This window comes from Cornus florida, unplaced genomic scaffold (assembly GCF_030987335.1).
Source record: "Cornus florida cultivar Cherokee Brave unplaced genomic scaffold, ASM3098733v1 CherokeeBrave_3.0.0_Hap2_Chr11, whole genome shotgun sequence".
Taxonomy (NCBI): Eukaryota; Viridiplantae; Streptophyta; class Magnoliopsida; order Cornales; family Cornaceae; genus Cornus; species Cornus florida.
Genome location: NW_026775581.1, coordinates 73570051 through 73714229, shown reverse-complemented (window position 1 = coordinate 73714229; position 144179 = coordinate 73570051). Strand labels below are relative to the sequence as shown.

The following is a 144179-nucleotide window of genomic DNA, read 5'->3' as shown; positions in this document are numbered from 1 at the left end:
TTAGTTATGGGCCTTTCTTTGTAGTGAGTTTGAAAAAAAATCCGATGGCCCACTAACCCAAGTCTATAAAATATTGTAGTGGCCCTCCAACCCCAAGTCTATCAAGAATTTTCTAAAGCCCATTGAGAATTAAAAATATTAATATTAAGAAAATTGCTAAAAGAAAACCCTAATATTAAGAAATATATATATTAAATGATAAAAAAATAATAATAATAATTAAAAAAACAAAGCCCATTTAGACCCATTGAAAAAGATGAGCCTATTTAGACCCATGAAAAAAAAGAGCCCAATTGAGAATCCGAGAGTGTCTTTATTAAGGAACCTTGAAAGTAATATTTTAGTAGGAGTCCATTTACACCCATTGAAAAAACAACGTCTTTTTTTTTTGTTGTTGAGTGTTTAATGGTAATGGAAAGTATATTTGATATCATCTATTTGTTGTATCCAATTCGGATATGGCCTAACAATTTGCTTGCTGGACTTTAGTGCTTTGCATGCCCAAGGTTTGGGTTTCGAGACCCGTTGGGTGTTCTTTGTAGCTAGCATTCGCTGCCCCTACAGTGACTTACTCGGGCTAGGTGGGGAGGTGCCCTTCCGGGTCCTTGGGGATTAGTCGAATTGTTGAGGAGCCCTCAGGTTCGTGTTTTCCTGGATACCCTGGGTTAGCGAAAAAGAAAAAAAAAAAAAACATTTATTTGCTACAAGATTTTTGAAAGCAAGAACAAAAAACCATACTTTGTAAAAAAGTGTTGCAAAATGAATAGTTTAAAAAGAGGCTAAGAAGATATTCGCACTCCACAAAAATCCTAAGGAACCCCCGAAACTCGGAATTTAGCAAACTTAATAGCTTTAGAAAGAAGACTCGAAACCAGTCGTTTTTGTGTCTAATAGCAATTTCGAGATTCGTACACCAAATAGGTCAAAACAGCGTTATAAACTGACGAAAATATAAAAGCCTATTTGGGCTCCTTTCTTTTGGTTGGGTTGTCTCTATTTTTCTTCTCTAGAAAGAAAGCCTATAACGTGGATATAAAAGGGAGACGTCCAGTAGAAAAATGTGAGAGTATAGAGAGATACGTAGGTTTTGGAGACAAGGGAAAGACGTGGCGGCTTTTAGGGTTTTGAAGATTCCAATTGGTGGTCCATTAGATGGCTTCTACACCAACAACGATGACATCTTCCTCTCCATGAGTAGCTAAAACATTCCTTAGGGAATTGATGTAACCCTAGTTTGAGTAGCATGGTTTAATTGTTCTTAACTTTTGGAATTATATGTATATTGATTGCATGGTTACAAGCAATTGACTTAGTTGTACTAAGCAATTGGGTTTTAATGATTATAATCAATTTTAATAAAATTAATCTTTTGTATTAGAATTGATTATATTATAATTGAATTCAAACTTCTTTTATTGTGAGAGATTGGCGGCTAAGGGCTTCTCTTAACGGTAGGGGTAGTGATTATGCAATGTTGCTTAACGAATATACGAATGAATGTTTTAATAATTCATGCACAGGGAAGACGGGTTGTACTACACCTTATATTAGAGTAGTTAGGTAGACAATTTGTGCCAATCAAAGATGAGTTATGGCTTGGTGCTTATTCATATTTACCTTCTTAATTGAATTAAATTGTGGTTGTAGCCACTTGGTTCTCGATTATGCATAAGTATGAATTCCTTACTGTTGAGACAATTGACCATCTCGAAGTCCCTTATCTCTTGATATCTATTCTCCATTAACTTAGTTTATTTTCAGTTTTTATTTTCTTTGCACGTAGAAATAGAAAAACAACACAAATTCTCTTATCTTTTGAATCAAATCGGAATTAATTTCATACTTAACAATACCAACACGGTCCTTCAAAAGATATTTAAAACTAGCTAAATCTCGGCAACACGATTTCCTATATCCATTTATCTTTCAGGAGTATATTTATACACTTGCTTATGATCGTGGTTTAAATAGGTCGATTTTGTCGAAAAATGCAAATTATGACAATAAATCCAGCTTACTAATTGTAAAACGTTTAATTACTCGAATGTATCAACAGAATCATTTGCTTAAATAACACTATGTTTAGTTTTCTATATGTTCAAATCTCATAATTGCCCTTTTCTATTCACATAATCTTTCCCAAACACATTGTATCTTACATTTTTTTTTCCCTCCAAAAAGTATCTATCACGTTCTGCTACGGAGGTAGAAGGCCATAGTACTAAAGTATAGAAGCCCATAGTACAAAAGTCTAGAGAGAATTCACAATTATGATCCCAAACCACTCTAAATTTGTGAATTGATGGTACCATATGGAATTTCAAAACTAATATCAATAAGTTTTGAACAAAGATATATCGAGGGTTGGAATCCCTCTCTCTCCTTTTACTCGTGCCATAATTGATTCCTAAGAAAAGAAGTAAAATTGGAATTGAAAATAAGATTGAAGAAATCAAGATAAAGCGAGTCAGATTGACATCAAAGGGGAACAATAGATGTACCCTTGGAAGTGCTTCGTCAAGTTCGCCTAAATTCTTATTTTTGCACCAATGGTTGTGCCTTCCAAGAAATCGTCGACCAAGTTTTGGAGTTGGTCTCAAAGGAAGGAACCAAGTTCTGAAATATATGAGATGAACACATACATATGTTAATGAAAACACCGCGAGATTACTTAGCCAAAAAAAAAAAAACTTACTAATAAATATATGATTAGAATATTTGCATGTTACCAAACAAGTGGAGGGTTTATAAGGGTTGAACAGATAGAATTAAAACGTTTAAACAATTTTTATTTTTTATTTTAGCAAATATCAGTTCGATCATATTAAAATTATTTAATAAATTTTTAGCTACAAATTGTAATTTCTTTGAGGGTTAAGTGCAAAAAACCCCCCCGATATATAGGGTTTATGCAAAACTAGTCCATATTTTTTGAAAATGTGCATGTTAATCCATAAAATTCAAAAAAGATGTAAATAAGCCCCTCTAACCACTTTTTGACAAAAACTAAATATAAAAACCCTATTTTACCCTTTTGATTCCCATTTTTCCCTGACCCATATGTACATATAACCCCCTTATATGGCTCAGCTCGTTGGTACTGGCTGAACGGCTCTGCTCGCCGGAGACGTGACCAGATTGCTAGAAAATTTGCTGGAATTGGATTTTCGCCGGAGAAGACGCGTGGGGCGCATGATAGCTAGGGATGGCAACGGGGCGGATTTGGGTGGGTGGGTGGGTGTACCCTCCCCTGCCCCCACAACCGTTTAAAAACCCCACCCCCGTCCTCACCCAAAATCGTAAAAACGGGGGAACTTTCCATGTGACGACCCTGGTTTTTAGGCCTGCGTGTCCTGTGATGAACCGAAGATTGACCCGATAACGGATCCGATATGCGGAAGCGAAAATAGAAAATAAGACTCTAAGAAGTCAAAGTGACCTTCCATGAGGTCGTAGAACTCAATGAGAACTGATGCAGAAGCAAAAGATCAAAAATATGACAAATAAGCTCCCAGGGGTAAAATAGTCATTTTTAAAAATAGTGGATTCGGGTGCCACCAAGCACACCGCTGGAATGACAACAAAAAAATAATCAGGATGGACTCAAAAATCGCATGATTCGGAGTCCGGACAAAGGAGAAACGGCCTGACGAAGAAAAACGAGCACTTAAGGCTAAAAGGGTAAACTGGTAATTATCCAGGAAGATCCGGGTGCAACTGAGCACACCGTTGGAAAGACAGCGAAAAATTAGTCAAGTTCAAAAAAAAGTTCACTCAATTTGGAATCCAGACGAGGGAGAAACGAGGGTTTGAAGTTGAGACGTCGCGGCGGCCGACGAAGGCCATGGCGCACACGGCGCCCATGCACGAGCCCACCGGCGCCCAATGGCATGCACAAGCTGAAAGCAAGAAGAAAAAAAATGAGATTCCAGAACTAAGGCTTGAAACGAGGGCCAAGACGAGTTTTTCTGGAAAAACACGAAGACGAAACCCCCTCTAAAATCGAGTTTTCTACCCGACCCCGCGAACGGAATCTAAAAAAACTCACTGTGAAATCCCCAAAATGCCCCTAGATCAGAACTAGACAAAAGGGCAAAAAGCTGCTATAGGATCTGTCTACATCTGAGATCAAAAATGGGCAAGAAGATGAATTTTTCTAGAAAAACACAAAGAAGAAACTTCCCTCAAAATTGAGTTTTCTACGTGACTTTTGAGAGAAGTAAAAAAAAAAAAAATGCAATGTAGAATGCCTGAAATGCCCCTCCATGAAATCTGGTCATGGAAGTCCAAAAAGCTACTAAATAAAAAAAACAGAAAGCTGAACTTTGCGATGCATTTCCGATACCAAGACGATGTTTTCTGGAAAAACACAAAGAAGAAACCCACCCCTAAAATCACGTTTTCTAAGCGACCATATCGAAAGAAGAAAATAAAACTGATATGAAAAGTCTATAATGCCCCTAGAACAGATTATACAACAAAATTGAAAAATGATTCCATAGGAGGCTCAAATCACAAAAGAAAGGGTTTTTCCCGGATGCATGCAGACGTAAATGGTGATTTTGAGCCCGCGGGAATGGTCCACAGCTCCCGGAAATGGCCGAGTCAAAATCCGACCCCCTAACGGCCAAAAAGGCGAAAATGAACTTGAAATGGAAAATATGGAAACCAAAATTAGGAAATGGTTTCAAATGACCGTTTGGCCCTTAGTCACACTTCATATAAGATAAATAAGACCCTACGAAAGAATAAAAATGAAATTCCCACACCCGATGCAAAAGTTGTGACACAATGTCTAAGCATTTTTCAACATTTTCATATTAAACCTTGAAAACGGAAGTGCATAGAAAGCAAGATACATGTCATTGGTTTCCGGCCTCATCTCATACATGTTAAATACATTGAAAAGAGTGTACTCATGTACACTTTACATAAATGGGATCAAATATTACAAGGTTAACATATGGCTACAAAAAGGCATTTTATGCTAACACTTGCATAAAATGGACACTTAGAAACTACAAGCCATCCAAGGAACAATAAGCATCACGAACTAAGTCTTCATACCTGAAAAATGTCCCCATTACGTGGGTGAGTAACATAAAGCTACTCGTAGGAAGTGAGCATGCATCGACCTAGCATTTTACAAATTATTACCTTATGGTGAAACATGTTAAAGGGGCTTATGCCACCTAACGTCTATGTCAAAGTGAGACTCAGGGATCATCCTAAGCTACTCATGCAATTGAAATGAACTACGGCATACAAGTATACATACTCAAGTACACTAAACCGTAATAAAACATGATACACGACATTCAAGTGCACATGCTCACAATTATACTAAATCATGTTAAACGGGATAAGTAATATCTAGCATACATACACAAGCATAAGATATATGTATAGTGTACTCATAAATCAAGTATACAAACACAAGTATACTAAGCTAAACACATACGCACAAGACAAGTATACATGGCACAAGTATACAAAAATGAAATCCGCACACACAAGACAAGCATACTAAGCGTAAATACACTAGATAAAGTTTAGATACACCAACAAGGATACAAGTTCAAGTATACAGTTTCAAGTATACTAAATGAGATCAAATTACATAGGCAAGCACCAATTCTCAAGTTACGAGTAATCCATGATTAACAACTTGAAATTGAATGCGAAATCAAAGTGGAAAGACTAGGACATGTGGTCACTAGACCAAGCAAGTGTTTCCGGGTAATTACGACCCACAAGGCACTACCTAGTGCACACATGCATAAGTTATTCCGGGCAATTACCACCCACAAGGTACTACCTAGTGCGCACTTATGACTTAGAAGACTGTTGTCTCTGTACTAAAGCCAAACCCTAGCCATCACGTGAAACATGTCCTTACAAGCTTTCCAAAATCAATAAGTCCAAAACTTATACAAAAATCAATAAGTTAGACCAAACTTATACCAAATCCACTAATGCATAAAACCATCTTCCATGCACAAATAACGTTGAATCCACACAAACCATGTCCTATAATTCAAGTCTAGATAGCATATGACATGTCAAGCCTCCAATATGCAATTTATACACCAAAACAAGAATATTTTACAACAATTGAACCACATTACCACACTAAGCCACAAGTACTAAATAAGTCCCAATTTAGTAACTAGCTTCCAAGGTAAACAATTGTAATATTCTAACAAGCCATACACCTACACAAGATATATCTAAACAAGCTATGCAAGTCAATGATATTCTATATCATGCTAAGTCCAATTACCATTTCAAGATGTCTCAAGTACTAATTCTACATCAAATTAGTACACATGCTCACAAAGTGATTAAACAGACTACATTTCAAGGGATTATCAACCTATTACCTCCAATATCAATTTAAGCGACCAGCACACTTAAAATAAAATTAATTAAGCTCATTAATTAATTTTTCTCTAGATTTTCAAACATATTCAAATGTCCTTAATTTAATATATGTTAAAGAACTCACCAAGGCCTACTTTAATATCACATTACAAGTTGGTTTCATGCTTGATACAACTATGTGAATTAATCTTTCACAAAAGATAAATATTAAATAAGTTTTTCAATTCTTACTCAAATGCTCCAAATTTAATATATGTTACACAACTCACCAAGGCCTAATTTACTAGCATGCCACAATTTAATTCTAAACTATATATCATCATTAGAATTAAATCCTAAACAAAGAAAATAAATAAATTAAATTCTAAAAACTTGAACAAGGCATGCTCACAAGTTGTATATGCTTATAAAACAATCAATACAACAATAATATAAACCTAAGACACCCCCTACCTCAATTTGAGATGAAAATCTCAAAAGCCATCAAAATGAAACGGCTCCGAATCCGACAATACTTCGGGGTTTCGTTGGGGACAACGCCATGAACGTTAAACTCCAAAGAGGACCCATGAAAATGACAACTTGACTTCAAAACCAAACTCAAAATTTGGCCAGAAATGGGTTCTAATAAGTGTGAAAGAAGCGCGTAGTCAACACGAACACAAAACGCAAAGGCCCTACTATGTTCTGACAAAGAAATGAAGTTCAAATGAGGAGAGAGAAGGTGGCAGCCTCCCTTGGGCTGCCGTGGAAGCTTCAGGTCGTGCAAGAGAGTGGGGAAGATGAAAAAATAAAATATCTCATCCCCTTTTTATAGAAATCTCAAAAAGTGCCCCGAACGGGCCACGCCGGGTCCGGAAAAGTGAAATTTGAGCAGACGCGGTCAAATGATGAAACTCTATGAACAAAAAAGATTCAAAATGAGAAAATAAGAATAACGGAAGAAACAACATCAAAAACTGAGTCCCGAGCAGAAAGTTATGCCCCAAACAAGTTTGGCGCAAACCGGGGCCAGAAACCCTGTAATTGGAAAACATCGACCAGAAGGGACTTCTAAGAGTTTACGACTTGACAAAAAGTGAAAATAAATCCCGTACGAGGATCCAGACTCAAAACAAGATAATTTGTAACAACTTTCATTAATTGCACAATGGCCCCCACAAAAAGGGTTAACTTCAAAACTGCCCCAGAATGAAAATATCTTCCAAAAGATATTTTCTTAGATACCCCTGAAATAAAATATCTTCAAAATATATTTACGAAAAACACCCCAAGAAAAGAAATTAATTTCAAACAATTATGCATCCATGCCCCTATGGACACCGGGAGCAACTAGAGTACTTTCCTACAAAAGTAAAGATACGTATTTCGTGGAAACCACTTACGATAAAGATACGTGAAGTCAAAAACCAACTCCGAGCACAAGAAGTGAGGTTTTGCCAACAAAGTGACAAACGGGAAAAAAACGAAATAGGGAAAAGGACGAAATAGGAATAAGGACAAAAAAGTGAATAGTGTCGAAAAACAAAAATTGTGAAAATGGCTCGGTCCTCAAAGGAAGTTGTCAATCTACGGAAAAGAGTCTCAGAAACCATTTCCAAGCACTGAAGACGACACTAAGTGACGAAAAACCATCCACAGAAAAGAAAAGACAACAAAAATTCATCCGCAAAATTTGAGAAAAAAGGAAAAGGAAGAAAATGACCTGGTCATTACAACCTTCCCACCTTAAAGGGATTTCGTCCCCGAAATCCAGCCCCAACAAAACAAAAGGCGAAACTAGGATAACTACGGAGTACATCTCCGAGTACCCCACGACATGCTACGAGAGCAATTCCAAAACTAGAAGACAACACGAATAACCAATGCCATTCGCACCCACGTGCTTACAACAGGACAACCTCTCAAAAGAAAAATGACCGTATGGCCACACGACAAGTCAAAGGTCACTCACAGAACCCAACACCAGACAAAGGAACGGAAGACAACAACCGTAAGCATTTCTCCTGATGAACCATCATACCGATCCAAAAACAACACCCAAAAGAACTCCAAGATAATCATGTATCAAATCAAGGTACAGAACAAAGACAACATGGCAGTACGAATAGCGACCAGAACCCGCCCACAATGTACTCAAATGTGTGGTAGCAACGATAGTACCTAGTGCCCGCCCACACTTACTCGTCAGTAAGGTAGCATCGACGGCAACTTGCACTCGCCCACAACACACAACTTTGTACGGTAGCATGACAGTATAAGGCACTTGTTCATAACCTGCCCTCCACTAGGTCTACCCATGAAACCTTTCGATACCAATGACATCAATGTCATAAATCATCATTACCAAAAGTACTACGGAAACCAGGCATCTTGTGAGAGTTGGGGTAGCAAATCCCAAAGCTCTGACAATAATGTCACAAGCACCGCTACGCTTAAGGCCTTAAATCCTCAATACCACAGAACCAACAACTTCAATGTCTCGAAATTCCAGATATCATCCTGAAACAGATCAACTACAAAACCACACCGAAATCAAATATCGGATCAAAATCCCTATCACGGATGACTAAATCCTCGAAATACAAGTCCATTAAGCGGTACACACATTAAGTCTTGACAACCAAAGTCACAAAATGAATCTCTCAAAACCGTGCTTGGCATCACCAAGCTAAATCAAAATCCTTTAATTTTAATCCACAATCAATCATTGGAACAACAATTCCTCAAAATTACGCCTAGCCATAACTACAACGGGAAAACTCCGTAAACAAGCCAAATCCAACAGCGATCTTTCAAAGCCTCTCCTAAGAGTCAACTACATCCAGGTCTCCAAAAACTAAAGCAAGTCTCCAAAATACATTCTCAAAAGAGCATCGAGCTCACCTCATGAATCAACCAAATCCTCAATCAAATGGACATAAGTCCCCAAAAATGATCTCACACAAATCAATTCACTTTGAGCACCACAACCCCATCTCTGAAAGAAAGACAATAAGGTCAAAGACTTCACCCCCTCCATGGAAGTAAGTCGACCAAAATCTATTAAATCCTTATCAAGGACTCAAAACGACAACAATGATCCTCACGGACCAACCAACCCCAAACCGTACACAAGGCAACGAAGAGAAGAGACTCACTCCTTGTGAAGTCCCAAACACAAACCAAGAAAAGGTGAGAACCCTATCCCCCCCACAAGTGTCAACACGACGAACACGAAAAGGGAACATTCTTCCCACCTTAAAGAAATTGACAGCTCAAGACAAAACAAATATGACAACAACCTGTCTCAAAACAACGTGAGCCCTTACTACACTGGTAAAACTCTAACAATCCATCTCCAAATCTAAAGGTGACACTACAAGTGACACTAACGGTGCAATGCTCTCACCAACCCCAAACGTCAATAAATCAACTTGATCCCAAAAGTGTCATCACGCAAAGAGAACTCAAAGAAAGTGGCAACTATTGACATACCAATAACAACCAAATCAATCACTACGATTGATCCCCAACACAACATCATCATCATCGATTAAAAGGACAACACCTATCAAAACAAAAGCCAAAGCTGATTCCAGCCGAACTGCGCTCGTAGCTAGCCAGCACGGTAGCATGACAATGCCATGCACCCGCCCACAACGTACCCGACCACGAAAATTGCAATCTCAGAAGAACCTTCCAAAACAACCAGGGTGCCCAAAAGGTCTAAAACCTAATCATGGCTCAAAATCAACAAATCTAGTACTACGGTTATGCCTAATGGCTCACCCCACGAGAGCCTAAACAAAAGGTGTCTCTCCACCTATCCAAAGTTAACTCTAGGTCAACAACAACCTAAACTACAATGAAACTATGACTACAATCACCATCAACCTCAACTCGTGCCTCAATGACCAATCCCGTGTCATGCCAAATATGCAACACAATCACGTATATACAAATCTAATCTAGCATACATCATATGTCATGCTCTTTACATTAGAATCAAACAAGCTAAACAGATAGCATAACACGTATAGCACGTAAGCACATAAACATGTTATCAAGCCAAAACATGTTATCATGAAGCATATTAACACGTAAAACAAAGCAACAAAAATGTGATATGCACCCAAAACCCGTCGTCCCAAGGTATTCAAACCTGGGAGCTCTGATACCACCTGTGACGACCCTGGTTTTTAGGCCAGCGTGTCCTGTGATGAACCGAAGATTGACCCGATAACGGATCAGATATGCGGAAGCGAAAACAGAAAACAAGACTCATGGAAGGTCACTTTGACTTCTTAGAGTCTTGTTTTCTGTTTTCGCTTCCGCATATCGGATCCGTTATCGGGTCAATCTTCGGTTCATCACAGGACACGCTGGCCTAAAAACTAGGGTCGTCACATTCCACCCTATCCCCGTAACCGTTTCACATTTTTACTCCGTGGGTACCAGTTCCGCCCCGTTTAAGACCATAATTTAATTATTGTTGAAATGGATTTGCTCTACTTTTTTTTCCCTCATCTTCAATTATTCACCATTGCAACTTTCCTTTTAATAAAATTCATTTGTTATTTTAATATTGTTATATAGAGTACTTAATATATTGTTATTTTAATATTGTTATATAGGGTACTTAATATATAGTGGGAAATATATATACTAATGAAATAAGGGTACTTAAGTAATTTGCCTACTTAAACGGGGCGGGGTGGTGTGGGGCGACCTCCCCCCGCCCCCGCACCAACACTCGCGGGTTTTTATTGCATCGAACCATCCCCGCCCAAATAAGCAAAACGGTCCCCCAAAACCGTCAAAAATGGGGGTGGGTCAAATTGCCATCCCTAGTGAGAGCGCGTGAGATCTACGCGTAAAACTTCAGGTGGCTCGTGTAACGTCGTTTGTGCCTTTTATTTGCAACGTCATGTTCGTCTTGGTCTTGTGGACCTTATTATGCGATCGAAATGTGGTTTTGATCACGTTTAATTTCTGCGTTGTTGCCTGCCAAATCCATCTCCCCCGCTGGTCCGGCTCCAACCACTGCAAGTGGACCGGCGTCTTCTGCGACTCCTTCGGTCGAGTCTCCAACATCAACCTCTCCTCCAAATATATCTCCGGCGAGTTACCCTCCGATCTCAACCAGTTCTCTCACCTCAAAACCTTATCTCTCCAACGAAACCAGTTCTTTGGCCCCTTACCCTCTCTCTCCAACCTCACATCCTTCAAACAAGTCTTCCTGGACTACAAACATTAAGCATCAATATGAACCCTAATCTTCCTCCATGGACCATCCTCGAAACCCTAGCCGACTCCACCACGTTGAATTTTTTTGACGCGATGAATTCCAATATTGTTGGTCCAATTACGATAAGTATTTTTTTTTTTTTTTTTTTTTTTTATAAGTGGACTACAAAAACAACAGCAAACAATGTCTATCTCTAAACCTCTCTCTCAAATTCAACAGTCAAATAGACAATCACACTGTAAAATTCGAAACTAGAAGAGATCTTACACTCAAAATCTAGCCGTTGGGCGAGTTGGGTTTCTCTCTCTACCCAAAAAGGCTACAACTTTATTTATCTTTCTACAAACCCTATTGATATACACCTGGAGAGAGAGAGAGAGCGCAATACAAAGCTCTATGATGTTCAACGAATTAAACCCTCGAATAATATCAGAAATAGAAAAAAAAAAAAAAAAAAAAATTAAGTCAAATAATGGGAAAAAAAAACACCAAAAGACAATGTTAAAGAGAGAAGGAGAGAATGTTTAGAGAAAGAAAGAGAGGAGAGAGATAGTGTGTGTATGTGTTGGAGCCTCTCAGGTTGATGGGTGAAAGTTGTAAAGACCAAAGGTAAGGTTTTTTTTTTTATTTTTTTTTTTATTATTTTTTTTTTTTATAAGGGATAAAAAGGTTATTTTACATAGCCTGTATTTAGAATTATTAATTTATTTAACTGAAGTGAGGGTATTATCGTCATTTTATACCACACAGAGGCTATAGGGATTTTTTTTGTACCACACAGGAACCTTTTTGCATTATATCGATAGTAGAGGGTTTTTTTTTTTTTTTGGGTACTTAACCCTTTCTTTGAGATCAAAGGAAATATTTTGGACTCCAATATCTCTGCTCATAAGAAACTCTTGCTCTCTGTTATCATAAAGTTTTTGAATGATACAATCTTTTGTATACAGTGAAGGAGAGAGAACGCGAGGAGGGAAATGGTATTATAATATACTTATTTTGTTTAGGAATTTTTTCTGTACTTTTTAATTTAGAAAAATAAGAAAGTGGAGGGTGTTATGATTTGTGTGGAACGTCTATATCAACAGCCTAAAAAAATCATTTCAAAGAGTTTATAGGCCAATGAGTATCACAAATAGCTATTGAATGCTCAATTTTTCAAAGCCGGGCCTTTCTTTGTAGTGAGTTTGAAAAAAAAAAAAAAAAAAAAATTGAACCCTTTAATAGGGTTGAAACAATCCCAAATCTGAATAGAAAATAAAGCCCATTAGGAACAAAAATATTAAAATTAAGAAAATTGCTAAAATAAAGCTCTAATATTAAGAAAAATACATATTAAAATGATGAAAAATAAAGCCCATTTAGACCCATGAAAAATAAGAGCCCAATTGAGAATTTCAGAATGTCTTTATTAAGGAACCTTGGAAGTAATATTTTAGTAGGAGCCCATTTAGACTCATTGAAAAATAAAGATAATTTTTACTCATTTAGACCCATTGCGCTACATATAATATTAAGAAAAATATAATTGAGAACTCATATTAAAATAAAATAATATTGGGAACCGGAATTACTTCTTGTTTCCTACTTTTAATTTCTAAAAAGTAAAATAAAAGTACAAATCATGTTTATTAATATAATTTTATTTTTTAACTTTTAGAAATTACAAATTACTTTTAAATCATGTTTACCCTATTTTTTTTTTTTTTTTGTTTGCTCCACTGTTGAGAAGAATTACTTTCCTTTACTATATGAATGGGAGTAAATTCCAATTGTAAGCTAAGTCACAAAAGTATTTTACATCAAGCGTCTTTTGTGAGAACAACCATCAACCCCGAACAAATTATGATGATGTTGGAGACCGTGCCGCCCTATTCGAATTACCAAATTACCACAACTCACTAATGGTCCCAAAGCATAGACGATGCCATCAACATTTAGTGTATGCTTCAAGCATAAAAGCATTTTGCTTTGTTACTTAAGTTATTCGGGAGATACAAACAAAAAAGGTGCAACCCTTCTTGATATCATTATACACAAATGGTCATACTATGAAGATATTCGGTTTACTTATTTCTACGGTAACTTCTATTATCTTAATAAGAAACCACTCGATCACCTATACTTACAGTATATTTTAAATACAATTCCATCTAGTCCTAGAAGTGTATGCTCTTTAATTGTGAAATACTTGGGAATCTAAAGATTTTTCACAAGGGATTCTAACAGGTGTTTTTCTCACCCTGCTATTTTTCCCTTACCATTTCTGTATATTGTTTTGGCTTGGTTGTCTAAATTTCTAGTACATTCATTAAAGCATATAATGAGCCACTAAGCTAACAAGGTCAAATTCCTAGATTTGAGACTTAATATTTAATGTACGAGTGAGAATAAATTGGTCAAAATTTATCAAAAATAACTTTACCAATATTAAAAAGAAAAAATTAGCGGATCTTACATACATGCATGGGCTTTATTTTTGCCCGTCTTGGGGTGCAAACAAGACTGATACAAGGTATCACAAAAATGCTATTTTATTAAAGGAAAAGGCTGATACAAAATTTTGGTTTGTGAATATTTTTCTCTGTACGTTCTTCTATCAATCTGCTAGCTATTCCTATTTATAAATGAACACACCCTCATACCAGAGGCCTCTAGATTACTTCATTATTACTCTTTCAAGCCATCAAAATTGATTGGCTGGGCGATTTTCTACAATTATCTAGAATTACAAAGTAATCTTAACAATTAGTTCTATTTCAATTGACATATTACTCTATTAATATGTTTATACAATGAATCTGTTTCTCTATGAGAGAACATGGGCAATTTGGCGTTACTTATGCATGACAAGCAAGTTGGAGAATGTGACATCTAATATAAAATTTTAAATCTTATAAAGAGTTTAAGCAACATGAAGTTCGGAAAAATTAACATCTCGTATTGAAGAGATGAGCTTAAGAAGCTCATGGAAATCAGTTGGTCCACGATTTTCATATGATATTCTTGCAAAGTGGTTCATTTATCAAAGCATTCAATAAATTTTCTTTTGACCCCCTCCAAAGCTACTCATTTCGAGGAATACCCATTGCTCATATCCATAAGTAGATCCAAGGGCTTCTAATATGTTGTGGTGAATCATGCATTATCAAATGAGTGATGCTATACAACGCGATTTTAAAAAAACCGACAACATACGACTTTTACGTGGCTATCTATCATGGGCCGTCTAGAATGTGAAATAATGTTCTAAATCATATTGCCTTTCTAGATAGCATGTGTGCAAGAAACTCTTTGGCGGAAGGGTTTCCAGAGACATCAATCTTTTATCCCTTCTCCCATTCCTTATCTTCCCTCATCGACTTTTAAGTTTTAAAAACTTTTTGAAGGATTTTGATTCATAGATCTTAATTCATTACAAAGAGACAAGTTTTATACAAAGATAAAATATGATGTGTCATTCAATTAATAGATTGAATACTTACATCAAAGGTCTGAGTAAACCTTTAAATCTTTCCTCTAAAGTGAATGTTCACTTATAGTAAATCCCTTAGTAAGTGCCTTCTCCTTGGATCTCCATCTTCTTGATACTTGTTTTGCCTTTAGAAATCACTCATAAGCCTCCATGAATGACCTTGGAAAACTAGGCTTGTGGAAGCCTCCATTAGATGAGAACACTAACCCTAATTTTCTAGAGAGAGAAAATATATCCCTTTTTCCTTCTACCAAAAATCCCCCTAAAATATACATCGACCATGCATATTTATAGGCAACATAAAGATAAAGAAAAGGAAACAATAAATCTTTCTCAATCTCTAATTCACATGTCTCAAATCTAATAGGATTTCAATATCAAGTTAGGCTATGAGTGAGAATCCTTTGGGCTTATTATTTTATTGGCTATAATGAATTAATAATTGGCCTGGTCTATGGACCCAATTCAATTAATTCATAAATTAATTTCTACTCCACTAAAAGAAATTAATTGAACTCCAATTAAATAATAAATAACCTCTAAGTCAATATTACACTTTGACCCCTCTATGCATAATTAGTTATCGGATAAATAAAACCATCAATTCGACTACTTAATTAATATATTTATTTTGGTACCATTGATTATTTCTGGCTCGATTACAATAAAACATTTGTTTGACAAAAATAATAATTTAAATAAATAAGTAATTATTAATTAATAAAAGAGTCTATAATTTTCTCATGCTTAAGAGTCAAATGCCATGACGGTGATAAGTAGCAATTGCATACGACGGCTCTCGCAATATATCTCAACCTAACGCGGATCCAGTTCAAGTCTTAATTAATTATGAGTCCATCCATAATTACCGACTATGAACCATTTATGATTACTATTTATATTCATGTATTGATTGTCATCACATACATATATAAATATCTCTTGTAATCAATGGACACTATCAATTCTATAATGAATCGAAACATAATACATTGAATTCACCAATTGTATAAAATATAAATATTTCAGAAACGTCAGGAACTTATGTCACTTTAATCTAAATAGGAATTTGCTATGCCAGGGCATATAAATCCCAACATATATAACTTGGCAACTCTTTTTATCTCCATCACAAGAGAAGTGTACATTCCTCTCTTTTGCAACCAAAGAACCTGGCTTCAAGAAATTCACAAATATGTCACTGGAATAAGTGGCACACAGATATTCTGACGTCAATGGTGAAAAGTTAAAGTGATCGAGAATGCTATGAGCAGCGCATGAAGAGGGTCGTGTAGAGTGATGCCAATTTCATCTCAAACCAATCAGATTGTTGCAATGAATGTCATACGATAATTCATAATCATGTTCGTTTTGTTTACAAACCGGGGCTGAAATATCCATGGAATCTCAACACTCATTAGTTAATTGCATAAAAATTGACAAAATTAGAGAAAATTAGGGTTTTGAAGAGGCTAAACATATTGAAGATTAGTAATTTGGGTTTGACTGATACATAAGACCCCCAAAATTCAAGATTCTTTTAAAGTCAAAACTGGTAAATTTTTGAGTCGACGAATAGAAAAGAATTGGGATCCATAAATGGGTTTTGAAACTGCTGGCTGGGATGAGTTCTTAGGTTCTGATTCTGTTGGCTAGGATGAGTTATTGATTTGATGAAATTTGTTGATAGGAGCATAAAGTTGTAGGGACATGCTATGTCAATAAATGGGTCGGTTATTTGTCAGTAAAAATTAGTCGTTCAAAATATCATTTTCCTTATCAAACAGCTAGTTTACAAGTAATTTTTGGAGTCCAACAGAACACAAAATGGCAACAGTAAGCAACAGTGATCCATGATCCAAGGTCTGCCCTTATTCTCTATTCGATCTCCATTGGATCCAACCGCTGTGAATCATTTGGTCAACTGAGCTTCATCATCCAACGGCATCGATCTGTGGATAGAGTCAAAGGTCGCTTTGAGTCTCTGTCCTCTGTCCTCTGTCCTCTGCGCTTCATATATATATATATAAGTGTGTGCATGCTAGATAGTGCAAATCAATACGGTGTTGAGGAAAGAATATGTGAACAGATGCATAGGGGTCCAACGGATATAAAGCACAGTGCCTCTAAGGATTCGGTGATACAAATATATGTATATACACACATACACGGTGTGCTTGATTGAAAAAGAAAAAAAGAGATATATAAAGAGAGAAGTGCCCAAAGCTTAAAAAAAAATATCATAAGGTGCTTCAATGATTTCATCTCATCTCTAGTTGATTCGTTAGAGAGCAAAGAACATTGGTGTCCATAGCAAACCACTGAGACCCAAAAGCTTCAATGCCCGATCTGATCGAAAAATTTCAACGAAGACCCAACCGGACCCAAAACCCATATTGAGCTTATATATATATATATATATATATATATATATATGTGTGTGTGTGTGTGTGTGTGTGTGTGTGTGTGTGTGTGTGTGTGTGTGATGGATTCTGCGCAACCTAGATCTGATCTGACTTCCTGAATAAAGAGAAGAAAAAGTGATCCTACGAACACCGGTGTGTTACCGGTGGAGTAGGCTCTGACGAACAAGTCAGTGTGAATAATAATCTCCCTGAAGAAATCGAGAAATTGAGTTAGGGTTTATTGCGTACCTCAAAATGTTGATTCCCCCGCCTTTTTTATAGGGCTTAGGTTAAGATGTCACGTAGAATTACCTTATTGTAATTTGTAGACTTAATCCTCATCGTAATCTTTAATCCTTATCACAATCTTTAATCCTTATCGTAATCTGTAAAGTCTATCTCAATCTGTAATCCTTATCGTAATCTGCAGAGCCTATCTCAATAGTGCGTTAATTTAGTAATCTTCCCTTAATTATGGATATTTAAATTATACATCCATCAGTATGTATGTATAGTCTCTGAAGATAGGTATACATATAAAAGTCGAGAGAAGGCCAAGAGATCGGTGTGCTTCCAAGATGAAGTTCCGGTGAGCTATAGTTCCAGTTCCGGTGAGCTTTAGTTCCAGTCCGATGAGCTTCAGTTATCAACTCTTCTCGGTTCAACAACAGCCCCAAAATTTGGCGAGCTTCTTTCAGATATCCAACAGCTCCGGCAAACTCCCAACTGAAACTGTTTGAACCGATCTTAAATTCCATTAAAAATTGGGCCGAAAGCTCAACATCATCCCTTTGTTTACTCCGGGGTCTTCGTCTCCACCGAAATCTACAACCAAGCCATAACTCATCTGCCCCAAAAAGAAAGTGATTGAAATTATAGATGACTACATGTGACTACACCATGAAAGTCTCTAGATTATTGGAATATTTATGATTAGAAAGTGATTGCAACTATAGATGACTACATGTGGTTGCAACCATAAGGCTACGAGTTATTAATGATCAAAAAGTGATTGCAATTAAATAAGCTACATGTGATTACAACCATGGAAAGCTTTATGTGATTACAACCATGGAAGGCTTAAGGTGATTTGTTGGTATATGATGGATTTTCAATTTACATATTTGCCAAGCAACCCAAAGACCAGTTTGTATATGTTAATAGAACACACATAATCCAAACCAATTAAGTAAGTTACGCTTGTTTTTCGTTCTTAACCTTGATAATACATGCATGGTTAATTATACTCAATTATACCAATGAGTTAGGCATATCGGTTTGAAGTGAACTATAACAATGAGTGGATGTGGATGGATTATTCGCTTTTCCTTTGGTGATTTTCACTTATTAATGGGAAATCTTATGAAGCTTGGGAGATCTACTCCTTTTTTTAAAGGGCGAACTAAATGAAACTTGTAATTATCATCCCCCGTATTAAAAGAGGTCGAAATTAAAATGTCCCGTACCATAAAGGCCCTCGTTGAATGAAGCTCGTAATTATCGTCCCCGTATTAAAAGGGGTCGAAATTAAAATGCCCCGTATTATATGAGATTGAAATGCCTTGTATTATAAGGGCTTGAGCTGAGTGAAACTCGTAATTAACGTTTCTTTTAGTAAAATAGAACAAAATCAAAGTGTCTCGTACTATAAGGATCCGAGCTGAATGAGTCCCATAATTCTCATCCCCATATTATAAGGGATTGACATTAAAGTGTTACACATTGCAAGGACCCGGGTTGAATGAATCTCGTGATCATTATCCCCATATTATAAGGGATTTATATTTGGATGCCCTGTATTAAAAGGGCCAGGTAAATTTCCCTATACTATAAGGGATTGGGAAGTGCATCACCAGTTGACGCCGTCTGTGCATTAATAGTTTGTGCATATGCTATGTGTTTGTGATTTTTCAATTGTACATTTATCTCTCCAGCTTAAACCATGTTCAAATGGCAAACTTTTTACATCATGAGTATTGAAGAAAGAAAAAAAAAAAAAAAAACGACTTAGTGTTTTCTACGTTTGGCATGCAAACTCGAAAACATGGGGCAACTGATACGGAATATTCGACTGGTTAAGAATTCCAAGCAACACAGAGACTCAAAGGATATGAATAAACTAAAAGAGATAGAAATAACAACTACTACCTTATTCGATGACTTTTACAATTCGTAATAGACAAAGAAAATACATTGGTTTCATTATAAAAGACTACAACTATTAATGCTCCTATAAAAGAAGTCATCCATCAACCTAAAAAAGTACACCATAAGTCTCTTATTTAATCCTTTTTCGGATATTCAATCGTCAAGTACTAACTTGACCGTCGGAGTGTACCTGGCCTGCACCACGCCGGTCGTCACTTCTCTCTTGTCTTGCAGGAAACACCCCCGGCTCTGGACCGTATAGATTTTTGCATCCACAACATTAACAACAACCAAAAATAGCTTTAATCTTATTTAATACTCTCCTTGCTTCTTGAACAACAATGCATGTAAAATAAAAAATAAAAAAATTAACTAATCAAATATGAGAATTGTACTACAAATTAAAGAGAGATAGTCTCTCATGGAAGAACAAATGAGCTATAAATGTTACAAGTATTCCCAACATTGAATCAAGGTGCTGCCTTAGGAAACAAGTACCTTGAATCTCTAAAGACAAATGTGGTTGTTAAGATTAAACCAAAAATCAAACATATCTACTGCTAAAAGAACATATTATCACAATATTACATGTCTAAAATCTTTAATCAACATATGAAAAATTAAATCCAAGTATATGATGAAGAACTAGCCATTTGTATCTCATATTTGGTTATGATTGGCGTCAAGTCCTTGTACCAATATGAATTAGCTCCCTCGCTTGTTGAGTATTCTGAAGTGTTGCCAATGCCAGCCACTGGATTGAGCATACCTACTGAAAATAGGTAGTGAAATGGTTTAGGAGGAGGCTTTATATCCACTCATTCCTCCAACATATTCACCACAGCACTCATCGGAGGCCTAGCCTCTGGCGAGTCTTGAGAACACCACAATGCTACCATACACATTCTCTCTACTTTCTCCCTATCATTCTCTTCAATCTCATAAGACACTGTCATCGCTGTTAATTCGTTCTTCTCATATTTGTCCCAAGCATGCTTCGGAAACTAATTCAGGCTATCAGTAGAGCCAACTTTAGCATTCCTTCTCCCTCCTACTATCTCAAACAACAACATACCATACTTATAAACATCGCATTTGTACGTAATGGGAAAATTCTTGAGCTGAAACTCCGGTGCAGAATAACCGGGAGTCCCCCTATATCCTGTCATAGTAATGTGAGTGTCATCTCTATTGCAAAGCTTTGTTAGGCCAAAATCTGCAACCTTAGGATAGAAGTTTTCATCGAGGAGGACATTACCGGGCTTTATGTCATAGTGAATGATTCTTTGCTGGCATTCTTCATCTAAGTAAGCAATGCCTTTGGTTGTGCTAATTGCAATGTCATATAGCTTCTCCAACTCAATTGCTTGTGTGTCACTAAACAAGTACTAATCAAGTGATCTGTTTTCCATGTACTCGTACACTAATGCACTCATGAAATGATCATAGCAAAATCCGTAGAGCCTAACTAGATTTATGTGGTAGGTTTTGCCAATAATGGCAACCTCGGCCGTGATCTGCTCTTGAGCTGTTCTATCTAAGCTCCTGTTGAGGACTTTCAATGCAATCTTCATTCCAGTTGGAAACTGCCCTTTGTAAACTATCCCAAAACCACTACACCCCAACGTTATCGAGTAATTATTCGTTAAGTTGCATAGCTGCTGAGCTGTAAATCGAACTAGTTTGTCTCTAACCATGTCTTCCAGGATTCTCTGCATTGTAGGTCCATCGACATGCCAAACTTGAACTGCATTGAGAGGATGATTGCTTTTCTCATCTTCTTTGCACAATAGCAACAAACATTGTCGATAATTGCCAGTATTATCAAACTCCCTATTATGGCTGCAAATTCAAGCAACTAAAAAGTGGTAACTTTTAAGGCTTAATTTTGATGTCAACGAAACCCACTTGGTTTGTACCTCAGAAAACAATTATCAATAATTCTTAAAACAGTTCTAAAAAAAATTCAGAAAACAGAAAACAAATTTTCAAAAAACACTGAAAACTATTTTCAGAGTTACAAACCAAGCAAGCCCTAATATTCATTTGTGTAACAACTTACTAGTTGCTGTTATCCAACCTCTAACTTCTGGTGGAGGGGGATTGTAATAGGCATCAGACATCTCTAGTGGAGGAGGATTTGACTGCATTTCTGAATGTTAATTAGCCTTTGTTGTTAGTTTTAATTTCATGTGGAATATGTCAATTTCATAATATATCTATTTGCAACTATTGGTAGCAGTAGTATTGTTGTACAACAATGATCTACGCAAATCTTTAGCTACGAAAAAAAAATCTAAGAAAATTTTTTGGAATCAAAATTTGGAAACTAATTTAAACTCGACAGTTAACTAAACTAAAAATGTAATAATATATGAATTAATGAGCAGTGGTATAGAAATATAGATGGCTAAAACATTAAGATGGCATGAGACAAATTTTTAGATGTTCCAGGTTTGTTTAAACCTAGTTAAGGCTTGATTTAGAAAACACAGAAGAAGAGGGATGGTTTTTTTAAACAAGATATGTTAAAGTTATTATACTTGAGTAACAAGTTTTTCCTAATAGGACTAATTTATTATTACCATATTTGTCTTTTGACTTTCTTTAAAGTCTTTCCTTTATAATCATTGGTGTGTCGCCGCACCACAAGCTTAAAGAGTGTGAATTTTAGGCGAGGGTCAAGAGTTTTACATTTATAGAAGCCACTACTACCTTTCACTATAAATATAGCTAGGGCGAGTAAGGATCGTCCCAAGGGATTGTGAGGGTCGAACAATGTTGTGGAATCGCTATTAGGGCTAGTAGGTCGAGTGATCAAACAATTGGTTGGTTGGTTGATTAGACTTGAGAGCAACTAAATTAAACTAAGTGATAACAAAAGAATGCAACTAAAAGTAAATAAGAGAGATAAGAGTCTTGTGGTTTAGAAATCACCACCAAGCAATGCATTTCTATGCCATTGACAAATGATTAATAAGGGCAAATGGTGTGTCATAATATTGATATGTGTGTGTGTGTGTGTTTGGTTGATTCAACAAGCAAGGATGACTAGTTAAGCATGTATTGTCTAAACATCATGTGAAAGGCACAATAGATCAAAACAAGTCATTAATCCTTTCATTAAACTCACAATCCAAATATAACACAAGGTTAGAGGCATATGCTACTTGCATTCAAAAGCTTGGATCATCAAACAACAAGTATAGATTGTCCTCCCATTTAACACTACACTACAACTACACTACATCTACACTACTAACATAAAAATAAACTAGGGGAGAGGCACAATCCATCAAGGAATAAGTATGAACCATCAAGAAAATCACAAGAGCATTCCATTAAGCACTATGTTTTGACAATCTCTAAATCTATAGCATCAATACACATGGACATGCATCAATAACACAAAATCTAGAGACAAACACATGAACATCTATTCTAACATACATAGACATATAGATAGAATGAAATGATCAATTGAAAGCATTTAACCACATAAATCATTGAACAATCAAGATCTATATATATCAAAGTGTCAAAACATTAATTACAACACTAATCCCTCAATAATACACAAGATTAAGATATAGAAAGTATGCTTGGGGCTAACTCTAGCCCCAAGAGGATGTCTAGCCACTCATGGTGATGTTACTCCAACCCTCAAGGGCTAACTCCATGGAACAAATCTGCTCTTTATTGATGAAGAACTCCAATGGTGTCTCTAGCCTCCTCCTCCTCTAAGCTTGCCTCCTTTGAGAATAATCCCTAGAATTGTCTATTGTAACTTCCTCAAAAAGTGCATCATATTCCTTTTATAGATAGGTCAAGTGACACACAAAATGAGCTAGGGTCGTGTAAAGAATGTTCTCTAATGATTGGATAGAGGACGGATTGAATAAGCTGGCTTTTTAACTTTTTCGCACTGGAGGAAGTTCGATTAATCGAACCTTGGACTTGGATTGATCGAACTTGGTTGAGATCTATTGAACTGAGGCTGGATCGATCCAACTGGTTGAGCTTTTTGGGAAAAGGCAAATTCGAGATTTTTTGAGAGATATTTTTGGGAAAAGGACAAAAGTGGTTAGTGAGTGGTACAGCTGTGGATAAGATCAATCATTTGAATAAGGACAAAAGTGTTCGATCGATCGAAGGGTGGTGTTGGATCGATCGACCTTTGGACTTTCTGCTTTGGGTTAAGGTTTGGATCTATCTTGAAGTACTGAGATCGATCAGTGTTTGATCGATCGAACTTTGAAGTTGGATTGATCGAACTTTGTTGCTTCCCACCTTTGGCTTCATTTGCTTTTTTCTTTCTCCACTTTGCTTGTTTCTTTGTTTAATCCCAGAATTGCTTCATTTCAGCTCTTATTTGGCTGAGTTAGCTTATTTTCGGGATAAGTGCCTGAAAATAGAAATAATATGAAATCAATCTAAAATAGTAAAGTAAGATAGATAAAGGTACTAGAATGCCTAAGCTTAAGAGATTTAAATATGCACTTTTCAGCGCTCATCAATCATATTCTTGTAAAGGAAGAATACTTGTAAAACAAGTATTTGTTATTCTTTGTTTACAACTCTTTTCTAACTCACCTATAAGTAGAGGTGGGTATTTGTAAATACGATTAAGAGAGTTCATAATAAAAAGTGATGTAGCCTTTTGGGCTTTGTGTGTCGTGGATGTAAGCCCTATCAGCTGAACCACGTTATATTCGCTTGTTGTTCTACGTTGTTCTATCTTATTTCTCTCTTCAATTTTTTTTATATATATTTTAACATAGTATCGAGTAGGTTTATTGTACCCTACTCTAGATCATTTTTCTGCTTATTTCATCTTGATTGATTTTCTCTCCATTATCAAAGTGCTAACGCGAAAATTGTTGATCTTTTTGCTATCATTTTGCATGTTGCATCATTTCGTGCATTTGTTCTTCATGTCAACTGAATAGTGACATCTTCAAAGGAGTCTCTTCGTGACCATATCATCATGGGGAGCCTCTACACCAAATATCATGATATATTTTCATCTTGTTATCACTGCAGAGTTACTTTTTGTATGCTTAAATGCATATTGTTGGCTATATGTGTAATGACCCGGATTTTTCGGATAAATTTTTTCCGTTGTCTTTTCCCTTCTGAGTTTGGTTTCTTGTCGATTAGTGTCGTCTCGAGTGCTCTGGAGTGATTTTCAAGACTCTTTTCTGTGGATTGACAACTTCCTTTGAGGACCGAGTCATTCCCACATTTTTCGTTTTTCGACACTATTCACTTTTTGTCTTTTTCCCTATTCCGTCTTTTCCTCATTTGTCACTCTATTTACGTAACCACACTTTTTGTGTTCAGAGTTGGTTTCTGACTTCATATATCTTCATTCTCAGTGGTTTCCATGAGATATGTATCTTTACTTTCGTGAGAAAGTACTCTGGTTGCTCCCGGTGCCCATAGGGGCATAAATGCAAAGTTCTTTGAAAACTTTTTCTTTTCTTGAGATATTTTTCATAAATATCTTTTGAAGATATTTTATTTCAGGGGTATCTAAGAAAATATCTTTTGGAAGATATTTTCATTCTGGGGCAGTTTTGCAGTTTTCACTTTTTGGAGGGGCCATTGTGCAATTAATGAAAGTTATTGCTCAATGCCTTGTTTTGAGCCTGGATCCTCATATGGGATTCATTTTCACATTTCATTGAGTTGTGGACTCTTAGAATTTCCTCCTGGACGATGTTTTCCAGTTTCAGGGTTTCTGGCCTCGGTTTGCGCCAAACTTATTTTGGGCATAACTCTCTGCTCGGGACTCGGTTTTCGACGACGTTTTTTCTGTTGCTCATATTTTCTCATTTGGAATCTTTTTCGTTCATAGAGTTTTGCCATTTGAGCGCGTCTGCTCAGATTTCACTTTTCCGGACCCGGCGGGGCCCGTTCGGGGCACTTTTTGAGTTTTTCTATAAATAGGGGGTCTTTAGTGAGAAAAAGAAAAACAGATTTCACTCTCTCTCTCCCCTCTCTTGGCCGGATCTCATGGCAGCCATGGCTTCCATCTTCTCTCTCTTCTTTTGAGCTTCCTCCCTTCATTAAAAAGTGGTGATGCATTTATGTTTATTGTTCCCCTCGGCGAGACCTTCGATTCTAACCGACTGGAATCTCGTTTTGGCCATTTCTTGAGTTCGGGTTTGGAGTCAAGTTGTATTTTTGATGGGGCTTCCTTGGGATTCATGTTCATGGTGTTGTCCTCGACAAAACCTATGAGTTTCGTCGGATTCGGAGCCGATTTATTTTGGTGGGGATTTGAGATTTCATCTCAAATGGAGGTAAAGAATGTTTTAGGCTTTTGTGTGTGTTGTATTGAGTGTTTAGCATGATTATACAACTTATATATGTTCCTTGTATCAAATCTAGAAAGTTAGTAATTTTTAATTCTTTGTATAAGATTTAAAATTCATGATGATATATAACTTTGATTTGAATTGTGGCATGGTAGAAAATCTTGTTTTAATATGTTGGTTAACATATATTAAATTTGGATTAATTAAATAAGAATTGCTCTTTTTAATTAATATTTATCTTCTGTGAAAGATTAAAGTTCATGGCCGTACCTTGCATGAAATTGAGTTATATTATACTTCTAAATTAAGTTTTGGCATGTTCGTTAACATACTTTAATTTGAGAGCATTTGGTTGAGTTTGGAAATCTAGAGACTTTAATTAAGAGAATTAATTAAAATCTATTTTTGTGGTTTCATGGGCCTAATTAAGCTTTTGTGTGAATATATGTAATAACCATGATATGTCTATTAGCATATATTAAATTGGGACCAATTGGAAATGATTTGAAATCTAGAGAGTTTAATTATTTTGATGTAATTAAATTCTATCTTGTTTATACGTGGATTTAATCATGTTTTAGAAGGTGTTTCTATATTAAGATTATGGATTTAGACTTGTGAAGTATTCACTTGATTGCGTTATATGCATTGAAGGGCATTGTTGTTAAATTTATATTCATAACAGTATGTTTCAAATATGAATATATTGTTGGCTTGTGATTTCGTAGCATTATGGATATGAAATGCTTATTATGCACAATTGAGAGTTATATTGCTAACTTGTTACTATGTAGTAGTAATATGTATAAGTTATGAACTTATTTGGATTATTTTGGAATCTTGGAACATTGTTGAGTTGAGATGGCTAGGGTTTGGCTCTAGTACGGGGATGTGAGTCCTCTAAGTCATTGAGATAATGCACACTTAGGGTGGTCTTCCCTGCGGGTTAGTGCCCGGAATAACCATTAAGGTCTCGGTAGAATTCCGAGCGTGATGTCCAAGTCTTCCATTATTTGTTTTCGCATTCAATTTCAAGTTGACAATCATGTTTACCTTGTTGACTTGTGGTTTTGGCTATTGGCGATTTTGATGTTGTTAAGTACATCCATACTAAATTGATATATTTAGATGATTTCACACTTTTAGATTTCTAGTTGATAACCTAGAAAATCTATGTCTTGATGTGTGGTATTAGATATTCTAATTATGCTAAATTGTTATATTTAGTTGATGTTGCATTTTAGACTTCAAGTTGATAACATTGAGAATCTATATGTTGTTGCTTTGTATAAACATACTCCTATGTTGTTGCTTTGTGTAAGCATGCTTCTATGTTGTTGCTTTGTGTAAGCATGACCCTATATTGCTAAAATTGCATGAATGAGGTGATTGGTGCTAGAAATGATCTTAGGTAGATAGGATGCTCCTTGAGTCTCACCTTTGACATAGACGTTAGGCGGAATAAACCACAATAATTAAATCATGCAAACTTGTAAAACGTAGGTCGATGCATGCTCATTTCCTACGAGTAGTTTTATGTTACTCACCCCTATGATACTGGGGCATATTTCAGGTACAAGAATTAAAGTTGAGACTTCCATTATGCTTGGATGACTTATGGACTTGAAGACTTCCATTTTTGTGAAGGTTGGCTCGGAATGCCAATTGTAGTCTTAATTGTCAAATGTGTATATTTGATTCGAAACTTGTAATGTGTGCCTAAGCACACTTTTGATTCTCATTTTATGTATATGACATGAGGCCAAGGGCCAAACTTCTTTTAGAATCACATTTATGTCATGGATGTTGATTTTTACCCTTAATGAGATTATATGAAATTCATGCGTTTTAGTATGCTATTTTGCACCGGAGTGTGTATTGCGTATGAAATTCGTTATCTAGAATTCATTTAACATGCATGAGGTGTGGTCAAAGGCCAAACGGTATTTTGAAGTCATTTTATAGTTTTGAATTCCAAGTTTTCATTCCAAATTACATTTTTGGCATTTTGGCCGTTGGGGGGTAATATTTTGCATCGGCCATATTTTTGGGCCATGGACCATTGTAGCACATCTTACTAGGTAAGTTACGTTTGCATGCATGGTCGTTTCCGGGCAAAGCTTCTTCTTTGGTGAAATGAGCCTCCTACGGACTCATTTTACACTTTTGTTGCATAATCTGACCTAAGAGTATTTTGGAAATTTTCTTTGGGAAATAAATTCTGTTCTTTACATGGTCACTTAGAAAATGTGATTTTAGAGGGGGTTTCTTTTTCGTGTTTTTCCGGAAAATGTCGTCTTGGCATCGGAAATCGATCCCGAAGTTCAGCTTCTGTTTTTCCATTTAGCAGCTTTTTGGACCCTCTGGACCAGTTTTCTTGGGAGGGCATTTTAGGCATTTCACAGTGCGAATTTTTCGATTTTTTTCTCTAGTCACGTAGAAAACTCTATTTTGGGGGGGGGGGGGGGGGGGGGTTCTTCTTTGTGCTTTTCCAGAAAATGTCATCTAGGATCTCAAATTTCCATTTTTCCCGGAAAAACCCCTGCTGCCAGGTTTTTGGCTTATTGCCCCTTCACATCTAAACGTTTAGATGGGGTCTCGTAACCGGATTACATGTGCATGGGCAGTGTTTTGGTCGAGATTTTTGGCCTCCTAACCGGTTAGATGCTCTTGGGTTGGTATTTTTTGACCGTTTTGCCCCTATTTCTTCCGTTAGCCATATCTTCTTCATCCGGACTACGAATCAAGTGATTTTTGAGTCTAAGTTCATTGATTTTTCATTGTCTTTCCAATGGTGTGCTCGGTGGCACTCAATTTTAAGCTAAAAATGACGATTTTTCCCATAGGTTCAATCTTGTTCGTTTTTGAAAGGTTGTTTCCCCATTTTATTCCTTTGGATTCTGTGACCTCGTTGAGGGTCGTAATGGTGTCTTAGAGCCATGTTTTATCTTTAGAGACCGTTGTTTTGTCTTTTGCTTCCACATTTCGGATCCGTTATCGGGTCATCTTTCGGTTCATCACTGACGCACCGGGTTGAAAAACTTTGGTCATCACAATATGCCAAATTTTTGATGAAGTGCTCAGAATCATGTTCTTCACTCTTCCAGACCCTATGTTCACTTGCATATATCTTCACAAAATCGTTAGAAAAAGATCTGTTTCATGATTTGATATGCAAGCTGGATGTTATTTTCATACACGTTCCTCCTTGAGGGGGGTGTTAAAATTACTATACTTGAGTAACAAATTTTTCGTAATAAGACTGATTGATTGTTACCATATTTGTCCTTTGACTTTCTTTGAAATCTTTCCTTTATAATCATATTCTTGTAAAGGAAGAATACTTGTCGTTATTCGTTGTTTACAACTCTTTTCTAACTCACCTATAAATAGAGGTGGGTATTTGTAAACACGATTAAGAGAGTTTGTAATAAAAAAGTGATGGAACCCTTTGGACTTTGTGTGTCGTGAATGTAAGCCCTAATAACTGAACCACGTTATATTTGCGTGTTGTTTTATGTTGTTCTATCTCATTTCTCCCTTCAATTTTTTTTGTATTGTAACAAGATAAGTTGATACTTAAATGAAGTAACTACAAATAATAAAACTAATAATAAATAAAAATTGTAAAATATATTCCAAGTTAAATGAGCTATCAATTATTCAAGCCAAATTGATACTTAAATGAACTATCAGTTTTTCCTCTTCTTCCCAAATTCTTTCCTACTGCACCAATCATCCAAAACTAAAATGGACATAATAGACCCAAATATATATATATATATATATATATATATATTCACAATTTTTTGGGTTTTATAGAAGGTGATTAAGAAATTCTGTTGAGAGGGAGTTTGGATCAGATTGAATTTATTATAAAATCGGAAATCAAAATTTTTATTTATTATATATATATATATATATATATATATATATATATATATTTTGTAGATTAAAATCTACTTATATCTCTACACACATTTAGGAAAATAAATGTTACTCTATTTTGTTTTTCTAATTGTGAGAACTACTTTGAGAGAATGCACAAACATATAAAAAAATCACTTTTGTTATGTTTGGCGGCACCAAATCGAGATCTTGAATTTGGTATTAAAAAAAATTTAATGCAAATAATCTTTAATCCTCCGCGCTCCAACTTTAGTAAAATAAAGGACAATTAATTCACTAAATTAAGTTGAAGTCACATACCAATCAAGATTGGAGTAAGTCACTGAATGAAAAAGGCTGGGTGGAGCAAGACCTCTCTCCTTTCCTTGTCTCCCTTTTCTGCTTCTAGTATTTGGCCAACCTCCTTCAAATATATATCCTCGTATAAGTTTCTTCACCATGTAAATTAAGACAGAAACTTATTCCAAAAACAAAAATAATTGTTTATAATAAAAAATAATTTTTCCATACTAGTCTTTGATGTTTCTTGGTCAAATAATTGTGTATCATTAAAAGGATAAAAAATGAATGGATTATTTGAAGGGAAATCAACGTCCACCTTCCTAGTTCATAATCAAAGAAACAAACAAATAGCTTATAAATATAAAAATAAAAATAAATGACCTAGTTTTAATCCCAATTGTCAATTACAATTATGGGTGGCTAGCAAAAAATACCCATATTGTACGTATATAGAGTGTATAACTCCCTCTACGTTTTAAAAAGTCCATAATATTTAATTTTGGAGCAAACATGATCTGAATGCTGAAAAGAGTCAAATGTAACTCTATAACTGAATAAAAAAAAAAGGTAAAAATTTAATTAAATGTGAAATAACTAAATTGTCCATTTTTACCAACGGGTTAATGGCCTAGAAGTATCCGCCTTTTACTTTCCAAAGGGAGATTAGGTAAGGGCGGAGGCAGCATGTGCCCAGGGGGCGCAGCTACTGTGATACCCCCGGATTTTCGGATGCGGGTTGGCCAGGCCCACGCCCGATTACCCAAGGATATCAAATCAATTAGCAATAAACGAACACAAAATATAATTAAGCAGACAGGAATAAATAAATTGCTGAAAAGAAACTAGAATGATAAACCAAAACTGGAAACCTCAGAATAAAATTTTATAAATAAATAATTAGTCTGATACACCCAACTTCTCCAATTCTAATACAACTCGGGAATCCATCTATAATGGACCCCTAATAATAATCCAAACTGTAATGGAAGCTACTTAAAGAACATCCAGAGTAAACCATGGAGGAAAGTCCTACGTCGTCGGAAGAGTGAGTAGTAGTCTCCGCTCAGCACGATCAAGTCTAAGTCTGGAACTGACAAGTACCTGATGCGGGTTGGCCAGGCCCATGCCCGATTACCCGAGGATATCAAATCAATTAGCAATAAACGAACAAAAAATATAATTAAGCAAACAGGAATAAATAAATTGCTGAAAAGAAACTAGAATGATAAACCAAAACTGGAAACCTCAGAATAAAATTTTATAAATAAATAATTAGTCTGATACACCCAACTTCTCCAATTCTAATACAACTCGGGAATCCATCTCTAATGGACCCCTAATAATAATCCAAACTGTAATGGAAGCTACTTAAAGAACATCCAGAGTAAACCATGGAGGAAAGTCCTACGTCGTCGGAAGAGTGAGTAGTAGTCTCCGCTCAGCACGATCAAGTCTAAGTCTGGAACTGACAAGTACCTGAAAAATAGAGGTGGGTCAGGCCCACGAACAAGTTCTAACCTACTATAATCCAAGCAGAGACTCGATACGCATATACATTCTAACCAACTCAACAATAACTAAATAGTCCGTAGATATGTATATTCACACTACAGGACTCTCACTGGACTATGGAGAGGGCCTCAACCGGAATAGAAGGCAACATGCGAAAACGCACCCATAGGTGGGCATGAGTACCTAGACCTAACAGGGTACACCTCAACCTCTCATATCCAGCTACGCATCCTACTGCATATACGCACCCTAACCAACGAGCCTGAGACTCAAGCTCATCTCGTGGTACCAAAAAAATATATTTAAAATCTATACATATCCATCTACAGGAAATCCAATAAATCGTTCAGCTTATTCAGCTACTCAGACTTATACAAGAGATCCAATAAGTCGTTCAGTTTATTCAACCGCACAGACTTAAATATAAGGAGAATTATGTTTTTATAATTCGCACCCTTATTCCAAAATAGGTAGGACTGAGTATTTTGAATCAGTCGGTCCCTAGTATACCACCGTCCCATACCGGTGCATACAATCCATAAAATCCATATAATTGATAGAACAGGTAAAACCGTTCAGCAATTAAAATCCATAAGGTAGGAATTAGCGTTTTGAGCTAAACCATACCTAGTATGTCACCGTCCCATACTGGTGCATACAATCCTCTATATCCGTGTAAATTACAATATATAAATAATAAGCAAGTAATTTACAGTCCTAAACCAAATATTCATACCATTGCAGAAAAGTAATTAAAATTTCAGCAATTTAAATCCAAGATCTAAACCATGTATTTGCAAGAAACGGTGTAATAGTTCAACAACCAGCATCCAGAGCATGCATAGATCAGTTTTAATAAATCAACAACTCTATCATGCATTTAAACCAGTTTTATAATCATGTTATAATCCAAACAATTGCTAAATTAATTTAAGCAATTTAGTTCTTTCCATCCGGTAACAGTGTAATAAGTGCTATACTCGTATTCTGTTTTATCCTTTAACACGGAGCCATACCCTATGCCCCAAGTCCAATTTACTAATTAAAAGACTCCACCGTGCATCTAAAACCTAATTTAGAATCATGTTATAGCATCTTAAAGTGTCAAATTAAACTAGACAATTAATTGCCTTCCAGTCGTTAACCGTACGCATAGTTATTAAATAGCGTACTATTAATTCCATTAACACGAAAGGGGTATTTTATGCAATTAAAGACCTTGATTACAGGTTAAACTAATTAATGAAAACCCCATTAAAATTCTAAAATTGTTCAAGAACCCCAAGTGCCCAAAGAGTAGCTAAAAACATTACAGTACTCGTCAAATTCCATCAAATTGGAAAGAGCCTGCTCTTGGCAAAGTAGAGCAGGCTCCAAAACAGCCTAAAGCCGCCTCCATACAACCTTGGAACCGTCTCTAATCAGGTGGGAGCCGGCTCTTGGCATTCCAGAGCCGACTCTCCTTCCCCCTGTGAGCCTTCTCTCCGTTCTGCTCTGTTTCAGCTTCTCTGCTCCTTCACCGGATCATTTCTATCACTCTATTGGTTTTTAAAACTAATCATAGGAGTCTAATTTACACCCAATAGCATCCCATCAGATTGTTATAACAGTAGAAATTTAATACGACATCAAAACAACAATCGACGTAACATGTCCTTTTGCTCAAAACTGAAACAAGTTAAGTTCTTTGATTTTAAGAGCCTGTTCTTTGTTTCTAAAGAGCCTGCTCTTTAAACTTTGAGTCGTCTCTCTTCCCGTGTGTTCATCGTCTCTACGTCTGGTGAATTTCTAAGGAACTGTCTTCCAATCCTAAGGTTCTTAGATGTTTAAACTAAGTTTCCACATGTTCCAAAATCTATTGAATTCTTTGTTCAATTACCAAACTCAATTTAATACATGGATTTTGCAACAAGAATCTAATACGAGCAGTTTAAGCATTCTTGAGCATCGACTGTTGCAGCAAATCAAACTTGCAACCTAAATTAATTCTAATGTTTCCCAACATGTTATAGAACTAATTAGAATCCTTACTCATCAGATTACACGAATTAAACAGAAGTTACACACGGAAGACAATTAAAACAACCAGTACACATATTACAACTACAATCAGTTTTAAAACAACTGAGGTACAAGAAATCCAGTTTAATTTTAATCCTTAACAGTTCCCTGGAGTTGTGTTAGACATGCAAAGAACACGAATCAATAGGATAGAGTTAGGATTAGAACTTGCCTTACACCGACGTCGTCCTAAAGTCTCCGGCCAACCCCCTGTTTCTTCCCTCTCTGTTGCTTCCCAGACTTCTCCCAAATTACTTTTGTCTTTTCTATATCGTGAATACAACCCTCAACCCTAGGCAGAACATCACTGGTATATTTATAGACCACCAATTCTAGGTTCCATTAAACCCTAAATGATTTATCCAGCCCATAGACCAACCTATATTATACCAACGTCGGCTGCATAAATGAAGGTGATAATAACACTAAAACCCTAACCTAATCTTACCGTAGTGGAAATTAAATAGAACACAATTTAAATAATTCAAAGAATTCACATAAAACAATTAAATCCATTTAATTCAAATTGTAAATAATAAATGTAAATCAATTATCAATTATTTTAATTAAACCCATCAACACCTAGCCATGTAAGCACCTCAAACATAATATAAAAAAATAATAAAATAAATAATAAAATTCCGATTATATCCTTTTTAAGTTTTAGGGGTATTACATTCTTCTCCCCTAACAAACGGAATTCCGTCCTCGGAATTCACGAAACTCTGAATTATTTAAAATTTATTTCCATTCTCGTGTGGACTCAACTCTATCAGTATGAATAGATTGAGTCATAACCTGGCAACTAACCCATGCCTTCCTAAGTATAGTTATATTGTGTGAAACCTTTGCAAAGCAACCATGCCAACAATTTAACCTTGTTTTAATTTAACCATATACCGATTGTAAACTTAACAAAGAACAAAGTCACCTATAGTCCGAGCATGCATATCAAATGCAGCACATTAGGTTAAAACAATCAATCCAAATAGACAAATTTAAACATATTGTACATCATCCGATCTACGTAACCAGACAGTCGACTTCCTGATGCACCTTATATCGTCCGAGTGCATTGAGAAGAAATGCCGATTTGAAATCGTACTCCTTTTGACAACCCTAACAAAACATCGATGCTTCCGTCAGTACCTTAAACTCTGATTGAGTAAAGGAATACTTCCACAAAGATCAACCCCAATATTGGTAGTTGACTTCCTTAATTTCTGTGATAATAGCCAGTGTTATTATTATACAGGCTAAACCTTCAACTGCAAGTCAACCACGAATCGCAATGTATGCACTATCCTAGCGATTGTTGAGCATGTTCACTTCCCATCCCCTTCCACCGGACAGACCAAACTTTAAGCGAAGCGTAAATCCCCACTTTGATGCATCAAAGTCATTTTGTAGTCCCCTTTATTCATATGAACTGATGTCCCACCAGTTCAAAATAAAACAGCATTAAGCTGATTTAATCAAGTCCATCACAACCATCTAATTATATTACTGGAAAACAAAAATCACTCTGTCCCTCCTCCTGGCCCTCAAAACTCTGCTCCAGATCGTGAGTGAATCATATTATCTGCCAGAATGAAGAATGAACTAAGTGTTGTGAACCTCAGTCCCGGCATCCTCCTCTCAATCCTTCTACTAAAAGTACCATTAGTCTGGTACCACCAGCTTTCGTCTTCACCCAATACTTAGTGTGGAGCATCGTTAAAAGCTAACCATGCAGTATAACCTTTTTCACGCACACCGTGCACCGCTTCCTTATGATAGATAATCGGTCTCACCATCCTATCTTCGACACACCCTACCTTTGTAATATAAGTAGTGTCAATTTGACTCCTTGTCCTGCTTCAAAAGTTTATGAAACTTTTCCCCATCCTCCATATAGTCATCAATGTCAAAGCAACAACTGATTGTTGCAAATTAGGACCCTAAAAAAAAAATTCCACATTTGGTTCCTCCTCTAGGTACATACCAGCAACTCCTCCAAATGACACCCTCAAAAATCATGTCTAGATTTCGAATAAACTGATAAAACTTTAATCAGTCCATTATCTTTTCTCGGCATCATTCTAACAAGTACCTACCAGCCCGAAATCCTCAGTCCGAACCATAGCGGCATTACAGTGATCTTTACCTACCACAACCTCACGAATCCCCCGAAACATTCACAACCACCATTCTTATAGTGCTGTAAAAACAAATCCCTACCTAGCGTAAAGCATATCCAACTACTCATTGTAGATTATTTGACTCTTATTGGTAGTTAAACCATCCTATCCCAAGTAACGTACCCTATTGACGCACATCCAAGTCTAATAGATTGGCTAGGAGTTTGTAATTCTGCCCAATCATATGACCATTTATTTACAAATCCTAGCGTGCATAGCGCTATTACCCATGTCATCAAAATAATAGTTGGTTGATCACATACTTGTGTCCCCAACCACTCCATACTCCCAATCCGGACAAATTAACAAAAAATGAAACACATAACAACAAAATAAAACACATAATATCAAAATGCAACACAAAATAACAAAATCAAACACATAGATACACACAATGCAACAAATCAACTAAAATATAATTCCTAATTAAAACATCCTCCATTCAAGAGAAGAAAACCTCCTTTGAACTCAAGTTCACAACTTATGTCACAAAAGTCCATTTCGCGGTTTCGTTGGTAATCATCCAACCGTGAAACCTGTCTTTAACAATGGCTTAAAAGCAATATACTTTTGCCTACGCAAATATAAGAACTCCATCTGATTCCCAACCGCCTAAAGAGTACTTCTTAATTGACTCTCTAAGAGACGACACAAAAATTTCATCCACATGTAGATTGATCTACACCAATTCTACTAGTATCATTCACCATACTGCTGGTGAATGAGATCACCTCCGTGCGATCCTTCATTTTCAAGCTTTAATATCCCCTTTCTCGGAGACACTGACATTTCCTCCCTTAGGATCCTCTTCAGAATCCTATTCTTCGCTTGCCTCCTTTTAGAGATCACCCGAAGTTGTGTTGGCCCCGACATTCGGTGACCTAACACCTACAACTTAATCCATTCTTGGCGTATACTTTCCAAGTAATGCCAACCTTAGGACTAAATCTTCGAACCCCAAGTTCTATTTCTGACAAAGAACTTGACAACATCCTCCTTTACTCCATGGGGTCCATATCGCTTTCGCCTTGAACCCAATCCTCCTCCTAGTGTCAACCATTCCATAATTATGGAATATAATTGACATCAGCTCCTCCTACCAAACCGTAACAAGAGTACAACGAATCCTAATATGGCTCTAAGTTTTTAAGAGATGCAACGCGGAAGTCTTATAACGAAAACACTCCTAAGGACGCTAGAACCTGGAATGCTCTGATACCAACTGTGATACCTCCGGATTTTCGGATGCGGGTTGGCCAGGCCCACGCTCGATTACCCGAGGATATCAAATCAATTAGCAATAAATGAACACAAAATATAATTAAGCAAACAGGAATAAATAAATTGCTGAAAAGAAACTAGAATGATAAACCAAAACTGGAAACCTCAGAATAAAATTTTATAAATAAATAATTAGTCTGATACACCCAACTTCTCCAATTCTAATACAACTCGGGAATCCATCTCTAATGGACCCCTAATAATAATCCAAACTGTAATGGAAGCTACTTAAAGAACATCCAGAGTAAACCATGGAGGAAAGTCCTACGTCGTCGGAAGAGTGAGTAGTAGTCTCCGCTCAGCACGATCAAGTCTAAGTCTGGAACTGACAAGTACCTAAAAAATAGAGGTGGGTCAAGCCCACGAACAAGTTCTAACCTACTACAATCCAAGCGGAGACTCGATATGTATATACATTCTAACCAACTCAACAATAACTAAATAGTCCGTAGATATGTATATTCACACTACAGGACTCTCACTGGACTATGGAGAGGGCCTCAACCTGAATAGAAGGCAACATGCGAAAACGCACCCATAGGTGGGCATGAGTACCTAGACCTAACAGGGTACACCTCAACCTCTCATATCCAACTACGCATCCTACTGCATATACGCACCCTAACCAACGAGCCTGAGACTCAAGCTCATCTCGTGGTACCAAAAAAATATATTTAAAATCTATACATATCCATCTACAGGAAATCCAATAAATCGTTCAGCTTATTTAGCTGCACAGACTTATACAAGAGATCCAATAAGTCGTTCAGTTTATTCAACCACACAGACTTAAATATAAGGAGAATTATGTTTTTATAATTCGCACCCTTATTCCAAAATAGGTAGGACTGAGTATTTTGAATCAGTCGGTCCCTAGTATACCACCGTCCCATACCGGTGCATACAATCCACAAAATCCATATAATTGATAGAACAAGTAAAATCGTTCAGCAATTAAAATCCATAAGGTAGGAATTAGCGTTTTGAGCTAAACCATACCTAGTATGTCACCGTCCCATACCGGTGCATACAATCCTCCATATCCGTGTAAATTACAATATATAAATAATAAGCAAGTAATTTACAGTCCTAAACCAAATATTCATACCATTGCAGAAAAGTAATTGAAATTTCAGCAATTTAAATCCAAGATCTAAACCATGTATTTGCAAGAAACGGTGTAATAGTTCAACAACCAGCATCCAGAGCATGCATAGATCAGTTTTAATAAATCAACAACTTTATCATACATTTAAACCAGTTTTATAATCATGTTATAATCCAAACAATTGCTAAATTAATTTAAGCAATTTAGTTATTTCCATCCGGTAACAGTATACTAAGTGCTATACTCGTATTCTGTTTTATCCTTTAACACGGAGCCATACCCTATGCCCCAAGTCCAATTTACTAATTAAAAGACTCCACCGTGCATCTAAAACCTAATTTAGAATCATGTTATAGCATCTTAAAGTGACAAATTAAACTAGACAATTAATTGTCTTCCAGTCGTTAACCGTACTCATAGTTATTAAATAGCGTACTATTAATTCCATTAACACAAAAGGGGTATTTTATGCAATTAAAGACCTTGATTACAGGTTAAACTAATTAATGAAAACCCCATTAAAATTCTAAAATTGTTCAAGAACCCCAAGTGCCCAAAGAGTAGCTAAAAACATTATAGTACTCGTCAAATTCCATCAAATTGGAAAGAGCCTGCTCTTGGCAAAGTAGAGCAGGCTCCAAAACAGCCTAGAGCCGCCTCCATACAACCTTGGAACCGGCTCTAATCAGGTGGGAGCCAGCTCTTGGCATTCCAGAGCCGACTCTCCTTCCCCCTGTGAGCCTTCTCTCCGTTCTGCTCTGTTTCAGCTTCTCTGCTCCTTCACCGGATCATTTCTATCACTCTATTGGTTTTTAAAACTAATCATAGGAGTCTAATTTACACCCAATAGCATCCCATCAGATTGTTATAACAGTAGAAATTTAATACGACATCAAAACAACAATCAACGTAACATGTCCTTATGCTCAAAACTGAAACAAGTTAAGTTCTTTGATTTTAAGAGCCTGCTCTTTGTTTCCAAAGAGCCTGCTCTTTAAACTTTGAGTCGTCTCTCTTCCCGTGTGTTCATCGTCTCTACGTCCGGTGAATTTCTAAGGAACTGTGTTCCAATCCTAAGGTTCTTAGATGTTTAAACTAAGTTTCCACATGTTCCAAAATCTATTGAATTCTTTGTTCAATTACCAAACTCAATTTAATACATAGATTTTGCAACAAGAATTTAATACGAGCAGTTTAAGCATTCTTGAGCATCGACTGTTGCAGCAAATCAAACTTGCAACCTAAATTAATTCTAATGTTTCCCAACATGTTATAGAACTAATTAGAATCCTTACTCATCAGATTACACGAATTAAACAAAAGTTACACAAGGACGACAATTAAAACAACCAGTACACATATTACAACTACAATCAGTTTTAAAACAACTGAGGTACAAGAAATCCAGTTTAATTTTAATCCTTAACAGTTCCCTGGAGTTGTGTTAGACATGCAAAGAACACGAATCAATAGGATAGAGTTAGGATTAGAACTTGCCTTACACCGACATCGTCCTAAAGTCTCCGGCCAACCCCCTGTTTCTTCCCTCTCTGTTGCTTCCCAGACTTCTCCCAAATTACTTTTGCCTTTTCTATATCGTGAATACAACCCTCAACCCTAGGCAGAACATCACTGGTATATTTATAGACCACCAATTCTAGGTTCCATTAAACCCTAAATGATTTATCCAGCCCATAGACCAACCTATATTATACCAACGTCGGCTGCATAAATGAAGGTGATAATAACACTAAAACCCTAACCTAATCTTACCATAGTGGAAATTAAATAGAACACAATTTAAATAATTCAAAGAATTCACATAAAACAATTAAATCCATTTAATTCAAATTGTAAATAATAAATGTAAATCAATAATCAATTATTTTAATTAAACCCATCAACACCTAGCCATGTAAGCACCTCAAACATAATAAAAAATAATAATAAAAATAATAAAATAAATAATAAAATTCTGATTATATCCTTTTTAAGTTTTAGGGGTATTACAGCTGCCCCCCTGCCCATGCTGCCCCACTATAATTTTTTATTTTTTTATACATAAATTTATAAAAATTGACACAATACCCCCCCTAAAATTAATAAAATGGCCCCTCTACCCCTGAATCCACTAAAATTTATTTTATTTTATGCGTATAATTTGTAAATATTTATAAAAACACCCTCATAAAATTTATAAATTATCTCCATAAAATTATCTATTTCTAAAAATATCTTTAATTCTTTATTCTTTTTCCTTCTTATACTTCAAATTTCTTTTTGTCATCTTAAAAAACTTTCGCATTCTCTTTTTACAATTAAAACCTATTTTTTCCTTCAAAATTCTCTCATATTTTTTTCTTTTTATTTCATTTTCTTCTTAAAAATTTCTTTTTTCTTGCACTCAAGCATATTTTATGTGTAATAACCTTCTTTTTCTTTCTTCTATTCTTATTCATTTTTTATTCATTATTCTAATGCATTGTTGTTACACTTATATTTTCGACCTACTAGAAAAAAAATTATTTTATCAGTGTTAACATGCCCCCCCTGAACCAAATTCCTGGCTCCGCCCCTGAGGTTTGGGGCTCAAGTCTCAGTAAAGATATGTGTGTGTGAGTACCAACATGAAAAAAAATAATAAAAATAAAAAATAAAAATAAAAATAAAAATAAATAAAATTTGTCTTTCTTATATATATATATATATATAATATAGGGTTGGGACAAAAATACTCTTATGCTACGTTTGGTATGCAAGAATGGAATAGAATGTAAGGGGGAATGGAATGAGAATAAGAATGGAATGGAATGGTCATTCTCATTCTATTGTTTGGTTGTAAATATAAAATGTGTAGGAATGGAATGATAATAACTATTCTAGTGTTTGGTTAGACCAATTTAAAATTTAGAATGGATTAAATTTCTAATTGAATTCTCCAAAATATCCCTCTTAGTAACAAATAAATTAAATTAAAATAACAAAATGATATTCTCTAATAATTTTTTAAAAATAAATGGTGGCAGTGGCGGTGGTGGATGGTGGAAAGCGGTAGTAGTGTAGGTGGTTGTGTTGGAAGGCGATGGCAGTAGTGTGATGGTTGTGGTGGAAGGAGATAGTGGTGTGACTATGGTGGCGGTGGAAGGCAGTAGAAGTGGCGGTAGTGGTGGTGGTGGAAGGCGGCGGCGATGGTGGTAGTGGTGAAAGACAGTAGTGAAAGGTGGTGGCGGTGGTGAAAGGTAGAAGGCGACGGCGGTGGTAGAAGGCGATGGCGGCGGCGTTGGTGGTTGTGGAAGGTGGTAGCTGTGGCGGTGGCGATGGTGGAAGGCGGCGATGGTAATGTAGGGCTGTGGCGGTGGCGGTGGTAGTGAAGGCGATAGCAGTGGTGGTGGTGAAAGGTGGTGGCAATGGTGAAAGGCGATGGCGGCGGTGGTGGTGGAAGGTGGTAAAAGGCAATAACAGTGGTGGTGGTGGAATGTGGTGGCAATAACAGTGGTGAAAGGTGGCGGTGGTGGTTGCAGTAGCGGTGGTGAAAGGCAATGGCAGTGGAAAGTGGTGGGCGATGGTGAAAGTCGGTGGTGGTGGAAGGCAGTGGTAATGGTGGTGGTGGTGAAAGGCGGAGATGATTGTGGTAGAAGGTAATGGTGGATTTTGGACTTAGAATATGAGGGTGTTTTGGGAAGTCGATTTTTAAAAATAAATTACTTAGGAATGGAATGGTCATTCCATAAGTTTAGTTATGGAATGGATTTTTATTCTCAGGAATGGATTTTCATTCTAATGAAATGGCCATTCCCACTTTAAATTGCATACCAAATAAAGGAATGGTTGGAATGGGCATTCCATTCCATTATATTCCTGCACACCAAACGTAGCATATAGTATGCATATAGAGTATATAACCCCCTATACATTCTAAACTTCCTGAACATTTAGTTTGGTTGCAAACAAAAACCTGAATGCTGTAAATTCTAAAATATCCTTCTACAACTGAATAAAAAATAGGTAAAAAAACTAATTAAATGTGACAAGTGTGTGTGTGTGTGTGTCTATATATATATATATGTATATAAGGACATTATCGGAAGAGATAAGAGTATTTTTAAAATTTTATATTTTTAACGAAACAATAACATCAAGTCCTTCTTTACCACATTTTTCAAACGTAATGGACTTATATATTCAAAATAAATAATATGGGTGTTATTTGCCCAAAATGTAAATATTATGGGTGTTTTTCTCACTTTGTTCTTATAAGGGTATTATAGGAAGAGACAAGGGTATTTTTAGAATTTTATATCTCAATAGTAACTCGAAACCTATGTTTGCTCATTTTTCAGGTTTAACAAACTTATATACATAACATAAACTCTTATTTGTTCATTTTTAAAAAAAATTAACGGAGTTATATACCCAAAAGAAACTATAAGAGTATTGTTTGTCCAAAATTAAAATATTAAAGATATTTTTCTCACTTTGCCCTACCATTATTTATTTTTCATGTTCATCAATGAGATCTGCTGGATGATGAAGAAAAACAAAAATGGCACTTTCATAATTCCATATGAATTATTTCTTTTTGGTCAACCCAAAACTAGGGTCGGCAGAATTGGAATTCTGTAGAATTAAATAGTATAAAAAAAGAAATAAAGAAGTTTCTTCGACGTAAAGATAACACTTTTTAATGTGGATTATTATAGTTGAATGGTGAATTTTACCATGAAATCTAAAATAGTAGTCGACAGCTGAATGACCAAAATATTTTCATTAGATAAAGCGTTAATAATAATAATAATAACAATAGTATATATATATATATTTTTTTTTTATCAGGAAAAATAATAACAATAGCTGTCAAATCAACATTTTCTGTTTTATTATTTTGACGTATGTCCCAAGGCTGAACCAATTCATTAACAAGTATACTCTTTTCTTAGTCACTAAATTATGACCCAAACAGAAGATCCAATATATTTTTTTGTAAAAAAGGGAGCTAATCACCAACATTGAATATTAAAATTATGAAACTACTTCAATGTCAATAATTTGAAGTATCAAAGCCCAATTTTTGGGTGAGACATTCCGCTCATCTTTTCAAAATTATAAAAAAAATTTATCGATGATGGTTATATCTACCGAAGATATGCATTCTCAAATCTACCATGCACACAAAAAAAAATATTTGAGACTGGTCTCAAGGATGACATTTCGGTTATCAAAAAAAATAAATATGTATTTTATCTGACAGGAGAGGAAAAATAGATTATTTGAAAAAATTGAAACTCCTCTTATTCATAGTCAAAGAAATATTAAGAATGCAGTCTCATGTTGATTGATGGACATGAAAAAACAGAACATTTCTTTGTTTGAACAAAGAGTTTATATAGCCCAATGGGGTATTACAAATAGCTGTTGGATTGGGCCTTTCTTTGTAGTGAGTTTGAAAAAAAATAAAAAATAAAAATCAGTTAGTCCTCCGACCCAAGTCTATAAAATATTTTAGTGGCCCACAACTCCAAGCCCATAAAATGTTTAACTTGGACCCTATATATATTGACTCTTGTGAGAAGCCCGGAGTGGCGAAAACTGGGATTCACAAATCGTGTGGAATTCTACTTCAAACGAAGCGACTGAAAGGGCTTGCTTCTAGAAAAATAAAACCCATTGAGAACAAAAATTTTAATATTAAGAAAGAAAATTGCTAAAATAAAACCCTAATATTAAGAAAATTCCATACTTTGTCATGTTGAAAACTGTTATAATATGCGATGATACCAAGACCTAGAGAGAACGTAGGGAGACTGTTTTGTGTGTGGTTGAGCTACCTATGCCCTAAATAATGCTAAGGAATTCCTTAGGTCATGTATAGTTGGCCAATCCTTTTCTCGTTATGCCGGGGAGTCACCTCGGGCCAAGTTACATTAACAGTTTGATGGTAGTTGCGTTGGTTAAGATTTTATTTGAAAAATGGGGAACGACATTGGCATTGCATTAGCATTGTATTGCATTTTGTAGATTATGTCGGATTTGCATGATGATGAGTATTTTTTCCCAAATAAGCATGACCCTCTTCCTTTATTCTATGCTTTGAATGTGATTCACGAAATCATTAAGGAGTGCGTTTTAGGCACCTCCTACTGAGCTGTTGTGCTCACCCCTTATTATCATTTTTCAGGTCACGGAAAAAAGGTGGTGGATGATATCCCCCACAAGCTTATAAGATGGGATTAGAGAGACCATTTGATTTCTTTTGTAATCAATGTAAATTTTGTAAAGCCTTGTGCTAAACTTGTATTATTTTGTAATCGTTGCAATGGCAACAGAGATTTACTCTTTTGGGTTTGTATTTATTATTTCTAAATATTATTTTGTAATCTAATGTATGGCGTGGAATATTTGTAAATGAATTTTATTTCAAAAAGGAGGTTTCTGTCATTGTATGTTGCAATGTATTTTTGGGTCATGAGACCTTGAAATTATAGCTATATAGTTTTGGGACATATGGCTATAAAGTTATATTTGTATTGTTTAATTTATTTACGTAAGAATAAAATAATTATTATGATATTTTCATGTAAGTGTATACTTACAATGATGTTATAGTATCATGGTGATTTGGTGGTGTGGTAGTGGTTAAGATTCAGTAAATTGGTTGCAACTTGGTGGGCAGTTAAAGGAGCAATGCTTACAGGAGCTTTAGTAGATTAGTTGCAACTTGGTGGGCAGTTAAATGAGCAATGCTAATTAGGAAAGCACATTTCGGTCGACGTGTTCATGCCCACACGTCTACCGGTATGTGAACAGTAGCCAAAACATTGTTGTTAGGACAAACCGGTCAACTTGTAACCACTTCACGTTGACCGATATCCTTCAGTCAGTCTACGTGTTACCACTTCACGTCGACGGATTCCTGTAACTTGACACTTCTATTTTTCTTTTCCTATATTACCCTCATTTGATGACCGTGTACACCTCGTACAATGTATTAATAGTGTTTTGGGAAAGTGAATGACTATTTAACTATTACGAGTACTCGGGTTCGGGTAAGGAACCGAAAAACGATTTGGACCCATGGTTCGGGTCGTTACAGGCAACCCGTCAATTTAACTCGTAAACTTGTTTCCATTGGGACAAGTCTATAATCATCTTAACAAGATTAGAGATGGGTGTGAATAAAAATTAAAGTCCAAATTTGTTTGAATTAGTAATAACTATATATAGAAAAAGAAAAAAATTTATTAGATAAAATTTTTCTTTTTCTTTTTCCTTCTTTTTTTTTTTTTTTAACAATTTTTGTTATTATGATTGTTAAGTATTTGTCAATATTTAAAATATTTTTACCAAATTTATTCTAAATATGTTCAAGTTTAAATTGTTTTTTCTATTTTTACAAAAATATGTATACCAGCCTGGTGCTCGAACCAGCTCCAACTTTAGACGAGTTCAGAAAGAGCTTCTTATTTGTGGAACGATTTTATATAGAAGAGCTTCAAAAATGTTCACTCTGAAGTATGCATTAATAACAAGCAAAAATAGCTTTAACCTTATTTAATACTTCTTGCTTCTTGAACAACAATGCATGTCTACAAAAACCAAAAAATTAACCAATCAAATATGAGAATCGTACAACAAATTAGAGGGCTCTCAAGGAAGAACATATGAGCTACCAATGTTAAAGGTATTCTGAACATTGAATCAAGGTGTTGCCTCAGCAAACAAGTACCATGAATCTCGAAAGACAAATGTGGTTGTTAAGATTAAACCAAATATCAAACATATCTACCACTAAAAAGAACATTTTATCAAAGTATTACATGTCTAAGATCTTTAACCAAGATAGGAAAAATTAAATTCAAGTATATGATGAAGAACTAGCCATTTGTATCTCGTATTTGGTCATGATTGGCGTCGAGTCCTTGTACCAATACGAATTAGTTCCCTCGCTTGTTGAGTAGCCTGAAGTGTTGCCAGTGCCGGCCACAGGATTGAGCATGCCTACTGAAAACAGGTAGTGAAATGGTCTAGGAGGCGGCTTTATGTCCACTCCTCCCTCCAACATCTTCACCACGGCACTCATTGGAGGCCTAGCCTCAGGTGAGTCTTGAGCACACCACAATGCTACCATACACATTCTCTCTGCTTTCTCCCTATCCTTCTCTTCAATCCCACAAGACACTGTCATCGTTGTTAATTCGTTCTTCTCATACTCGTCCCAAACATGTTTTGGAAACCAATTCAGGCTATCAGTAGAACCAACTTTAGCATTCCTCCTCCGTCCCACTATCTCAAACAACAACATACCATAGCTATAAACATCGCATTTGTAAGTGATGGGAAAATTCTTGAGTTGAAACTCCGGTGCAGAGTAACCGGGAGTCCCCCTATATCCTGTCATAGTAATGTGAGTGTCATCTCTATTGCAAAGCTTTGCTAGGCCGAAATCTGCAACCTTAGGATGGAAGTTTTGGTCGAGGAGGACATTACCGGGCTTGATGTCATAGTGAATGATTCTTTGCTGACATTCTTCGTGTAAGTAAGCAATTCCTTTGGCTGTACCAATTGCAATTTCATATAGCTTCTCCAACTCAATTGCTTGTGTGTCACTAAACAAGTACTTATCAAGAGACCCGTTTTCCATGTACTCGTACACCAATGCACTCATGAAATGATCATAGCAAAATCCGTAGAGCCTAACTAGATTTATGTGGTAGGTTTTGCCAATAATGGCAACCTCAGCCGTGAACTGCTCTTGAGCTGTTTTGTCTGAGCTCCTGTTGAGGACTTTCACTGCAATCTTCATTCCAGTTGGAAACTGTCCTTTGTAAACTATCCCAAAACCTCCACACCCCAACGTTGTCGAGTAATTATTCGTGAAGTTGCATAGCTCCTGAGCTGTGAATCGAACCGGTTTGTCTCCTGCTAGGTCTTCCAGGATCCTCTGCATTGTAGGTCCATCGACTTGCCAAACTTGAACTGCATTGAGTGGTGGTGGTGGTGGAGCAACTGCTACTTGTAGTTCTGTTATGATTGCTTTTCTCATCTTCTTTGCACAATAGCAAGAAACAATGCCGATAATTACCAGTATTATCAAACTCACTATTGTGGCTGCAAATTCAAACAACTCAAAAATGGTGACTTTTAAGGCTCAATTTCGATGTCAACGAAACCTACTTGGTTTGTATCTCTGAAAAAAATTCTCAAGAATTCTTAAAACAGTTCTCAAGAATTCAGAAAACAGGAAAACGAATTTTCAAAAAACACTAAAAACAAAAAACTATTTTCAGAGTTACAAACCAAGCAAGCCCTAATGTTCATTTCTGTATAGGAACTTACCAGCTGCTATTGTCCCGCCACTAACTTCTGGTGGAGGGGGATTGTAGTAGGCGTAGGACATCTCTGAGAGTAAAAACAATACGACTATTCAATCCGGCTGTGTGTTCAATTATAATGAATGTACCATTTGACTGCATTTGTGAATGTTTTTTTTTTTTTGTTGAATGTGCATTTGTGAATGTTAATTAGCCTTTGTTGTTAGTTTTAATTTCCTGTTTAATATGTCAATTTCATAATATATCTATTTGCAACTGTTGCGAGCATGAGCATACTTGTACAACAATGATCTATGCAAATCTTTAGCTACGAAAAAAAATCTAAGAAAATAAAAGTTTTTGGAATCAAAATTTGAAAATCTAATTTTAACTTGACAGTTAACTAAACTGTAAATGTAATAATATATGAATTAATGAACAGTAGTCTAGAGATACAGATGGCTCAAACATAATTAGATGTTCCAGGTTTTGAACAAACCTGGTTAAGGCTTGATTCAGAAAACACAGAAGAAGAGGGATGGTTTTTTTAAACAAGATAAGTTGATACCTCTATCAAGTAACTACAAAAATAAATAAATAAATAAAAATTGTAAAATATATTCCAAGTTAAATGAGCTATCAGTTATTCAAACCAAATTGATACTTAAATGAACTATCAGTTTCTCCTCTTCTTCCCAAATTCTTTCCTACTGCACCAATCATCCAAAACTAAAATGGACATAATAGACCCAAATATATATATATATATATATATATATAATAAATAAAAATTTTGATTTGCCATTTTGTAATAAATTCAATCTGATCCGAACTCCCTCTCAACAGAATTTCTGAATCACCTTCTATAAAACCCAAAAATTGTGACCATAAATACATACATACATATATATATATATATATATATATATATATTGTCTATTAAAATCTACTTATATCTCTACACACATGTAGGAATATAAATGTTACTCTATTTTGTTTTTCTAATTATGAAAAAGAGAACTACTTTGAGAGAATGCACAAACATATCAGAAAATTACTTTTGTTATGTTTGATGGCACCAAATTGGGATCTTGAATTTGGTAATGGAGAAAATTTAGTACAAATAATCTCAAATACTCCGCGCCCCAAGTTTAGGCAAATAAAGGACAATTAATTCACTAAATTGAGTTGAAGTCGCATACCAATCAAGGGTGGAGTGAGTCACTGAATGAAAAATGCTGGGCAGTAGAGCAAGACCTAGCTCTCTCCTTTACTTGTCTCCCTTTTCTGCTTCTAGTATTTGGCCAACCTCCTTTAAATATATATCCTAATATAAGTTTCTTCACCATGTAAATTAAGACAGAAACTTATTCCAAAAGCAAAAAACAAAAATAATTGTTTATGATAAAAAATAATTTTTCTATACTTGTCTTTGATGTTTCTTGGTCAAATAATTGTTTACTATTAAAGGGACAAAAAAATGAATGGATTATTTGAAGGGAAATCAACCTCCACCTTCCTAGTTCATAATCAAAGAAACAAACAAATAGCTTATAAATATAAAAATAAAAATAAATGACCTAGTTTCAGTCCCAACTGTCAATCACTATTATTTATTTTTCATGTTCATCAATGAGATCTGCTGGATGATGAAGAAAAACAAAAATATCACTTTCTTAATTCCATATCAATTAATTTTATTTAGTCAACCCAGGGTCGGCAGAATTAGAATTCTATAGAGAATTAAAAAGTAAAAAAGAAAAAGAAAAATGAAGTTTCTTCTACACAAATATGACACTTTTTAAAGAGGATTATGTGTGAATTTTACAATGAAATCTGAAATAGTAGTCAAGGGCTCAATTACCAAATTATTTTCATTGAATAAAGCATTAATAATAATAATAACAGTATTTTTTTATTTATTTTTTTTATCAGGAAAAATAATAACAATAGCTGTCAAATCAAGATTTTCTGTTTTATTATTTAGACGAATGTCCCAAGGCTGAACCAATTCATTAACAAGAATATACTTTTCTTAGTCACTAAATTATGACCCAAACAGAAGGTCCAATATATTTTTTTTAAAAAGGGAGCTAATCACCAACATTGAATATTAAAAATATGAAACTACTTCAATGGCAATAATTTGAAGTACCCAAATTCAATTTTTGGGTGAGACATACCGTTCATCTTTTCAAAATTATAAGAAAATTTCAACGATGATGGTTGTATCTGTTGAAGATACGCATTCTCATATCTCACATGCACCAAATAATTATCAAAAAAAAATATTTGAGAGTGGTCTCAAGGGTGACATCCCGGTTATTGAAAAAAAAAAAAAAAACTGTGTATTTATCTGACAGGAGAGGAAAAATAGATTATTTGAAAAAATTGAGACTCCTCTTATTCATATTCAAAGAAATATTGAGAATGCAGTCTCTTGTTGATTGACGGACATGAAAAAACAGAGCATTTCTAGTTTGAACAAATAGATTATAGCCCAATGGGGTATTACAAATAGCTGTTGCAATGGCCCATTCTTTGTAGTGAGTTTGAAAAATCAGTTAGTCCTCCGACCCAAGTCTATAAAATATTTTGGTGGCCCACAATCCCAAGCCCAATTAAATATTTAACGGACCTTTTAAAACGGTTGAAACAAGCCCAAATCTGAATAGAAAAATAAAGCCCATCGAGAACAAAAATATTAATATTAAAAAATTTGCTAAAATAAAATCCTAATTAAGAAAAATACATATTTAAGGATGACAAATAAGTCCATTTAGACCCATTGAAAAATATGAGCCCATTTAGACCCATGAAAAATAAGAGCCCAATTGAGAATTCCAGAATGCCTTTATTAAGAAACCTTGAAAGTTTAGACCCATTGAAAAATAAAGCTCATTTACTCATTTAGACAATATTAAGAAAAATACAATTGAGAACTCATATTAAAATAGAAAAATACTGGTAACCAGAAACGTTTTGCATTTTTGTTTTAAATCGAAACAGAAACAACGTTTTTTTGTTGTAGAGTGTTTAATAGTAATGAGAAGCATATTTGATAACATCTAATTATTACAAGATTTTTGGAAGCAAAAACATAAAAATATATTTGGTAAAAAATTGTTGCACGATTGAAAAATATAATGGATAGTTTTAAAAGGTCATTTTAGAGTTTTTTTTTTTTTGGTTAAAAAAAAAAAAAATTGGGTATAGTTCATTGTTATCGTAGTCGTTGTCACGTAAACATGTAAAAATACCAAATTAATGTTTCAACATTGATTTAATATTCACAAAACATTTCGACCCAAGTCTCACAAAGCGGGAGTGGGAGTAAGAACGAATTCGAGAGCGGAAGCATGAGAGTGGCAGAATTAAGTCATTAGCATTAAGAATTTGAGGGAGAGTGCGTTTGGGGTGTGAGAGCAAGAATTCGCTTGAAGCGTAAGAACGACAACTATTAAGAAATATTATTTGACTAAGATTTCGACACCATACAAAACAAAACATCATTTACCAATTCCGTGACCAAAAACACTGATATAGTATTTAAAAAAATTCCCTAGCTGCTACAATAATTGGCCCTTTATCTAAAAAATAAATAAATAATTGGCCCACAACAAAAACATGGAAAGAAAAAGGCCAACCAAACAGGCCCTACTTCATTCCTTATGAAATGGAGGGGGAGAATATATAGAAAAATTAATGATCATCCTACCTAACAACTTTCTGTCACAATCTTTTGTTCAACTTTAAAAGCAATCTTTGAATAAAATATTTATAACCGCTTGTATGTGTGTGTGTGTATATGAAGTGATCCATATATATGAAATGGCTGAATTTCCTGGGAACAAAATATTACTATATGAAGTGGCTCCGTTCGAAGTTTTGTTATGATACATAGTACAGACAAACGCATTATTGTCACCAAAAAAAACAAAACGAAAAGGAAAAGTGATGCAGACCCATTGCCAACTGACTGATCCCACCAAACAAGTAGAACAGTTACAGCCAATTATATATATATATATATATATATATATATATATGTTAATCATCATGTACCATCATCTCCTATGCATTTCATTGACCTTTTTCATGTTGAAAACTGTTATAAGATGTGATGAAATTAGAAGATCTGAAATCATAAAAATTAAAATGCTCTTTTCTATTTTATTTTACATGAAGCGGAAGCAATGAGTTTTTGTTATGTTGGGATTTGTTATGTTGGGATTCATTTTGAAACAAAAACATGAGTTTCAAAGCAAAAAATAAAGAATTAAAAAATATTTGGATGGTTGAAATAAAAAGGGTTAAGTGCCAAAAAAAAAAAAACTCCTGTCTAAAGTGGTCCTTATTTTTTTAAAATGCATATTTCAGTTTATAATGTTTAAATAAGTCTGACTATTTTTTGAATCAAAATTAACATAAAATAAATTTAAAAATCTTATTTTATCCTCTCTTTTCTTATTCTACCCTCCTCTCCTATCCACAGCCACCACCAACAATTCGTCTTTGGATTGTTGTTGGCCCATTGAGTTGGAATAATTCTAGGGATTTGAAGGACCATTTGAGGGGAAGTTTGAATCTTGGTTAGAAATTAGGGCCATATGAAGCTTTTGAGTTCCACAAAAATTGTGAAGAGATGGGAAAATCCACGGGACCAAAATGTGAACAGCTATCAATTTCAGCTTTAAATAATAAAAACAAGACGTCATTTCCCATAAAAAGAATATGAGAACAAAAAAAAAAAATCGCCGGAGAAGAAGGGGCGCGTGACAAACGCTTTAGATGTACTCCCATGAGCACGTGACGGCGAGTGGCGGAGAAGTTCAGTCCGGCGATGGTGGTCTGTGGTCGAAGGGACTGCTATTTGGGTATGATAGTTGTTCCATAGCTGATAGAGTTGGAGGCAGGGTTCTTTCTTTATTCAATTACACAGCTTGTTAACCTCCGCCCTGGTTACACAGCGTTATTCAATTACACAGCTTTCTTTATTCCTGGTTGTTCACCTCCGCCCTGGTCTGAAGTGAAAAGCAAAGAAACCTATCTTGCGGGTTTCCCAGCACATGAACCTATCGTGCGGGAGAGATGAGAAAGGAAAAATAAAAATTAAAAAAACAAAAATTATCTTAAATAGTAATTTTACATTGCCTTTTTATTTATTTATTATTATTCTATTTATATTAGAGAGGGTATTAATGACTTTTTATAGAGTTAATTGTACCAAATTGATAATATAGTGAGATTTTATATCATACAATAACTGTTTTGTACTATATCTATAGTAGGAGTATTTTTTTTGGCACTTAACTCAAATAAAAATTGGTATACATTATTTTTTTCCTTTTTTTAAAAAATTTATCCTACAATTGTTCAGCTGTATTAGTATAGCATTTTTCCTTGTTTCAATATTTGGGTCTTTTTTCTGAAACCCCATGCAAATTAACTAACCAACATTAACTAACATGCTTTCTCCAGTTAATTTTTTTTCTTTTTTTGAAACAAAAACATAAAACAAATTAAAGTGATTTTCAAACTGACTCTAAGTGATACGAATATGCCATCCTTCTCAATTTTCGGGAAAAAAATAAATAAAAAATAAAAAAGAAGCAGTCATCCCTCTTTTACATTGTATGACACAATTTAAACAAAAGTTTAAGTGTAAGAAACACACTCACTGTATATAAAAGGTCCAAAAAATTTTTTTAAAAAAGGGGCAATTTAAACGAGGGTTAAGTGCAAGAAACACACTAGCTGATCAGGGGACAATTTGCACCCAAAAAACACTGTCCCCTAATCAGCCATTTTGACCAATATTTTTTTTATAAAAATTCTGAAATGCCCTCTTAGTCCGGTGAAAGCCCGAGTGGTGCTCACTGGAAATAGCGTTTGCCGGCGAGGCTTTCAAAGGACGGGGGTGGGGGGACTGATATTATGAGGAACTGTGATGTTCATCTAGCAGTCAAGTTGGCTTCCATATTTTGGCTACTAGTGTTTGAGAGAAAAGATCTGAAACTGATTCAGAGATGGCGCTGTGGATTTGGAGGGTGTCAGTGGATCACATGACTAATGTGGGCTCTGCAAAGCAAAACTACAAATCTGTTTTGGGATATTTTGCCAACTTAATTGTCCTCAAAGCTTGTCTGGTTGTAGTACTTTATTTTTTGAAAAAAATATCTCAAAATAATGAATTTTAATTAAAATGCAAATCAACTCCCATTTCTCTTTCTCTCTATTTCAATACATCTATCCATCCAAAAAGTATATTTTGGTACTTATACTGTTACACATTATATGTTGTACAATATACGGTTATAAAAACTCTCAATTTCTCTTAGATACAAGAGGGAGAATAACTTTTAATAAAAAAATATATATAATTATGTATCGGTCAAGGATATTAGGTGTAAAATATCCTTTTCTAGTTATTTCTACAATATCATAAATGTGCTTGAAGCATTTTTGCAATAATTGAGAAAAAGAATAGTCTTTGTTTTTATTAGGGTAAATTACACCGACACTCTCGGGTGAGGTTGGGTCATATTTCAGGTATATGGAAATTTTAGTTTTAATTTTCATTTACACCCCAACTTACTTTTACACTTCTCATACATGTGAATTGACCATTTTACCCTCAATTATTTAATACAAAATATGTGTAATCATGACAAAAAAACCCCTATACAAATATATATCCCGTCCCGGTTATTACAGCGACCGCTACACCTCCTGCATCAGCCACCTTCATCGCTGCCGGCGCCGCTCTTGTCTGTTCTGCCATCTTCATCATCGCTATTCTGCCGACCTGGGAAAAGGAAAATATATACTATACATATATATAATTATAAAAAAAGTTAAGAGTAACAGACACACCTTCTTCCCTTTCCTTCCCTTACGACTGCAAAATCTTGAGGAGGATACAGAGAGACAGAGTTTTAGAGAGAGAAATACGAGTTTTAGAGATGGCAGCGGACGCACCGTGCTGTGGGACTATATTCGCGCTGTATGTGCTGATAATCATAGGACTTGTGATCTTCGCTGGTCTCATGGCTGGTCTCACTCTTGGCCTCATGTCTCTCGGCCTCGTCGACCTCGAAGTCCTCATCAAGTCAGGCCGTCCCTAAGAACGCATCCACACTTGTACACACTCTCTCTATATATATATATACTTATATGCATATATATAATAAATCTACCCACTACACTACTATTGCTCTCAAATTTCTGATAATTATACAAGAATTATGCAATTTTGTTTCTGGGCAAATGGGGATTATGCTGTTTTCAATTTGGGTTTTGTATTATTTTTCATTAGATGCTAATATTGGTTGAGAATTTCAAATATTGTTGGACCTCTGAAACACAAAACATTCTCTTAGTTGACCTTAATTCGACTATATGTTTGGGTGGAAATATTCTTTTTTGATTATTAGAACAGCATGATATATATAATTCAATTTTGTTTGCCTTTTCCCCCTCAATTTTTTAGGAGCTAAGTGGACGGAATAGAGATAGAGTAACAGAGACACACCTTCGTTTCAAACTGCCGTCCATCATCACTAGACCCATTTCGCCGCTGTGCACTCCATGCTCACCAGTGAGTTTTCATATTGGTTTTTTCTTTCAACAGATGGATCCATTGATCACTTGCTGGGGGCAAGGCAACTAACTGCCACACTCTTCTCAAGCGCTAACGAGAAAGAACAAGGATGCAGGTTCAGAGGTTCGGTACAAGTTGTCCAATTCCTATCTTTCCAAGATGACAGTTCACAGCTTATAGGATGACTGTTATGTGGCAACAAAAGAACCCTTTTCTCTTATTCGGCAAGGGCGGGAACGGGCTGAACTGTTCTTTCTTTAGTTGCGGCGGTGAAGACATTTCCGTAGCCCGCCGGTAAGTTTTTCAGGCTGCAAGATGGTCGTGACGATGGAGAGAGTTTGGACGGAGTGTTCCCACTGCCATTCCGTACCGTCGTCCATGTCTCAATCCGTCACCGTCAAGACTCAAAACCTTGCCATCATCTTCACCATCGCCGGCCCATCAACATCCAGCCATCTCCGTCGCTTTGAACCTGCCGTCCATCATCACCATAGACCCACTTCGCCGGCGTGCACTCCATGCTAACCTGTGAAGACAATTCTGCCAGTAAGTTTGCCGGACACGTTAACCGTCCACTCATGGTCATAGCCTCCTGTTCTCGCCATTCCATGCCGCCTTGCAATCACTTCATCCATCATCACTAACGTCAGAACAAACCCACCCCAATTCGGCGATTGCTAGCAGCCACCCATCACCGCTTGCCTCTGCAGAACAGACCCACCTCTTACTGGTTCATTCCTTGGCTGCTGTTCCTTAAATTTCAGCGTCATCAGTGCCGACATTTCAAGCTTCCCGCCGAGCAGCTCATTCCACCAATAAACTCTGCCAATAGGATTCAGTTTATGTTTTGGGGACATTTTGGTCATTTCAGATGGGTCTGTTGGGATAGTTAAGTCATTTTATATATGAAATAAAATCAGTACAAAATCAAAAGGGTTTTATAGTCATTTTACACTTAAAAGTAACTCTACATTTGGGGTATAAGTGAAACACTAAATCACTCTTTCAAATATAAGTGAAAAATAAAACCAAAATTTTCATGTAGGTGTAAACCTCAGAGGGTCTGAGTATAATTTACCCTTATTATTAACCTCAATGTAAGTTTTAAACACTGAATTAAAAAAAAAAAAAAAAAAAAAAAAAACCACCAGTTTTCAATACCGACCATTTCACTAAGGAAAAATAAAAAAATAATGCTAGTTACAAGAGAAAAGAAAAGAAAGGAAATGAGAGAATAAAATAAACCATCGTGCAGTTAATTAATGAAAGAAAAGACAAAAAACTATAGTAATGGTGTTTGGGCGGAAAAGAAAGGAAATAATACTACTTAATTAATTTACTATTGTACCTTTTTTCATAGGTTTTGTATTTCTAAAAAATTACAATTATTTGGGTAAAATCTGCCTTAATTTTTTATTTATTTATTAAAATTTATAATCCTTTCATTTTATTTTCTCCCAATTTTGGAAGAATAAACTCGCCCATCACACCTAATTTGCAGCCCTCCATTTCTTTTCCTTTCCTTTGATATATAATTTATACCAAAAGTTCAAAACACAATAAGCCTTTTTTTTTTCTTTTCCTTTCTATTCGGCCTAAATAGAGAGAAACAGAGAACTCTGATGAAAAAAACAGAGAGAATAGCTTTTCAAGTTGCAACCCACCAGGGCATCAAATCTGGTGGGCAAAAGAGTCATCCAGATTTGAGATATGATCACATTGCTGAAGATGGCAATATATGTCAACAAAAAAACATTCAAGTCATAGATCACAATATATGATTGCATTGTTTAATTAATCGAGTCATCATGGACCTCTTGGCAGGACTTATTCAACTTTCCATGCTTTGAAACGTCTCTTCTGTCATTCAACTTTCCACAGCACACCCTCACCAACAAGCTTTGAAATTTGAAACGCTTTTAATAAGACTATTTAACATATCGTATTATATTTTGATTTATCACGTACATTTAATAAAAATATATAATAGAATAGATCTTGTTTTATTTTATTTTTTTTAGAGACAAAAAAAAATATTAAAAATTAAATTAGTAGATACAAAAATGTTTGGAAGTTCAAGATTCACCAAAAATACCAACTCATCACTAAACAGAGACATCTACAAATTTAAGTTTATTTAATCATTCACTGCCGTACAATTCTAATGAATTTTTTGATAATTTGCTTAGATTTATTTCTAACTGATCATTAGGATTTGAGTATCTTCCGCAGAAAGAGCAAAATATTTCAGATAAAATTAAATAATAGTATCATATAAAAATTATATAAAATATTTTAATAGTAATATAGATTTACGTGGACACACAAGCATCAATATGACGAATTCTTTAAAAATTTTCTAATACATTTGTTTTAAATTTCAATAAATTTATTTTTTAACCGATTCACTTGATAAATGGTTGAAATACAATAAATTTATGTATTAAAATTGTTGAAAACTATAATTAAAAAAAAAATTATGCATGAAACTGTTTTTTTGTAAAATGCCATTTTTACCTTTATTTAAAAAAATTAAATATCCCTAAAGACCAAAATGCCCCATTGTAAGTTACATGCTATTTCCAACCATCTCCTTCCCTTTCCCGCGTTAAACCCTTTGTCTTTGGTCTCTCTTCCGCCATCTCTACCTGCCGCCGCCGCTACATCACCTCCTCCCACCGCCCCAACTCCTCATCTCTGGCTCTTCACCACCACCAATGACCCTATTGGGAAATGGGATTGATCAACCCATTTCCAATTCTTACACGAACCATTTCCATCTACAATTACCAAATCACAACCCTCCCAATCTTCTCCATCATCGAATCCTCCTCCCGGTTCCTCAAATTCACACACCGCCCAATCGATTTCGCACCCAAAGTCCGGTGAATACGATAGGAAAAGAAGTTGAAGCTTGGTGGTCTTCTGCGATGGGGTCCACTGGTGGTGGGAAGAATTGATTTTAGGAGCAGCTGGTTGTGCACTTTGAGTTCATATAGTGGTGTGGCTGGAGATGGGTTCATTGATTTGGTGATAATGGTGACATGCTCATCTTTTCCATGAGGGAGGTAAGTTAGCTTTCCGGTATACATATATAATGTATTTATGTAATTTTTTTTTTTTTTTTTTTTTTTTTTTTTTTTTTTTTTTTTAAATATGGTGATTTGCTATTATTAGAGATGGAGAGAAGAAAGATACTTGAGAAAATGGTTAGAAGAAAGAATTAATTTCAATTAAATTTTATTATTTATTTATTTGTAATGGTGGTGTCGGCCTCTCTATGCAACTCATAATCCACCCATAGGTATATGTATTCTAGTCCTACATGGTTTATAGGACACTCTGAGCTCCAAAATGTGAAGTGATGTCTCTGCAATTCTATTTCATTTCATCAGAGGTATTTGTTTCATAAAAAAAAATGGTACGCTTTGTAATATTATTACATTTTAAGGCTATTAACATCACTTTAATTTAGATGAGAGGCAATTTAATTATGACATAAAGTTTCTTTTTAGGAATATGACGAAATTAGAGGGGTCGTTGAAGACAGGTCAAACTTCAAGAAAATACAATGTTATTATAAACACCAAACTTCATGAGCGTTCAGGGTTGCATTTGTGGGACCACTTAGCCTCCATTGTGGATTCCACGTAATAGGACAATTTTGCTTGTGTATTATATAGGCATACAACCCATGCAGACATCAGCTTTCTGAAAAATCTACCAATAGTAATTTTCTCAAAGAATATTCAAATCTTCATATCCATTGTCATCTCAACTACCCATCTCTCTCTCCCTCACATATATATATATTATACACAACTTGCAAGAACCCATCTCTCTTTTATTATACACACACACACATTCACAACTTTCAAATCAACCAACTCTCATCCCTCTCTGCGGAAGGTGTTCCCTTTTCCAGGTAATTGTTCCAACAATCTTGATACTATAAAGCTTTTTCATTCTGTTGAATGCATACTTTTTGTCTCAATTATATGATTCAATATGTGTTTGTTGATATTTCAATCAATCAGCTATGCTTCAATGTGCTCTTGCACATAATTCTAATATGAAATGTTATGTATATATGAAAAGTCACTGGTATACAAGTATTTTTGAGAGAAGAAAAGGAAGATGAGAGTGAATGAGTACCATCTTTTCTCTGAAACAGGCAATGGCTTTTAAGCCAAGTTACAATAAGGCAAAGACACCAGTTTTGATAAAGAAATTTAGGCATGTAGTACATCAAAGACTATAAAATCTTTTATGGTTTTATGGCTGATCACACATGGACTTGTTTTTGTTTTGACCGCTGGTTTTTCTATTCTTTTTTTTTTTTTTTTTTTTTTTCAACATTAAACTATTTCCATAGAATTGGAGAAGAAAGAAAGAAAGAAAAAAAATATCTGGTAGTTCTTAACCATAGATTAATTGAAGATGAATCATGAATTGTTCTCGAGTTAAATAATACAATATCCATCAAGATGTATGGAGTCTTAAAGGAAAAAAAATATGGACAAATTTTGGGGAACTATGTCGTTCCCAGAAAGTTATGTTGATGGATGTATTTACGAAGAAGTTGAGGGAAAATTTGTTGTAACTCTTCATACGTCAAAATTATGTACTTCGATACTATATAAAGTCAGTTTCTCCATTGCCCTATTTTTTTATTTTTCTCTCTTAGAAGCTTAATAAATCTAGTTGCCATCCCAATTTAAATCATTAATTCCACTTTTTGACTGATTTTATCTTTATTGTTCATTTTGCTTAGGCAATATGCTGGAGAATGGTTTCAAAGAAGACGGAGAAGGGGAACCTTCACATAGTTTCAAGGTAAGCCATTCACCTGACTATGCAATGAATTAAGTGGATAACAACTGTCCTTAATGATGTTCAGGATACTTCCATAGGTTCTTTACCTTATGCCACATTGCGTTTGGAACTGTTGACCTTTTGTTTGTTCTGTGTTGCATTATTTGCACAAACCCAAGCTGACTGTGCAATTGTTCTAATAATTGTCCTCCCGGAAATTCAACATGTTTTGTTTAGCAACCTTTTGAAAATTTTGTCGACTACTAGCTTTTGCATTTTAGCTCTCTTACTCGTGACAATGACAAAAGCCTTTCTGTATTGATGCTGAAGCAAGAATCTCAGATTTTATTCAACATGAGAGAGAGTGGTGGGCAGCAGGTGAACTACAGTCACTGCCTGTGATTGATCTGGTCCAAAAGAGAGGATAATTGAATCATGGGATGATTTGTTCCATGTGTTAACCAATATTCTTCTGCACTAACCTGATGTAAAAGATTATCTTGTGATTGATTATGATTGTTATATTTGAATACTATATTAATTACTTGGATGACTAGATCATGTTTCATATTGGGTGTTCATGCATGAAAGACAGACACATATTCAATTATGTGGAATGGAATATACCATCTGATGTAGAGCTTTTAAGTTGTAATGTCTTAAGTAATGTCTATTTTTCATGAAGATAAAGGATTAGGTGTGTTATTTGATAAGGAAATCCTCATAGATGATGATCGGGTAAATTTTGTTATTATATTGAGAGTGAGGATGATTCTTGATATTGCTGAAATTTACAGATAACAGTTAAGAAATACTTGGCCTATCGTGGAGATATTATGTTGTGCTGTGGATTGGGTATATTTTGATGCTAGTGCAATTCAATCCTAGTCCACCCCATGCTAGGTTTTGGGATTCTTGACCTGACTGTCCTGACCATGAAGTCAGGATCACACTCTAATCTCAGGGCGCTTTGGCAAAGGGTGTGACATCATCATCATTAGCTTCCTCTAAATTTGGCACTCCTTTGGGTCACCATTCATAACTCCATCAGAACTGGATGCATTGTGTTTGGATCAACATGTTCCTTAAGTATCCATTGTTGATCTGGTGAGATTTGTGGTTTTGAGGTCTAGGACCTTTTGTGCATTTATCGACTTCATGACCAAAAATATTGCAGTCTATGCATGTTAATCAAATCTCTGCCAGAAGACATTGCCATCGAGATCTTGAATGTTGTTATTAAAAGCAGCAAGAAAGTCTCTCCATGCACAAGGGAAGTCAAAGGGTGACTAACATTCCACGGGAGAGAGGGGGAGCAGTATTGGAGTCAAAAAGATAGGTTCGAGACATGAAATCCACAAAAGCTAAAAAGATTGGTCAAACAAAGCAGTACCACCCCGTGTGGTTGCAATTCATCTGGATCTTGAATGATGTTTTGTGTTCATTTGCTTAGGAACTTCAACCATATCTTCTTCTAGAAAGAGAATGAATGTCCATTACCATATAGTTGCAGTTGATGTGTTTGTGTCAAGGAAATAATGCTTCCACATGAACAATTCCAAACCCCTCACCCACCCCACACACGCAATATTTTCAGGGCAAGTTGCTGTAATTTTTCCTCAGATTGATTAATGTTATTTTTCTCAACCCAACAAGAACACGAAAGCTTATGTTTAACTTCATTAGGTTTAACCACCTGAGAAGTTTTGAATTGGTCTAAAGTCTAAACACGCTGAGATACTGACAGACAATGAGCAAATAACTGAGGACTTGGGAATCTATAAATGCTAATCCTGCATCCTGCTGAGTTTGCACTCAGATCAAATGTTGGTAACAAAAGTAGATAAGGATAGGGCATCTGAGGCCTTAGACCATGAAACAACACCTGCAGGTATGAGTTTGCTGTAAAATTTTGAATTTGAGAATAGTCCATCCACCCTGGTCATTTTTATTTTGATTAGATAAGTAGAAGAGTGTAGAAGAAAATAAAACTAAGGTCCAGCTTCACTTGTTTATCACCAAATAAACAGACTTTTTATTTATTTATTTATTTTTAAAAGTTCAGTTCATAGACCCCCATGACAATCTTTGTTGATAGTGGGAAGCGAGATAAATGAGACCATATCCTGTCATTGCAATTGAGAGAATATATTGCTACTAGGGCAGAGTAGCAGGCACAACATCAATTGTCTATCAGTGATGATACTAAAAACAAATACAGGTGCTGCAGCAAGAGATGGAAGCCTCTTAAAGCCCAATACTTTAGGCACCATACTATGATTCTTTGTTACACTAGCTCTAGGTGTGAGCCTTCCGATGCTCTCCTTAAATTAAAGGGAAGGATGCTGGTCCCTGGGTTTTATATGATATTTTAGTTCTCAGTGATATATTTATTGTTTAGGGATGTTCTGTTAAAATTTTCATTCTTAACTGCACCCAGAATTTCTATTTTATAATCAGTATTGCTGCTTAAACATATTCTTGCAATTTAAAGAAGTTAAGTGTAATTGTAGAGTATTCTGCTGCTGATATGATTTATTTTTTATTTTAGTTTTTATGAGGTAAAAATAAATATGCACATGCCCTTGTTAAACGACAAATATTGTTGGGCATTATAGTTGTAAAAGTAAATATTTATTTGAGTAATTTATCTTTTTGCCAAAATCATTAATCTTCTTGTGATATATTCAAGCAGGATAATGTGGTAACACAATGTACACAGAAACATGGTTTGTGTAGAATACTGGTTTAAGTTTGGACTACAAGATGTTTAGTATGCCCGAACTGTTGCCATAATAACATCTAGATTCTGCTCTACTTTTATCTTATTCCATTTTTTCTATTTTTTCAGGTTGACCCTGGGAAACCTGCTTCCCTGACTTGGCAACGAAAATTAAATTGTAAAGGAAATATTCTTTCAGAGTTTACTCTCAAGTTTAGAGAAATAATTCATATGGTATGCCTCTTATTATTCATAAAGGAAATAATGCATGCATAGCTACTTATACAACATATTACATGAAGATCAGCTGTTACCTGGTCCTTTAAGACAAGTTTGCAAGTAAGATGACTAAACTTAAAGTTGCATTTGGAAAAGATACTGGATCATGGACGAATAATGATGTTTCCACTTGTCAGAATGAACGGATGGTTATAGATTGAAGAATTAAATAGCTTCTGCTACATGCACTACAGAATTTAGAATATGATAAAAAAAAATAGTATCTAACTCAATATACTATGCACCAAAAATGGAATTAGATAAAGTCAAATAATATGTACATTTCTGTAGGTGGAAGCATGTGAATGCTTCAGCCATTATCAAGAAATTTTCAAAAAGTTATTGGTAGAGGTGGTGGCAGGAATTCAGTTCTGGTGGTTAATGCTGCATTATGATAGGCGATGTTGGTGGCAACAGTGTAGTCCTTGACAAATTTAGGAGAAAAGATTAAAATTGTATTGTAATTGAGAAAGCCAATACACGGCTTATATACACAAATTACAGCCTGTACAAAGCTAATCACAGGAAGATAAAATAGGAAACTAACCTTCCTAAAAAATGAATTAGAATGAATTTCTATATTAGTGGGATTCTCTAACTTATTATCCCATGATTCTAGGAAAGTCTATATTAGTGGGATTCTCTAACTTATTATCCCATGATTCTAGGAAAGTCAATGATACACATAAAATACATTCCTTATGAATCCACCTATGTAGGGAATAAATCTTCTACTTTCCACCACTCCCCCTCAAGCTGGGGAATATGCATCTTTCATTCCCAGCTTGGAAATAGATTCTTGGAACGCTGCACTTCCTAGTCCTTTTGTAAGCACATCAGCAAGTTGACCATTGGTTGAGATGTATGGAGTACAAATTAAGCCACTATTCAACTTCTCCTTTATGAAATGTCTATCTACTTCCACGTGCTTTGTTCTTTCATGTTGAACAGGATTGTGAGCAATGCTAATGGCAGACTTGTTGTCGCAAAATAACCTCATTGGTCCTTCCCACTTGATTCTTAAATCTTCCAGAATTATCTTGAGCCATAATAACTCGCATACTCCTTGAGCCATTGCTCTAAACTCTGCCTCCGCACTCGATCTAGCTACCACATTCTGCTTCTTACTTCTCCATGTTACAAGGTTGCCTCCAAGGAAAGTACAATAACCCGTGGTGGAACGTCTATCAATGAGTGAGCCTGCATAATCTGCATCAGTGTATGCCTTTAAAGACTAATCCAGTGTTCCTTTTAAATAAAATTCCCTTGCCAGGACTAGTTTTTAGATAATGTAGTACTCTGTAGACTGCTTGTAGGTGAACTTCTCTTGGGTTGTGCATAAATTGGCTAACCACGCTCACGGTATATGCAATGTCTAGCCTTGTGTGAGCAAGGTATATAAGCTTCCTTACTAATCTTTGGTACCTTTCCTTGTAAACGGCTGGATCTTCACTTACTTCCCCGAGTTTGTGATTTTGATCGATCGGTGTGGAGCTTGGCTTACATGCTAGCTTCCCTGTCTCCCTTAGAAGATCAGTTACATATTTCTGTTGTGAAATGAAAATGCCTTCTCTGGAATGGGCTACTTCAATTCCTAGGAAGTACTTCAATCTTCCTAGTTCTTTTATCTCAAAATCTCTGATTAGGCATTTTCTCAAGGCTTCTTTCTCCTTCTCATCATTTCCTGTCACAATTATGTCATCGACATATACCAAAAGAGCAGTGACTCCCCTGCATCTGAGTGTTTAATAAAGAGAGTATGATCCCCTTGACTCTGTTTATATCCAGTGGCAAGCATTACTTTGGCAAATCTTCCAAACAAGGCCCTTGGTGATTGCTTTAGGCCATACAACGCTTTCTTCAGTTTGCAAACCCTGTTGCTACTCAGATTTCCCTTAAAGCCTGAAGGGATATCCATGTATATTTCCTCCTCCAAATTACCGTGAAGAAAAGCATTTTTTACATCAAATTGTTCCAAGTACCAATTGAAGTTGGCTGCTAGTGATAACAAGACTCTTACCGTACTCATTTTAGCCACCGGAGCAAATGTCTCTTGATAGTCAACACCATAGGTTTGCGTGTATCCCTTTGCCACGAGCCTGGCTTTGTATCTCTCCAAAGATCCATCTGACCTGTACTTCACTGTAAACACCCACTTGCATCCTACAGTCTTCTTTCCTGGTGGTAGGTTGACAATTTCCCACGTTTGATTCTTCTCTAGTGCCTGCATCTCTTCTCTCATAGCATCTTTCCATTTCTCATCAGATAATGCCTCAGATAATGTATCAGGAATATGAATAGTGTTTAGGCTGACTAGGAAGCTCCTATGTGCTTGTGAGAATTTTTTAAATGACACAAACTTCGCTAAAGGGTACAATGGGTGTTTAGTGCATTCTCTTGTGCCTTTCCTAATGGCAATGGGAATATCATGATCATGTGGAGTTTCTGGAGCTGTATTTACCTCATTCTCAGGATTAGGCGTTGAATCTTGGACTTACACAGGATTAGGACCCCGGTCTCTGTCTTGAATACACCTATGAAAACCTCATAGAGTCACGAAGTTCATTATTCCCTGTCATTGGACTTTGAATAGGAGTAGTATTTGACACAGAAACGGGCTGTGATGATGGTTCAGGAGGTATCTGTGATGATGGTTTAGGAGGTATAGGTTGAATTGGCATAAAAACTGGGTTGGAGTCCAATGGAACAGGTGGAAAGTCTCTGTCCTTATCTTCAATGAATGCCAAAGACTCTCCCTGAAGATAAGGCTGAGTGAAATATGGTATTTTTTCTTCAAAAGTGACATCAATAGAGACTAAGAACTTCCTAGTAGGTGGATGGTAACACTTGTAACCCTTTTGAGTAGACGAATAACCCACAAAAATACACTTGGTGGCTCTTGGATCTAGCTTCCCTCTATTATGGCTATGGACATGAACAAAAGTAGTGCATCCAAAGATTCTTGGAATGAGGTTGTTTGTTGTTCTTAGATCTGGATAAAAACGGGCAAGTGTCTCCATTGGTGTTTGAAACCCCAGCACCCTCAAAGGTAATCTGTTGATTATGTATGCAGCTGTAAGCAGAGCTTCCCCCCAGAAAGTTTTTGGGACATTTTGATGGAAGAGAAAGGCTCGGGTTGTAGCTAATAAATGACCATTCTTTCTCTGCCACTCCGTTTTGTTGTGGAGTGTTTACACCAGAGGATTCATGGATAATTCCCTCTTTTTAAAAGTATGGAGATAAGGTTTGATTGAAATAATCCCTTGCGTTATCCGATCTAAATCTCTTTATTTTAACCCCAAACTGGTTTTGAATCATGTTATGGAAATTTGGAGGCACACTACTTACATCCGATTTAGATTTAAGAAGAAAGATCCAGGAGACTCTAGTGCAATCATGAATAAAGGAAACAAACCATCGTGAGCTAGACACATTTTTAACTGTGGAAGGCCCCATGTATCACTGTGAATTAAATAAAATGGAATTGAACTTCTTTTATCACTAACCGGAAAGGGTACACACTTGTGTTTTGCAAATTCGCACACATCGCAATGAAAATCTTCAACTTTCAGCCCCTTAAACAAGGAAGGAAACATAGTTTTCAAAATTCCAAAAGATGGATGTCCTAGTCTAAAATGATGAAGCCAAATAGTGTCTTTATTGGATGATGAAAGAAATGACAGAGGTAATTTATTCCTGACAATATAAGATTTTCCTGTTTCTTCAAGATAGTAGAGCCCGTTCTTCTCCTTAGCAAGTCCAATCTTCCTCCCCAAATCCTGGTCCTGAAATGTACAGTAAGAAGAACGACAGTTTAGGGACAATTTAGGGATATCAGGTTGGTGGACAATTTAGGGACATGAAGGACATTTTTTAGTGTGAGAGATGGACTGATATGGATATCCTCTAGACCTGCTACGGTAGTGAGAGAACCATCTGCAACAGCTATTTTTCGATTGCTTGGACAGGGGTTATAAGTGCTAAAATTTAGTGAAGAGTGAGTCATGTGATCTGTAGCTCCTGAGTCAATAACCCATAGATTCCTAATAGGTTCATCTGAGACATGTAATCCGTGAGAAACAGAAAACTTACCTGAGAGTGCGAGAGAACATGCACCACTTGGTTTCTCCAATGATCCCAGAAGCCCCCTTATCTTCTCGATCTCCTCATCATTGAACCCACTCTGTTCTTGAGACTTTTCGTGGCTTGGCTGATTTGTGATGAAGTTGGCTTGGCTTCTCTGCTGTCCTCCTCGGTATTCCCACTCTCTGCTTGGTGGTTTACCATTCAACTTCCAACATTTCTCTCTAGTGTGTCTTGGTTTCTTGCAATAGGTACACAAAAGAGTATCCTTGTTGCCCTTTCCTTGAAACCGTGACAAATCTGCCTTACCACTTTCTTGAATTGATGGCCGTTCTGTCTTCGTCACCATAGCTGATCCTTCTAGGGCTTGGGGTTCAAGCATAACCCCCTTGCGACTCTCCTCTGCCCGGATCAGAGAGATGGTCTAATTTAAAGATGGTACCTCCTCCTTGCCAAGAATCTGAACCCTGACTTGATCAAACTCAGCATTGAGTCCTGCGAGAAAATCGTAGACTCGATCTTTTTCGATAAAGCCCTTCAAGATTGCAGCATCTTCTGGACATTTAGACTTAATGCACCGGTAATGATCAAGTTCCTGCCACAGATTCTGCAGTGAATTCGCATACTCCGTGACTGACTTTCCACCTTGTTTCATCGCACCAGTCTTGATTTTAATCTCGTACACTTGCGCTGCATCACGAGCCTTCGAATAAGTCTATCGAACAGCATCCCAAACCTCTTTGGCAGTGGATAAGAACATGCAGGTGTCGCTGATTTCTGGATTCATTGAATTCCACAACCATGACATGATCATGGAATCTGCTTCATCCCACGCATCGAACTTTGGATCTCCTTTCTTTGGACCTGTCCCTAGGAGATGGCTGAGCTTCCCTTTTCCCTTCAAATAGGTTTGAACAAATTGGGACCACTTCAAAAAATTCTTCCCATTCAGTTTGTATGCCACCTGAATGTTCTGCAAATCACCGGATGCTTGATGCAAGATGACTTCCTCAGAAGATGATTTGGTCTCAGACATATTGGATTGGGTTTAAGAAAAGAATAAACTCAGAGAAAAAAAAATGGCAATGAAGGCCAGGGCGTTTCCTGAAAAAGATAAGGAAAAAATAATCTCTCTTTGGCAATTAAGGCTGAAGAGACTGTGATTCCCAGAAAAGAGCCTAGTGCTCTGATACCATGACAAATTTAGGAGAAAAGATTAAAATTGTATTGTAATTGAGAAAGCCAATACACGGCTTATATACACAAATTACAGCCTGTACAAAGCTAATCACAGGAAGATAAAATAGGAAACTAACCTTCCTAAAAAATGAATTAGAATGAATTTCAATAGTAGTGGGATTCTCTAACTTATTATCCAATGATTCTAGGAAAGTCTATATTAGTGGGATTCTCTAACTTATTATCCCATGATTCTAGGAAAGTCAATGATGCACATAAAATACATTCCTTACGAATCCACCTATGGAGGGAATAAATCTTCTACTTTCCAATAGTTCTAGTGATGCCTCTGCCAAGATTCAATTATAGAGTTCCATCTAATTCATTAATATCATTCATAAAAAAGCAACAAAATTTGTACCTGTAGTATGCAATAGGATATGTATAAACTGGTCTCTTCAATTTCTGGAAATTCATGTCATTCCTACTATTAATTTTTTTCTCCCCACTGAGAATGTATAACTGACCACAATGCACTGTTACAGTGAAAATGAAATATGTATATATATATATATATATATATATATATATATTTGGTATATGAGTCATGTGTCGGAGAATTTCTACTCAAAACATATGTTGTAAGGTGTCAAAGTGTATAAGTCTAACACATCTATTGAAGACACAACAGACACAGAATGGCAAACATCATGATGGATTATTCACATCCTCAATCACACATCTAGGTCACAGGTAAAATGACCTTAGAATAAACCCCATTTGACCTATTTTCATCTTGGTTGGGTGTATGAAAATGTTTTACAAGATTTTTTGAAAAATGGCTATTTGAACCTTAAGTTCTGTTCATTTTTCAAAACTAACTTTGCAACTAGAAAGCAATGTGCATCGATCAAATGGTCGATTGATTAAGCAGTTTCCAGAGAGCATTGATCGAATGCTCAATTGAAAAGTATAATTTTATGTAGTCCACTGGATATAAGTATTCACTAGTAGAATGCACATATCACAACCAACATTCAAACAACTACAGTTGTTGTTGGTAAACAGTGAAGTATATGCTTCCACAAGCTTCGTTCACCACCAAAGTTTTACTAAAATCGTGAAAAAGCGATTAACTCTTTTACAAGTTAGATGGCGATAACAGAAAATGAAATGGGCAACAGAATGGCACCAGCAAGTAGCGACAGAGCACTTGTTTGCAACACCTGTTCTGCGACTCCTCCAGTGCAAGATACCATCCCTGTCATTGCTAAAGAATCCCAAACACCCCTCTTCTCACAAATTTGAGTCCTCTTTTTTTTGAAAGCTATGTAAGATCATTAGTTCTAACTTCTAAGTGATCAAGCCTGCTAATTTAGGAATCAGAAAAAAATAAAAAATAAAAATAAGAGATGCTTAGATGCGTAATTTGAACGAGAAAAGCCTCATTGCCTTAAATTGTGTATATATGTTTGTGTTTCACATAGCAGTACACATTCCGAAATTAGAAAGGACCTCTCTTAGTTGTGTGATGAGTTGTTGATTGAATGCTCTGATACCTTTAATTGTTCTTGAGTTTGGGGCAAGCACTGACCTAGTGCATAGTCAGTGGGGGCAATTGGCCCCATAGATTTTTTAATATATATTTTTAGTATTAATACTAGTGATTTTTCCTTTTTTGAATTATATACCTATGAAATTTTCATATTGCCCTTAAAAAATCTACTATTGCTGTGACGTCCCTGGTTATATAAGCCAGTGCGTCTTGTGATGACCCAAAGGTTGATCTGATAACGAATCCCGAATGCAGAAGCGAAACATAAACGAGGCCTCTAGGAATATACATTATCCCTAAAACACCTAAGCGACCTTCCATGAGGCCGCGGAACTTAACGAGAACGTAAATGAAAGCAAGGGTTGAAAATAGACCAAGTATGGCCCCAAAGGCAAAATGGTCCTTTCACACAGAAAATGAAGTCTCTAGAGACGTGCGTCATCCCTAAGACACAAACGTGACTCCTTATGAAGTCACAGGACTCAAAGAGACAAGATACGGAAAACTAGGGTTGGAAACGACAATGTTTAACCCTAGAGGCAAAATGGTCATTTCCAAAAAATATGTGGGTGCTACCGAGCACACCATTGGATAGACAATGAAAAATTAACGAAGTTTGACTCAAGAATCGCCTGATTCGGAGTCCGGACGAAGAAATAAGGCCAAAACAAAAATCAGTGTCAAGGCTGCCAAGACGGGGCACCATGGGCGCCCATGGCGCATGCCGCGCGCGCGCTGGTGCCCCTCACAAAAATTCCTAGGTTAGTCCCTGGTTTGGGGTATGAAATTATGATCATCATAGTTTATGCACTACGGTAAGGTTGCTCAATTGTGACCTGGAGGTCGCGGGTCAAAATGGAAAACAGTCTCTCCACATGCAGAAGAAAGGCTGCGTTCATTTGATCCTCCCCAGATCCCGCAATGGTGGGCGTCTCGTGCACCGGGCTAGCCATAGTTTACCCACCACCCAATGCTACGAGTCTTGATTTGTTTCATTATAGAATGGAATTACTTTTTAAATTTTTATGTGTAAGTTATAGTTATCATGATTGATAGGGTGAGGGAGAAAAATAAAAGAAGAATAGAAGGACACAAAACAAAAAGGAAGAATGAAAAATGAAAATAAGTAAGAAAATTATTGGTGATTTAGAGAACCTTTAAGTCATGTAAAAATGACAATCATTTCTCTTTCATCAAGGGCTTTTACTACTATGTATCTTGCTTATTTTGTTCTTCTTGTCTTTTATGTCTTATATACCGTTTTAATTTTTGGAAGGCTGCATTTATTCTGCGGTTGAGGCAATACGTAAACGAAACAGCTTCTGAAGGAAGAGTACTATCTCTTACCCATAAATGATTTCTTGTATATATGTTTTATATATTTTTTGGACTGATAAAAATTTTCATGCAAGTTTCGTTCTAATTTTCCTACCACCATCATATTTCCTGTCTCTTATTTCAGCCAGGAATAGTCGATCCTTTCCATAAGCGTCTCATCACATGTTATCATGGTGTTCCGCTTGGTGGTATTGGGTAGGCATTCATTCTTGATCACTTACAACTGCTCATGTGCTGGTGTGACATTTCATCTGTATTGTGGTTAAATCAGTGCAATCACTATCTAATGGTTAATATATATATATATATATATATATATATATTTCCGTGTAAATACTAATGGTTAAATTATCTTGAGATCATAATCTGAACTAGCTGATGGCTGGTTGATGCGAAAATTGGTACATAAATGTTTGGTAACTCAAAGAAGGGCCCTAAATTCACGATACATGGAAGGGGAAACTTATTAAAATAAATTCAAGAAAAAAACATAAATGAAAAATAATAACTTATATTTATTTATATTATTGGAATTAGTTTTTAAAAGAAGGTTATCCACACTTATGCGTTACACCGTAGCAAAATCATTGAATTCAAATTTAGACCTAGTCAATTCTGAGGGTGGTTATTTCTTCTTCTGTAAACAAAGAAAAAGGCAAGGGTAATATGCCCCTATAGAAATATTTCAAAATTTAAAACACATCAGTCGACCCGGTTTAGGAATCTATTCTAATTATCAACTAATTCCTAGAATTTTAGGTGGGATGGGGATTGCAATTCTTTCTACTTCTCAAGGTATAATGACAGATCGGGTTGGGTCCTTAAGCTTACTTCCTAGAGGGGCAGGAAAAGTGTAATATATTTTCTTGCCTTTAATATACAGTCACTTAGGAGTAAAGCGGTACGTTACTCACCTAAGTCTCCCTCAGGGGAGAGGGATAAGTCAATGATTTTTTGTGTGTTTCAGATTATGATGTTTCTACAAGAATGACTAAGATAAATAAGAGAATATGGCATCCATTGGTGAAGAATTATTGTGGAAAGGACTAAATTATTGGTAACAAACCTTCATATTTGATGTTAATTGAAACATGTTTGATATCAGCTTTGATTTTTTTTTTTTTTATATCTCATGGTGTAACACCGAATAGATAATGGAGGATGAGTTTCAGGACTATTGAAGCCGCGTGAATGGGGATGACTCTTCTTTCCGTGTTAGACCTCTATAGATCCGGATAAAAAACTTTACAACAGATAGTAATATATCATGAAACTTGTAACCCACAATTAATAGCTTTACTGGGCTTGAATAGGATGAGAAGACCATATAACAAATGTGAAATGTCATATTGTTGATTTGTAGATCCTAATAGATAGTGTATACCTTGATATAATACTGTTAAAAAAATAAAAGAAAATTAATTAGTAACTAAGAATGGATTAGCAAGTTATTTGTAGAATTGTTAGCGAGACGGGCCACAAATTTTCATGTATGAATATGCCGTTAAAATCCTAAAATTAGAAAATAATAAAATGGGCAAGGAAAGAACCGAGGTTAACTATGTTGCCTTCGATATATGTCAAATATCTGTTCTTTCATATAAAATTTTATATTTTTATAGTCGTTAGTGATTAAAAATCCTAAAAATATTTTAATATTGGAGGAGACATGGCATGTAATAGAATAGAACGGAATGTCTTTAACTGGAGGAGGTATAATTAATCAAAAACTTTCAATAAGGAATCTCTCTAACTTTCCAAGGCTTATGCTTTATTAGTAAAGGGGTGTTAACTCTCCCACCACTACATCAAAAGGGAAGTTGATGCAATCAGTTATATACATAGAATCTATGATTCTAAATTATTTAATTTACAAATGGTTGAAAATTTCTATCTACTATGAATAATGTTGCTTTATCTCTATGAAATTAAATGTTAAAACATTCTGAAAGGACACCACACTACACAAAAATTCAATTGAGTTAGGATTTGAGAAGTTGTGATTGAAATTGAACTCACTGGCTGCTTGATCCTATTGTAATTAAGCAAATAAAAGCTGGTTTAGATCTCTGGCTAATCTTTGCCTATAATATTTCTTATAATATGCTTGTATCATGCAATTCTATTTTTGCAAAACGGACTAAGAGAAATTGTTTTAGAACAATTACAAATGATTGTAGGTTGCACATTTCCTCACTATCTTCAACTTGCCATTGTTATGCATGTGAGAGAGAGCCTCTATTTCCCATAATACAACCATTATTGTCATGTTAGTAGTAGTTGGTCAGATGAAAATCTTTTTAAAGTTTATCCATTTCAGTAATCTCTTGATGCTCAAAAACATCATCCTTCAGTGCAGGAAGCATTGGAAGAAGTTATAGAGGCGAGTTCCAACGCTATCAACTATTTCCCAGAGCATGTGACGATATCCCAGTTCTAGCAAACCAATTTTCAGTAGGTATTTTAGCTTTTATGAATTGATTTTATATATTTTACATATCGTCAAAAACTTTTATGTGTTTTACATATTGTCATATGCCCGTACTATAGACATTCATTTTGATATCTTCATGTTTATTGACAATTTAACAGTTTGAGGGTGCTAGATACCCAATTTTGTGATTGTTGATGTAATGATGTCAGCGGTCATTGCATCATCTTGTAAAAACTCTTTGGCCTTAGCATCAAGCTTGTTTGAAAATTGGATATGAACATAACAACCACAATTTTTTTTTTTTTTGGAGGGGACAACTAGAACAGAAAACATTAGATGTTTCAGTAGCACACTCTCAGAACAGAAATTAGGAGAACGTTGATAGGCCAGCAAGAAGGAGCATGCTACTCAAAGAAGTGATGGTTTTTCTCTTAGTAACTCTATATGGTTCGGTTGATTTAACAGAAGTTGTGTTCAATACCAATCCCTGAAAAGGGTGACGCTATAACTTGATACATATATTGAAATCCCTAATAAAACATAATATATCAATATTATTGTCAAATTAAGTGGAAACTATTTTGCGAAGCAAACTTTTCATTTCTCACGAGAGTAATATTCCACAAATGTAACAGAGCTTTTATGTGCGTTCAATCAGAGGTCTCTTCAGTAATGCCAAAAGAATGAAAAGTAAAGAATTATATTTGTCAGATAAGCATTATGAAGAGCTAAAGAACAAATTTTGCCACTATAGGTGATGTAGAATGGGTGGTGATCATACCAATATATGTATAACCAAGAAGAAAGAAGGGGATGTGAAGTAGAAGATGAGATGAGGCAAAAGAAAAGGGGGAGAAATAGACAAAGGGGATTAAAATAAATTGAAGAAATGAGACTAGAAAGATTGAGGTGTATAGAAGAGCCAGAACAATGGAGGGAGAAAAACAAGAAAGAATTCTACAATCACATTTTTTTTTCCATAATTGAAAAGTTTAATATCTTGGTCACGTAAGAGCCTTTATGTAGGCAAATGTTTAAACAAAGCCTAAGTACTAAAATATCCCTAAAAATAAACATCACCAAAATAATAAAATAAATAAAAATTAACCCTAATCACATCAATTCCTAATTTTATCTACCTTTGGCCCTTTTCCAAAAGTTGAGGAAAATCACTTGCGACTCATATATCATTCTCTATCAGTTCTCCCCGGTATAGCACCAAAAAGTCTGAGTCAAGATGACAATACTCATCATCCACAGTCCATGTGATATCTGGTATCAACTTGGTATCAGAGTATTCCATCCTCCATCAATTTGGTATCCAGCATGTCATTGTACATCAATAGGTTATAATACATTTGAAGTTTATATCGAATTATGTTATGTTGATATATTGGATAAGCTTAGTTTTGGCATATTTCTAACAATTTAGTTTCATTGTATATTTAAATTGAATATAGTGATATTCTCCCTTTCTATGTCACTAGCATTGAGTCGGTATCAAAGAAATTTTGTGCTCCATTATAAGGACTAAAAACAGAAATGTTGACAGCCTTCCTGGTGATTGTAGTCATGGGAACAAATTACAGTAGGTGGCAGTCACGAAACCCTCCTTCGTACCTGAATTAGTGGAACTTTAATCATTTCAATTGGGGACGATCTGGCATATGAGCAAGTCAGATGCTAATATTGAGCAATACATGCATTAATGCTATAAAACACAGGAAAGTGCAGCAAGAGGGACGGGTTGCATTGATGAGAATGCAATGAAATAATGTAACAGAATTCATTATTCAAATTCATCATTTACTATGGAGTTGATGTGGACATACAATTAAAGCCAATCAAGTTTTTTGACTGTGAAGTTGAATTTGAAGGCTGATAAGAGGCATTCCCGGTTATATGATTTGGGGATATTTGAGAAGAAAATAAAGTGGCTGAATATATTTTATAGTCTATATTTACCGGAAAAGAATCCATTATGAAGGCATAAACACAAAAACTTTCTACTGAGTTTGGAACACTGGGTAGGGCAAGAAAACCTGGGAAATCAAGATTGAAAGATGTTTTTCACTTTGATTTATCATTGGGATAATTCCTAAAAAATGGAATTATGGATGCCTTATGCCAAAATGATGGAGCCAAAGTCAACTTTTCCAATATGATGAAATTTTATAAAGGTATGCCTTGATTACCAAATTGCCCTTCCTCTCTCTTCACCTACCTGGTCCCTTTCTCTCTCTTCATCTCTCTTTTGGGAAAACAATTACACCATTAACAGAGCTGAAGGTAAGTGCAATCCCTCAAAATTCCTCCTATCTCTGGTGGATTGTCCTTTCTCGTCACCAACGCTGCCGGTTCAAAGCTTCGTCGATTCCAGTTGCCGCTACTTCACCTCCTCCTGGATAGGCTTCCAATGGGAGAAGCAAGTCTGCTAGTGCACTGACGACCGTCGCTCTAGTGGTTGTGGGTGTGTGTCTATATAAATCAGAAGGTGCAACTATATTGTGAGAGAGACTGATTCAATTACTTCTACAAAGGATATATATACATATATATATATATATATATATTTATGTATAAGTTATTGAAATAATATGTTGGATATCAATCTAATGCTATAAATTGAATGTTTGTATATATTATATATATGTAGATACAATTGGGTCTTTGAGGGAGGCAACATCAATCAAATTTTATTACTTATACAAAATATATAAACATATGTATGCTTATATGTGTGCATATGTTTTATATAATTATGGTCTTTAGTAGTGGTGGCTGGAGACCATGGTGGAGAAAAGAGAGAAAATCGCAGAGAGGGAAAACAGATGGGATAGAGCAACGGCGGAGAGATAGAGGAAGAAGAGAGAGTTGTGGCGGCGGTTGTGGCAGTGGAGTGACGACAGCGTTGCTGGCAATGGCGGTGGTGGTTTTGGGGAATATGATATTTATATATATACATACCTTGATAAAATCATGGGTAGTTTGGGAATAAAAGGGTAATGTACAGTAAATTTCCACGTTTTGGTCAGACTTTGATAAAAACTCCATCATTTTGGAAAGAGGTGCCGTTGACTCCATCATTTTGGCATGAGGACTCCATAATTCCATTTTTTAGGAATTATCCCTTTGTCATTTTTCGTGATTTCTTGGTTTTATAAGAATATTACTTTGAGTTTAATTGTATTATGTTAGCTTCCAAAAGTGAGTTTTTATGTCCTGCAAGAATTTTTAATCCGCATATACACAACTTAAGGTTGAAAAAATTGGACACAATCTGTTAACAGGACATGAGCCTAACATGGAATTAGAGGGTTACGGTTGACCTTAATTGTGGTTGTGTTATAATCGTTTCAGTCCCAATTGGCCTGTTAATTAATTGTGTTATGTTTGGGTTTGGGAACTCAACCCATTTAAAGATTTGACTTGTTTAGTTAATCGTGTCAGGTTAACCCATGACCTATTCTAACCCATTTTGACCATTTAACTAAACATGTCAGATCAACCTGTTTAATAGTACCAATATATTTAAAATTTAAATCAATATGGTTATTTTTGTCAATTAATAGTATTATGATGAAACATAAGTTAATTGTGTAATTTTATTAAGATGGAATGAAAATTTTAGTCATTTATTAAATTTTCATTCAATATTTTAGTTTTTTGTTATATTTGCATTGTAAAGTAAAAATATTAAACGGGTCGGGTTGGGTCGTTATTCAAATGGCCCATTTAATTTTTAAATAGGTCACACAGGTCTTTTTGTGTTTGTGTTAAGGGTTTCTAAAACAAATAAACTGGATCGTGTTTGGGTTGACATGGATAACATAATAACCTTCTCTCGACATGACACAAACACGATCCATTATCATGATTTTCCACCCCTAACACAAATTTGTATATGTATGTAAATATAGCTACATATGTATGCGCATACGACTATACACCCCAAACTGCCCTCACATCATGATTCAATGCAGTGTGGGAGTTGAAGATGTTAGAAATAGGGTTAAGGGCCTTAGGGCTGAAGAGTAGATCGGTACAACAGGACTCTTGATGCAATCCTCAAAAATTTAGAGAGGCTTTACTTCAAAATAACAAAATATTTTAGGGAGTCTTGGGTTTTTATGTTACACAATTGTCACACTACATGTTTTCCAGCAATTTCTGTCTTGTATGTACTTTATCTAGGAAAGTTCCTTTCCCACAACAATATTGATTCTGAAAAGTACCGTCACAATAAGACTTGTAGTGATGTCGTTTATAGTTATCCCTGTCCGCTCACCCCCTCCCCAAGTTCCCCACGCACCCAATGGAAAAATTAAAATGAGAAATGGCAACAGAATTAGCAGATCGTCTCTTTCAATTTATTAATATACACAATCACATGCTATATATATGTCATGTCATAATCATGAATATTCTTGTCATTTATTTTTTAACCTGCCACATCTACTATTTTCACCGATTTGCTATGTAGACTCTTAAATTGATCCAAATCGAACCGTGCACCCCTACTCTCATTACAATAATTATCTCCGTAAATAATATATAAATATATATATAATTGAATCAAACTCTTCTCAATCAATGCATATAAATAATAGTTGAAAATATATATATATATATATATATATATATATATATATATATATATATATAAGAAGAAGTCGGTACCTATCAAACTATGTCAACCATGAAAAGAAAGATGTTAGTTTTCAGGAGGATTAATGCAATGGATAAATTAATCTGATTATTTGGTATTTATTACTTTGTTATATCTTAAACTCTTTTGATAGTAGATGAAAGATGCATTGGTTAGTGGACGAAATATTACTTTTGAGTGTGAAAATTTAATAATGTCTTTATTTTCATATAAAAGAATAAAAATTGATGAATTGTTCCTTAACAGAAGTTTCAAGTTCTGTCAGATGAATCTAAACTTTGATATTTGCGGTATATTTCATTTTCTTGATAGTTAAGGGCCTTAGACATGTGCAACTTTTCATGAACTGTTTCATTTTTTGGCGGCAGGTTGAGTTAACGTATCAAAGAGCTTGATATTGTTTTAAGAATTCCCTATTGGGAAAAAATTAAAATTTTCCTTAAAAACTCCTTTCCAATTTTTTTAAAGATATCTTGGTGCCCTTACCTCATCCAGGTTTTTGTTTCACGCCCAAATGGCTACAAATCTTCTACTGTATTATGCGCGGCAAGTCCAGAGTCCATCAAGTAAGTTGCCAAGTAATTTAATATCTTATTCACCCAAGATATTACTATCAATTTTTCGTTTAATATTGTACGTCATGCAGAAATAATGAATATCATAAGTTTAATGCTGCAGAAGCAGTCAAATTTATTAATAATAACTTGATATGCAGACAAAGTAAAGGTTCAGGCATTGGATCCTGGGATTGGAACCTTGATGGAGAGAGATGTACATATCATGCTTTGTTTCCAAGGGCTTGGACTGTATACAAGGGTATTCATAATTAGAAAGCAGTTAGTCTTATAAAAACTAATAACATTGATGGACCCTGTATTTTTGGGTGATCCTGATCAAATTTTTTGGTGCAGGGCAACCTGATGAAGAACTCAATATTGTATGTCGTCAGATTTCACCATTTATTCCTCATAATTATAAGGAGAGCAGCCTCCCTGTAGCAGTATTTACATTCACGGTATGGAAAAGCGAATGAGAAATGCAATATGATAATGATTTGATTTCTCCATTGAGTCTTGGTCCTAAGCTGTTCTCCATATATTTCCTACAGCTTTCTAATTCGGGAAAGACTGATGCGGATGTATCCTTGCTTTTCACATGGGCTGTAAGTTTAAATATTTGGGATTTGAAAAATTCATTCTTTCAACTTATCCAATGGACAATCCATAATTAAGTGTCCGTATTGCTCCTTCTTTTAGTATTCCGTTTTGAACGAACTCTGTGGACTTCTTTCAAAATATAGAATACCGAATTCTCATTAAGTGTGCTTAAAATTTCATACTAGGTGATGGTGTGTACAATATTCCAATTTTAGGTTTTGGGTTGGGGGTGGCATGGGAATCTCCATTAAGTGATGGTTCAGCATTGAATATTGGCATGTTCAATGAAATTGATAGCTGAACTTACTCTAGACTGTTAATATTTTGTGTCCAGAACTCAGTGGGCGGGGTCTCAGGATTTTCAGGTCATCACTCCAATTCAAAGATGATGTAAGAATATTTCCACATGGATTTTCAATAATATATGAAAATGTCTAGTTTATTTAGATTTTGATTACTGCTATGGAGTTTCATCTTTCTGGCTGATAGGATTCAAGTATAATGCATTAGTATATTTGCTTAATGCATTTCTCAGTCAATGCTTCATAACATGTTAAATCTGACTTTATTTATTGATTTAATATGACTTACGGTGTGTTGATACTTATTAGGGTGAAAGATGGTGTGCATGGAGTACTTCTGCATCACAAGCAAGTTCATTTCCTCTCCTTTCCTTTATTAAACAGAAATTTCTTCTTCGTTGATTTGATCAGTTATTGGTCCTTTCTGTTTGTTTGATAGCTACACCTGTTTTTTCTAATGCAAGTTTGAATTCTTTCAGAACTGCGAATGGCCATCCTCCTGTGACTTTTGCCATTGCTGCTGAAGAGACAGATACAGTTCATGTCTCCGAGTGCCCTTGCTTCTTGATATCTGGGAACTCCCATGGAATCACAGCAAAAGATATGTGGCATGAAATTAGAGAGGTTAGTTGGTCTCCTCCATTATTCTATGTTTGTAATATGTGGAGTTCTCCCCCCCCCCCCCCCCCCCCCCCCCCCCCCCTCTCCTCTATTTTTTCTCTCCATTATACAATAATTACTATGAGTTCTTTTGCTTATTGTGCACAGTCTGGAAGGGGAATTTTTTTTTTTTTTAAATTGTTCTTTCACATGTAAAATTTGTGATAATTGTATTTATTAAGGAGTTTTAAACCATGTATCCCAGATTGAGATTCAAATAAAAAAGGTCGGAGTCATTCAGATTTCCTGTATATTTAAGAAAAATGTGAAGTTGATCACTTGATCAGCATAAGCAATATGCCTAGATAGTTATAAAACTAATTACCAAAGGACCTCTAGCCCAATGGTGGGACCTCTCCTCCCCAATGGGGGTGGTTGAGAGTTCGAGTCCCACTAGAGACATGTTGTGGATAATGGGTGTGTGTGTTTGCTTTAACTTCAAAAAAATAAAATAAATAAATAAGCGACGTCCTACAAGTACAGAAGTGGAAAATTGAAATTATATGATATACCATTCAATGGTTTCCTACATTTCAATGACCAATTTGATAACCTATGTACACAACATGAATATTGAATTCATAATTTAGGTCCTATTCAGAATAAATTACTAATAGGAACATTAGAATTACAATATTTTTAAATTTCGCTGATGAATCATTAACTGTGTAAAGTACAGAAATAAGTCAAATGTAAAATATCTCAAATATGTTTTATGAAGTTGATCAAATAATACCTTTTGTCTTGGTGAGGATCCAATAATACCTTATGTTTGTCCTTTTCTTGATCTGTAATAAAATAGACAATCATATGGTTGAGTTACACTTCATATTTGAAATAAAATTTATTTGATCAATTTACTGGCCCAAAATGTTGATCAGTTAAACCAATCAGGTTTTGAACCCGATTTTGGAATTTTATAGCCATTTTGTATTATGTTTATGCTTCATACTTCTTAAATTAGGAATTTTCTTTTTCTCATTACCTAAATGAGTTTTAATTCATAAATGGAAAAGGAACAAATGAAGTTTCCTCTTCTCTACTTCTAGCAGAGTAACAAATGCATTGTCCTTTTCCATTTTCGAAATTTTCTACCTCGCTTCATGCTAGTATCAGCTTCTTTCTCATTTTTTTAGGGCATGAAAATCAAGTGATTGGTTGTTCATGCAATTAATGTGGGTAACATATTTTGATCCTTCTACCCTGGTTGTTTCCTAGGCACATCATTTAGATTCTGTAGCAATCCAAGTTCAAGCAGTTGTCTTCAAGTTAAAACAAAATTATTTATATGAGGGCCGCAATAATGCGACTTGACTTGAAAAGGTTTCTTGATTCTAGAAAAATTTGTCTTTTTTTTTTTTTTTTCCCTTACCGGGGGTCAGGGGTTGGAATGAAAAATAGGTTACTAATAAATGCAGTGGGGTTGGGGGTGTTGGAATAACGAATAAGAGGTGACTAAATATTTCTAGACTCCAGGGCCATGTATGTTGATTTTGGTGTATAAGATGTATCTACTTGATTATTCCGACTCAGGAAGTGTTTGACCAGAGGATGTGAGATCTTTTTCTTCTGCCCGACTAGTCTTTCTGTCGATGCCAGTATTCTCATGTTTGCTTACTTTAGAATTTCAAAGTTTGTTATCATCATTTCGATACAAAATCCAACATGTTGATGTTTAAGAGAAAATTAATTCTTTGCCATTTTACTGGTGACCTCTTTTTTCAGTTCCATGTTATTCTCTCCCTATTTTCCATGTCTTGCCTCATCAGGAGGCTTTTGTTAAAAAATTAGATTATTTCTATTAAACATGCCAATATGTCTTGCCTAATTTATGACTGTCAATAGGGCTAACCTCAGGGGGTGTGAGTGTAATTTAGATTATTTCTATTAATTAGCTATGTTGATGTCTAAGAGAAAATTAATTCTTTGGCATTTTAGTCGTGGGCTTTTTTTCAGTTCTGTGTTATTCTATTTCTATTTTTCACATGTCCTTGCCTCGCAGGAGCCTTTTGCTGAAAATTTAGATTATTTCTATTAATTAGCTATAGTAGTTACTATGGGATGTGGCTCCTCCTCTGTACAGGCATCATTGGGTTCTCAACATGGTGCAAAAATCAAGGCATTGGATTTGGGGGTGGTGGGGGAAGGGGTGGGGTTTGTTGGTCATTATTGGTAGAGAGACACTGAGTAATTCAACCTATTTTATTTTTTGGTAGACAAAGTTGAGACTTGATGTGGTCCATTACTGCATTGTGACTTGTGGGGAGAAAACTTGGGAATCTGGTTACAGGGAGGAGCTATATCTGCAACTTTTCGTGAACACACACACACTCAAGAGGGATCAGACCTCTTCTCATGTTTATTACTCAATCATTCTCTCATAAATCTCAGTACTTTTTCATTTTTCTGATAGCATGGATCGTTTGACCGGCTTAAGCACAATGAAACTCCAATACCTTCAGAACCAGGATCATCTGTTGGAGCTGCCGTATCAGCTTCTTTGACTCTTCCTGCTGGTACAGTCCACACTGTTACATTCTCATTGGCATGGGCATGCCCAGAAGTACAATTTGCTAGTGGAAAGACTTACAACAGGTGGGTGCACATTACCCCTACAATCCTTTAAGAAATGTTCTCGCAGAAGTATGAGATAATCTTAATAAAAATATTTCACAGGCGCTATACAAAATTTTATGGCACTTGTGGGGAAGCAGCGGCAAGTATTGCACACGATGCTATTCTCGGTAAAGTCCACCGCAGATTAAATTGTAATTTTAAGGTTTAAAATCATGGATTCTGTCATCTGTTTGTGGGGGTCACTCTGTTTCCCCAATTTTGCTTGGATTTTGTTGCCTTGTGACGTAGAGATTGGCGGAAACATTATTGTCCAATTGTTTACAAAATAACTCAGGATGCTTTTATGAAATTTAAACTAATCCCAGTTTTCCACCTTTTATTAGTCTCATGCCATGTCTGAGAAACATGGCTGGAGAAATTTTTTATGAATTTGTCCTGGCTGCAACCTTTTACTAAAAGGCCATCCTTGTACCTGTGAATAATTGATCTTGTCCAAATCCATATACCCTTTTTAGTTCTCATTTTTTTCTATTACACATGTAAAGGAGAATCGGTATTTTAACTTTCAAACCTAGTTACATCATACATGCCCCTTGGAGTGGACTGCTACTGTTCTCATAAAGAAATTTGCTAAGAATGTTTTGGCAGGTAAAGTAATCTAAATGTTTCTTTGTTGTGATTCCTTTGTAACTAGACCATGTCCATTGGGAATCCCAGATTGAAGCATGGCAAAGACCAATTCTTGAAGACAAACGACTTCCTGAATGGTGAGGTGAAAACAAGTTTTGTGCTTGACATATGCATGAGTTCATTGAACTTTCGAAATAAATACTTAACAGTATAAATTTTTTACTCAGGTACCCAACCACTCTTTTCAATGAACTCTATTATCTTAATGCAGGGGGAACAATCTGGACAGGTACTTATTAACCTCAGAATCCATTGGCAGGAAATCCTGTTTCAGTCTAATGTGTCACTTTTCTTTTTTGCAGATGGATCCCTTCCAATGCAGAACCTAACAACCATTAAAGACACAAATTTTTCCCTTGATAGATCCAGATCGGAGTTTAAAGAAACAGTTAAGGTGGACCATCAAAATGACACCTCTATTGAAATTCTTGAAAGGATGACATCTGTACTTGAGAAAATACAAACTCCAATAACATCAAATTCTGCTTTTGGACCACGTTTACTTCAAGATGGTGAAGAGAACATTGGTCAGTTCCTCTATCTTGAAGGGATTGAATATCACATGTGGAACACATATGATGTTCATTTCTATTCATCTTATGCGCTACTGATGCTGTTCCCAAAACTTGAACTCAGTATCCAAAGGGACATTGCATCTGCAGTAATGATGCATGATCCAAGAAGAGTGAAAATTCTGAGTGATGGAAAGTGGGTCCCAAGGAAGGTTCTTGGTGCTGTTCCACATGATATTGGACTTAATGATCCATGGTTTGAAGTAAATGCATACAACTTTTTCAATACAGACAGATGGAAAGACTTGAACTCTAAATTTGTTCTTCAAGTTTACAGAGACGTGGTTACCACTGGTGATAAAAGTTTTGCACGAGCTGTTTGGCCCTCAGTGTATGTTGCAATGGCTTATATGGATCAGTTTGATAAGGATGGTGATGGGATGATTGAGAATGAAGGATTCCCTGATCAAACATATGATGCGTGGATCGTTACAGGTGTGAGCGCATATTGTGGTGGTCTCTGGGTGGCAGCCCTCCAAGCTGCTTCAGCCATGGCTCGTGAAGTCGGTGATATTGCATCTGCTAATTACTTTTGGTTAAAGTTTCAGAAGGCAAAGGCTGTATATGGCAAGTTATGGAATGGTTCCTACTTTAATTATGACAATAGTGGTAGTAGCTCAAGTTCATCCATTCAGGCTGATCAATTGGCTGGACACTGGTGAGTACTAAGTAATTTTGGTGTTTATCTTTATGTCATGAACTGATTTTCTGGTGATGTCTTATATTTTTCTCTTCTCTTCTCTTCTCTTCTCTTCTCTTCTTGTGAGTTGAACTATCACCAATACTATAGTCATTCTAGTAGCAAGGAAAAAACTTAATACAATGCTGATACCAATGACATGATATCATTGACTAATTAAATGCTGACACGAAGTGATAGGGCCCACTCAAATAGAAACATTTTTACTTATATGATAAGATATAATTTGTTGATGGTACCGCATGACATGGTATCACCATTGCACTGAAGACTTTCTCTTAATAGTAATACTAGTTCTTTCTTTTAGATTTTTGAGTTGGGGCAACAAGAACCTATGTTTGCCTAAATCCTGTGTTATCTGGACTAGGGTATGAGTGTCTCAGGTACGGCTGCTTGGCTAGGGATGGATTCATTCATTTTCCAAATTATAGGATATGGGGGCTCAGCTAAAAAGGGTCCAAAACTTGGATATGGGTACTTGGACATGTTAGACCAAAATTAGATCTACATACTCTCCAACTCTATAAACTATGTAATATTTTGATTTCTCCTCTTTGTATGTAGAAAACAAAACCTCATTGCTCATTTTAAAATATAAATAATTAAAGAGGACATGCAACCTCTCCCTTCTCCATCTTACCAAAAAATAATAAAGATATGTTATCATAATTATCTATTAAGAATAAAGAGTACTGTTGAACTCTAAAAGTGCCTTTACAAAAAAAGAAAATGAAACCTATTGCTTATGGGTATTTATCACATTTATTAGAAGAAGACATCGGTAGAGAATGTGGCGGCATGAAGGCCATTAAAAGGAAGTAATTGAAGTCACACGTAGAACAGTGAATCAAGATCTGAACTTTGCTAGTGTAAAATGTGCATTGGAAACCAATTCGGCTGGGCTTAAGAATCATGCACCACCTTCATTTTTTCCTTTTAGAATGACACTTTTTTGGTAAATAAGCCAGAGAGAAAAGCCAATTATGTCACCAGTATGTCATTTCTTCGAACTTCATTTTAGTATAAAATTTGCATTGATATGTTGTTTCATCAAACAGCTCAGATACCCTTTGATATATTCTGTTTTTGAAACAAATGAAGCTAGATTGTATGAGTCCTTGTATACCTTTATATGGTTCAGAGATTTTGCATTAAGTTTCAGTCTTATAAAGATTCTTTCAGTGCTTGATGAAGAAATTGTTGAGCACATAAACATTAAATATCCTGAAGGCTGATTGTAAGATGTTCATCAAAATTGATTAAAGAGTTTAATAAATGAAAAATCCACGTGTAACGATACTCAAATATTGGAATGTCACTTCCTTTTTTTTTTTTAAACCTGTATAAGCATGCAATTCACAGGTATGCAAGAGCAAGTGGTCTTTTACCAATTGTTGACGAAGACAAAGCAAGAAGTGCACTTGAGAAAGTTTACCATTTCAATGTGCTAAAGATAATGGGAGGGATGCGCGGAGCAGTTAATGGGATGCTACCAGATGGAGGAGTTGATATGTCAGCTATGCAGTCAAGGGAAATTTGGGCAGGAGTTACATATTCTGTTGCTGCTGCTATGGTTCATGAAGACATGACGGAAATGGCTTTTCAGACTGCTGTTGGTATCTATGAAACAGCCTGGTCCGAGAAAGGCCTTGGGTGAGTTCTTTTTTCTCCTTTAACCTCCTCTTAATCTATTTCAGTAAGCCAGGATAGTTTACCCTTTATAATATGAAATTAGCTGTTTCATTTCAACTTGAACCCAGGTCAGTGAAACACTATCAATGTCTGTTTATCTGTGCCGGTGGGTGGGCTGGTGTGTCAGTTCTGGTTCCTTGGTCTTTCTTAGTCCATGGTGTACTAAATCCAAAAAGTATAGGAAACCAGTAGTGTATTATATTTCCTTTTCCTTTTGAACAATAAATTGAACAATAGAACTGAAAATGGAAAATATATATATAGGTCGTGGAAAAGAAAGTTTCCACACTAACCAATCACATGAGATATTGTTAGATAGTCATGGACAATGTGGTCGAGTTCAATCAAAACTCTCAAACTGAGAAAAAATGGATCATAAGAGTAAGATGGGTTTTGATTGGACTGGACCACCAAGTGGCCTATGGTACAGGACCATCTAATAATTTTTCCGATCACAGACTCAACAATTCAACTGGTGCTTCACACTGGAAAAAAGAAATTTCAAAAAGAACAGAAAATATTGTTAATATAGGATAATGATACAACTGTTTAGGAATTTTCTCTTCTTTTAAGCGTTACATGTAACATTCTTTTGACTAGTAATTAATAATTTGAGATTATATTAATGCTTAAAGATGTTATGTCTGATCTAGTTTTTTCAAATATTTAACATAAATCATAAAAACTATGTTAGTGGCAAGAGGTTTAGAGCCACATGAGGTTCAAATTCAAATATTCAGCTTGGTGGTATCTTCAATTGTTGAAATCACAAAAAAGGAAAAAGAAGTGGAAGGGGAAGTATTTTCTCTTACATGCTTCCAAATGGGGGAAAAAAGAAAATAGAATGGAACGTCGAAATAGATGGACAGAGCAGCTTGTTTATTTTTGTGTTCCCGTGGCCCCGTAACCCCCATTCTTGCTTACAATATATTTTCCTCTAATCAACGGAAAAATTCTGCATAGATATCTTGAAATTTTCTTTCAACTTGACTAAAAATTTCAAATTCAGAGGAAGAGGAAGTTGAGGAACCAAAGAATGGAAGTCACTCTATTATGTTGTCTTAAAAACATGGGGCCATTGGTTGGTTCAATAGTAAAAGCTTGTGACAAGACTCAGGACAAGGGTTTGAGTATGAGACACGGGTTTTAGTATGAGAGCAGACACTTTTTGCAAAATGAATACCAGAGGCGAGGTCTGCCTCCAGTCTTCCCCTTCCGATATTCATTACGGAGAGCAACAGCATTGGGCAATGGCCTAAAAATATCTTCACTGTTCTTGGTAAACAAGCATAAAGACATTATGTAAATACGCGACGAGCATTTCTTTTTTAAGGCATCCTTCACAAGCACAATAAATTACATACATATAATTTTAATTTCGGATATCACAGACTTGCAACCTGCATTTTAACTGCCCCTTATACTGGAAATCAACACGAGTACACTAAAATTATGAGTAAATATGAAAATGTGGTATTGGTAGAATCACAATAATAGAGCTTGGAGATCACTCACACTAGGCAGACTGGAAGAAGGAATCACACCCTCTTTTGTGTAAGGCAGGTCAGAAAATTGCAGTAGTTAGATACGGCATTAGGATATGCCAGGGCAAATACAACCTTCCAATATTAAGTCGGACTTAATTAGTTCATAGGTTGAATTTTATTGTTCTTATTATTTTTTTCCAATCCTTTTTAAAAGATAACAATTTAACATTCCTATGTATATATATGATTGCTAAATTTTTCTCAAGTGATGGTCATGCATGTGTTTTATATCATGAATTGGTTCAATATAAATAGGAGAACAAACACCCTACTGATATTCTATTTGCCTTTGTTTCTTTTCTTTGTTTAGCAACCTATGTACACTATCATTTTATAGTTAACTCAGTCTATATTGGTTACAGATATTCATTTCAAACCCCAGAAGGCTGGAACACTGATAACCAATATAGATCTTTGAGTTACATGCGGCCATTGACCATCTGGGCAATACAGTGGGCCTTGTCAAAGCCAAAACTCTCCAGCCAGGAGACGAGACCTGAAGCTAGTGAAGACTATACAGATTACAGTCACCATGCAGGATTTGAAAAGGTTGCACGCCTTCTAAAGTTGCCAGAAGAGGAGGCTTCTAAAAGCTATTTACGGTCGGTGTATGATTTTTTCTTTCGGAGTTCATCAATGTAACTTTTAGGTCATTTGAACTATTAGTGATATTCCCTGTAATGTTAAGGTCGTGATAAAATAATTGCAGATTGTCAATATGATTTATATATATCATTCATATTAATAGCAGCAGCCTCTTCATTGTCAAATGTTCCTATCAGTACGACTTTCTCACGAAGAGCAGCATATTTAAGGGCATACTTTAAACCCCTAGGAGATGAACACTTTTCAACATTGAAGAGCATTTCCAAAGGCATGATTTCATTCTTGGTATGAATTTGTAAAAAAAAAAATTAGAACAAATCCATGGGATCCTTATAATTTATAAGCTGGTATTGCTACCCTTGAGTTATAATGTGTGCATTATCCCCTGTATTGATGTCTGGTATGGATCCTGATATCATCTGCAAAGTATGTAATTTGAATCCCAAAGTGAAAACTTAAAAAGGATAAACCCCAAAAGGCATGAATTGAAATGCTTTTTGGTACTTCTTGACAGCGTCCGAAGACTAATACAAGGCCTGAATCCTAAGTTCCTCTCTCATATATATGCAGTAAGAATGAGTCTTTTACACATACTGTCAACATAATGCCTCTCTATGTCATGCATTCTTTTAAATTACCTGCTTCAACTTGTTCATAGCAACAAATGCCAATTAAGTACCTTATCTTCCTCTTAGAAAATGGTTTCATTTCTTTTTGTTAACCTAAATTAAGGAGAGGTCTAAGCATATTTGCCTATTTTGAATATCACAAACACTTGCAGCCTTTTTTAATAATCCAGTTGAATTTGTTGGTCAATTCGTCCTCTTATTACTTTAACAAACAAATTTTGCACTTTATATCCTAAAGAACATGCATAAACATGTTCTACTAAATTAAATCAGACACTCGATGTTTTGTCACCCAATGTCTTACCCTGCTCCCTAATACTACAAACTCGGCCGTTTGACATCATTCGATTAGAACCCATGTTGAAACGCCCGTGTGATTTTTAGGTTAAACCTATTATGCCTTTCATTCTCTCCTGAAATCAATCCATGGCGTATTCCAAAACTACTATGAAAGGCAAACCTCATCTACACCATAGTCAGGAATTTGGTTTCTACTTCATTTTATGTGAACGTACCTTTAAACCTGGATTGTTTAGAAATCAGAAAAGGACTCCATAAATATTACTGCTGGAACTGGAAACTCTAGTTTGTCTTGCCCTTGCTTTAGGGTAATGTATCTTCAGGAAACAAAGTTTGTGATGTAAAGGCCAAAATATGTAATGCGCACTTTACATTTGCAGTGTCACTCCACTCCAAATTTGGTGTACCAATCCAGAAAATGATATACCAGGGGTCCCTATATTCGGATTTGTTTCTCATTAAGCTTCTTGTATCACTGTCAATGTTTATCAATAATATTGTCTTTTTTCTCTGGTCTTGAGCTTGTCATCAATACCTGCCGCATAAACATATTACCATGCAACGCAAGCCACCATAGTTATCAAAAAACTTACTGACATCCCGTGATATATGCCCAATCCAATATCATACCAACCATCGCAGATGACCAAGAAAAGAGGAAAGCAACTAGTGATTCATAACAAGTTCACATACAATGTATATAATCAGAATTTATCCAATAAGTTCCAATGAACCATAGGAAAAAATAAAAACAAACTAAGGAAGCAAGCTACGAAGAGGGCAACTATTTAGAGTCAAACTCTCAGATAACAATATCAAAATTTTCAACGATGTGCACCATACATCTGAGTTGTGTCATACTGAGGAGGATAACCAGGCTGCGGTGACAAACTTTTGCCGTAAGCAACAGGCATACTCCCTGGCACACTTCCATGACCACCTGATTGTGGAACCGATTGATCATAGCCTGGCTGAGTTGGAGCTGGTTGAGCATAGCCTTGCTGCCCAGAAGGTGGTGCACCATAAACTGCACCAGACCCATAAGCTGGATCTGTTGGCCCTTGGTATCCATAACCAGCATTATTTTGAGCAGCTTGTTCATTGTAACCTGTTTGCGAAGATGGGTATTGACTGTAACCTCCAGTTGGTCCCACTTGAGCATAACCGGGAGCTTGCTGTGCACCAGGCTGACCATATCCAGTCTGGCTGCCTTGCTGGGGATAACCAGCAACAGATGCTGCAGCAGATGTTGGCTGATTGTACCCATCAGTAGCAGGTGCAGAACCATATGGAGGATAACTTTGTTGCATTGGTCCACTTGATGCGTAAGGATAAGGCTGTTGAGATGGCACAATCTGTCCATATGATTGTGTTGATGAAATAGTACCTTGATAAGGCATATCTCCTGGTTGATTAGGCCTAGGTTGACCATAAGTTTGTGAAGTTGGCCCCTGTGCGGGCATGCCATAGGATGGTGGCTTACCATACTGCTCCTGCTGACCATAGCCTGGATGGGTACCACCTTGTGAGTATGTCCCCGGCTGTGGAACTCCATGTCCACCATAGAGATGCTGTGTGGGGGCCTGGTTTTCATACTTTGCTTCACTGTATCCATGTCCATAGCTCTGTGGAGGAGCAGCTTGGGAATAAGGGGCTGGCTGACCGTAATTTGGACCATGCTGTTGTCCATAATTGTAAGTTGCTTGGGCAGGGACTGCGCCCATGGCAGGGGCAAGGGAAGGGCCAGAAGCATGAGCATGAGCAGGATTAGACAGTGGCGCAGATGATGGTGCATCGGTCATATGGCCTCCTTGTCCACCATAGTAATCATAACCACCACTCTGCGGAGGCCCCTGCATGGTTGCTGGAGGCCTTTGCTCCCAGCCAGGAGCGAAGCTGCTTCTTGGAGCCTGTTGTTGTGGAGGATAGTTACCATATGTTGGTGGATACTGTGGATTCTGTGAAGAATATGGTCCACGTTGCTGATAATCATATCCTGTTGGCTGAGAAGGATGAGGACCACGAATTCCCCATTGAGATGGAGCAGGAGGTCCACGTGGACGAAAGCCCTGCTGATTATAACCACTAGAGAGAGGCGACGGCCTTACAGGCTAATTAAAGGAAACCCCAGAGAAGTAGAAATTAGTGACTTGTACTTTCAATTGCATTCATAAAATATATTTGAAAAGAAAAAGAAAAAACAATGGGGAAGAATGCTGTATTGACAAGATAAACCATGTAAAACTAACGAAAGTAGTAGTTGAAACAGATGATGATATAAAAAACTGAAGCTACAAGAAGAATACAGCACAAACATGGCAAATATACTCAAAACAGTTGGTCAACCAGTCCAGAGATGGCAAAGTATTGATTGAGAAACATAAAGGAGTACTTCCAAAGATCAATAACTCATTTGATATTTGTGGTGTGAGGATATGTTAGCGAGCATGCGTGCAAGGCTTTGTAATACATTTATACATTTCAGAAAATAACCCATACAAAAGAAAATAAGCCACCAAAAAAATGTAATAAATATAAAGTTCTACTACATACATCATATTTCACTTCGTTTGAAGCTTCAGAAAACTTCACCCAACTACTAATGCTTCCATTTGATTCTCTCATCTAGCCTCTAGATAGGAGGAAGAGGGTATGGAATAGCTAACCTTTCATCTATTTATTAAGGAAGCCTCATCAAACCCTCCATACCTTCTTCAAAGATACCCCCACAACAACACTCTACCCAATCAATTTTCCCGTTCAATTACAAACCTAATGATCACCAGCAGCTGTTACCTTGAATGGCATTTGCCACCCTCAACAAGTGAGGTGCAGGGTTAAAATCCTGTTCAGGCACGGGTGAACGCATGTTACTTATCAAAAATAATTATAAGGGCAAAGATTATCTGAATATAGAACTTCCGAGTGTTGGGACAGTCTGCCAGTTAACAAATAAGTGGTCACCAGTCATTATTTAGCACAAGAGCAGTCATATCTACAAACCATATACAAAATCTAAGGCTTCAATAGGATTATAATTCAGCTCAGATCAACTTCAACTACCCATAACTTCCACAACTAACTTCATCTAGAAATTTAAAAAGGGTACCATCCTTGATGTTCCCTAAAAGTAAAAGGCGATCAAATTACTAGAGCATTATTTCCCAGGGAACCATTATCAATTCATCCCTGAAAGATACACCAACTAAACTGCCAATGATTAGTTCCAGAATCCTGAAACGAAAAATGATTCTAATATTTTTTTACCACCTAAGAATACTACATGCACGTTCCTACATAATACACATTTATAAATATATATTTCATGTGATCCAGAAGTCATTTGATATTGAAGAAGACAGTGGACGTTACAATGGAAATTGCAGAAGTGACACAACTAACGAGAAGCACCAGACGCAAAAATACCAAACAGAATTTCAGATGCCAACAATTTAAAAATAGGTGAGGGAAGAAGCTAAATGTTTCAACATAGCATCAACTCCTCAGGTATTGTAGCAGATTATCATAATATTGTATATTTTTTAGATGATGTTTAGTTCATAATGACTATATTTCCAAACACTTCAATGAACACATCAATGCATATGGAAGGGCATATATTTTCAAATATTTCAATATTGCATCAGAAACAAATTTGGGAAACTGAAACCTATCAGGATTTAAACATTTCGACTTAAACAGGTATGACATTTTTGACCAACATTTCTCATGCATAGAACAGGGACGCTAAAAAGCACCATGGTTAATAAAATATTGTCTTACTAATATTATTCTTCTAAGACACTATTAAGATCCTGTAATGGCGAGAGTTGATGCCTGATACCTCTCTTCGTTGATGAGAGTGAAAAGTGGATGTCTATTGCTACACCAAGAAGGCAATGCTGAACCCATGAGAAAGGCAATAGCTGTATCTGCATTTTCAAAGTCAACCAATTCGAAATTGGCACGTTCAACATAAATAAATCATTGCAACCGACATCTATCTCAGTTTGATGATAAGATCTTCCTAACAAGTGACCTTGGCATGGATCATACATCAACACTGTGAACTCTCATGAGTATTATTCAAGTAATCAAGCTCTCATTCCACGTTATAATAATGAATCATTTTCTTCGATGGATGTAAAGGCATGTTTAAGCATCACGATATACAGAAACCATAACGGATATATGCAACTGTCCGCACAAGTCATAATATCATGACTATAAATTGGTATATATCTTCAGCATATAGATGAGATAACCCAGCAAAAAGATCACAAGTCATCAACTTAAGCAAAGCATGGATTAGGAATTTGGTAACATGGATGGTTGCTAGAATCTCACTTCACAAACCAATTGAAATCTAGCATCATAAAGAAAAAATATCGCAGTATCAAAATTGACTATTTTTCCAACCTCATAAATTCTTATCACAAAATCTTGGACTTACAGTAACACTATGGACCTTAGGAGATGGCATCATCTTAATTGTGTAAGCAAAGCTCTAATCATAGTAGTAGTTTGCAAGGTACTTACTAGAAGGGAATGTTGATACATATAGTCAATATCTATTTAGGAGACAAAATGATAATTTGAGGTGATCACATTAACCATTATCAGGAATTCCAAATCCTTCTATAACAATGTCAACACATTAACAACTTTAAAAAGAGAAGAATAAATCACTAAGAATAAATAACATTTTGGAGGGATGAAAAAGATGGTCTGCCGGCACAAAGCAAGAGCAAGATTGTTTTTCCGATACTATCCCTTGTCTAATTTAATTACAGATGTTACAATTTTTTTAAAAATATCTGCTTTATACAGACCTCTTTTTCCTTGGGTACCTAATAAATTGCCAACCAAGTAGACATGTTAACATAAATAATTGATGGAAATCAGAACTGACCCTAATGATTATTAAAAGCATATTAAAAAGCATATTTCTTATTAACTTTCATATTATTTCCTGCATAGGAAGATACAGAGAAATGCATTCAATCTTTCAATTCAACAGTAAAAGTGAATGGTAGCAAAATGAAATGATGTAAATATTTCAGAGCTAAGATAAACAAAATATGTTTTTAAAATTGGAAAGATTTGCAGTAACTACTTGACACCTGCTGCAATTTATTTAAAAGAGAAGGAAAAGGTCAAAACAAACCTGATTCATAACATCCTTTATCATTTCTCTAGCTATCTCAATCTGCTTCTTATCACCAGTAACTCGTACTGTCCTTTCTTTAGAATGGTCTCCCTCAGGAAGATGTTGTGGTATTAACTACATAAAATGGAATTATCAGTACTGATAAGATTCTATAAGTTTACACGATAGTAATAGCCTCTTTTGATATTTCTTTTACTAATTTCCAAATACATCTTACAGCAAGGGCATACGATATCAACTACCTGAATGCGCGCCCCTGATCTTGTCTGCAGGTTTTTAATAGTCTCCCCACCTTTGCCTATAATTAAACCAACCTAGAATAGAGAGAAAATTCAAGCAAGGTTTAGTTGAGAGAGATAGAGAGAGAGAGCAAGCAGAGTGTGTGTAAAAGAGTAACCTTTTCATTTGGGACTTGTATTTGAAGTTGTTCTGCAGGTCCAGCAGACTGTGATGTACTGAAGCCCCTAGCCACAAGGGAAGGGGAACCCCCAGCATCGGCCTACAAAAGAATAGATTTAGCTCTATCATGTGGAATGTACAGCTCCAACAACCCTCAACCGGTAAAAAGAAAAAGGAAAGGGAAGAGGGGGAGGGGGGGTTACATTATAAAAGGGCCAACCATAATAGAATGATAGTAAAAAAAAAATTGATCAAGTCCCCAGATCAGAAGACAACCTCAGCTATAACTTCCATTATCAGTTTTTCAGCCTTGCTTATACTATCCAAAGTTCCTATAAGTTCAACAGGCCTGGTAGCAGAACCCGGGTCAGCATCAGCATCCCTCATGATCTGAATCTTTGCACCAGAATTGTGTTGCAGAAGCCGAATAGTATCCCCAGCCTTTCCAATGAGAACCCCAACCTGCACCAGAATTTGCAGAATTATCTGTCAGCAAACTCCTTTTTATAGTAAACAGTATCCCCAGGCTTGACAAATAGAACCCTAGCCTGAAAGGTTTTCAAGTTAAAGTCATCTTTTCATTTTTTTCAGTTGTTATTTACCTTATTTTTGTCTTCTAGTGATTTCTGATATTTCAGCATATGTCCATTTTACATAACGATCTTGTCATCAATAAAATATCACCTCATACAAATGTTGCCTTAAATTCCAAGTCAACAATACTTATCCTATTCTACAGAATAGCACTATTTATAATCATGTGTCTCAGTAAACAAAAAGCGACCAGTTTAAAACTTGAAATTGAGATGAAAATGATAAAGGATGCCTAGATTTTCTTTTCTCCAATTCCATGGCCAACCTAAAACAGAAAAAAGTAGGTTAAGATTTCAAGGTAATCCTAAGCTTTAGTTTAATGCTTTTGTAAGGACCTTGACAACCCTATTAAACAATAAACTCAAATAATAGAAAGAGAACAAAGAATAAAGGAATTGATAAAAGGGATTGCAGCTTCCCCTACCCCATGACAGCCTAGATTTTATATAGATACTAATGCTAAAAACCAAGAGCAAGGTTTAAAAACTATATGAAGGGAAGTAAGGTTACGGAATGCAGAACAATGGGTGTGCTTACCTTCCGTTTAAGATTTTGGAACCAAAAAAAAAAGCCTATTGATAGATTTATTAAAAAAAAAGAACTGAAGATGCTAAAAGAGGGACTAAAGATACAAATAAATACGCCCCCTAAAGGAGGGCTTGCTTAAATTCCAACTCAAAATGAAGAGAAGAATTTCAACTTCGTTCCCTAAGTACAGAAAACTCATTTAACTCCAGACCCATCTTGTACCAAAGAGGGCCCAACTAGCAGAATGTATACATGTTAAGTACACTTAACAATACATGATACTCACCATAAAAGGTAAGGAATTTGTGTACATTTGTGAACCTTGATGCTGGTCTGCTGGGAAAATACTCTTACTAACATTTTTATCTGGTGTTATTTTTTATACTAACCTTTCTAGCACCCAGGTTAAAAGTTCCAGACTATTGACCATCATTTCACAATTAGCCCTTTCATCCACTAATCCAGGGAACTCCCTTAGATACATCATACTGGTACCAAATTTCCACACAAGTTACCATCATTTCACAATTAACCCTTTCATCCATTAATCGAAGGAGAGTTCTTAGCTACACCATACAGCTAGTCAGCTACAAACTCCGTTAACTAAATATATAGTAAAGTACATTTAGTAAGGAGAAAAAAGCCGCTTTTAATCCCTCAAACAGCCTTTTTCGAGAGAGTAAAGATGAAAGAAAAAGTAGAAAATATATATATATATATATATATATATATATATATAAAGGCTCACATGTGATATAGATAACCTTTTTTTCTTCTTTTAATGAGTCATGGCACATAATTTTTAGCTGCAACATCAAGACTATCCAACTTGAAAATGAAGGGATTTAGTCAAGTCACCTTATTATTCGGGACCTCCATTTTACGTGACATAGATTGTGTTTCAGATTCGGGTTGCTGATCTGCAGAAGCATCCACTTGTTTGGTAACTTCGGCACCAGGTTCGTGAAGCTTCTCTCCAGAAGGTTCTTGCTCAGCATTTTCTAACGGAGGATTCTCAACAGTGTGCTGCTGAGTTTCCTCAGTCTGGTTATCTTCAGTCGAAGCTTGTTCATTTTTCCCTGTCTCTGGAGCTTCATTGGCCACTGGTTCATCATCCTCCAACTGGTTATTATCCTCCACAGTCGACTGCTGATTATCCTCTTTACTAGGCTCATCCAACTTCTCCATTTGGTATCCATTCTCAGTAGCTGTTATCAGTCCATGTCAAACAAAAATTAAAGACATGTCAAACAAAAATTAAAGAGTTATTATCAATACTTATATCTAGACCAAGAATTCAGGTCAGATTTTATATAGGAAATACATAAAACATGCACATGCATACATATGCACTGCCACCATCTTACATCAAGCGAGCTGAGATGTACCATACAGTCGATTTGCAGCCATAGAACAAGTTCACAAATGTACACAAAGGGGGAGAAAGAAGAGAGCATACAACCCGATATGTGTTGCCTACCATGCAGAACCTAACTAAATACCATGCAGAACCTAACTAAATACCATGATTACTTGTTCCTAGTTTAAGGAAAAAAAACTTTTGTTCAATCTCAATGAAGATTTGCAATAAGGTTATACTTCTATTATAATTTTTTTGCAACTACCCTCCAGAAACAATCAGAGTCCAGAATACATAGATTCATGGACATTTAAGCTCAGTGTTCAGCAAACGGATTCAGCAAAGAAAGAAAAAGAAAAACCAAAAACCAATAAAATACCCTTTCAATCTTAACATGACCAGAAATAAGGGAAAAAAGAAAAAAATAAAATGCATGGCTCCTTTACTTCCTTCCATATTTTCTTTTCCTTCCGAGTTTTCATGATAACCAAACAAGAGAAATTAAAATATTCCCTTACAGTTCAATCGTATTACTTGGAATTCTTACAAGTGTTTCTTTCAGGTCTCTATCTATATATAGACATATACGCACATATACAGTTACACACACTAACACGAACTCACACACTTGTGTGTGAAAACCCTAGAAATAGGTGAAACCCACCGAAGCATCAACAATGCTGAAAACTCCTCCTAAAAAGCGTTCGATGCGAATAACAAGGAAAGAGATATCGAGAAATACCTAGACTATCCGAACGAGGCCGCTTTGCCTCCGGAGGACCATCAGTAACAGTCTCCTCCTCCTCCTCCTCCTCCTCCTCCTCTTCCTCTTCCTCTTCATCTCCATCAGCTTTCTTGACCGAGTCCGATTCCGAGTTCGATTTCGGGTTCGAGTTCAAGTCATCAACCATCTTGGGTTCTTCTTGGGGTTCCAAATCTACGAGCTTCCTCTTGTGATCGGACGGCGCAGAGCTCGCGGTGACCACAACCTCTTCGTCCGCCATGAAGATCCGAGATTAGGGTTTCAAAAGTGTGTGGTGTGTATTGTAGTGAGAGGCTAGGGTTACACTTGATAGAGGGTTTTGTAGAACTGGAATTCGCTGAGAGTAAGACATCATATATATATAGGCGTGTAAAAAAAAAAAAATTATATATATATATATATATGCTTGTAATAGAAATATCTCACGGGATATGCACGTGACGTTACCACATCTTGTCAGTCTATCTACGGTACCTTATATTATTATTATTATTATTATTATTTTGGTAAAGTACACGGACACTGAAATTTGCCAAAAAGACATAAACACGAAACTTAACCTGTTTGGATCAAAGACCCCACCTTGTTATGTTTGACAGCCAAACAGAGCCTAAAAAGGTGTAAAAAGTTTAATTTATCCTACATTATTTGATTAATTTTAATAATAAAATAGGCAAAGTCCAAAAAAACCCCTAGACTTTTACCCTTTTCCACTAAACCTCCCTTGACTATTTTTATTCCAAAACCCCCCCTCTCAACTATCAGAGGGTAATAGATTAAACGCACGATAGTAAAGGATGCAAAATGACTAAAGTATCCATTAGACAAACTTTTCTTTTTTTTCTTTTTTTCCGAAAAGTCAACATTAGGCAAACTTTGTGAGTCAAGCAAATGTCATTTTTTTCTCTTTTTTAATTCTGAGTTTGCTCTCTTATCATTCGTCTCTCTAATTGGACTAGGGTTCATAATTATGTCATAGTTCTCTAGTTCACTAATCTATGTTTGCAACTTCCAGGTAAGTGATTTCGTGATCAATATTTTTGTAGGATTTTTTCTGTATGATTGATTTGGACCTTTTTTTTTTTTTCTTTTTTCTTTTTTCTTTTTCCCTTTGGTTTGGGGTATACCTTAATTCACATAAAGAATAGGTGATCTGTTTGAAAGCGGCATACTTAAGTCATAAATAGCCCTTTGGTGATCTGTTTGAAATGTATGAATTTGCTACAATTTCAAGTGTTTTAAGAATAGGTGGATGGATTTAAGCTGCATAGTAGGGTATTGCTCTATACTAAATTCAAGCTGATGGAACATTAAATAAAACATTCGGGCTTGAAAAAATAAATATGTTTTGCTGTGTTATATATAGGGTCAGCTTATATATTGAATAGTATTTTCTATTTCGCTACTACATTTCATGTCCTTTTTATACTTATGGATTGTCATAGTGTTTAATTTCAGAAAAATGTTTTCAATTTTTGAGTTCAATTAAATCTTTTTACTTATTTTGCAGTTTCTCTGAACTGGGGGCCTTTTAACATAAACATCAAATCCTCTTTTTAATTTTATAGTTATGATATTGTATACTTTCGGTATTGCATCATGTAACACCCCAATCAAAATCTATACAATAATGTTTCAACTTTCAACCCATTTTGGGATCATGCGGTACTCTCCCATTTGTTTCACCTATCTGAGTTTTACTTTTGTATCGCTTAAGAATTTCTGCTCATGGCTAATGGAAACAAAATAATAACAAAAAGTAATTCTGCTCATGATTCGTGCTTATTTTGCTGCTTCTTTTTTTTTTTTTTTTTTTTTTGCCCTCTGGTAATCATAGTAGTCTTTAAACAAACTACCAGAAACTAAACCATATCCATCACAATTAGCACCTAAAATATGATTCTATTCAATGTTACTAATTTTTTGTGCGGCAAGTGATAAATTTTAATATATGTGAAGAGTTGTGGTGCCTTTTATTCTGTGTATTGGCATGTAATACCTTCTCATGATGTGGGCCTATGGAGCTTGTTTTTTTTTTATTGAAATAATTGTTGTCTTCAGAAAATTGTGGATCCAAATCATGGTAACTAATCATAGTTCTCATTCAATCAAATTGAGGAGGGATAAAAATTAAAGGTCACAATGAGGAGTATTGTGATGCAATATATGGTGATATACTTACCAAACAAGCAATATTACATATACTGTATATCTTTACCAACTATACATGCCCGTGACACTTTACCTGTTCTTATACTGCTTCCATTTTTATAGTATGATGGCCTTCCCTTTTCTTTACCAACAACCATTTTAATTTTATTTATTTGTTTATTTGTTTGAAAGTACAAAAAATTTCTTTGTACTTGATTCTCACTATTTTCATATGGTATTGACTTGAGAGGTTGTTAAGCAAATGGTTTTCACATTAGAAGGCACATCTGATGACGTGATGTTCCAGTGTTCAATGAAGAAGCCACAACTGATGGTGTGTATGTTCAGCTTGCAGAAGATGTGGAATTTGATATTTTTGGGGAGGATCAAATGGTACAATATGCAGAGTATCCAGTGGAAAAAGAACTTGATTTTGAAGATGTGGTTTCAGAGTATGCTCCCAATGATGAGTTAAGGAGTCTTTGTAGGTCTAAAGATGATGAGGTGGTATCTAGGTACCATGAATTTGATCTGCAAAGCGACTTGGAGGATGTAGAACTTCAAGTGGGACAAAAATTTGCAACAGCTGCTGAATTTAGAATGGCTTTAAAGCATTATGCAATGAAAAAAAGATTTGATATCAAGTTTTTAAAAAAAAAAAAGCTGATAGAGATTTAATCACTGTCATATGTAAAAAAGAGTGTGGGTGGAGAATACGTGCATCTCAAAATAAAAAAGCGAGCTGTTTGAGTATCAACACATTTTTGAAAGACCACAATTGTACTGGAATTGATACCAATCATCTTGCAGCATCAACATACATTACAAACAGGTATGTAGAGTCAATTAGAGAGAATCCAAATTGGGAATATGCTTCAATGAGACAAACTGTTACGAGGCAGCTGAGAATTGAAATCTCCATGCGCAAGATTTACAGGGCAAAGGGAAGAGCAAAAGAGATGATTGAAAAAAACCATGGGGAACAATATTTAAATCTTAGAAAGTATTGCCAACTCATTCAAGAAACCAATCTTGGTTCAGTAGCATTCATAAGTAATTATCCTAGTGAGACTGAACCTCGAAGATTCAAGAGATTGTTTATATCTTATGAGGCCATGCATAGACATTTTAGAGAATGGTGTAGACCATTCATAGGTGGTGTTGATGGAACGTTTTTGAAAGGGCATTTTGGTGGGCATTTTCTTAGTGCAATTGGGATTGATGGGAATAACAAGATGTACCCTTTGGCTATTGTTATTGTTGAGGTTGAGAATAGGGACTCCTGGTCATGGTTCATGGAAGAATTGATAAAAATTGTTGGTCTCCCATATGGCTTGACATTTATGTCTGATCAACAAAAAGTATTTTTTAAATTATTATTTTAATTAATACATAATATATCTAAATGTTAATTAACTTGTTTGATTTATTTCAGGGTTTACTTCAGACCTTTGAAGATGTTTTGGAAGTGGCTGACCACAGATTTTGTGTTTAACATATGTATTACAATTTCAAAAAGAAATTTAAGGGGTTGCAATTGAAAGTTGAGCTATGGAATGCTACCAAAGCTTATAATGAAGATGTCTTTAACAATCATATCCAAAACATAAAGGACATAAATGGTGATGCCTATGATTAGCTTGTGAAGGTATAATTCCATTTTTGGGTAAGGGCACATTTTCCAACCATTTCAAAGTGTGATTTAGTAATAAACAACATGGTGGAATCATGGAATTCTGTCATTCGAAAAGCAAGGGAGATGCCTGTAATAACCATGTTGGAGTGGATCCGTAAATATCTAATGAGGAGATTTCAAAAGAATAAAGCTGCTGGATCATCATACAATGGAATGTTGTATTCTGAGATACAAACACAGTTGGATAAATATAAAAATGAATCACTGGAGTGTATTGTTGATCTTTGTGGGGGGTCTAGGTATGAAGTTGATCTTAGAGGTAAGAATGTAGATGTGGACATGCAGAGGGGAACATGCAGTTGTAGGGAGTGGGATGTGACTGGTCTTGCCAGCATGTTGTTGCTACCATACTTTTTAGAAGGGAATAATCAGAGATGTATGTTGCTGGTTATTATCTTAGAGAGACTTACCGTAAAATATATTGCCCTATCATGTATCCCATGCCCTTACATATGATGAGCAAATATAGCACAGATTTGATCTTTCCACCTCTGTACCCTAAGCCACCTGGTAAGCCTAAAAAAGCTAGGAAAAAATCAAGTGACGAAGTTACAAAACCAACCAAACTTAGCAGATCATGTGTGAGTTTGACATGTACTAAGTGCTTACAGTCTGGACACAAGTCAAGGACATGTAAAACAACCGAAATAGTTAGAGAAAAATCCCAAAGAAATAAAAGAGGTCGCCCCCCTTTGAGTAAACCAACTTTTCTTAGGATTGATAGTAATATGGGGCATGCTAAGGCATGATATTTATTTATTTCAATTTACCTGAATTTTTTCTTTTGCATGTTTACTTTCTTTTACCTCATTATTATTATTATTATTATTATTATTATTTTTGCATTATAGGTGAGTAACATAAGAAGAGCTAGAGCTTCAATTGCATCAAATAGTGGTGTGGGGCATGCTATGCTTAGTCAGGTGGTACAAATTAAGTTAATTTTTTAAAATTAAGTACTTTACCTCTTTTTAAAAATAAAATAAAATTAATAATCAGCACTTTGTTTACCTTACAATATTGATGCCTTTGTATTAAATGGTAGGTGAGTTACAAAGGAAAATCTGCATCAAGAGGAAAAACTGCATCAAGAGGAAAAACTACATCAGTTGCATCAAGAGGAAGATATGCAACTTCAATTGCATCAAGTAGTGGTATGGGGCATGCTGAGCGAGTCAGGTGACACAAACTAAGTTCAACCTTTTCTAATTTACTACTTAGCCCATTTTTAAAATTTAGTACTTTGTTTACCTAACAATGTTGATGCCTTTACATTAAATGGTAAGTGAATAACATATCTGCAATCAGTTAAAATGCAAATAGAATTTCAGTAAGTGATTCATTAGCAGCAAGAGCTGGTCTAATTGAAAAAATAGGTGGAACAAGAGGTCCTACTAGCATTAGAACAAGAGGTGGTCTAGTTGAGGTATCCCCATGAACATAAAATAAGTATTTTTGATTTCTTGTTCATAATGGAACAAATTTTTTTGTTTTTTTTGTTTTTTACTTTTACCCATCTAATCTATTTTTTGTATTTGACGTATAGGTGAGAGTTACTTCAACACAAAAGACTCATGAAAGTCATTTGAGGTGCCTCCGTCAGCACGAAACACTCCTACATCTTCTTGAAGGTATACTAATTTATATTAACTTTAATAATTGATTAATATATAGGGGGTCAACAATGGACATATGCTCATTCAACTTGATTTTCTCATTTGTCAGGTGACTATATTGCACACAACAAAAGTTGGACTAGTGTTTTGAAATGTGCTTTTGGTGGGAGTTAGAAGAAAGTTGATTTTTGGGGGTTTAATTTGATGATATTGTGAAGGAAAAAGGACATGAGTTTTTTGTGGCACTGAAAAATAGTTATGTTATTGGTTATATGTTTTTACTTTTTGTGATTGCTAATATGTTACTATTGTCGTTTTTATGGTGATGGACTTTCGGTGTTTTTATGTTATTATGTGTGTTTATTTATTTTGACAGCAACAGGAAATTGAATAGGATACTACTACATATATAACAGGTATAAGGGGATTGTTGTCTCAAAAATATTTGGGGAACAATTAATGTGCACTTTTGTGTTCTCAGTTAATGGCGTGTTGAATATGTTACCCCCTTTGATAGTTGAGGGGGTTTTTTGAAATAAAAATAGTCTAGGGGGGTTTAATGGAAAATGGGGAAAGTCAAAGGGGGTTTTTTAGACTTTGCCCTAGTAAAATATCAAAAACAATTAAATGACCTAATTGCCCTTCTCATTTCTCTCTCTATAAACCGATATACATAAACCCATATATATATTACTTCGCAACAGTGAAATTGTCCGACAAGGCTCTGCTAGGCAGTGATGAACCCACCCACGGTGGAACCATGGAGGTGATCTGCTTGGCGATGATGAACCCGCCCACGGTGGAGATGCTCTGCTCGGCGGCGGCAAAAATTATTTTATATATATATATATATATATATATATACATAAATATGTTGCAATGTCCAAATTCCAAGTACTGTCTCGATCCACAACCAGAGAGCAGAGAGTTCACGGCGACGCAAGGATCAGGTCGGTGAGGAAATGTGGTGAATAGCTCGGCTGTGGATGGTCCGGTTATGGAGATGGTGGCATGGGCCAGTGAGCAAGGAGGCTTTAGACGGTGGCGTGAACTCAGCCGCAATGGGGTGGTTCGCGGCGTAATGGCAGCGGCGAGATCGGCCGGTGGAGGGCTCCGTCGTAACGGTCTAACAGGCGATTGAGGGGTCGGCTGTGGAGAGGTCGGTCGGTGAGGGGAATAGTCGACAAGCTTGGAATTGAATCGGCAGTGCGTAAAATGGTTATGCCCGACGGTGAAGTGGCGGCAGCGGCGATGAGCTGCGGTGATGGACAGGTTTGGCCGTGAGCTTGCGACTTCGAATTATGGCGGTCGGCCGGACTGAATGGCGGGACGGTGATGGGCTCGATACGACTGTGGAGAAGTCGGCTGACTCGGCCGTGAATGACTCACGGCGGTGAGCTTGCAGCTTCGCTCGGAACTGCGAGGTCGGTTGAGATAGAGCGATGGCAGCGGTGGGCGACGGGCTGTAGAGAGGAATGTTATATATATATATATATATATATATATATATATATAAAGTTGCAAAAATTATTATATTATTTAAAAAAAATCATGTGTTTAAGACTAAGATGGGAGAAGGAAGGATCTGGTTTGTGAGTAGAGGTTAGAAAGGTAATTTTAACTTTCAAATTGGTCAATATAAAGGTCAAAGGGTAAAAGTATTAATTCATTACTATTGGGGTGTCTTTGATAACTATATCAAACGTGAAGGGGTGTCTTTGTCCAAAAATAGGCTAAGTTTCATCTATGTGTCCTTTTGGCTACTTTACCGCATTTTTTTTTTTTTTTTTTTTTGGTTGTGGTAATTAAATACTTTTGGAAGACCAAAATGCCCCAAGCCCTAAATCTAGTTTGACTGAAATGCCTCGCATTTAATTATCCAAAATAACCCTTTGTTTCAAAAGAAAAAAAGGAACAAAAACAAAATTAGTAAAAAGTTGAGAAGAAAATGAAAAAAGGCATGTGGTGATGTTCCTCCAATGATGGATTACTCCTTCCTCTCTCAATAATGCTTTATTTTTCCAACGTTTCTTACATTCGCATATGTCGTATTCTTCTCTAATAATCCTTTCTCTTTATACATTTTTCTATGGGACAAGTGCGGAAAACATTATTGAAGTATACTTTACGTAACACTTTTTTACTTTTATCTCTATTGAAAAAAGTGTGTAAAAAATATCCTAAATCTTTTCACATTGTGCAAAAATACTCCTCAATCATAAATCTGACATAAATTAGTGTTGTAATACCCGTTTTGCCATTTTACTCTTCCAAAAATGTCTCAGGGGTTATATATGTCACCAATTTCATAGTATAGGGGTGTTATGTGCATATTACCTTTCTTCTTCTTCTTCTTCTTCTTTTTTTTTTTTTTTTTTTTTTTTTTGAAACTTTGAGAATTTGTAAAACAAGGATTTGAATTTTTTGATATTTTAGTTTAATTTTTTCTATTGAAAAAAAAAATTCTTTATTATAATTTTTTTTTTTTTGTACCAACACTGTTAAACAAAAATATATATATATCTCAATATCACTATGCACAGCTTTCGAAGTTTGGAGCAGATTTATTTTCTTTAGTTTGCACTTTATTTTTATTTTTTATTTTTATTTATACTTTTTATTTTTTATTTTTATATTTACTTTTCCATTGATGGTGTCCTCCAATAGTATCATTTTTGGTCATTTTACAAAATTATTTATTTTTATATATATTATAAAATGCTTCAGTAAGGGTAATTTAGTCAACTTAGGGTTTAAATCTGTCGGAGGGACCTAGTTGCCCCAAATTTAAACTTTATGAATGTTTTTCGCACGTGAGGGGTGTCCTCCAATAGTTCCTTTTAAGTCACTTTACAAAATTATTTATTTTTATATATTTTATAAAATGGTTCAGTAAGGGTAATTTAATCAACTTAGGGCTAGTTTGGTTTAGTAGAATGGAATAAAAGAAAGTGGAATGGAATGATTTTTTTTCCATTCTCGTGTTTGGTGCGTAATTTTAAAGTTGGAATCATCATTCTCCACTATTCTTAGAGAATGGTCATTCCATTAAAATTATTCCACCTTCAAACAAAAAGAAATGACCATTCCATTCCCACTTTAAAAAATACAGACTAAAATAAAAATAAAAAATAAAGCGAGTCCCCAACAAATTAAAAACCCACATCAATCATGTAAACACACCCACATCAATCATGTAAACACACCGACGACGAACAAGGAAGAAAGAAGCAAAGTCGGCCCCGACGAGCAAGAAGAGGGTTTGATCCATTGATGAAGTGAACTGAAACTGCAGCGACTATGAATGATCTAGACCAGTTTGCAAAAATTCGTCGGAGAACGTCGCCGGAGGAGATGATCAGAAAATTTGTCGGGCGAGTGAGATCTAAGCGCAGAACTTCAGATGGCGCGTGTTGGCACATGTAACGTCGTATGGGGTTGTTCTTTACACCGTTGTATTCGTCTTGGTACATTGGACCTTCGTCTGTGATTTGCTGCTATATGATCGGTGGTCTCAATTAGAAACACCACTGCCGGATACATAGAAACACCACCGCCGAATACAGATTCTCTGGCGGCGGCGACGCCTCCCCTCTGTTCGATCACCTACTTCTCTCCATCGCCTCTTTTTGCCCCTCTGTTTCTTTTTCTCGTCTATTTTCTCTCTCTATCTCATCTATTTTCTCTTTCTATTATCTCTTCTTCCTTTTATTTTTGTAGATGTTAATTTTTTTAGTTAATTTTTTTTACTAATAGTAAAATGTAATTTAAAGAAACAATATAATTTCATTCCATTCCAACTTTCTTATCAAACACAGGAATGAGAATGATCATTCTACTTTTACACATTCCATGTTTGCAACCAAACGGTAGAATAAGAATCATCATTCCCATTCCATTCTCTTCTCGTTCCATTCCCACCTCCATTCTCATTCCATTCCAATTCATTCAACCACACCAAACATGCCCTTAGGGTTTAAATTTGTTAGCGGAACCTATTTGCACTAAATTGAAACTTTGTGAGTGTTTTCTACACGTGAGGGGTATGATATGCATTATAAACCTTTAGGGTATTTTGCACTTAACCCTTTTTTTATTGATGTTTATTCGACTTGCTTCGGCCTAAAAGAAATTTTCCCTTCTCAAATATCGCTCTCTTTATATGTACTAATGCACAAGTATATCTCTCATGTCAATTTTTTTTTTTTTAGTATATATACTACAATATATGCAATCTACTCTTGTATCACAACAATACTTCACATTAGGTTTGCATTGTACTGGTATAATTAAGACTGCAAATAAATCAAGCTATTCACGGGTTTGGCTAGGACTTTTTAATTTGTTAAGCAAACAAGCCAATTAAGCTTAAGCTTAATTTCTAGGTTTGTTTGGTAACGAGCTGATCTTTTATAATATTGGGTTTAACTTGTGAACATAGGTAGGCTCGTGAATACGTTCATAAACATAGGCTTGTATAGGTTCATGAACACAATAAGCTAATGAATATAGACTTATGTAGGCTCGTATAAATTCATGAACAAGCCAAAAATGATCGTGAACACGAACAAAAATGGAGCTCGAACGATTTTTGTTATTACTTGAGTTGAAGCCAAGCTTTTCAAAACAATGATGACCCAGTCCTTAGCTCAGCTTTTTGATCTCGTCACGATCCCGAGCTAAGCCCTTAAATGAATGAGCCGAACCCAAACAGATTCAAGCTCGGCTCGGTTCATTTGCAACCTTAGGTACAATTTGGTTAGAATTACTGCTATATTAAGGTTAAATGAATGAAAAAATCTATTTTAGTTTATGTTTGAATAAAAAATAGGTTTAGTTGAGTATTTTATGCACAAATTTGATGGATCACTTCTTTTTTTTTTTTCTTTCTTCTTGGTGTTAAGCCTTTTATAAGACTCCGTAAATCCATTGTGATATATAACCCCCTTGTCCCACATGCACTAGAAAATTACTTTAAAACTTTTTAGGGAGTGTGTTGAGATTTTACCGCTTGTAATCCGGGCTTATACAGGTTGTACAGTTGTAGGATTAAATTATTTACTCCTTGATTTAGGGCTAATTGGTAGGTAATTAGTTTCCCGATTATTGTATATTTAGTTACCTATATTAGCTAGGTATTATTTTATAAACCAATCGCTTGCTGAGGATGTTCCTGATTTAGTGCCTGAGCCACTCAGAAAACAATTACCACAGCGTCACACTAGAGGTATTTCTAAACCCACATATGAACTCGAACTCTCTAGTAAAGTTAAGTAACTCATGAGTCATTATGTGTAGAAACCATCATTTGTCAGAATCAAATTTGTCATTTGTAAATCAATTATTTACTATATCTATTCCTAACAGTGTGCAGAAAGCCTTAGCTAATCCTAGGTGGAAAGTAGCTATGAAAGAGGAGATGAAATCCTTACAGAAAAATAAAACTTGGGAACTCATTGATCCTCTACTAGGAAAGAAACCAGTAGGGTGTCGATGGATTTATACTGTGAAGTATAAAGCTGATGGCACAGTTGAACGTTTTAAAGCAAGATTGGTGGCAAAAGGTTACACCCAAACCTATGGAATCGATTACACAGAGACATTCGTACCTGTAGCCAAAATCAACACAGTTCGTGTCTTCTTGTCTTTAGCTGCGAACTTGGATTGGACATTGCAACAATTCGATTTGAAGAATGCCTTTTTGCATGGTGAATTATCTGAACAAGTCTACATGGATCTCCCACCATGATGCATGATACCCGAAAAGTATAGTCGGAAAGTCAGCAAGTTAAAGAAATCATTATATGGGTTGAAACAATCTCTGAGAGCATAGTTCGGAAGATTCACAAAGTCGATGATAGCCTTTGGCTATCGTCAGAGCAATTTAGACCACACATTATTCCTGAAGAAACAACAGGGTAAGATCACTGCACTCATTGTATATGTAGATGACATGGTGGTTACAGGGAATGATCTTGAAGAAATGAAGGCTCTCAAGAATTATTTATCCAGAGAATTCGAAATGAAAGATCTAGGTCCTTTAAGATATTTTCTTGGGATCGTAGTATCTTGACTAATAAAGGAATCTTTCTATCTCAAAGAAAATATGCCTTAGATCTATTACAAGAGACTGACATGACAACATGTCAACCAGCTGAGATACTAATGGAAGAAGGACTGAAGTTATCTGTTGAGTCCAACCAAGTACCTGCTAATAAAGGAAGATACCAAAGACTTGTAGGGAGATTGATGTACTTAGCACACATGAGACCGGATCTGACTTATGCATTGAGCATCGTTAGCTAGTTTATGCATGATCCTGGAGAGCAACATATGAATGCAGTTATGCGCATTTTAAGGTATCTGAAATATGCTCCTGGAAAAGGAATTTTGTTCACTAAAAATGCTGCTTATCAAAACATAGATGCATATACTGATGCTGACTGGGCTGGAGCTATAGATGATAGGCGATCTACTTCTGGTTACTTCACTTTTGTAGGAGGTAATCTTGTTACTTGGAGAAGTAAGAAACAAAATGTTGTTACTCGCTCGAGTGCAGAAGCTGAATTCAGATGTATGGCACTTGGACTTTGTGAAACTTTGTGGTTAAGACTTCTCTTACAAGATTTGGGTTATCTATCTGGACAACCGATTCGACTATATTGTGACAATAAAGCAGCATGTGATATTGCCCATAATCCAGTTCAACATGATCATACGAAGCATGTTGAAATAGACAGATTCTTCATTAAGGATAAGTTGGATGGAAAAATTGTGGAGTTGCTTAAAATTCGATCTGAGGATCAACTAGTCGACATTCTCACCAAAACAGTCTCAAATCAAGTGTTTTCAAAAATTTTAGACAAGTTGGGCATGTGTGACATCTATGCACTAACTTGAGAGGGAGTGTTGAGATTTTACCGCTTGTAATCCAGGATTAAACAGATTTTACAGCTGTAGGATTGAATTATTTACTCCTTGATTTAGGGCTAATTGGTAGGTAATTAGTTTCTCAATTATTGTATATTTAGTTACCTATTTTAGTTAGGTATTATTTTATAAATTAAATATAATACCATCGTGAATAATATTGAATAGAGTGTTAATTCTCATATTCTTTCTCTGAATTTCAAGAGAGTGACCCCTGAGAAATTTGAACTCTAAATTTTCTTGATGTGAGATGTGTTTCTTATAACTAACTATATCCTCAGAGTTTTTGGTACATTAATTAACGTGTCACTTTTAATACATTATTATTATATAATTTCAAGTGCACAAAATTAACTTTGTTCCTGATTGGTATCGATATGATTGAGTCGTAATTTGCTATTATATATTTTTCTATTCAGAGATATTCTTATAATGTGATTTTTATTGTAACTTATAAATCCTCTTGTATTATCATATTGAATTTTAATCATAATTATAGTTAACATCCCTTGTAGTTAGGGCAAAAAATTTAGTTAGCTCTAAGCTACTAGGGTTCTATTAAGGTCGTTAATGAAATTATTCTAAAGCACATGGATAATTTTGTTTCTCACAAAAATTGTGTCATTATATTTAATTTGCTATTGTGTTCGTGTTTCTATCAGTTGTTACTTTTTTTCCTTTCCCACAGCCATTCACGAAACTCTATTTAACATTCTTTTGTTAGCAACCATCTATTTTTAACAAAAAAAAAAAAAAAAAACACCGTCTATTTTAAAAAGGCTCTATTAACATTCTTTTGTCATCAACCATATATTTTAAAAGATTAAATTGTTAAAAAGTTTGTAACTTTATTACTTAAATCATTCAACACCCCCAGACACGTGTGGCATTCTTTTAATCCAACACTGTGTTTTCATTTTTTTTTTTTTTTTTCAGAGTGACAGTGAAGTTTGGACTCAACTTTGCCTCTGATAATGTGATAACAAGTTAACAACCATCTGCTGTGAAACTACTTTAAGCTCTTAGTGAGGGTAGTATTCGGTCCAATAAACTTTAAGCTCTTAATGAGGGTAGTATTCGTTCAAATGTTTATATTTTTAGGAAAAAATATATTTTAATGACCACACCTAAACAAAATGGGTCTAAATGACCCTAAAATCAAGAAAATATGAAGCCACCAAATTTAAAAATTAAATGCTAAGAAGTGACAATTATTTTTTCTCACCCTCGTTGGGGCTTCTTGCCAATGACAACATGTAATGGTAACTAGTGCCCTCATCTCAAACCTATTATTATACAAAGAAAAATCAATTACCAAAAGCAAAAGAAGAGAAGTTCTAAAGGTATTGAAATAAGACAAAAAAATTATTGTCTATTTATACCTGTAATGTTAGAGATTAAACATAAAGAATTATAATTCCTCTAATGATAGACTGATAGAAACAAATCAATTCCAGCCGCGGAAAGAAGATAAAGAAAAAGCCATGATACTAATTTTAGCCTTGTGATTTTTTGGATTGGGTGGGATCTACATTCAAGGATGATAATCCAACAGTGCCGGGGCTCCTGAGCTGATCAAGCTGTCTCGTGCCACGGCGAAGCAAGTACTCAATATAGATGAAATTCTTGCGATCAACTACTTTGGAATTGTGACGGAACTCGGCTGACACAACTGATTCAATTCGGCGTCGGTCTTCAGGGGATTTGGAGCGTGCTGCTCGCAGAAAACCTCTGTATAGGCCAAGCACTTGCTTCTGCATCCCCGAGAGCTTTGGTCCACTGGATGCTCCCATTGCATCTTTATCTTCTAATTTGTTCCTAGATGCTTTTCAATTACTCTTGAGCAGTAATAATAGCATTGCTTTTCAGCTTCTACTACTGTAGACCCACACAAGGAAGTATGTTAAAAATCAATTCTATCGCCAAGCAGAAAATTACTTCGTAATATAAGAAATCTCTCGGTTTTCATTTCTTTGAGGAATCAAAGAAGAATGAAATGCCGTAGAATTTTTTGCGGACCAAAGGGTTTTAATCACAAGTAAAAAAATATCACATAAAGAAAAACACAGTATCCAGTTGTATCCACAACAATAACAAAATGTTGAAGTCAATTTAGAACTCTCTTCTTGAGCTTATAACAACCTAACAATGTCTAAGGAAGGAAGACAAATGGAAGCATGTTTGCTGAACACAGATGCACAGGCACAGCACCGTGGAGATTATTTTCAGTAACATCAGAACACTACCGGCCTGCCTTTTCTTTCACTGTCCACTAATATATTTTAAGCTTACCACCGGGCCTCTAGGCTGAACAGTATGATCTCTTTCCTCCAAATGGGAGGTTGAGAGTTCTAGCCCCATTAGAGGCATATTGTAGGTATGAGAGTGTGTGTGTGCACGTGTTTGCTCTAACTTGCGTAATATATATACATATATTAAGGTTTATCAAAGTTCATTTGATTTTAGACCAATTTCCTTAGACCAGCAGAATGTAACACTATTATGGAGACTCAATATGTGAACGTAACACAATCATGGTCCTGTTCAATTAAAATTCTCCCACAAGAATTTAATAAGATATTACAAAAAAAAAAAAAAAAAAAAAAGAAAAAAAAAAAAACCTTAAACATGGTTTTTCATTGGACTGGACTACAAAGTGGCCTATGTCCTATGATGGTCTGGACCATCTAATAATTTCTCCAACTAAAAAGGGAAAAGAAAAATTGGCACATCTGCAGCTTGGGTAATTACAGAGAAGGTCAAAGAATGATGAACTATGAAATCAACTTCTAGTTTGGTGCTATTCTTAAGTGATGGTTTTAAGTTCACTACATAAATGTGGTTGGCTGGAGGATGGCCCTGTTTCCATAAAAATTAGGGACTCTCGGTTCAACTTTTACATAGCCCAATGCTTCATGGACACTGAAAAAGTTATTCACCGTCCGGACGTTAGAGACAACTACACAAATTTTAGATACAAGGACACAGCTACAAGTGTGTTAGTGTGAATTAACTAAACTGACCATATATATTTGTCCATTTCCAACTCTGCATGTCATGATGAGCCATAGTGAAATGTTCTGAAAAATTTAAGTGCAACTCAGGAAATTGATAAACCAAGACTGAATGAGGGGAAAGAAATGAGTAACTCAGGGATATCAACCTGGTGACATTTACAAACTTGTAAACAAAGTATGGGTATGAAGCTGAGGAAGTTGGTTGGAAAAGTGGTTGGTATTTGCAGAGTACTTTTCTTGGTGGTAAGCAGCTCTTTCATGTGGCCTTGGTGGCTAGTGAGCATATAAGCGCAAGTTAAAGGAGCAGGGTGCGGACATCATTTGCTAGCTGGATATAGAGAAAGCTTTACCACATCTGGAGTTCAGAGGCTTCAGGGAGAGGTGGAGGACGTGGATTATATGGTGTATATTGACGGTTTGGTTTTTGGTGCAGGTCAATGGGTCTCCCTTTGAATTCTGTCTCTTCAAGGAGGTCAATCAGAGAAGTCCCCTCTCTGCACCATTGTTTGTTATTGAGTGGAAGCTCTTAGTGGAAGGCTATTAAGGACTGGGCAGATCTGATGGACCTTTCCAGTTCCCAGAATGCCAAGGGTGAGTGTGTGGCATTCTATGAGATAGTCTCACCTTTAGTACTCAATGACACTGTTATCTTTTACAGCAAGAAGTTAATCAGGTAAGGTGTTTGCTTTGAGGTGCTGAGAAGGTTGGGATAGGCAAACGTGGTAAGTGATTATTTCAATGGGTGACGTCGAGCACATTGAGGATTTAGTTTCAGTGTTGGGGTTCAGGGTGGTTACTCTCCTATGGGATTGCCGTTGAGGTATTCTATGGGATTGCCGTTAAGGTCTTCTTTCAGATACAAAGCAGTAAGGGCCAAGCGATCCAAAATTTTGAGAGTAGGTTGACAGGTTATAAGAGGCAGTACCCTTTCAAGGGAGGGAGACCGATTAAGAACACAAGTTCTAACCTTCCTACTTCGCGACAATCCCAAATAACTACATAAAGAATTTTCAATCCATGTTTCACATATCCCACTATTTCAGCCAATTATTGAAGTTCTAAATACTAGAAACTTGTAATCTTAAATGCCAAATATCATAAATAAAAATTTACAGATATGAACTCGACGGACTAATAGGAAATACTGCTCTTCATAAGCATGCAACAAGAAATGCAGGGCACCAAATATCCATTCATAATAAAACAAGTCCCAACAAATAAAAAATTATATTCTGAAAGCAATTTTAAATGTCAAACATAGTGCTAAGTTTCCCAAATTTAGATTCAGCAACTGTGCCAATTATCAAATAGAGAGAATACCAAGCTTTGCCTATTACAAAAATTTATGAAACCATGTATTGATGTATTTATTTAATTCTCAGGACTATTGGACTTAAACCAGTAGCTCCTGCATTAACATGTCAATACTCTGTCGGATTTCAAAATGAACAAATTGCATTTAGAGATCCATCGGGACTTATTTAATTGGTTAAAACATACTGTTTATAACTGTTATATTATAGGTATGAGAGCTACTATGCTTACCACCCCATTCTCTTCACTTGATATAAGGTTGGCAAATTGCGTACCACCTGACAAATCTTAATCTAAAGAAACCCTGTAAATCTCAATCTAGCAATGGCACCTAGAACTACAATATTAAGAATTGACTAATAGCATCCTGCCATCTATCTGAATTGGTGACTGTCATGAAATAGCCCACTGAAACAAAGAAACTGGTTCATTCTACTAAGACACACAAGTCCTTCAACAAATGTGCAACGGAAAGTTATGCTAGTCAGCTAACGAAGTGGTAGGGCTCAATAGATCTTCTAGACTGATTCCCCACCTACTAGTCAGGGACAATTGAATGCTGAGTATAGATTCACTTTGCTCTACTTCGAGTGCATCAAAGTTTAACCATAGGAACTTTATCACTTCAAGTAACTTAAAAGGACACTAGTGCCCCTTAGTGTGTTATGTATCACATAACGTTTGACATTTCACCATATAAAGGAATTATGCCTTTTACCAACCAATTCAACATCTCAGAATTTTCAAATTTTCACTCTCATACCAATTTGGCATGAATAAGTCCATTTTCTCAAACATTTGACAAGATCAATATTAAATTCATTTTGTGAGGTAAACGTATATCAAATAGCACAAAAAACTCAAAAATTAAAATCCATCAGTATTCTAATAGAAAACAGGATGAAATATAATTTAGGTGCTGATTGATAAATTGAAAACTAAGCATTGAAACTTTTAAGATCCGGGATTTAAGTGTTCAATATTCAGTGATGAGTGAAGTCTCACTCACTTAAAATTTTAAGTGTTCTGCATTCTGTGTAGGCTTTCAGTTATTAAAACATTTGCAGTAAACCGTAATTGGTCAAGCCGTATGTTGGTTCGGGTCAATCTGGATTAGTTAGCCATCTTGATTCACCAGCAGATTTGGTATACCAAAAACAAAAAAGGAAAAAAAGAAAGTGATTGAAGATTGCACAAAGACAACGTGATGATCATGTGGTAATTTGAAATAGACAGTTAGGATGGACTTGAATAACACGTTAGGTGATAATAAATTTGACTGAGTGGATCCTAGGACAAAACTGGTTTAAGATTAATTTACATGACCTTAATAGACTCTGATCAACATTAAACATAATGAAAAGTGATTTTTGAATTGGAATGAAAGAAAGTGCCAATTCTTTGAAATATCTGTATACCCCTTGTTGACGAGTCTAGATGAATCAAGCCAGATAAGTTTGGACTTGAATTGTTTATCATATGAGCTTAAAGAAATCAACTCAAGCTCATTCATTAGTTTAAAAATGAGCTAGATTCCTAAGGTATTCATGGAAAGCTTGGTTCATTTACAACCCTGTTAAAAGGTTCTTTTTGACAACAGCATAAAGCAAACTGACTGCACCTACCCTCTTTCTCTATATATATGGATACAAAGTGCATCTCCTCCTCTATTCTCCATGAATCCATCCTCCGTCCTCTATCTCACCCACCTATTTGTTAACTAGCCCTGCTGCATCCCTCTCTCTGTCTCTCTTATTCATAAAACACCTGCCTCATATTATCTTACTTTGCTTGAAAAGCATTACCAAGAGTTGATTCCTCTTCGCCTGAGATGTTTCCATGTCTCCCTAAAAATAAAATGAATAAATTTTTTGAATTTCAACTAAATTCTCCAAATTTTAATAAATTTTTTTCCTTAATTCAATATGTTAAACCTCAACCGAAGTATATAAAACTAAATCTTAAGTCGATTATTTTATGGTCAAATTCAAAGAATCATTTTTTCTAATTATTTTTACCTAATAGACTGACTTTCAAATCAGTAACTGATATTTGATCCAAATATTTAATAATATTTGAATATGTCCGAATATCACGTTGATTAACTAACTACTAACAAAATGATCATATTTCTTAACATTAATTAACAAAAACTCAGCCAAATTTCCCAAATATTTAGTGTTTCCTTTAGCACCAATAGTATATGGAAATTCTATCCAAATATAAAATTTATCCTCTTGGAATAAAAATTATTGAAATGTCACAAGGATTTGGTACAGTTATAGGAACACAATGAAATTTAAAATTCTTCAATCTTTTCCTAATTATAAAATATAAAAAAATAAAAACGGAATCACTTTCTCTGTTTAGCTTGCAATGATGGAGATCTCATTCAATTAAACTTAGGGCAAGAGAAAAAAAATGCGAAACAATGAAATCTATCAAGCAAGTAAATCAAACAATGAGACAAATATCACCTTCGGAGAACGAAAAAGACAAGCCCAATCTGTGAGAATTTCTCCGAAACCCTTCTGAAATGCTTTGCAAATCTTCACCCAACGCGAATCAATAGACTAAATGTGTGGCTGAAAACAGAAGACCGTATTCAAAGGTCGAAATCTGAAACAAAGAAGACGATGCGTGTAAAGAGAGAAGAAGAAGAAGCGTAATCTCACGGATGGGTGCTCCTCTAAAGAATGGAGAAACTCTCTCCCTATATATAACGCAAGTAAACAAAATACAGACTTTGGGCCAGGTTAAAAAAAGAGAAAAGGGTCAGTTGCCAAAATGGAGAAATTTTCTAGTATTGAACAGGAGGAGACCAATGCGGTACATTTTGGGCCTGTCTGAGAAGTGTTATGATATTTTATATATATATATATATATATATATATATATATATATATATATTTTATATTAGTATTTAGATCCACGTCATGTTTGGAACCTTAATATTAATTTGGAATAGTTCAACACATAGTTGAATATATATATATTTTTTTTTGTCCAAAACGCATATTACCAAATTGGTCATATTATGTGTTTTGGTAGGTACGGAGCATAATGCCTAAAACACATTGAAATCCAAAAACATTCTTTGTGTCACCCCTTCTCCTAATATCATTTTTATATTCTCTCTTTTTTCAATGGGTAAAGTACATAGACACCCCATGAGGTTTAGGGTAAGGACATGTAGATGAAACTTAGCCTATTTTGTGACAAAGACATTCCCTTAAGTTTGATACAGTAATCAAAGACACCCCAATGGTAATAAATAAACATTTTTGCCCTTGACTTTTATATTGACCCATGTGAATATTGAAATCTAACCTCTATATTTTTAGATTTATTTATTTATCTCTCAATAATTTGTATATACACATATATATAATCAACAGAGAAGACGGCGCGTCCTTTCCGGCAGCAATCTGCAGATTGTCCTCATTGGCGAATCGTTCCGCAATGTTCAATATCATTGAAAATTAATACCTAACAAAATAAATAATTGAACAAAATACAAATTAAGAACGGTCTAAGAACACAAATTACAAAAAAAATATATAAAAAATAAAAAATAAAATAATAATAATAATAATAATTAAAAAATAAAACAGAGGGCACACCGTTGAAGATAAGATCTTTGATTTTGGAACGGAGATGAGGATTTTATTGGCCGAATTTTTTTGTGACTTGTCGGAGTTCGAAATCACTAGTTAGCTGTTGCAGTCACCTCCACGAGGGAGAGAGAGAGAGAGAGTGCAGCTTAGCAGCGATTTGTGACAATAATGTTATGGTGGTGGGTAATATGCAGCGACGACGGCGACAACATCCATTCACCATCGCCGCACTTATCTCATCAGCAACTATGGGGCTTTATGGGTCAATGGAATTGAAGGCGGGCCGCGGATCTAGGGTCGGCCTCGTCGAATTCGAAGGATCTAGAGTCGACAGAGCTCTCTGCAATGGAATAGCTGGAGCTCTGTAGAAGATTATGCGTTGGCGAGGAGTGGGCCACGGCCGTTGGCGGAGCTCTCTGCCATGGACTCGTCGAAGCTCTGTACAAGAATCATGAGCCGGTGAGGAGCGGGCCACTGTTGGCACAGAGGTAAAGGACGCGCCGTCTTCTCCGTTGATTATATATATGTGTATATACAAATTATTGAGGGATATATATATATATATATATATATATCTAAAAATATAGAGGTTAGAAAGGTAATTTCAATATTCACATGGGTCAATATAAAAGTCAAAGGGCAAAAATGTCAATTCATTACCATTGGGGTGTCTTTGGTTACTGTATCAAACTTGAGGGGATGTCTTTGTACTTTACCTTTTTTTTAATATTTTGAGAATTTACTTTGATGTCATTTTTTACTATCCATTCAAGTTATAAATATTTTATGATTTGTACGTCTTCGTAATCATATAAGTGTAAATGCTAAAATTTTCTTCAAATGCGTAAAGAGCTTACGTTTGAAAGCAATTAAATGAAAAATGTAATATCAACTAGATAATATTAAATTAATGTCATAATCCTATAAAATCAAGAGTGTAACATTCTTAGGGATATAGCGGTGTTGGTAGGGATTCAGAAGGTAAGTCTTTGGGGTCTCGCACTCCTGACTTGAATGGTGTATGTGTTGTGGGGCCGATACCCGTATTCTAAGGGAAGAAAAAAAAAAAAATCAAGAGTGCAATAATAATAAAAATGTTGTATTCTTCACTTAATAGCATTACGTAATTGTATCTCAATTAATATGTTGAAGCTAGATTAATATTTTGCATAAGTATTACAATTTCTATGTAAATTTTATGTACGAGTGTTTGGATCAATTTTCCATCCTCGATGTAATATTTGGTCCCTTAACGTAAAATATACTCAATAAAATTTATAAAATAAAAAATTGTCATAAAAAATTCATAAAATAAAAAACTATTTTAAAATAATTATAAAATATAATTCTCTCAAAACAAATCTTTTTTTTTTTTTTTTTTAATTGAGCTTTCATAAAAATGTTCTAAGAACTGTCAAACAAATAAATTCTTGTACAATTTTTTTTTTTTTTACTCACAACCCACTATAGATGAGATTGAACATTCATCCAATTGCAACCTTATAGAACATTAATTCCTGCTTAATTTTTTTTTTTTTTTTTTTGTTTTGTTTTGTTGGTATACATGTTATACAACATTTGTAGTATAGTAATTCTTTTAATATGCTCAATCTTAAATCCAAGTTATGCAAATTGAAGCGGTCATGAAAAACTCATAATTGAAATGGGTGGTGGTGCATGCAAAAATATCAGAAGTCTCATATTTCCAATTAATATATATATATATATATATATATATATATATATATATATAATTTAATATGTTTTTATGTGAATTTCAATGAAAATCAAGTGCTCAAAAATGTGAAGAGCACATGAGAATGAGACGCAACAAATTTTTACTATGAACTTTGATATATCCCACATATTTCACAACTTAGAGTTAATATGTCCCAAATAAGTCACTTGTTGAGTTAATATGTCGAGCCGTTACGAGTGAGATTTGTCATGCATCGGATTTGGATGGAAAATGTAATGGGTATATATGAGTGGAGTGTTAGCATCACATAATAGCTTAAGTTGTTGGGTTGGATCGCGAAATACTCGATCCGTTATAGTTTATATCATAGTCAGATTCAGTTCTTGATCGGGCGAGTGTCACTCCAAGCGTTCGGCCTGGAGATGTTCGAGTGATCACTCCGAATAAACAGGATAGCCCGATCGCAACGAGAGCATTACCTGAATTCAGGTGAAGAAGACCCGTTACACATGCCTAATTCACTTTTAGATTAATATATATGTCCCAACTAATTTCTTTTTTAGAATTGATATATCCCATCTTGTTTTCAACTAAAGCAAAATGGGCCGCCATCTACTTAACTTTTCCAGATATTCCAATGCAAAGCCATGCCCACTTTGTACTACCCATTTAATAAGACCTTTTATATATATTCACAAAACTTCACGTGATTTTCAATGATCAATAAAGTTAAAGGTAAATTCGGAAACTTAAAAACCATGAAGAAGAAGAAAGCTCTCTACCCCCATCTCCTTCACCACCGTAGCTCCACCCTCAACCCACTTCACCACCAAATAACTACCAACTACCTGAAACTTCCCTCTGTGACTAACCCCATACAGAACCGCCTAAAACCACCAACTGCACAAAAGAAACCATTGAACACTAATAAACACCACACTCCACTCACTCTCAACATCACAAAACCTTCATCCACAGCAATACTTACTCAAGTATACCCTTCCCCATTGCCAAAATTTCTCAATGGACAAGCCTTTCCATCCCCAACCACCCTCCCAATTCGAGGTACAACACTGTTATTACCTCCACAGAAGGACATCCACCCTTCCACCCTCAGAAACTCACATTTGATCACACTCAAACTACATCCCCCCAACCCCTCAAGCTCTTAAAAAACTTTAATCCTCTCCTATATGACTCCCCTGGACATCAAATTGAGCACCTCACAGAACAACTGCAATGGAAGGATGAGAACCTGGGGAAAGCTTTGGATATATTCAAAGAGAAGAACCAGATCATTTTAGAACTGAGGAAGGAAATTGCCCAGCTTGTAGACAAGAAGTCTCACCTTGAAGATCACCAAACCTACAGAAACACCATTTCAAAACTGAAAGCAAAGCAATCTCAACTCAAACTTCAACTTTACCACCATTTGTCACCCTCAACCACCACTACCTCCAATGAATAGGCCCCCATGGTGGTCCCGGGTTTGAACTCAAATTTGAATTTGAATTTAAATTCAATCAATGTGGTCAACTCAACTTTGCCAGGTCCTTTCCCATCCACATTGCCAAGTTCTCATATAAAGACAGATACAACATGCCTTTCTACCAACTCCTCTCCAACCCCTAAATACCTACCAAATTTAGATAAACAACCAAAAGCTATAGCCACAGATACTGTTACACCTGCAATCAATACATCCCCATCACCTATCCCAAACACCCACAAGCCTATGGAACCATGCTCCAACCCACAAGCCCCACATGTTACTATCATTCAATTACCTCACCCAACCAAACGACACCATGTCTCCAACCCATAGTCTTCTAAAGCTACTGCCACATTATATCAGCCTACAAACCAGCAGGCAAAACTTTGGACTAAAGTAGTCAAACAAGGAAATGACAAAATGAAATTTGAATTTTTCCCTCTCCCTCACCCTCAGCTCAGCCAACATCATTGAACCCCCAATAGAAGTTGCACAAGAAGGCTATCATTTTTGGGCTGACTCTCATCTTGTTGGGATTTCCATCCACAAAAGAATACCATTTAAAGTCATTCAAGTAGATGCAACAAAACTTTGGAAGAAACGTGGTCTCACACATACAATTTTAGGTAAAGAGAACTCTTATTTCTTCAGATTCTCTTCCAACTCTAAGGCTGAAAGAGTGCTATCACTTGGTCCATGGACTATAGCAGGCCACCCTTTCTCTCTTATGAAATGGAACCATGCGAACCAAACCCATTCCTCACAACTAGGCTGCATTCTCACTTGGGTCATGTTTCACAATGTTCACTTCAATTACTGGACTGCAAAAGGTCTCAGCTACATAACTATCTATGTTGGAGAGCCCCTCTATGCTGATGAAGCCACTGAAAGCAGAACTAAGCTCAAATTTGCTCAAATATGTGTTTATCTGGACCTGTCCAGGCCATTTAAGTCTGAGGTTTAGATAAAAATGGAGGATGGCAGCTTTGAACAAATTAGAATTGAATACCAGTGGCTCTCTAAATTCTGCACCAAATGTAAACATATGAATCACACTAAAGGCCAATACCCCCTGAATTTCATCAAGGCACCACAGACCACCAACCAGGTCACCACCAAAATTTACTTGACACAAGCCTTACCCTAAAAGTCAACAGCCCAGCACAAAACCCTCCATCCACGGAGTGGATAACAGTCAGAAAGAAAAAAAAAAAAAAAAAAAAGGAATACAATTGCAACACTACCTGAACAACCATCACACACCCTCGAAGCCACAACATCAATCTACTTCTCTCCACTTACATGTATTCCATACAACCTCAGTTCTCTCATTAGTCCCATCCCTAGTGCCCTATAATTCCCCTCATACCAAACAAGCCATTACTCATCTCCAACAATGGTACAAAATACCTTTGTTTCCCCAACCAACACACAAAATACAATCTCACCAAACCACTCCCCTATATGCTCCAAAAGACTTAACTTCTCAAACACCAGCCCCTCACCACCTCCCTACCATACTACAAATCTCATAGACGACCACACCTCTCCAACAACCATCCCACAATACAAAAAACAAGGTAGGTTGTAGTCCAATGCATACACAGCTACAGGATCCCCAAATTCACCTGCAAGTGAGCCAAGCAAAATCCTACAACTTGCTGATCACAAGAAAGGGAAGTTAACAGCCAGAACCATAAAGAAGGTAGCAAGAAGGAAATCCACTAGTAACATTGATTTGATGTTAAATGGTCTCCCCTCAGGCCAAAAACATCCAGAATGTTTTCCTCTCTATCCTCTCAATGATATCCTTTTTCACATGGAACATTAGAGGGCTGAACCAGTCCTCTAAGCAGTCAGAGATCAAGAGACTAATCTCTGACAAGAATCTTGATCTAGTCTCACTGGTTGAAACCAAAGTAGCTCCCTTGAATGTTGAATCTATACATAGATTCTTAGCACCTAACTGGTCCATTGCTCATAACTATACCTTTTCTCAACTAGGTAGAGTTTGGGCTTTATGGAACCATAGTGTGATTGACCATACTGTGATTGACTCAAATAGACAAGTATTGCATTGTAATATCTCTATCATTGGTTATAATATCAAATTTTATACCTCTTTCATCTATACTGCTAACCATGCAAATGAAAGGTAATTGTTGTAGGAAAATATCATCCTCAATGCAGCTAAATTCTCTTCATCTCCATGGCTGTTAATGGGGGAATTTAATGCCATCCCAAATGCTAGAGAAACACATGGTGGCTCAATGAGGTGAAATCCAGCAATGACAGAGTTCAAAGAATGTTTACAACAAGCAGAACTTGAAGATCTCAAATTCAATGACATTTTATACTCATGGTGTAACAAAAGCTCAGGAGCAGCCTGCATTGCAAAGAAGTTAGAACGTACCTTGGTAAATCAAATGTGGACATACTCATTCCCACTGTCTGAACGTAGTTTTTAACCCCAGGCATTTCAGACCACAGCCCCATCCTGGTTACTATGGATTTCCACATTCCCAAAAAATGCATCCATTTTAAGTACTTCAATGCATGGAGTTCCCACCCCCAATTTATTCCCTTAGTTCATGGTGTATGAAGTACATTCATCAAGGGCACATCAATGTATCAAGTTGTTCAAAAACTCAAGCTTTTGAAGAAGTTCCTTAAGGAAATTTGCAAGAAAGATTTCTCTGAAATTGATTCCAAGCACCATGCAGTGAAGTTAGAGCTTAACTCATGTCAAATGAACTTGGATTCAAACCTCAGTGACAGCCTCCTTAGACAAATGGAGAAAACACTGACCAAAGAATATCTTGATCTTACAAATCTCCAAGAGGACATGCTAGGACAGAAATCAAGAATGATATGGCTAAAAATGAGTGATTGCAACTCCTCATACTTTCACAAATCTCTCTCCTCTAGGAATAACAAGAAGAAAATTGTTTCCCTCACCATAGATACTTGTTAAGTCATCACTGATGTGGAAGATATCAAGTTTGAAGTGGTGAACCATTTCCAGAAATTACTTGGCTGCTCCTCTCCCTCAACACATACTATCTCTAACCTTTAGCACCTCATTACCAAAAAGATTCCTGACCACCTTCACAATTTACTGGATGAGATTCGATCAAGCATGGATATCCAAACTTGTATGTTCAAACTCAATAAGGAGAAAACTCCTTGTCCAGATGGTTACAATACTTCTTTCTTTCATAAAGCCTGGGTATTGTAGGAAGGTCTGTAACCAATGCAATATCTGAATTCTTTAGAAATGGGAAGACGTTTTTTTAGGCAAATAATACCTATATTGCACTGGTTCCCAAATGTCCCAATCCTTCCACCATGCATGACTACAGACCCACTTCCTATTGTAACATTGTCTACAAGTGTATAGCCAAATTGCTTGCTACTAAGCTGCAGTCTACACTCCCATACTTTATTGACATGTTGCAAGCATCCTTCATTCAGGGTAGGAAGATCACAAACCCTATATTGCTAGCCCATGAACTGCTCAGAGGATACCACAAGGATTCTACACCAGCTATGTGATACCCCCGGATTTTCGAATATGGGTTAGTCAGGCCCACGCCCGAATGCCCGGGGATATCAAAAATAAATTGGTAATAAACGAACACAGAATACAAAAGAATAAATAAGAATAAATAAAAATGCTGAAATGAATACTAAAATGATAATCCAATAAATCATCAGAATAAATTTTCATTAAATAATAAAATATTCTAATACAACCAATCTTCCAATACTACTCGGGAATCCATTCTGTGTGGACCGCTAGAAAATTCTAAACCAATATAATTAACGGTCAACAACTAGATACTGGATCATAAAGGAAACTCCTATGTAGATAATTCGGAAGAGTGAAGTAGACTGATCCTTTCTCAGCACGAACAATCTCTATTCCTGACGAACACCTGAAAAATAATAGTGGGTCAGGCCCACAAACAAGTTCTACTCTATTAGAGTCCAAGCAAAGATCCAATACACGTATATATCTTAGTCAATCCAACAATATTTAGTAGTCCGTATATACATAAATACATACCACAGGATACTCACAAGGCTATTGGTCTACCTCAACCTAAATAATAGGCAACATGCAAATCGCACATAAAATGGGCATGAGTACCTAAACCTACCAGGACACACAGATGTCTACTATATCTAGTTATCCATCCTAGGCAATATATGCACCCTAACCATGACTTGAGACTCAAGCTCATATCATGTCATATAACTATATATATATAATCCGTCCTATCCAAAGTATAAGATAAAATAGGTAGGACTTAACATATTAGTTAATCCGTCTCTAATAAACACAAGTAGGTAAGACTTAATTTCTTTGGTTAATCCGTCCCTAAAATAATAGAAATAGGTAGAACTTAACTTTCTAGTTAATCCGTCCCTAGAATACCACCATCTCATGCTGGTGCATTACATCCACACAATCCAATAATTGATGTAACAGATATAACAATTCATCAATGAATTTAGAAATAAGTAAAATAACATAATATCAAGTTATCACATCATATGAATGACTTATAATTTATTTAAGCTTCCTACATCATGTATCTCATATAAACTGAATCTTAGGCATGCTGATAATTTATTTTAAAACCAAGTAAGCATTTTCCAGACACATCTCATGCTAAACATTTAATCTCAATTGTTAAAACAAATTACAAGATTAAATTCATCAATTCATAAAACAATCCAAATAACATGCATCATTATGATTAAGTCTATTTAAAATTTATTTAAACTGATAACTAGTTCCTATTTAATGTTCGGGACCCATCAAAATCAATTAAGGTCAATTTAAATGCTGTTTATGTAAATTCCCCAGGTAAAGCTTGAGTTTTTATCTTAATAGCTCGACCTTTCTGTCCATGGCTCGAGCTTTGCATCAATAGCTCGAGCTTTGTATCCAAGGCTCGAGCTTTTCACCTATGGCTCGAGCTTTTCTTTCAAAGCTCGAGCTTTTCGTCTTTTGTCTATTGCTCGAGCTTTACTTCCAAGGCTCAAGCACTGTAACAGCGGATCGAGTACTGTTACGCGAATCTGCTTAGAAATCCAACTGTACGCCTGCTCTTCATTGTTAAGGGTTCTACGGCATCAATCTAATTCCATAAGTCCATATTAATTTGTTTTAGATATTTTAACATATAAAGATTAAACTTAAACATCAATTATGCATAAAAAATTCAAGATTTCAAAATTAGGAACATATCTGTAAACACATAAAACCTTCTGTTTTAAACCAATTCAAGCATACATAATTATTCAATTTTAAGTGTTTAAGCATCCTGGAATTTCCTAGGCATGTATAGAAGCACAAATCAAAGGGAAAGAGATAGAAGAATAACTTGCCTCTTAAGGTTTTCGAATCAAAAACCTCAAACTCCTTCTTCTATGATTTTCTTCTCTAATGGTTTTTCTCCTCTTCATTCCTTCATCTTCCTCATTCTCTCTCTAACTCTCTCTCTCTCTTAAAAAATATATTACGTGATTTATTTTCCAGCCCCTTTTACAACCCTATAGTTATATATTTATAGACAACTAAAATAACCCTAAATCCTTTTTCCAATCCAAGTCAACTTAACAAAGAAAATAATATAATTAAAATATTAAAAAAGTAACTTAAAATATGCTACGTATATAATCTATGTATATCCTTATTATATAAATATATAAAATATATATATCAGATTATTTATTAATACTAATGTTACCATAATATTAATTAATAAATTACTTTCCTTTTATATATATAGGTATATATATATACATGTATAACTATCCGTGGGTAATTATCCATATCCATTAAACCTTTTATCCAAGTAGTCCATGTGACCTAATTGGTTGGTCCATTACTACTAACCATAACCATAAAATAAAATAAAACAAAATAAACATTTAATCATTTAATCTACAATAAATTACAATTAATTAAACACATCATTTAAGCACACAATTTAATTAAACAAATAATACAAATAACACATAGACAAATAGCCAATTAATTAAGTAACACTTAATTCAATTAAATACATAAACAATTAGTCAAATAGTCAATTAAATAATTAAAAATGTAATTAAACCAAACAAATAAATACCGAGACTATCCTTTTAAAATTAAGGTGTCATAAAGGTTGATTTAAGGAAAGCTTTTGACTCAGTCAAATTGGGTTTTATCCTTAGCTATCTTTCACTTCATAACTTCTCTTCCAAATTCATCTCACTTATTGAAACATGTATCTCCACACCTTCATTCACCATTGCCCTCAATGGAGAATTATAGGGATTCTTCAAGGGTAAGAGAGGGTTGAGGTAAGAAAACCCTATCTCTCCCTTCCTCTTCGTCATTGTAATGAATGCCTTGTCTCCCATCATAAATGAGTATGTCAACAGAGCTCACACCTTTAAGTACCACTGTAGATGTAGTGCCCTGAAGATTACACATCTTTTTTATGCTGATGACCTACTCCTTTTGTGCCATGGAGACATTACTTCTGTTTCATTACTGAAATTAGCCCTAGACTATTTCTGTTGCATGTCAAGGCTTAACATCAGTTTCTTAAAAAACAAAGTTTTTTTCTCAGGAACCAAACCCCACACACAGTCACAAATCACTACCTTACTTAGGATTGGTATTGGCACAGTCCCTGTCAAATACCTTGGTGTCCCTCTCATATCCACAAACCTGAAGGCACAACACTGCAGCATTCTTATCGAAAAGATCACTAATAGAGTATCACATTGGTCTGCAAGATCTCTATCTTTTACAGGTAGGCTGCAACTCATTAAATCAATCTTGGTCTCAACATAAATCTATTGGTCAAGCCTTTTCATTCTCCCAAAGCAGTTATTAATGAGCTCAACCAAATCTTTAGATCTTTCCTTTGCTCAGGTCCAGAAATGAAGACCAGTGATGCAAAAGTTGCTTGGGGAAAGGTTTGCAGACCTAAAAAAGAAGGTGGCCTTGGCATCCCTAATTTGGAGCTCTCAAATAAAGCAGGTACCTTAAAATACATTTAGGATTTGTAAACAAATGAGAATGACAGACTATGGATCATTTGGTGCAACACAAACCTTATAAAATCATACTCAAGATCCCTCAGCCTTGTTCTTGGAGTTGGAGAAAGATCTTGTAGCTTAGACATCCTGCAATGCTCATCAAATAACACAAAATTGGAAATGGCTCAGATACAGCCTTTTGGTGGGATAATTGGATCACTGGTGGCCCTCTTAGCACAAGATATCCTCTAAGTACTCTCAAAAATGCTGGATTTAATGATACAGTTACAGTTGGCACCTTCATCATGAATTCAGCTTGGTTCTTCCCCACAAGCCTCACAAATGCCATCCCAGAGCTACTCTTACTCCCCTCCCCCCTTTTTGTCCTTCTAGATGGGACAAAAAAGTTTGGCTGGCATCCTTAAATGGTTCTGTAATGACCCGAACCGGGGTTCGAATCTTTAACCGGGTCTTTAACCAAACCCAATGATACATTAGGGGTAAAATGTCATTTTACAATATGAAAGGATAATCTGTCTTAAAAGTAGTGAAATGAAGTTTAAAACAATCATTTTAGTCGTTCCATGATGTTTGAAGAGGTTCTACGATCATTGGTTATGATTTTTCAAAAGCGCCCAAAAACACCCTTACCGGTTTAAGGCTAATTCCGACACTGTTCCACTAAAACCACCATAACTCTTAACATGAATGGAATTTGAAGATGAGGTTGGTCTCATTAGAAAACTAACTCAAAATCCTTGAAAATGGATTCAAGAATGACCTAATTTGGGTTTGAAACGAAGAAGTTATGACCGCCCAAAGTTAAGTGATCCAAGCTGTCAAACTGAAGAAGCCAAAAGGGTGCACTCGAGGACTTGAACCAATTCAATGGGGCTGAACTGGTTCAAGATGACCAGAATCTTAAAAATGCCCCAGAAACCTTAAAATTATGAACTTGTGCATATATACACCCCCTTAGTCCCATGGTGACCTTATTTAAAGTTCAAACCTGTCCCAAATCATTCAATTGACAGTGTGTAAAACATAATTAAACTCCCGTGCCTTCAATTAAATTGAATACGAGTCTAATACATCGTTTAAAGATCAAATTATACAAATATCATTTTATACAATTTCAAAAGAATTAAATACAAAGAATGAAGCTTCCATGGCCAAAATTACATAGATTTAATAAAAATGAAATGAAATCCTAACTACATCAATATCCATGGATGCGTATCATTCACCGGCTCACCTTCGAATTCCTGAAAAATGTTAATAATAATAGGGTGAGCTCAACAGCTCAGTAGAAAAAGCCCAAAGTACATTCTTAAAAATCCCGTGAGCCACAATCAAAGAAAAGGAAATCAAAGAATGGGGATCATGGGAATATAAGCCATATCATCATACATGAGTTTCACAAATTCACAAATCATTCCATCACACATGAAATGCAAATACCACCTTCTTCCCTTCCAACCCAACCTCACCCAAAACCTTCATAACCTTCACCTTAACTTACAATACAAACCATCATCTCACTTCAACATTCTCTCCCACATCAAACCTTCATCCTCTAAATTCACCCCATGCCAAAAATATGCATATCATACTACCATCCATCAATATACAAGTCATGATTTACATCATAATTATCATATCAAAACATCCAAACATAAAAAATCAATCATATAAATCATACTTTCACATTTTCTAATAGAAAAATAGCATGCTTGGCATAAATACAAGAAACCATCATATTCTCAACCCACAACAATTAAATCAACACTATCTCATGCTTAATATCACAACCAAAATTTATAACTAAGCATGCTTCACAACATCAAAATTTCCATGTAAAAAAGTAAATAGAAACTCACTAAAACTATAAAACTTGTAATTTAAACTTCCCCTACCTCAAGATACAAAAAGCCCCAATTCCAAGCCCTAATTTTGAAAATCCCAAGGTTGGCCAAATGGTGATTTGCTCCGATCAAAACGAAGAGTTCGACGAGCTCTCTAACTTTGCCTTAAGTGGCACCATCAAATTCCAAAAGATGGAAAAGAGATCTTGGCTCAAAACTTTGAAGAAAAGAAAAAGAAAAATGAGGAAAGAGAGGGAGGGAGAGCTTTGACGGGAGAGAAAGAAAATAAGGCCAAATGATGGCCTCTTGGCCATTAAAAGGAAAATAATGGTGGGCCCACTAAAATTAAAACATCCCATATTTTTTTATATATATATAAATATATAATTCAATTTTCAACCACAAAATTTTTAAGTCACAAAATGTAAGAATGCACAAAGTAATTATGCATGAATGTAATGGACCCGAGGCACAACGCTCCGTACATAACAATTCCAGTAGCGGGTCCCACCTAAAACCGTCCAGCTCGAAAAATAGAAAAACGCCAAAATGACAACCTGTACATTTCTAAGAGTCCTGAACTCAAGTAACTGCTCCAACCAACACTCTGAACACATCCGGCACACCCCACAGTGTTCAGTATGCAAAACGAGGTAAGACAGAAATACCCTTGAAAAATCAGAAAATTCCAAAAATTAGAAAATGGGAAAAATTAGAAACGTCACAGGTTCATACAGTCTCAAATTTATAAAATGGCATTTTGCTGACCACTCCCCTACAGTTCACTAGCACAACCTAGTTTGGAAATCTCCCATAATACCCAGGATGAAGTTTAACCTTTGGCTTGCAGTCCAATCCAGACTTCCTACTCTTGACTGTAAAGCAATGTCTCGCCATGAAAATGTTTGTGTTCTCTGCAACAACCACCAAGAGTCCTATCAACAACTCTTCTTCAACTGCAGCTTCATAATTTGGCGATACATTAAACTCAAATGCAATTTCAGTACTGCAATCTCAAATTGGGAAGACCTTATCCACTCCATAAGCTCTCAATGGAGGAATAATTCGCCTATGAACTTGTTGCGTAAAGTGTGCTTTTCTTTTATAGTGTACTATACTTGGGAGGAAAGGAAAAATAAGATCGGCAAGAAAAAAGCAATCAACTCAGAGAGTTGTGCTTGCAAGGATCACCTCTACAATCACTGCCCTCCTGAAATTGCCACTCTTTAAGACAGATTCTCATGGATTGGAACTTGTCACCAGCTCACTGTCGTCTTCCTCCAAGACCGTTGGACTGATTTGATCGCAGTTGATGGTGATCAATCATCATCCTCTGTTAGGGTTTCACCGGATCGAGAGCTAACAACTTCTATTAACAGCTAATTAGCCGTTAATTGCGGTTATTAGTTTGAATCGTGGGTTGGGTTTGGGTCTTTGCAGGTTTGGGCCTCTGTTTGGGCTTGCTTTCCCTTTCCTTGGGTTATTTTGGACTAATGGCCCTTTTTGTAATTATCCATTTTATTAATATCAGTTGCTTAAAATTCCAAAAAAAGAAAAAAAAAAAAAAATTCACGTGATTTTATACCAACTTTCTAGTTTTCCTATAACTGGAATAAAATTTGTTTTTTGGTATTCCAATTGGATTTAAATAAAATTTGTACTTCTTTTTAATAACAATTGAATTTAAATAAAATTTGTACTTCTTTATGTGCTATTAAGGGCTATAGCCAGGGGCACAGTCATCACATGAACAACAATAAATCAATAAATCAAGTTACCAACACATTCAGAACTTTTAATTCATTATTCTTTATCACCTCTGGAACTGAAATAAAGAAATTCAGAATTGCTAATAACCTAATATATTTAGAATTACTAATTCAACAACAAACAATTAGCCACAATTCAATCCAGCCATTATAAAGAATAAAAAAAAAAAAAAAAAAAAGAATCATCTAATAAATTGATAAGATCTAAGATTATTAAGAGTGGACCATAGGATTGATAATTATTACAAACTTCTAAGTGATTTAAATTGTAGGATTATATCATATTATAAATACTCTATATATATATATATATATATATATATATATATATATATATAAAACATAACGGTTCGGTTCCGTCTGCTTCGGTCTTAAAGGACCTCAAACTGTGACCAAACCGTATCTTTCCGGTTTCACGAATTTAGAACCGTGATTGAACCCAACCAAACTGTCCGGTTCGATTTGATCTAATTTGAATTTTCGATTTGACCGGATTTTTTTACACCCTTAGTCAAATTAGGTACTGTAGGTGCAAAATTTCGCTCAACCAATAATGACTGAGAAAAATAAAACAACTCACTCAAAAACAATAAAAATAAATAAGAACAATGTGTAGAGAAGTGTGGAATTGCTTGATTCTTTATTGGAGGTCTTAGCCTCTATTTATATACAAAAGATTGCAGAATTATGGTAGGACTCGCGTTGCTTGCCCTCCAATTCTTTCTATATAACCATTCTTTTCTAATAGAGTTCTTTCCATTGTTGAATTTTCCATACATAGAATTTGCCTTGTATAGAACTTCCTATCCGAATTTTCCTTCTATGGTAAATTCTTCAAATGGTAGGATTTGTGCATTCTTGGGCTGAATATATTTTGATCCGGCTGGGCTTAGGTAACGGGCCGGATGTTAAATACTCATATCTGGGCTGACGACAAGCTGGGCTGATAGCTTCTTGATTCGGCCTTGATGGAATGATCTTGGGCTGTAAATACCCTCGACTTGGGCTTGAGCATGATGGGCCTTATATGTCCTTGGCCTGTAGATATGGGTAGTGGTGACGTGTGTGTTTTTTATTGGAGGGAGTTTTTTTCCCTCCACACTTTGCCCCAAATTCCATTTTTAATTGAGTGACGGCTCCTATTAAAGAGGGAATTGAAACCGGTTTTCACTTTGCTTCAGAAACGGTTCATGGCCTTTCGTTATTACTTCCTTCGCACAAGATTTTGCCAGAGTTACATTTGCCCTTGCTGCACTTCTGCGTCCTTCGTTTCATCGCTTCCTTCACTTTGTCAGGTTAGTCTCGCATCTTTCTCTTCAATCTTTCATTATGAGTACTTCATCTACTCCCGAACGTGTAGATATCGGGGATTCTGAATCCACACCTTCGTCTTCCCCCATTCGCATTAGGGCTCCCCCTCCTAGGGTTTCTACAGATCGCCCTTCGTTGAATTCGTCAGGTACTTCCCTTCTTCTAACCGAAACATCCACCTCAGGCTCTAATTACGTTCTTACCCATGAAGAGAAGAAAGCAATCATCTCTCTTCGCCGCATCAAATTCTCTATTGCTTCGGTAATGGAAGAATTTGATGTTCCTGAAGGAGTAGACATTGCAGAATATCCCGAGGGTGCCGATTTCACCTCCGGCGAGGGAATTGAGGAGGATGAGTTGCTTCTTTCTGTAGGGCACCTTAACGCCCTCCGATTCCCTCTTCATCCCTTCTATCATTTAGTTTTCAATAAGCTAGGTCTTGCCCCCCTTCAAGTAAATCCTAATTTTTTCTGCATCCTTTCGGCGTTGTTGGTGCGCCGGAAATTAGAGGCTCTGGATTTGACCCTTGCCGACCTTCTGCTTACATACAATATATCTAAGCATGGGACCGAGCCTGGTCGCTTCTTTTTTACCTCTCCCCTTCATCAAAGGATATGCACGAACCTTCCTTCATCCGAAAAGAAATGGAAAGAAAGGATGGTTGTAGTTAAAGGGAAATGGTTCGTGTCCCAATCAATTGCGCTTCCCATTCCGCGCAAATTCGGGAAATTAGGTATAGAATATTTAACCTCCCTTTATACCAAGTGTTCTGGCTGTTTTCCTTGCCAAGTCTTAATATTTCGCCGTATTTATGAATTTCTTGGTGTTTTTTCAGCTACATTCCCGGCCTCCGCAGCAAGGAACAGGCTTTCTTTTCTTGAGGAACGAGTCTGGAGTAACCCCTCGCCTATCGAGGACCTGCTAACTTCCTCCAACCTTAAGGACATTGCCTCCAGTGCCGTTGCTGCAGACCTCATGGACCTGGCTTTACCATCCTTTGACAGTTTCCCTATGACCGAGGAGGAGATACGGCGGGCTGAGGCTTTAAAAAAGAAAGCCGGAGATGCCCAGCCCTTGGTCGTTATTGGATCAACTGAGGATGAGGTGGAGGTTGAGGAACCACCATTGAAGAAATCTCGCCTCAACCCCTCTTCCTCTGGCAAGGGCAAAGTCCCCTCTAAAAGCAGAGGGAAAAAAGCTGGGGAGGCTGAACCTGAAGATGAAGTTAGGGCCTTTGTTCTTGCTGAGACTGGAGCTCCTTGGACTCCTTCCTTCACCAGGGCTGACAGGTCAGTCCTACACTCAGGAGATTCTGTGGTTACAGACCCTTCAGCTGCACTGGCGGTGGCTCGAGGAATGTGGCTCCCAAAGGACGAGGAAGCCATCAGCCAAATGGGGTTGGAGCAACTTCTCCCCTCTGCCCCAGTCCGGGCCATAGAGGTTTGCATTGCACCTTCAGAATTATGCTATTCTTGCCTGCTTGTGTTTCTATTTATGCTTATATTTGCTTCCCTGTTAAACAGAGTCTATACCACACCATGGCCCTCTGCGCCACTGCTGAAGCTCAATCCCTCTCCATTAAGAAGTTGGAAAAGGATCTTGACAGCGCAGAGAAGAGAGCCACTACTGCCTCTACCAATCTGAAGATAGCGTCTGAAGCCAAGGATGCGTATAAGAGGCAGTTGTCAGCCTCTGAGGCTAAGGTGGATTCTCTTCAGGCCGAGGTTCAACGCCTGACCGAGGCTCTTACTACTTGCTTCAAGGCGGGGAAGCAAATGCAGGGGCGTTACTCCTGTCTGGCGCACCTGGCTAGTGCGAAGGCGTTCCGGTCTAGCTATAATCAGGGCTCAGGCCCTAAGATGATGGATCCGGACGCCTTTGACAAGCAGGTAGGGGTGCACTTCCCATATGATGGAGGGCCAGAGGCTTTGGAAGCTGAAATTCGCTTCGCCGAGATGGTGAAGGCACATCTGAAGGGTACTCCTAGCTCCCCTGCTCCTGCGGCTACCTCAAGTCCTAATGTAGTGGATGCTTTTGAATCTACTCCCTTCGATCCGAAGAGGAAGTAGAACTATGTATTTTTTTTTTTTTTTTTTTTTTTTTTTTTTTTTTTTTTTTGTGAACAGCCTATTTTGGGACAATGAATATAACTTTTCGTTTTAGGCTTGCCTGACCTGTTTTTGCTGTATGCTCTTGATATATTTCTCTGACTGGTAATGTGTTTAAACACTAAACATTGTCTTTATACTTCGGATTTATGTTATCCGTGAAAATGCAAGGATTGGGAAGAAGGAGATCCTTTTAACAGTTTAGTTGATATCGCAGGATGAGTAGTATGGACAATGATTTAACTGTTAAATGAACCTTCCTCTCCTTCTACTTGCCTTCAGTATATATACTCTTTCCTTCTCATGTGTTCCTAATGTGGGGCGGAATATGATGAACTTACGACATATCCGCATACACAAGGTATTAAACACTTGGAGTCCGGAGGAAAGAGTTCTGATCTGAATAGGACACTTAGGGTCCGAAGCTTCCTCGGATACTCAGGATCCGAGGCGAATTATACATTCCCTGGCGTGGAGGCCGAACCGAACGCGTAGGGTCTGAGGCGAGATTTTCGCCGGGCCGAACACTTAGGGTCCGAGGCGGTTTTGCCGAGCCGTACACTTAGGGTCCGAGGCGAGAGAACTACTCCCCGGCGCTGAGCCCGAGGGGAGGTTTTGCCGAGCCGGACACTTAGGGTCCGAGGCGAGAGAACTACTCCCCGGCGCTGAGCCTGAGGGGAGGTTGTGCCGAACCGAACACTTGAGGTCCGAGGCGAATGAATTGCTCCCCGGCGCTGAGCTCGAGGGGAGGCTTAAATGAATCCCTCCCCGGCGCTGAGCCAGAGGGGAGGTTTTGCCAAGCCGGACACTTAGGGTCCGAGGCGAATGAATTACTCCCCAGCGCTGAGCCTGAGGGGAGGTTTATTTCATATTTTTCCTCAAATCAGTTATTATGAGGTTGAAGACTCAAAAATGATAGGAGGCCAAGAAAGCGAGTAACAGTGGCTGTGAAGTTCTCTATTTGTCGACTTTAGAGACCTGCCTCCACTGATACTCCCTTCTTGGCAGCCAAATGTTGTGGACCGCGCATATATGAACCGCATTTATTCTCTATCTCTATCCGATGTGGGACATAGACTAAATTTTGTCAAAAAAGTCGGTGTAAGGAATGCCTCTGGTATTGAGCTTGACAGCTTTAAATACCAGTGGGCCCTCCTTACACCGTAATTAACTATTTGAATATTCCCATATATAACAGAATGTAGCACATACTGTTTTATCGATGTGGGATAGAAAGTTTTAAGCACAGGCCATAATTCATGTGTTTTGTGTCTTGTGTGCTTGTTGGGTTTTGTGTTTGTGTTTTGTTCGTTTTTGTTTTTGTAAAAATCATTGTTTTGTGCGACTTGGCATGCATAAAAATTGCGTAATGCATAAAAACTGCGTAATCATAGAGTTCGTATGACTCCCCATTTTTATAAAAAGAAACAAAAACAAAGGAGAGTGATATTGAATAGAGAAGCAAAATAAAGAAAAGTTTGGCTAACTGCGGACATATTCAGCCTTATTTGTGAAGAACTTATAGCAAAATTGACAAACTTAACTAATGGAAATACCTTTTCAGGTGTATTGCGTTCCAAGGACGCGCAATGGGGCGTCCGCCAGCTTCGGCCAAACGATATGCTCCTTTCCCCACTACTTCAGTAACTCTGTAGGGTCCGGTCCAATGAGATTCCAGTTTCTTTACATGAGCTGTCTCCTGCTTCAACACCCAATCGCCTACCACAAAACTCCTGATCCTGACGCGTTTGTTATAACTGTTACACACCTGTTGTTGGTAGGCCGCGAGTCGAATTGCTGCTGCATCTCTCCTTTCGTCCACCAAATCAAGGCTATGTTCGAGTTGTTGCTCATTGTTCCCCTCCAGCACCAAGGATGTCCGAAGGGTTGGGATTATGGACTCGGTAGGAATGACAGCTTCGGACCCATATGCCATAGCAAATGGGCTTTCTCCCGTGGGTCGTCTTGGAGTGGTTCGATAGGCCCAAAGCACTTGAGGGAGATTCTCGTACCACTTTGTCTTCAGTTTCTCCAATTTTTTCTTTAAGCACCCGAATATCGTGCGATTAGTTATTTCAGCTTGCCCATTGCCTTGTGGATGACTAACTGCAGCCAACTTTTGCAAGATTCCATGTTCGCTAAAGAATTTCCTTGTACTTCTGTTATCGAGGTTCTTACCATTGTCCATTACGATGACTTTTGGTACCCCAAACCGGCAAATAATGTTGCTCCAAATGAAATGCTTTACTTCTTCGTGGGTGATGCTAGAGAAGGTTTCAGCTTCTACCCACTTGGTGAAGTAATCCGTAGCCAGAAGCACATGCTCCTTTTTGTCCATGGTTTTGCTCAATGGTCCTACTATATCAATCCCCTATTGGGCGAACGGCCATGGATTAGCCATGGCGTGCAAACCCTCGGCAGGTTGGTGCTTTATTGGACCATGACGCTGACACTTGTCACATCGTCTTGAGTACTCCTCGGCATTCCGGGCCAAATATGGCTAGAAATAACCTTGGGTCAGAATTTTGTGTGCAAGGGATCTTCCTCCGGAGTGGTTTCCACAATCTCCTTCATGAACTTGTTTTAGAATTGTGAGAGCCTCAGTAGGGGTTACACACTTGAGATAGGGACCGGAGAATGACCTTCGGTACAATTGGTTATTGATGATGGCATACTTAGCCGCGGTAAGCCTAAGCTTCCTTGCCTCAGCTTTCTGATTCGGGAGAACCCCTTCCTTGAGGTAGGCTTCGATTGGATCAATCCAGCAGGGCTCGCGTGGTACTTCCGGGATCGTCATCACCTCTTGCCGGGGATTAATGCTAGGTCCTTCGAGAACATCGATTGGAACAAGCCGAACCAATTCTTCATCTGAAGACGATGCGGCTGTGGCCAATCGATCTGCTTCGGCATTTTCATCTCGTGGTACCTGATGGAACTCGATTTGATCGAACTCTCGGATAGCACTTTCTACAGCATCTTTGTATGACTTCATACGGTCCTCCTTGGGAGAATATTGCCCTGTCACTTGATTGATCACAAGCTGTGAATCACTAAAAACTTTTAAACATCGTACCTGTAGCTGTTTAGCTAGCCGAAGTCCGGCGAGCATTGCCTCATACTCGGCCTCGTTATTAGTAGATGGGAAATCTAGCAGAATTGACTGCTGCAGCTTGGTACCCTCGGGTGTTGTGATGTCAATACCAGCCTCTGCCCTCTTCCGGTTGGACGAGCCATCAACTCGTAACTCCCAGTATGGCTCTGGAAGTGTCGGTTCCTCTGGTTGATCTTCGTACTCTAGTAGGAAATCCGCTACCGACTGCCCCTTGTGAGATACCTTCGGTGCATAGGTGATGTCAAAAGAGCTAAGTTCAATAGCCCATTTTGTAATTCGACCAGACAGGTCTGGTTTAGCTAGGATAGCCCGTATAGGGTAATTTGTAAGTACCACTATGCTGTGAGACTTGAAGTAATGTCGAAGTTTCCTCTTGGCATAAATTAACGCCAGGATTACCTTTTCTGTCTTGCTGTACCGTGTCTCGGCATCCGTCATAGTTTTGCTTGTGTAAAAGATTGGGTGCTGAACCTTGTCTTCTTCTTTGATCAACACAGCACTTGTTGCTACAGCTGATACTGCCAGGTACAGGATGAGAGTGTCTCCGGGCGTTGGAGCGGAAAGGATTGGGGGTTTTGCCATGTAGCTTTTCAATTGATTGAGAGCTTCCTGCTGCTGAGATCCCCACATATCTTTGTTTTTGGATCGAATAGCATCGAAGAAAGGTTTATACTTATCAGATAATCGGGATATGAACCGGCTGAGAGCCGCAATTCGGCCGGTTAGAACTTGCACTTCCCTGCGAGTTTTCGGTTCCTGGTTCTGTATGAGTGCCTTTGCCTGTGCTGGGCTTACTTCTATTCCTCTTTTATTTACGACGTGCCCAAGGAACTGTCCTGACGAAACGGCGAAGGAGCACTTGGTGGGGTTCAACTTCATATTGTATCTCTTGAGAGTATCAAAGACCTCCTGGAGGTGCTTCGGGTGGTCCTCTTTCCGTATACTTTTAACCACCATATCATCGATATAGACTTCAACTGTATTGCCCAGTAGATTACTAAAAATTTTATTGACCAGTTGCTGGTAGATGGCTCCGGCATTCTTTAGACCGAAGGGCATCACTCTGTAGCAGTAAGTGCCCGTTTTTGTGATGAAAGCAGTTTTCTCCTCATCTTCAGGATTCATGGGAATCTGATTATAGCCAGAGTATGCGTCGAGGAATGTGAGCCTTTCATATCCCGTCGTAGCATCCACCATTTGATCAATCTTGGGCAGAGGATAGCTATCTTTTGGGCAAGCTTTGTTAAGGTTGGTATAATCTACGCACACCCTTCATTTCCCATTCTTTTTTTGAACGACTACTACATTCGAGAGCCATTGTGGGTATTGCACCTCTCGTATGAATCCTGCTCGTAACAGTTTATTCACTTCCTCGGCTATTATGCGATTGCGTTCAGGTGCGAACCGTCGGTGCCTCTGTTTGACCGGCCTGAATTCTGGGTTAACCCTCAGACTATGGCATGAGACTGTAGGATTGATCCCCACCATATCTGAGTGACCCCAGGCAAAGACATCCGAATTGCACCGAATAACCCTGATCAATGCCTCATTCTCTTCGGCTGTGCAAGATGAGCCAATGTAGGTGGTCTTCTGAGGGTCTCCGAGGACTACCTCTACAGCTTCGAGGGACTCATCGGTAGGTGCCTCAACTTCGGCTTCTTCCTCTGCCTTGAGATACTTGGGCAGAGGATACTGTAGCCGCTATTTGATTGCGTCTTTGGGATTCGCCTCTGACTGAGGTGATTTCGACGCTTTCTTTGCTTCGTGTAGCGTTAGCATGTAACATTCTTTGGCAGCAACCTGGTCTCCCCAGAGGTCGATGACCTCCCTGCCATCCGGGGATAAACACCTCATTACTTGATGAAGTGTAGAAGGGACTCCATTCATACGATGGATCCAACCTCTTCCCATAATGAGGTTATAAGATGGATGAATCTCTGTCACGACGAAGTTTTCCTTTAGAGTTCTCTTCGCTGCAGTAATGGATAGATTGACCACCCCAAGCGGATTCACCTTAGTACCATCAAATCCCATTAGGGGGCCGGAAGTTGGCCTGATGGACGATGGCGAAATCCCCAACTGATCAAAAGCTGTTTTTGTAATGATGTTGGCGCTACTTCCCGGATCTACCAGTACTCTCCTGATCATGTAATTCGCTACCAGGAGGCTGATGACCAAGGGGTCCTCATGCGGGCGCTGGACTCTAGAAAGGTCATTGTTACCGAATCCAATGTTGATGCTGCCTGGTGCAACTGTGTTTACTGAAGACAACCTGCGTAACTTATGAGCCTCTCGCAGCCTGGATCTGTACAATTCTTCAGATTCTTCATCATCCTCTGATCTTCCGTGTATGGCATGGATAACCTTTACCTGACCGCTTTCTACCCGTCGAGGGTTAACCTCCCGAGGTCTTACGTGCTCCTTTGTGGCGAGATACTCCACCAATTCTCCTCTCGCTATCATGCTTTCTACTTGTCGCTGTAGGGACCTGCAGTCATTGGTGGTATGCCCATAATCTCTATGGTAGGCGCAATGTTTGCTTTTGTCCCTCTGCTCCAAGGGTTGCTTCATAGGCTGAGGAGTCGCGAACCTCGTCTTATTCTCTTGGAAGAGGCGCGCCAAGGTAGTACGGAGAGGGGTAAGCCTGTCCTCTGTCCTTCGCCTTTTCTCAGACGCTTGGGTGACTTGTGTGGCGGTATGAGGGACCTTCTGCATCCTTGTGCTCGCAGCTTTCTCTCGAGACTTGTTTTCCACCGTGACGAGGGTAGCGTGCTGTGCACGGTGGGCTACGTTTTCCTCCAACCGGATGTAGATTTGTGCCCTAGCGTTCAAAGTCTGCATATCCCGGGGGGGGGGGGAATATTTGACTAAGGATGTGTGAAACTTGGTTCCCTGGATCATCGCCAACTTAAACGTTTCGATTGCCGTGGCAGGATGGCAATCTGCTATATCCGAAGCCTCCATGTTAAACCTGGATAAGAAATCTTGCAAAGTTTCTCCCTTCCTTTGCCTTATGGTGAAAAGGCTGGCGATACTTTTCTTCTGCTTCTTATTTCCGCAATACTGGGCCAAGAACATGGTGCACAAGGTCTCATAGTCAGGGATAGACTTGTGTGGCCTATTCCTGAACCATTCTAACGCTGCTCCGGTTAAACTGGTAGGAAAAACCTTACACATCCACGGATCGTTATGATCGTCCAGTGCCATCTTTTGCACATAATGATCGAGATGCCGAGAGGGGTCTCCTGCCCCATCGAACTGGGTGAAGGATGGCATAGTGAACTTCTTCGGCCTCTCCACAAGGTACACCTCGTCAGTAAAGGGGGTTTTGACCAAGGAATTCTTGTGCTCTCTAGCCATCTCGGCTGGTGTCTGGACTCTCAAGAGCTTCTTTTCGTCGAAGGCATCTTGTACACGTGCGCCATCCGGAACGCCATTGGACCATACCGTAAGCCTATGGCTGGACTCGGCCTGTTCGTCCTGAGTGCGATGCGGGAGATTATCCGAAGCAACCGCCTCGGACCTCGTCCCTTGCTTTTGCTGAACCTCACTAGGTCGAGCCCCGTTGGATGGTGTCTCGCTGGCTGGAGGCTCGTGAACCGGAGGTAAATTCCGGGTGGGAGGTGGTGCCGCAGCATCGCCTGGTGGTGGTTGTGGCGTTAGCTTGGCCATGGCCGTGTGCAGCGTATGAGTCTGCTGCTGAAGCGTAGCTATCTGGGCGACACTCGTATCGTTCGCTTGCCGGAGTGTCTCAAATTGGTGCAAGAACTCTTCTCGCATCTTTTGCATCAATTCTATCTGTTGACTCATTACTGACTCTCCGTTTGACATTCCAGACACGATTAAAGGAAGAACAAGTGGGAGTATATTTCTATACGATTCCCACAGACGGCGCCAAAGTGTAGGTGCAAAATTTCGCTCAACCAATAATGACTGAGAAAAATAAAACAACTCACTCAAAAACAATAAAAATAAATAAGAACAATGTGTAGAGAAGTGTGGAATTGCTTGATTCTTTATTGGAGGTCTTAGCCTCTATTTATATACAAAAGATTGCAGAATTATGGTAGGACTCGCGTTGCTTGCCCTCCAATTCTTTCTATATAACCATTCTTTTCTAATAGAGTTCTTTCCATTGTTGAATTTTCCATACATAGAATTTGCCTTGTACAGAACTTCCTATCGGAATTTTCCTTCTATGGTAAATTCTTCAAATGGTAGGATTTGTGCATTCTTGGGCTGAATATATTTTGATCCGGCTGGGCTTAGGTAACGGGCCGGATGTTAAATACTCATATCTGGGCTGACGACAAGCTGGGCTGATAGCTTCTTGATTCGGCCTTGATGGAATGATCTTGGGCTGTAAATACCCTCGACTTGGGCTTGAGCATGATGGGCCTTATATGTCCTTGGCCTGTAGATATGGGTAGTGGTGACGTGTGTGTTTTTTATTGGAGGGAGTTTTTTTTCCCTCCACAGGTACCCAAAAGGATGATAAGTATTAAAAGAACAAACTTGAATATTATTTTTTCCTTGCATTTTGAGTTTTTTTGGCAATAAATCATAAAATGATTTTTCGAAACTTATTTTTAGAAAGGATGGAGGGGGGAAGGGGAGAGTTCATTTTTTTTAATTACTTTGAAAGTTGATAATCATTTTTATTGAGTTCATATAGAGTAGTTTACTTATTTACATGTAATAAAATAAATATTTATTTCTGGTAAATAAGCAAACAATAAAATTTAATCAATACTCGGACAATTCAAGACCAAAATATATGAAGAATTCAATTTTTAACCTTAATCACCTCCAAATCAAATATAAAACCCCAAAATACACCATATTGCTTTGACCATAAAATTTCTTGGGCTAATATAATCCCCAATTGTAAAATGAAACAGAATAC

The 144179-nt window shown here is 36.4% G+C and overlaps 4 protein-coding genes, 1 long non-coding RNA gene and 1 pseudogene across 7 annotated transcripts; 2 read left to right on the top strand and 4 right to left on the bottom strand.

Annotated features, from left to right (window-relative positions):
• Window positions 1-20646: 20646 nt before the first annotated feature.
• Window positions 20647-21792, bottom strand: LOC132281294 (rust resistance kinase Lr10-like; annotated as a pseudogene).
• Window positions 21793-45945: 24153 nt separating this feature from the next.
• On the bottom strand, window positions 45946-47402 carry LOC132285646 (rust resistance kinase Lr10-like). The gene has a single exon (XM_059787841.1). It carries the CDS (start codon window positions 47336-47338, stop codon window positions 46151-46153), a length of 1188 nt encoding a protein of 395 aa, XP_059643824.1. The 5' UTR covers window positions 47339-47402; the 3' UTR covers window positions 45946-46150.
• Window positions 47403-54299: 6897 nt separating this feature from the next.
• LOC132286225 (uncharacterized) lies at window positions 54300-56353 on the top strand. Its single transcript, XR_009472717.1, has 2 exons — window positions 54300-54749; window positions 55240-56353. It is a non-coding gene; the product is annotated as an uncharacterized LOC132286225 (long non-coding RNA).
• A 1499-nt stretch (window positions 56354-57852) lies between these two features.
• Window positions 57853-88928, top strand: LOC132284176 (uncharacterized). 2 transcript variants are annotated; one of them, XM_059786252.1, is made up of 20 exons: window positions 57853-58277; window positions 59984-60045; window positions 62876-62980; window positions 71119-71175; window positions 71305-71375; window positions 73535-73634; window positions 78779-78849; window positions 78999-79099; window positions 79195-79298; window positions 79392-79445; window positions 79775-79830; window positions 80052-80090; window positions 80222-80366; window positions 82816-82997; window positions 83079-83146; window positions 83674-83746; window positions 83837-83898; window positions 83972-84899; window positions 86304-86594; window positions 88543-88928. In XM_059786252.1, exons 2-20 carry the CDS (start codon window positions 59989-59991, stop codon window positions 88820-88822), a joined length of 2844 nt encoding a protein of 947 aa, XP_059642235.1. In that variant the 5' UTR covers window positions 57853-58277; window positions 59984-59988; the 3' UTR covers window positions 88823-88928. The 2 variants fall into 2 exon arrangements, with proteins under 2 accessions (XP_059642235.1, XP_059642234.1); XM_059786251.1 differs by lacking the exon at window positions 57853-58277 and adding an exon at window positions 58929-59134.
• A 1430-nt stretch (window positions 88929-90358) lies between these two features.
• On the bottom strand, window positions 90359-98882 carry LOC132283467 (uncharacterized). Of its 2 annotated transcripts, none has more exons than XM_059785412.1 (7): window positions 98509-98882; window positions 97265-97614; window positions 95561-95746; window positions 95283-95384; window positions 95125-95199; window positions 94883-94999; window positions 90359-91826 (listed from the first exon to the last, which is right to left on the bottom strand). In XM_059785412.1, exons 1-7 carry the CDS (start codon window positions 98768-98770, stop codon window positions 90540-90542), a joined length of 2379 nt encoding a protein of 792 aa, XP_059641395.1. In that variant the 5' UTR covers window positions 98771-98882; the 3' UTR covers window positions 90359-90539. The 2 variants fall into 2 exon arrangements, with proteins under 2 accessions (XP_059641395.1, XP_059641396.1); XM_059785413.1 differs by having other exon boundaries at window positions 95128-95199; window positions 98509-98881.
• Window positions 98883-112274: 13392 nt separating this feature from the next.
• On the bottom strand, window positions 112275-118088 carry LOC132285197 (succinate dehydrogenase assembly factor 1, mitochondrial). The gene is made up of 2 exons (XM_059787366.1): window positions 117731-118088; window positions 112275-112800 (listed from the first exon to the last, which is right to left on the bottom strand). Exon 2 carries the CDS (start codon window positions 112713-112715, stop codon window positions 112419-112421), a length of 297 nt encoding a protein of 98 aa, XP_059643349.1. The 5' UTR covers window positions 112716-112800; window positions 117731-118088; the 3' UTR covers window positions 112275-112418.
• Between the last annotated feature and the right edge of the window lie 26091 nt (window positions 118089-144179).

What these genes read in the sequence shown, in the direction of transcription:
- LOC132285646 (XM_059787841.1), bottom strand. Translation starts at nt 47,338, where the DNA reads ATGAGAAAAGCAATCATAACAGAACTACAAGTAGCAGTTGCTCCACCA.
- LOC132284176 (XM_059786252.1), top strand. Translation starts at nt 59,989, where the DNA reads ATGCTGGAGAATGGTTTCAAAGAAGACGGAGAAGGGGAACCTTCACAT. An exon ending in AGTGGAAAGACTTACAACAG is followed by an intron (nt 82,998 to 83,078) that starts GTGGGTGCACAT and finishes AATATTTCACAG; the next exon opens with GCGCTATACAAAATTTTATG. An exon ending in TGGTCCGAGAAAGGCCTTGG is followed by an intron (nt 86,595 to 88,542) that starts GTGAGTTCTTTT and finishes TATTGGTTACAG; the next exon opens with ATATTCATTTCAAACCCCAG.
- LOC132283467 (XM_059785412.1), bottom strand. Translation starts at nt 98,770, where the DNA reads ATGGCGGACGAAGAGGTTGTGGTCACCGCGAGCTCTGCGCCGTCCGAT. An exon ending in TACAAGTCCCAAATGAAAAG is followed by an intron (nt 95,200 to 95,282) that starts GTTACTCTTTTA and finishes TCTCTATTCTAG; the next exon opens with GTTGGTTTAATTATAGGCAA. An exon ending in TAAAGGATGTTATGAATCAG is followed by an intron (nt 91,827 to 94,882) that starts GTTTGTTTTGAC and finishes TCCTTTAATTAG; the next exon opens with CCTGTAAGGCCGTCGCCTCT.
- LOC132285197 (XM_059787366.1), bottom strand. Translation starts at nt 112,715, where the DNA reads ATGGGAGCATCCAGTGGACCAAAGCTCTCGGGGATGCAGAAGCAAGTG.